This window comes from Mytilus edulis, chromosome 1, assembly GCF_963676685.1.
Source record: "Mytilus edulis chromosome 1, xbMytEdul2.2, whole genome shotgun sequence".
Taxonomy (NCBI): domain Eukaryota; kingdom Metazoa; phylum Mollusca; class Bivalvia; order Mytilida; family Mytilidae; genus Mytilus; species Mytilus edulis.
The window spans coordinates 89,068,278-89,195,201 of NC_092344.1; the positions used below are offsets into that span (position 1 = coordinate 89,068,278).

Below are 126,924 nucleotides of genomic sequence, written 5' to 3' on the forward strand. Positions count from 1 at the left end.
TGCGCAATACTGTGCAATTGTAAATTTCTTGCTATTGCACAATACTGTGCAATTAAAAATTTTTTGCTATTGCAGAATACTGTGCAATTGAAAATTTTTTGCTATTGCACGATACTTAATATAATAATTTTGGATGCTGATTTGGACCAACTTGAAAACTGGGCCCATAATCAAAAATCTAAGCACATGTTTAGATTTAGCATATCAAAAAAGCCCAAGAATTCAATTTTTGTTAAATTCAAACTTAGTTTAATTTTGGACCCTTTGGACTTTAACGTAGACCAATTTGAAAACGGGACCAAAAATTAAGAATCTACATACACAGTTAGATTTGGCATATCAAAGAACCCCAATTATTCAATTTTTGATGAAATCAAACAAAGTTTAATTTGGACCCGATTTGGACCAACTTGAAAACTGGGCCAATAATCAAAAATCTAAGTACATTTTTAGATTCAGCATATCAAAGAACCCCAAGGATTCAATTTTTGTCAAAATCAAACTAAGTTTAATTTTGGACCCTTTGGACTTTAATGTAGACCAATTTAAAAACGGGACCAAAAATTAAGAATCTACATGCACAGTTAGATTCGGCATATCAAAGAACCCCAATTATTCAATTTTTGATGAAATCAAACTAAGTTCAATTTTGGACCCTTTGGGCCCCTTATTCCTAAACTGTTGGGACCAAAACTCCCAAAATCAAACCCAACCTTCCTTTAGTGGTCATAAACCTTGTATTTAAATTTCATAGATTTCTATTTACTCAAACTAAAGTTATGGAGCGAAAACCAAGAATAATGCTTATTTGGGCCCTTTTTGGCCCCTAATTCCTAAAATGTTGGGATCAAAACTCCCAAAATCAATCACAACCTTCCTTTTGTGGTCATAAACCTTGTGTTAAAATTTCATAGATTTCTATTCACTTTTACTAAAGTTTGAGTGCGAAAAACTAGTATTCGGACGACGACGACAACGCCGACGACGCCAATGTGATACCAATATATGACCAAAACATTTTCAATTTTTGCGGTCGTATAAAAAAAACTAAATGTAACAAGAGTTAGGCGATTACTTACCAAAGGCATTTGTTCTACTCATTTTTTGTCATCGATGAGATTGACACAGCAATGAAACATGACAATTGAACCCTTTTTAAAAATATGACAAATAGAATCATTTTGTCTCACAACTATAATTTAATAGTTAACTGCTAGTAGTCTGTTGTTATTTATGTATTATTGTCATTTTATTTTTCTTTGGTTACATCTTCTGACATCAGACTCGGACTTCTCTTAAACTGAATTTTAAATGTGTGTATTGTTATGCATTTACTTTTCTACATTGGCTAGAGGTATAGGGGGAGGGTTGAGATCTCATAAACTTGTTTAAGCCTGCTGCATTTTTGCGCCTGTCCCAAGTCAGGAGCCTCTGGCCTTTGTTAGTCTTCTATTATTTTAATTTAGTTTCTTGTGTACAATTTGGAAATTAGTATGGCGTTCATTATCACTGAACTAGTATATATTTGTTGAGGGGCCAGCTGAAGGACGCCTCTGGGTGCGGGAATTTCTCGCTACATTGAAGACCTGTTGGTGACCTTCTGCTGTTTTTTTTTTTTATGGTCCGGTTGTTGTCTCTTTGACACATTCCCCATTTCCATTCTCAATTTTATTGGATAACAAGATTCATCTATTAGTTGAGGTGTGCTTTGAACTAGCTTTCAATAACTGCTGTTGCTCTCAGATCGTACTTTGTGTTTTGTTTTTATGTTATTTGTTTTGTTTTTGTGTGTTTTGAAGCCGTTTCCAACTGTTTTTAAGTTGTTGTTTGGTTAATTGTTACAACACCATCTGAGGTTTAAAAGGAAGGGTCAAGTGCATTTTTATGCCCCACCTACGATAGTAAGAGGGGCATTATGTTTTCTGGTCTATGCGTCCTTTCGTTCATCTGTCTGTTCTGCTTCAGGTTAAAGTTTTTGGTCAAGGTAGTTTTTGATGAAGTTGAAGTCCACTCAACTTGAAACTTAGGACACATGTTCCCTATGATATTATCTTCCTAACCTTATTGCCAAATTAGAGGTTTTATCCCAATTTCACAGTCCACTGAACTTAGAAAATGATAGTGTGAGGGGACATTCTTGTTGTAAATTGTTTTAAAGCTGCATATACAATGACAAATGTGGGTGTTGCTCATTGTTGAAGGCTGTATGCTGAACATTTATAGGTACCACATCATTTAGACTGGTGAATAGTTGTCTCGATCATTCATATTGTACCTTCTTATCTTCATATTGATTTAAACAACACAATAAGATTAAATTTGTTTTATTTTGTCTCTGTACAGTTGGTCATTACCCCTTTTTCTCTTCACTCATACACACATAAAGACAGAAATAAATTATAGACAGTTTAGGACAGACAGAAACAAAATGTACATTGTTTTATACAACAGGTTCATTCATCAATAAAAATCTGTAACATCTAAAAAGTTCTTATAAAGGGTGCTTGTAACAACTGTTAATTTCAAATCAATGATTATTTCGCATTAAATTTCTCTCCTAAGCTATGTGACATTGCGTACCACTGGTTAAGACTATAGATGATGCTGTTTCTTTTGTTCAATAATTAATCACTACTTATTACACGTATAGCTTTTTTTTAAATCCATGTCAACTTTGAATGCTTTACCTTTACAAAATAAAAGTTTTATGATAAATACTGAAACAAGAATGCATGTATTGTCGTGCTGAGCATACCCCACTCAAAATTCATAGTATCAGAAATCGTAAAGTAAGATTCTGACTGATCAGAAAAGTGCACATACATTACAACTCATTTTGAGCTGCAGACAATATATAAGTCATCCTGTCCATTACAGACTAATAAAGTTGTAAGTTCATTCAACATCCAAAAAATTAAAATTATTGGCATATATTTAACATATCCAAAGAGTGCTCCGACTTTATAGTTATTAATATTGAGCTGCTGACCAATAATGAAGTCATTCTGTTTAGTAGTTTCTAATAAAAGTGTGGACGGACAGATTGACAAATTGAATGCCTCAGCTTTCAGAACTTCCAAGCTTACGATGGTGTTTTTGTTTTGTTTTAAAGGCTACCCTGATGTATTCATAAAATAGTTACAGATTACCTCAAGCAAAAACAATGTACATAGAAAAAAAGATAGTCTTATCAAAGAAACATAATAATTTGATACTAAGTAACAAGTTTATCCTCAACTTTTGTCTTTTAATTTATAACTTTCACAAAATATAACTTCTAACCTTGTAAACAAACTTCTAGAAAAATATACCTTATTATTTCAATAACGTCGAGATAGATAAAAGAAGTGAGAGAATACTTTATACACTATTGTACAAACTGTACATATTTACATATCTACACAAGTTATCTACACATGTACACAGTGAATTATTTACAGATGGCTGACAGATGAAAACATGTACAATGAATATTTACATGTTAAGGCTGTAAATAAATTGCCTAAGAGATCATAATAAAACAATGAATGATTTCCCCCCGTAGTTAATGCCCTTAATCATGATTTTTTTTCCCCCTCTCTGGCAGTAAGTTATATATGTATATCAATGACAGTACATTTCAATTTTTACTATAAATTTATATCATAAAGTTTCTACTTTTTTGTTTCTCCCTACTTCACTACTGAAAAAATAGTGAATGCATTATTTGTATTGAATCTTTTTTTTTGTACCACAGTTATAATTATGATTTGACAGTCAAATCATAATCTATCTGAATTTTTTCAGTAAAAATGCTGAATATAGTATTGAAATTGATCTCGAAAGTATGTAAACCATTGCCATTAGATTTTTTTTTAAATTCTTAAAAATCAAGAAATTAAAAAATCTAGCTCTACACATGCAGTTGCATTTTGCTCATCATACATTATCAATGTATCATAGTTAACACCTGGTCCACAGTAATTATCAGAAAATTTAATGGAATTGAAATTTTCAAGTTATTTTTTCCTTAACTTTTTTGTCATTACAATCAACATTAAACTCAAAACATTTCACTGTATTTAACATTTATTGCAAACAAAGAGAAACAATATCTTAAACGATGCCATCTATGTATAAATACTTCTTTTAATATGTAGCGAGAGCCCTTTACATAAAATGCTTTTTAATATTAGCAGTAAGAGATGTATAATATCATTATAAATGAAATGCTATACATATATTGTCAACTTAAGATACTTGTTGGTGGGTCAGAAATTTATAATTAATGGGTAACCTTTTAAATGCTTTAATCAATTTCAACAGTAAGAACAATAGTGAACCCATACTTTAAACAAAACTCCAACAATATCTGTATTTGGATATAAGCTAAGACAACTCTGACCATTTACGTGTAAAAGAAAATCATCTTCTTAAACAGCTAGATCTTTACTCTAAAATAAAGGGAGAAAACTCCAATCGATTATAAAGCGAACAATTTTTAGAATCTGGCCTAAATTTTGTTATAAAAATATTTTGTGATCTTCTACATCAACAATAGGTTCTAAAACTTATATATATCTTCAATTCGTCTTAATCATGATTGTCAAAGTCAGAGCTAGGCCTAGATTTACCATAAAACTTTACAGTCAGTCTGAACAGTTTTAACAACTGTTTTCAGAACACTCAAATACCTTTAAAAATATATTTAAACAAAAAATTTCTGAGACCACCAACAGTGTATATATAAAACCCAATAAGGCATGTGAAGACCACTAAATAATGCAAAAGAACTATCAGCTACTGTCTCAAAATATAAACAGAAAATATCTGCAATAACAAAAACAACTAACTGCTAACATAAAATTGCTGCCGACAAACATGTTACATGTTATATAAAAATACTGTTCAATATATTTTAAAATAAATTAAGTACAATGTATCAATGAAAATGACCCCCTCCAGAATCTTGGTAACTGTTATAATGTTTTCGTTTGAACTTGTTTGATTTCTTTCGTTGATCCTGTGAATGATAGAGTTTCTGTGCGGGTTGATCATGAAAACCATGATTATATTCATGCACAATTGGTCCATTAGAAGGCATGTTTGTTCCATTAAAGTTTTGTTGTGATGTTGTTCCATTCTGGTTGAAGATGGGTGGGTTCTGTGAGGACGACTGAGCCATATCAGCAGAGGGTGGAGTGAATCCCACAGGTGAATTATTGTTGATATGATTTGCTGCAAAATGCTGGTTTGTTGATACACCTGTAATTTAAATTGAGCAACATAAATTACATATACTTATAAAGCTTATTTTATTTAGTACACCAGGAATCTAACTCAAGTGACCGGTAATAGTGCCCATTTTTTTTTGCATAAGTTGAACTCCAGGATTTTTACAGGATTTTCCAAGGACATTCCTCTATTTTCAAGGAGATGCAGATGAAGAAACAATATTCCACAAAATATTTAAAGTCATAAGATTTCAAATTAAAAAAAATAATGCATATGTTTTTTTGTAACTCAATGGATAGTTTTCATTATAAAACTATATGTACATATACTTTTTTCTGAAGAAAATTCTTTAATTTGTTCATATTTAGAAGAAGTTTACTTTAAGGAAGCAATATCCCCAGACATATTTTCTGTATGCAAAGTGACCTCAGTGTGACCCATCTCGTAAAAATCAGGTGATTGCAATACGCATGGATGTCCTTAAAATAAACAATTATCTGATTGTACATGTTAAACACGTTAAACACGTTAAACACTTGTACATGTTAAAGACATTCTCAATATCCATGCTATTTTGTTGATTGTTGACAAACAGGTGACAATTGTTAAACTTCAGCTTCAAAAAACAAACTTTAATTACCTGTCATATTTTCACAACAACACTGACCGATTGGAAAAGAAATACGATTATACGAAATTTATACAAAAAAAAATGATAAAATTGTGCACAGAAGACTAAGTTTATGATGTTTATTTGCATTTGTTCAAGAATTGGAATAACATTATTTTTCACCAGTCACTCGTTTCATATGACTTTTAAGTTACGAATAGTTACAAACAAACGGATATAACTTATATTTTATAATCACTACAGAACTTGAAATTGAAAGGCCAGATAAGCTCAAATGATGATTAACATTATGAATCCACAAGAAAGATTAAATATGACTTCCATACCTTGATTATTTGAATGAAATAGGTTTGATTGATCCACTAGTCCTGCTGAAGGAGTTGTTGTTCCTGGTTCATTACCATTTGGCAAGTTACGGGTAGGAAAAGTCTTAATGGATAACAATGAAGGGATCACCTTCCCACCAGAACTAGAATTTGATGGATGTGGAAGCAGGACTGGGCTCTGAGGTGGTAGTACAGGACTCAGTGTCCCATTCACCAACATATGTGGTGGCCCTATCTGAGGCATAACTGGTGAAGGTCCAACTGGTCCAGGAACTCCATTTATAGTGGTCATTATAGGTGCACTGGCAGGCTGTTGTCCATTCTGAACAAGGACAGGCGATGGTCCTCTCAACATTACAGAAGGTTGAGGAAATTGTGGATGCTGAAAAGCTGATGAAGAAACAGGTGCTGAAGAAGGCTCTGAAATATAAAAGAGTATACTCTGGTTACACTAAAAAATAATCCTGTGGAATGACTACCTCACTAGGTTTGTTCTGGTTAAATTGGTATAAGAAACTAAACACTTTCAGATACAATTATTTTCCAACAAAATAAAATGAAGTCCTATGTATAAATTCCCAACTGCACAAAAATAAAATAAAAAATAAAAGACATTCAAATGATTTGCACTTGATATTACATGTGTAAAATAACATTAAAAAGAAACTTATTAAACAGAAAAGTCCACTTATACATATATTTAATAAAAAAAAATGTAAAATCTAGATAGACTGGAATCCATATTGAATGTATCTCAACATTTTCTATTCATAGTATTTTTTTAACAAACATGATAAAATGCTCTTATGAAAACTACAAAACAACAAATACCGCAATTGACACAGCTGGTACCTTAAATAAACATAATTCAGCTAACAAATTTTCAATAGGTATATAATTTAATACATAAAATATGAGAACGTGTGTATATGATCCGAACCATATGAGTTTTTGGACCATACGCATATGGTTATGACCGTATGGGTATATACTCATATGGTCCGACTGTACGAGTATGGTCATGGTAATTAATAAATTTACATTAAATACTTTAACTCTTCATAAGGTATGACCCTTCTAGTTGTCACGATATTAAAAAGACGATACCAAAGGTCATTTTATTATATTATAATGATAAAAAGATTAACTAAATAAAGATAAGCAGTTTCACACATTTGATTTTACACATTTAATACATTTTTTTCATTATGATTAAATGGCAACAAGCCGACCTTGAAAGATATTTTCCGAAATTTCTTAAAAGAACCGTTATGGAATTCATCATGGCACGAAGCTTCTGAGAAGGTTAACTTTTCACTAAAAAGCAAAAAGTGTAACTACGGAGAATTGTGCACAACCAAGACGAGCTAATGCAGAAAAATTATGGGAAGGCGACTAGTACCGTGTGGAAATATAGAGTTTATTGTATTATTGAAACAGTTCTAATGAATATTTATAAAAAATACCTATATGGTCAAAATACTCATATGGTCCGACCATACACGTATGGTCCAACCATATGAGTATACACATATGGTCATGACCATACATGTATGGTCCAAATACTCATATGGTCCGGAACATATACATGGTATATGCAAGTAACAATAAACCACATTATATATGTATGATATATTTGTGAGAAATACAACAAGTACTGATATGTCTTGAAATAAAAACTAATATAAAATGCAATGTAAAACTCAAGTACGACAATTGTGGCATAGTGATTACTGAACTAATTGCAGCATAACATTCTATAAGTACAGAAATTAATAAAAACATACTTCCAAGTGCATATCCTATTTTGATTGCAAAAAGCAAAACTATAATGACTAATTATTTTCTCTTTTTGGCTTTTAACTTGTATGCTCCATTTTAATCCTGGAGGTCCATGTTTTGTTAATTTATTGGAAGGGAAATAAACAGAATTCTGTTAAACATATCTTAATTAGATTTCAGGTCAAGATTGGATAAAATAGATGCAATGCATTGGCTTCATATATGATTAAAACATCAAGCTACATGAGCTAAAAATTTAAAAAGGCATGCATATTTTAAATCATGATATGTTTTGTCATGGTTAACTGCTATACAGAACATGCTAGCAAAACTTGTTATAGAAAAGATTGTAGACTCGCTATCAGTTAAAATCGTACAGACAGTTAGACTTAGCAAATATCGAGGTACATTTTTACTATTTCAAAAGTTATATTTGTTTACTTAATAAATGATAATGATTTTATGTTTTCCAATTGCAATGTTATTGTGACAAATTTTGTCTACTCTATTATAAGTCTATGTTTATTCACTAGATTCTAAAATGGTAAACGCTTAATAAAAATTTAGTTTTGGCAAGGGGAAAAGCTGGTCAAAAATAGTCTATTTTAGGGGAGATAATCTAATTCTCTTTTCTGTGCAAATCATGACAAAACTTTTGCATCCCATTTTCTTTATATTTTCTGAAAATAATTGCTACGAAAAAATTACTGATTTCTTTACTTAGTTAGTGATTATAACAAAGTTCTCCTCTTTCTGTACAATAAATTCAATGAGTTATGTCAGAAAGTAAGGAATATAGGTCATAATGACCACCTTTGGTCTGAAAGCTCCCTGATGAAAGTGACCAACTATTTCCAGAATTCTGACAAACTACCCTAATCAAATACTATACCCTTAACTTTGACAGGCTACATAAATGGATACAAATTGCAGAAAATTTTTCAGTCAACTAGGTATTTTAATAAAAAAAAAATTTACTTTGTGCACAAATTAAACCCATATAATTGAATAACTTCACAGTAATTTAACATTCAATAAATAGGATTACAACATAATATATTCCTCCATGTACAATTTTCAGCCTTTCATTCTTATTCAATTTGATTACAAAAGCTTGCCAAATTTTGAATGTACATTATTATATTTGCACCCCTAAATAACAAATGAAAGAGATTGAATGGTGTTGGTTTTTCACACTAGGCAAGTTACTGCTGACAATAAATAGTACATGGAAGATTTAAAAGAGTATAATGCAAAATGAATGATAGTGAGCCATGCACCAGTCTGGCACTGAACAGCCGACCGACAGACTAACTCACCTTGCTTGGGTGGTGGTGGTGGGGGCGGGGGAATATGAGATGATGATAATGATGTCTGTCTGCGATGACTTGGATCTGTACAAAAACAAAGTAATTATTAAATGCATGGTGTTCAAACCAGTGTCATCTAGAGCTAATAATGCAATAAAAGTATTACAAATTGTGTTTCTGACACCAAAGCTGCAGACTAAAAACTATCTCTTCTGCATAACATATTCAACTCATAGGATGATCAATAAATGTATTCATAACACAATTGAATACATTTTATTTTTGTTTCTTGAATTTACCTCTGTCAATGTATTAACTTTTATAATAAATATAAAACTTAATAAATTTGGTGTGTCATAAGTGCTTTTCTCGCTTTATGTTCATCAGGAATTCTCAAAACATAAAAAAATATGAGTATAGGATGGACAAGTATCTAAGTTGTGAAGAGCTATGTGACCAAAAGGTATCTAAAAATATCAACATATTGTCAACATGTTTTCAGTATCTTAATTAACTTTATTGTAGTGTACCTTTTTCAACATCTTTTTCCTCTTCACTATCCTCTAGTCCAAACTCCATTCTCAACCTTTCTGACAAACTCAACTGTGGTCTCTTCTCCTTTGTTTCTGTTGCCTTTTTCCTTATAAGATCAGATGAGCCTAGAAATTTTTTACAGAAATTTATACATAAAAGCTAAAAAAAAATCAATTAATAAGATGACAAATCTATTAAATACATCTAATCATTTCTGAAATAAAATGTGTCCAGATAACATTGCAGTACCTTTTTTAACTCTTGATTTACAAAATTACAATATTGAAAAACAACTTTACATTCTGTCATTATTCTCTACTTAACATGCTAAAGTTTATAAATTTAATTAAAAAGTACACACAAGTCATTGTATTGAATAGAGAACTATGCCAAAATTTCCAAAATAAAAATTACTTGAATACATCTCAGTTCATTTGTGTACTTACTTTTAAAATGATATCTAGATGAATTATCCTTTGTTGGCGATGAATCAAACAAGGGAAGTGATGGAAGTGTTGAGAAGCGATGATGACGATGAATGGGAGATGTTGTAGATGAAGGAGCAATGATGGTTGTTGATGAAGGTCTACTGGATGATGGTGTTGATGTTGATACTGGGGTCTTCTCTTTTTGGCGTTTTCTGTATTCCAGTAAACTAACCTATAAAGTAGTATGCAATATTCAAATATCTAATATTTACTATTTCTTTAAATTTATATCCACTTAGATTGTCTTTTTAATTTAATTTTTCTATCTAGTCCTCATTTTGAAGAAAAACTAATATTCTATCACACTATTACTCAACAATAAATAATCAACTGCCTTTAGCAAGAAATTAATGGTTACATTAGAAATTCTGATTCATTTTATTGGGCAATATTTGTCTTGGCAACAAAATGATTAATCTAGCAAACAAGTGTACTTTCTGGATAAAAATAGAGATGTGGTATGATTGCCATTTAGACTATCATCAAAAAGAGACATTAACAAGGATGTCATCAACTATAAATCACTGTACATGCATCAACAATGAGCAAAACTCATAGTGTATAGTAACCTTTAAATAAAACTGGCATGTACAAATGTGAAAAGCTTATCCTCTACAAAAAGTTTATAATTACTTTTTATATTATTATATTATTGAAGTCAGGAAATAATATCATACCTTTTTCTTTGAAGGTCCCAATAGGTCTTGTGGTGTTAATGGGTCTAACATAATACCAGAATCCTCAGCCATTGATGAACTGGCAACAGGTTCCCCTACACTGTCAGTAGCACTAGTATTATTTACATATTGTGTAGAGTCCCCAACAGCCGATACATCTGCTAAGCCCATGTCTGATAAGTCTGTTTTGTTTTCTGACATTGAACTGTCAGCCATTCCCCCACCCTCTGAGGTAGCACTATATGAACTACAAGTTTGTTCTGTAGATGAAACACTGACATTTTCTGTCACTTGAGATGATTCTACTAAGTTTGATGAGAAGTGATGTAACTCACTACTACTACTAACATCAAAATTATAATTCCGTACATGTCTATCACTACTACTCCCCACATTTTCCTGCAACACATTACTGCTGCAAATGTTTTCCTGTGACACGCTACTGCTCCCAACGTTTTCATGAGACACATGTCTGTCCAACACATTACTACTTCCAACATTTCCCTGTGAAATGGAAATATCAGATACATTACTACTACCAACATTTCCCCGTGAAATTGAAATATCCGACACATTACTACTACCCACATTTTCCTGTGACACCAGTAACTCTGACACACTGCTACTACCCACATTTTCCTGCGACACCAGTAACTCTGCCACATTACTACTACCAACATTTTCTTGTGAATCCAGCACCTGCGACGCATTACTACTACCCACATTTTCTTGAGAATCCCGCACCTGCGACACGTTACTGCTACCCACATTTTCTTGGGAATCCAGCACCTGTGACACGTTACTACTACCCACATTTTCTTGGGAATCCAGCACCTGGGACACATTACTACTGCCAACATTTTCTTGTGAGACATGAATTTCTGACATTTCAACCGAGTCTGCATTTGTCTCTTCGTTAACACCTACATCAGAGCTACTATCTACTAATGATGCCTCAGTAATAGAACTACTACATGCTCTGTTGTCTTCCACTTTACATGTACTATCACATACAGCTTCTTTTTTCTCTGAGTCACTTTGTGTGCTGTCAACCTCCATTGCTTCCAGTCGGTTGTCACTAACGTCTATATTGCGTTCCACAGAATCATCTTCCTGTTGGCTATCACATTCATTTGAACTTTCCATAACAGAATCAGTATTACTTGAAACTGATTCTAAATTACTAGTCACTTTCTCCCCTTCATCAGCTGAAATCTGAGAATCTGATGAAGTTCTGTGATTTAAACATGCACCATCTACAGAATGTCTCACTAAACTGTCCATTAGTCTCGGTTTGATAGAAGCTTCGGATTCATTCCTGTTATTTCTAGATGGTCCCTGAAACAGATTATGTAAAAGTAAACAAAAAGCAGAACTTTTTGCAAGGGACTTAAGTCATCCAGCTAACAACATGATTTGACTTTAAATAACAATTGTGTCTTGACCTATCAGATGTAACCAAGATTCATTGCCTAGACATTCAAGTAATGGGTTATAAGAATGTTGAATATAACTTTGATCAAATTATGCATATCAAACAAATATGGATGTTCATGCCTTCAACACTATTTGTTGGTCTTTATCTGAAAACTTCCATGTTTCAGGAGCATACCATACCCTGAATCATGGAAATCAGTTGTGTGATTTGTTCCTTATACAAGACTGCAATGTACAGACATGTTACTTTAGAAATCTCAAAACATTTATACTATGAGGTTAGGGGCTGTTATGATTTTGTAGTCAAAGAATTATGAATTTAAGATCTGTGTTGACCTTCATGTCAAGGAATATTAATGTTATGAGCAATCATGATTTTTTTGTCAAAGTATGTTGATATTATGGGCTGTCTAGATTTGGTCTTAGAATGCTGTAATGGGCTTTGTGCTGTTATCATGTTGTTCTCTTAGAATGTGGATGTTATAGACTTTGAGTAGTACATTTTTTAACACTATTAACTTTGACCTCCCCCCACAGCGCCATTTTGATAATTGTTTTTCTTGTCATCATACCATTTCTGCCTCCGACACAGGGTCTGGGTTTTGTACATCTATAACTTCCTCTGGCTGTTCTGATGACACCACACCCTGAGCAGCAGAAGGTGTTGGTGGCTGGTCAATAGACTCTCTATAACTAGCTAACCTCCTCTTCTTTAATGGAGTTATATAATCTGTTAAACATAAACATAAAATTGTATTTTAAATGTCTAGTTTGTTTCATTACATATACAACACATTTCTGGGTTTTTAATTTACTTGATGCCTGTTTGAACAACTGTAAATGTCAGTATTACTTCAGTACTTTTTGTTTTAATTTTGTTTTAAATAATTTGAAACTTTGTTTTGCATCTTATCTTCTTACCTTTTAATAAAGTCATTCTTTTATGTTTGATAATTTAATCAAAATCACTTTCTCTTCTTATCAAATAAGCAAGGCAGCCAAACTATTCATTATAATATAGGAAAGACTATATAATTAAGGATATGAACTATTAACCCTAACACTATAAGTGTAATGAAATGTTCTTCCACTGCGTGTTGAAATCCAAAGGTTGATTTTTACCACCATTGCTCTTAGTTGTGACAATAATCTTAGAAGTGTTTAATGTACTTACCTGCAGGTGGTGATCCTCCTGGACTAGGGAGACTGACATGTGGGTTAGGACTTGAACCTCCTGCAAGCCCTATTGGTGACAATGATCTGTTCTGTGGCACTGGTTTATCAAACATAGCCTGTCTAAGCCATCGCTAAAAATTAACAATAATTGACTTTGTACATTTTTTTTAAATATAGTAAACACTGTTATTATACCATGGTAAAGAGAAAACAATGTATGGGAATGGGTAATGACGAAAGTGCGTTAAAATAACCATTTAATTTGCTCGTCATATTTCTAACAAGAGTTTCTTGTTCTGATTATAGAGCGCTGTAACTATTTGAAACAGCAACTGAATTTTTATGTTCTATTTTTTTTTTTTGTTAAGATGATGTCCTCAAATTTTTTAATAGAACTAACCTTTTTAGCAGAACCTATGCTGCTGCTTTCTTGTTTTGATGATGATGAGAGATTGCTGTAAGGACTGCACCCTGCACTGGTACTGTTCCTCCTCAAATGATCCAGTGCATTCCTGGGACTTGGACGACAGGCTACATACATTGTATCCTCCTCAACCTGTACTTCCAATGGCTCTATTTTGGAAGGTTGTCCAGATGGTGGTGGTGGTGGCAGTGAAGGAACAACATCCTGGCTCTTCTCACTCAACCATTCATTCATCAAATGCTAAAATATTAAAGACAATTATTTCTTTTAAAACACATTATACTATTATTCAGAGCAATTCTACATGAAAGTTCTTTAAATTGGCCCAGGAGTTTTAAAAGAAAAGAAAGGTGTATAAGTTAGCAGACAAAGGAGATACAGTGATGAGAATAGCTTATTTGGTCTTTTTGGGACAGGTGAGCTAAATATAAGTCTATTTTCATTTCACTAATGGCAGCAAAAATATATTTTGGATATGTATATGGTAATTATTTTCTTCGAGGTTAATTCTAGTGCCACTTTAGTAACCAATACTACCAGTAATCAAGTACAAATAGTGTACTAACCTTCTTGGTTTTTAGGAACTTGAATGATGGAGGTGTGTTAGTGACATCAGGAGGTGCAGAGACAGGTGTCGACGGACAGCTAGGTACTGTATTACTACATTCATCTTGTGACTGAGGCTCTGACTTCACAATGTTACTGCTGTTTATCCTAGATTTCCTACAAAAACATACCATACATTACTTGCATACCTGCATTATTGTTTTATCTACAAACTTTTCCAAACATTTCATAAATTGTTATGAATTCATATTGCAAATAATTATCTATCATTTTAACTTATCAAAACACAGAAAGGCTAATTGGATAACTATCATTTATGTATAAATATTGTAGCCTCAGAAAGGTAAAGTTTATTTACCTTTTTGATGATGACCTTTTCTTTTTCCTGTGAAAAAAAAATATATTGATATCAATAAATACAATTCATCAAGTATAAATAAAACACTTTTTGTTTAATGTTATGTTAATTTTGTAATGGAAACCCATTTCAGAACTAGTTATCCATCCTTTCACAAATCATAGTCATTTTGGTGGTCAGTGATCTCTTAGAAATATATAACATAACTCTTTTTCTTTTTTCTCTCACAATTTCTATTATCTGTGAAAGAGATCTCTCCCAAATACTTAGTTGACATTTATTTGTACAGACCACTTCAGTCTTTCACCACTTCCATATGAAGTAAAAACTCCCTTTAGGAATTTTCCAAAATTACAAGACACATTTTACTTCTGGTATGTACATATGTCTGCAAGTTTCGAATTTAAGAATGGTGTTAACCTTACAACTTTATTTTCTTCAAGCAAAATCTTTTTTTTTTATGTAACAACCTTGTACACATGTATAGAAACTTGAGCTAAATCTCAATACAATAAACTTAAAACATACTTGTGTGAAACTTTCTTGACTGGAAGGGCTGGCATAATGGGCAGGACTGGGGTAACAGGGGGAGGAGCTGGTGGATCAGGAAGTGTTGGTACAGGTTCTTCCACTGTAGGTTTCACTTCTACTTTCTCCACTATCTTGGCTTTCTCTTTCTTTGCCTCTTCAGCATTACTTATTCTCTCACTTGTTCTACTTATTCTCTCACTTGTTCTTCTTGTTTCTCTCGTTTCTTTTGTTTCTTTTGTTTCCTTTGGTTCCTGACACTACAAAGACAAAGATTACTTAGAAACTTCAAAACATTAAAATATTTATTTTATTTCTTTTGACTCAGCAAGCATGAACATAACAGTTTATATCTTACATTTTAACCACAAATATCAATTAACCTTTTCTGTAAGTTTCTGTTGACACTGTAATGACTTTAGTAAAAAATTTACTATAATTTCACTCCCAATCTTACAAAACTTGGACATAAATGTAATCTGAGTATTACTTCTTCAATAACATGTACGAAATGAATGACTTTAATTATTTTCTTTATTAGATGCTATATTTAACACACAGAACTGTTTAGGGTTGAATGGTTGAGATTCAAGTTGTTACCCTACCTCTACTTTATCATAGCTACTTATTATTATTTTTACTGATGTTGATATTACCTTTGCTTTAAATTTCTCTTTCTTGGGTTCTTCTGTTGGCTTAATACCTATAGCAGCTGGTTTTTTGGTAGTATGATCAATTCTTGCTAAGGCTTCTTTTCGTCTTTCTTGCCTCTTCTCCATTTTCTCAAAAGCCTTCATAATGGCTTCCATTTTTCTATCTTCCCTTGACTGAAAAACAAATAATAATAAGCAAAACTGTGAGCTACTGATCACTGATGATACCACTGCCACAACTTGATAATTTTAAAAGTGTTAAATCATTTTAGTGTTTGTATTTGCTCATGAAATTGGTAGAAAAATATGAAGACATTTTTTAAATTGGATAACATGTGTACAATGATGGGTTCAGTAAACAGGAAGTTGTTGAGAGATGAATCTGAAAACGCATCACACATTATAGCTGAATCATATAAACCCTGAAACCAAATTTCAGAAATCCTTGTAATAGAAAAGAAAGATGCAACGTGTGTTGATTCAGAGAAGTTGTGATGACAAACTGTTGCAGTAGTAAGTAAATAAAGTACAAAGGGGTATTTCTCATAAAAAAAAAGATTAAATCATGTATCCTTTCACTAATATGCACATCTGCAAAATATGTTTTTATAATCGTCAAAGTTTGTTGTGTGGTTTTAGAGGAACATGACTGACACATCAAAAATATTATGCCCTACAGAACATTGTTCTCTGGGATATAATAAGCAAAACCAAAGTAAATGTGCCATCCTGATACAATGTAATGTTATATTGGACAGTCCTAGTCCATTTCCCTAACTAGTCAATAACAACATTTGTGTTAGCCAATCCAGTTGTATTAAGTGGTAACTGCATAAGATAACTAAGTAAATTTTAAGAACTTAGATTGAGCAAGTGAGTACTGTACTTACAAGTCTTCTGGCTCTTTCTGTTGAAGGGTTCTCTTCACTCTCACTATGTGTATCTTGATGATCTGTACCACTGTCTGTGTTTGGGTCTTGGGGAATTTCCTAATAAACATGTTCATTTATGAAATACTATTCATTGCAAAGAACAACAATAATCCTGAATAAGCAGTAATTTTGAAATATGAATTTCTGGAATTATTTACTTTAAAAACCCCAGTTTTAATTCACTTCTGACAAAGAAAAAAAATCTAATTGTACTGAAATTAAGTATACTTTCACAAGTCAACCTGTTTCAATTTTTATTATACCTTTCAATGTATTCCCAATGCAATTAATAAAACTGAACTGTTAGAACAAAAGAAATCTGTATTAAACAAACTTATTGTTTTCCATTTAAAAATGAAATTGATCATAAAGTACAAAAACAAATGTCAGTAAAGTCTAAGACCTAATAAGTTGGCTATTTCTTTTGGTTATTATAAGACTTGGTATAAAATCATTAATTTTATTACCTCTTTCACTTCTGGAAGTCGTTCTTCCATGACACATTCTTTAACAGGAGATACCACAGGAGGAGGAGGTGGAGGAGGCACCTCTAGTTTAACCTCTTCTATTTCCTCTTTTATAATAGGCTCCTCAATGCTGATGGACTTCCTGATGGGAGATTTGATAGGTGAACGAGGAAGGCTTGCTGCCGGTGATCTTGGTGATTTGGGTTGATGATTCATGACTTTAACCGGCGTTGTTGGAATTTTTACAGCTTTTACCGCATTTTTTGGCACTACCTTTTCTTTCTCTTTCCTACAAACATATATGAATAAATTAACAACAAAAAATAAATAAATACATCAGTTTTTTGGCATTACTATTTTCAAATGGTACAACAAGACTTATACACAATACAAGATTAACGAATAATAGCATGTAATTTTTCTAAATATTGATTGAACAAAATCAACATCTCTCCACACATTTTGTACTTTACATGGAGACAAAAAATACCTGTGTAAGCCATTAAGACAACAACATAATACCAAAGACATCTAGAGGTCAACAAAGAATCTTAAATAATAAACAGCTATCCCTCACATATATAGTGTAGATTGCAAGAATGAATTCAACTACCAAAGATCCACTATCAGTCTATTTTTCATCTTGTTTATTGTGGCTTCAGTACTATTAAAAAGATAATATTCTAATATTTTGGTCTTTGACAGGCATATTAAACATCATATCTTACTTGATTTGAGCATTTTGTTTCCTCTTGAAATACTTTGCTACAGGACAATTATTCCTCAGACAGGCACATTCCACACAATATATGCTGAAAATAGTAAATAAACATAATAATTAGTGAACCCTAAAACCTTGGTCCAAACTATATAATTTGGCACATATTCAAAAATTTAAGTCATAATTTCATGAGACAACAATATCATGGTAAAATACAGTAATCAAAAAACTTTTCACATGAAACTCTACTGATTTCATACAATCACATTTCCAAATTCAATGAACCATGAAACCAAACATAATTTGCCATGTAAATTAAAGTTTTTATCACAATGAACATAATCAAGTTGTAAGTTGATGTGAACTTCCTGTTGGATAACATGAACGATAACAATTAAACTTGATAAGGATTGGCAAGAAAATATCACAAACCCATACTTGGGTAGGCTGGGAAACTTTCAAAAACATTGATTACCACGATACAAAACATTTTGGAATGATTATGGTTGTTGTTTTGATGCTTGTCACTTTTATAAATGATTGTATTATAAGAGTAAAATTGTATTGTTTGAATGGTTACCATTGAAATTATAATCATATGGTATGGTCATTTCGGAGTAAGATTTGTAATCTTAAATACTTACCACTCTTTGTAATTATAATCATATGGTATGGTTATTTCAGAACCTCTAGGGATGACTTTTGTAGATACAACAATAAATGTCAATTCACCATCTTCAAATGTATGTTTAACCTACAAAAAAAAGTTGTTCACACCAAATTTTTAAACTGTTCAGCAAAGTAAAGCATGCAGTAAACATCGGTTTTTGGTTGAAAAGTTTTTTAAAAAATAAAACAGTTAAATAACTGAGAAATCATTTTTCATCGACTTAAATTTTTTTTTTCTCAAAACAATATATAAATGGGCTCTGATGTTAACAGCCATGGTTAATATCAGGTTTCATGGAAGATGATTTCATCATTTGTGTACCAAACCATGACTATCCTTACTGTCAATATTACATCATGCTCAGTTATTTTACTGTTTTGTACAAATTCTAATTGTTTTGAATTGACACACTGAGTTATGTGAGGGATTGCAGGCTTTCAGTTTTCTCTAATAATTGTCCCCAGACATAATATCTTCTTTTAAACAGTTTGAAGAAAGTTTGGAAGCAGTGTGAACCAATCAGTTTACAAGCAAGGGTCAGGAAAATGGCTGCATTTACATTTCTACTGATGACTATGCTTTAATATGTTTTTTTTCTTAATCCTCTAAAATCCCCCTTCTTATTAAACCAGTTGGCAAAAAAATGAAGGATCACCAAATTGTTTGTATCAGCAGTAATAGTTTAAACAACTTATTGCTTACCTCAGCATTAGATTTACATGATCTCCTTATAAACCTGGCTATGTTTCCATATGATGTAGCATCAATACACAGTTCTATGTTGTCAAACATCGAGTTAAATAATACAAATGGATTTAACCTGAAAAATACAAAAACATTATTTCATGAGCCTTGTTTCTACAACAACAATTTAATCAAAGAGCTGATAGCTCTGAAGTGGAAGAAGGTGAATAAAAGGTAACTTGAATTACCATAAAAGCAGCCCCACTAACCCAGGCTGCTTTGTTCCATTATCGTTATAATGTATTTTTTTTCTTCAAACAAGAAAAGGTCATAAGTACATGGATTTCCCATCCGTACAATCATTTTCTATGTTCAGTTGACTATGAAAATTAGGTAAAATCTTTAATTTGGCAGTAAAATTAAGAAGATCATATCATAAGGAACACATGTGTACTAAGTTTCAAGTTGATTGGATTTCAACTTCATCAAAAACTACCTCGACCATAAACATTATAACCAGAAGCAGGACGTACGGACAGACTAGAAAACATATTGCCCACAAATGGAGCTTAAAAAAGTAAGGCTCGTTACATACCCGCCAACTTTTGAAAGTTCCCAATTCCCATATGGGTTTTTCCTGCACAAATTTTTTTTTAAAGGTTACAATTTTTAGCGATGTATTTTGCACGATCTGGATTGTCTAGAAAAAGTGTCATATTTGTATGATTAACTTACATGCCTTTTTCTTAAGTCTGTTTGCATGATTCTAGTTTTAATTCGGTAGAAAAAATATACATGAAGCTAGCAGACCAGGGTTTATTTTCCAGAGTAAGAATATTAGATGCTTGTTGAAATTTCCAATTTTAAATTATGCACAAAGATGGACCTTTAACAGGTTGGGAACAACACTCCAAATGAGATTAACCTAACTGGAAGATCAGTATAACCCACTGTAAAAAATGAGCACCAAAAAAGTCATTTATATTCATATTATTTGATGAAACTTTTCCCCAAGAACTATGCATCTATTAAGTACTGAATAGTCAAAACATGTCAAAAGAATTTTCTGTTGTTTCTAAACTTATATCTTTTTTAATAATTTGACCCCTCATTTAGAAAAGTTGTTCCAAATATGAATTTTCCCACTTTTGAGTTTAATAAAAATCTTCAAAATGTACTTTATTTTTTTTCAACAGTAAAATGACCCCTTATTTTAGGGACAGTCCCTCATTTAAGGGACACCACTCATAATTGGGGTGGGGTGGGGTGGGGGGTCCCAACCTAAATACAAAAATAAAATATGTTACAACCAGTATTATGTCAATAAATTGTCAATAAATTAGTGAAAAATACTATTTACTATCTTTATCATGTTTTTGGTAGTACAGTAGACTCCGGCCAATGGGATACCCAGATTGTCAGCTAAAAATATCTGATTACCCGATATATTCAATAAGACGATGAATGTATATTCATTAAATATTCTACAATAATAAGTAGATCTATTGCTTAATATGTGAAAGGGCTGGAGGATTGATGGAGTGATTTTTATCAATAACATCACCACGATGTTTGTGAAATAAAATTATCAGCTGATTATGTAGCTAATGAATAAATTTGTTTCCACTTGCAGTTTTTAAATCCTATATTTATTAAAATCAATTAAATGTCCTGAAGTATTTATGTAAATTATTATCTTCCATCCATAGTTTGTCTTTACTTGTTTAGTAAACAAATTATTTACATTTTCACACAGGTAAACTAATTTGGCTATAAATAGATTAAAGCATGTCTGTGTATAATCTCTTATCAAAAATCGTAATTGTTATAATTTTATTTCTTTAAATAATCAAATTTAAATTTATGAAAATATTCATGATTGATAAAATAGTATTGCTTGAAGTTTACGCTTTCAGAGACTATTTATGTTTAGGTCATGGTTCTTCACATAGTTGTAAACAAACCAATATGGCCGACACACGTGATTACCTTTGCACATGTGAAAAAAATATTTCTGACAAAAGTCAGATTTCTCTTGTCAAAAGGAATTTATATTTATATTGCAATACATTCTTCAGAAGGAGGTACATTGAGTTTCAATTATATTTCTTTTTCTATGAGCTTAGATTTTAATCACATTCTCCAAACAGCAACGTATTGCTCTTGTCAACTGAGTCTTGAATAATTTTATAAATAGATTCAAACCATTTGGAGTAGAAGGGCATCTAATTCACATGACAAAGGAAAACAATGAATTAAGACAACAATTTAATAAGAAATATATCCTTTTTATTTACAAAAAAACAAAATCTTCTTGTCTGCAGGATTGCAAATTCGTAACTTCAAGGGCGAACTTGTAAACAGGGCGAGTTGTCCCGATACCAAATTCACGCATGCGTAATACAAATATCTACAGTTAAAACATCCTGTGACAAGAAAACAAATAACGTTCATGTGGATGAGATGAAATCTGATAATTTACATTAATAAAAGGGTCATATTTACGATAGTGATTGTTTTTCAATCCTAATTTACAAATTAAATGATTCAGATGCCTAATCATGTGTAACCAGATGCTCCGCAGGGCGTAGCTTTATACGACCGCAGAGGTTGAACCCTGAACGGTTAGGGCAAGTATGGACACAACATTCAAGCTGGATTCAGCTCTAAATTTGGATTGTGATTAAATAGTTGACACAGCATAGGTTTCTGACACAGAATGAATGTGTTCTAATGAACTTAAAATTTTTGTTTCTCTTAGAGCAATTCACTATGCTGTTGAATATTAATCCTCTCAAAAAAATGTTTGAAGAAATTTTCTTTTTTATTTATGAAATTTCAAATGAGAAAAATTGAACCCAATTTTTTTAATCACATCCCCCTTTCCCTTATTCCAAAACTAATCTCAATTAAAATTTCTAATGGAGTTTGCAACAATAACTACTCATTTAAATACATCATAAAATATTAAGATGTAAAAAAACTGCTTGTTATCACTGAATGGTAAAGATTATTTTAATTTATCAGTTGGTAGTAAAAAGTGAATATACATTGTATATTGTATATAACAAAGATTTAAGTTGATTCTGGACAAAGAAAGATAACTCCAATTAAAAAAAAATCTTGCTATTGCACAATATTTTGCAATTAGATATTTCTTGCTTACTATTCTGGACAAAGAAAGATAACTCTAATTAAAAAAAAAATTTGCTATTTCACAATATTGTGCAATTAGATATTTCTTGCCATTGCGCAATACTGTGCAATTGAAAAGACTTGCTATTGCACAATACTTAATATAATAATTTTAGATCCTGATTTGGACCAACTTGAAAACTGGGCCCATAATAAAAATCTAAGTACATTTTTGGATTCAGCATATCAAAGAACTTCAAGATTTCAATTTTTGTTAAAATCAGACTAAGTTTAATTTTGGACCCTTTGGACTTTAGTGTAGACCAATTTGAAAACAGGACCAAAAATGAAGAATCTACATACACATTTAGATTTGGTATATCAAAGAACCCCATTTATTCAATTTTTGATGAAATCAAACAAAGTTTAATTTTGGACCCCGATTTGGACCAACTTGAAAACTGGGCCAATAATCAAGAATCTAAGTACATTTTTAGATTCAGCATATCAAAGAACCTAACTGATTCATTTTTTGTCAAAATCAAACTAAGTTTAATTTTGGACCCTTTGGACCTTAATGTAGACCAATTTGAAAACGGGACCAAAAGTTAAGAATCTACATACACAGTCATGACAGTTAGATTCAGCATATCAAAGAACCCCAATTATTCAATTTTGATGAAATCAAACAAAAGTTTAATTTTGGACCCTTTGGGCCCCTTATTATGTTGGGACCAAAACTCCCAAAATCAAACCCAACCTTTCTTTTATGGTCATAAACCTTGTGTTTAAATTTCATAGATTTCTATTTACTTATACTAATGTTATTGTGCGAAAACCAAGAATAATGCTTATTTGGGCCCTTTTTTGGCCCCTAATTCCTAAACTGTTGAGACCAAAACTCCCAAAATCAATCCCAACCGTTCTTTTGTGGTCATAAACCTTGTGTCAAAATTTCATAGATTTCTATTAACTTAAACTAAAGTTATAGTGCGAAAACCAAGAAAATGCTTATTTGGGCCCTTTTTGGCCCCTAATTCCTAAAATGTTGGGACCAAAACTCCCAAAATCAATACCAACCTTCCTTTTGTGGTCATAAACCTTGTGTTAAAATTTCATAGATTTCCATTCACTTTTACTAAAGTTAGAGTGCGAAAACTAAAAGTATTCGGACGCCGGACGACGACGACGACGACGACGACGACGACGACGCTGACGCCAACGTGATAGCAATATACGACGAAAATTTTTTCAAAATTTGCGGTCGTATAAAAATCGGTGTCAGGAATCTTAAGTTGTTATGAAATTGTAATACACGAAACGAATGCGGCATACGGAGGCTCAATGCCAAAGGTCAGCCCCTTAAGTCTTCAGAAGACTTGACGTCTTCTTCCACTAAAAACCATAATGAAAAATATAGAATTTTAGAAAACAAGACTAGTATGTAACAACCTTTCCTATGCAGATGTGGCTTTAAGAAGGCTCAAGTTTCTGGTAATCAACCTCATCGAACAAGTTAGAGACAAATTGCAAGTAGACTTTTGGCAAGGAAAATAATCTATCTGTGCTAATTATTAAGATGATTAGTTTCACAAATTCAGAAGTAGACATTTGTGGAGATTTACTTTAGTTTTTGAATAGGCACATTTTCATATATTGACCTCTCAATGTCTTTTTCTTAGGGGGATTAGCTGAACTTCTTTATCAGTTTTGGACATAATGAACAGTGAGTAGATCTTGTTATTCTTTGCCTTTCATATTTCAAGCGTGAAAGGGTTTTCAAGATATTAGATGATTACTAACATTTTGAGCCTATGTTCTATTTTAACTCAGTATTGCTTAATTTGAAGCAAGAAAATAAAATGTAATATTTACCTTTTATAAAAATTGGCTTTGTCAAATTGTTCTCGTAACATAACATTGCCAGTATATTCAATGATTGGTTCTCCTTCGCCAATTGTCTCAGATGCTTCCAATCCCTGTAAAATATAAAACAAAATTCATTTGCTAAGTAAAGAGTTATAGTAGGAAACTGTAAGTTTTTAGCATCCTGTCTTCAAGCACAGAGAAATAAATTAAATTTGAACTAACTATTCCACATGGAAAAGACCTTTACTTATATATCACAAATAAAAGGAAATTCTGAGTGTTTTATACATACCAGTTTTATCTACACAAAATTAAAGTGTTTTTCTTTGTTTAGGTAAATAGACTTTTTTACATGTGTAATTTTTCCCACATTAAAATTTATTAATTCCATAAACATCAGAGATAAATGATTAAAATAAGATGGGCCTTGAGAACTCAATGGACAAATTGTTTACTCTTTGAATGCAATATTTCAATTTTAAATTCAATATTTCATTTCAAGACACATAGTAATATAATGCTTTCTATTAATATCTAAAACATAACTTTCTGTGATGCACATAGCAAATTTAAATCTCTGGAATTGTAAAGGTCCATGATAACAATGAACTACAGTTTCTAAACACAATAATGCCTTACCTTTCTATTTTTGTTTACCTCTGTAACATGACACAACTGAACAAGAAGTCTTCCATTTCTTTTGTAGTTATAATTACCAGACTGAAAGAAGAACATACATTCAAGAAAGATTAGCAAACATTTTCCCACCAAAGATATCACATAGTATACCAATTAAACAATTTTTGTTCAGCTAAGTACTAGCAGGTAAATGTGACAATTTTCCTTTAAAGAATATTTATTAACCAATTTGATTTTCATACAAGAATTCTACCAGAATGCATGTATTGTGCTAAGCATTTTTCTATTTGTAATTCAAAGTATCAGATATGAGGAAGTAGGTGTGCGAGATATCTGTGCATACACTATACATCTGGTTACTGTTGGGCTGCTGATTAAATATGAATAATTCTTTTCACAAATTACTGAGAAAGTTGTGATTTTTTTAAAATCATTGTTAAAAGATTCAACAAAACATGAAGGAAGTATCTGACAGAAACCAAAAGCGCTCATGCATTACAACTCATTGCTTGCTTCCTGTCAAATTGCTGGCCAAATATACTTTTCAGTTGTTTCTAAGAAGTAAAATCACAAAAATACTGAACTCAGGAAAATCCAATCGTACAGTCCATAATCACATGGCAAAATCAAATGACAAAACATATCAAAATGTGACAATAAGGACAGACAAAGTGATTGTAATATAGCCCATACTTTAAAGAGTAGCGTATTTAACTAATCATAGATACTGGGATTACAATTTTGTAACCCAGACAGTCATCACACCCTCACTAGAGACACTAGAATGGTTTTACTTACACAAGTGAGAGATCCATTCAGTTTCTTGAGTCCTAGAATTGCCTGCATATCTGCACTATACTGATTCTCCTTTGCCTCTTCATATTTATCAACCCATGGACTGAAATTATTAAAACAAATTTCTTTAAAATGAATATATGGTAAAAAAATTCTATGCTTCTCATAAAAGTCTTCAGAAATAGTTATATTCTAGACTAAGTTATGAATAAACCAAATTCACTCTTAAAGATGACAAGACTTATTCTCCCTTCCTTATAAATCCCTTGTGAGCCAATTACAAGTTCCACAACAGTGATGTTCAAATGATGCAAAATATTTCCAAAATTGGTCCTTTTTAACACAAAAATTTGACAGACATACAACTTATTCGTTTTCAAAACTATAATCTTAATAGTCTATATTTAAAGAAGCAAAGAGTTATAAAGTTGCAAAATTGATTAAGTTATTTTTCTTGAAAACTGTTAAATACCTGTAAGAGCTATCCCAGGGATCCTGCTGAGCATTATCATTTGTGATCAACGATAAAAATCCAGACTTCTTCCCCATCTACAAAACAGCAAAGAGCAATGATGTATTTGTAAAATATTATAATTATATAATTTTTTTACAGCAGAAGACAGACAGTTTTGAGAGCAAACACATATTGGTTTGCCTGCTTCCTAAAAAATTTCGCTCTTAATGAACATATTGAAATTGTTGCAAAAATAAAATGAGATATTTACAAGGAACTAAAATGGTCAATAGAAAAAACATTTATGAATATACCCTTGGGCATACAATTATTGTATCAATTAACTGTTATATTGTTTTTCAGATTTAAATGAATACTCATACAGATTTTTCAAATTTACCTTATTTTTTAAGTTCTTTTTGGATGTTGAGTCCCTTTCCTTCAAAGATATCTAAATAAAATAAAAATATGATTAATAAATTTGAAAAGAAAACAAGACATTTTGAAGTTGAAATTTTTCAACCAGAAGAAACAAGTGAAACTGCGAGCTACTGCTCACTGATGATACCCCCGCCGCAAGTAGATAATATTAATAGTGTTCGGTAAACAGGAAGTTGTTGAGTGATGAATCTGAAAACGCATCACACGGTATAGCTGACTTATATAAATCCTGAAACCAAATTTCAGAAATCCTTGTATTGTAGTTCCTGAGAAAAATGTGACGAAAATTTTCAACTTGGCTATCATGTGTAAAATCATACAAGTGTTCGGTAAACAGGAAGTTGTCAAGTGATGAATCTGAAAACGCATCACACGGTATGGCTGACATATATAAATGTTGATACCAAATTACAGAAAGGGTGGATGTGTAGTTCCTGAGAAAAATGTGACGAAAGTTTCATGGGACGGACTGACTGACGGACGGATGGACTGACGGACGGACGGACAGACAGAGGTAAAACAGTATACCCCCCCTTTTTTAAAGCGGGGGTATAATTACAAAATAAAGATTTATTTAAACAAGAATGTGTCCATAGTACATGAATGCCCCACTCGCACTATCAGTGGACTGTGAAATTGGGGTCAAAACTTTAATTTGGAATTAAAATTAGAAAGATCATATCATAGGGAACATGTGTACTAAGTTTCCAGTTGATGTAACTTTAGCTTCATCAAAAACTTTAACCTGAACTTCACACTATCATTTTCTATGTTCAGTGGACCATGAAATTGGGGTCAAAACTATAATTTGGCATTAAAATTAGAAAGATCGTATCATGGGGAACAAGTGTACTAAGTTTCAAGTTGATTGGACTTCAACTTCTTCAAAAACTACCTTGACCAAAAACTTTAACCTGAAGCGGACGGACGAACGGAGGCACAGACCAGAAAACATAATGCCCCTCTACTATCGTAGGTGGGGCATAAAAAGGTTAATGATTTTTTGTGGTGGATATTTTTATGTTTAAACATAAGAACTCTAACCTATAAACAAAATGGACAAAACTATTTGCGTGAATACTTGAATAAACTGCTCTCAAGATATGACCTAAATTTTTAAAGGTTATTTATGCATATTGACATTGACATATGAATTTGGAAAGTACATTTCAATGTGTATAGATTTCATGGCTAACACAGCTACATCTTTGTTGTTAAGGGAGATTCCTTAGGAAAGAATTTGAACTATAGTTCCAGCCTAAAAAAAAATAATATTCTAAATATGGACAAAAATGTCGTAAAAAATGCAAACAATTCTGTATTAATATTACCCTCAATCTCCTGCTTAAATCTTTGTTTTCTTTTTCCTTTTTGATATCTTTCTTGTCTTTCTTTGTTCTTCTGACCTTGTCATCCTTACTTTTTAGAATTTTTGTTCTTTTCTTGGGTTTTCCCTTTTTACCCATATCTTGAGACATTCTCCTGTTAACAGGTTCATCTGGATCTGTATCTGTGCTAGAATCAGCTATAAATAGAAATGTTGAGGTAAAAGTAAAAGTCTTTGACTTAAGTTGGCACTTGGGATAAATAATCTACAAATACAATTTTCCATTTACAATTAATTGTTTATTTTATACTATCTATAATATCTATAATTAAGATATACATTTTAGTATATTATAAATCAACTATGAGAATTTGAGTCAAATCTGTGAGCATCAATTTGACAGCTAATGCCGCTTTCAAAAAGTTATGGCCTAATAATGAAGATTTGGACTGTCATCATTTGTTAAGATATAAATCTTTGAAAGGATGGGATGAACTATTTCAGATGTTACAGATATACATATATATCAGATAAATGACTAAGAACTTAAAAGTCCAAAAGTGTACCAAACAGGAAATCTATTGATCTACTATGGACTATAACATTTTAATTAGAGGGTTCTGATATGGGTTTACCTAATTTTAAGTTTCCCAAAATCGTTATCTTTACTGGACAAATTTGTGTTTGCCCAGCAAATCTCAGTAAAACTGTCAAACTAATAACTACCTGCAAGGATAAATTCCCTTTTTCGCAGCTGAATTTGTCTTGCTCTGTCTCTGTCCAGAGTTCTAGGTTCACAAATTTCACAGAAGTAGGATTCAGGAATATTTGTCCTGTCCACAGCCATACAGTCAATATGCTGCCATACACTACAAAGAAACGAATAATTATACAACAAAAGACACTGAATTTTTTTTTTACATCTTTCGTGATGCTAACTATATACATTAAATTGGTCAAATAAGTGTACAAGCAGAATTTTAATTGATCTTTTTTCATGTTACTTATATCCCTTTTTTTCATGTAAGTGTCACCAGCATTTTGTTTCAACTGCTATTGTCATAATAGTTCCTGCAACCAATATCACGACTGACCTCTTGGTAATAACATTTCTGCTTGTCAGATAAATTCTGACCTGACTGCCATCCTACTTACACCTATACAATCATTTAATATTTATTTACCTGCACTTGTCACAACATATCATGTATCCATCATCATGAGTGAAGTCACAAATACATCTAGTAATACTATCATCAACAGCATCACTGCTGGTCACATCAACACTGGCCTGTTGACCTACACTTGTCACCGATATCTCTTCTACTTCAATATGTCCATTACTCCTATCTATAAAGGAAACAGGTGATGGAACCCGTGGTGGAGGGGAAGGTGGTGGTGGTGCTCCATAATTGTGATCCTACAAAAAAATACAACAGTTTCAGTTAGGTGAATAATATTCAATATATATTTGCTCTGTAATGGAACTTTGTATTAAACTGTACAACTGATCTTGATGCACAAGGTAATTTTGATGCAAGGAAAACAAATACTACTGATTAATGATCATGTGCTGGAATATATAAGCATTCTGTAAACAGGAAGTAGAAAAAGCAATAAAATTGGAAAATGCATCACATGAGGCTTTTCGGAAGCTCTGATTCTTGATTTTTGAGAAAAATTCAACAAAAATTTCATACATGACCAGTAGTGTAAGAAATACAAGAATTTGTTAAACAGGAAGTTGATGAGCAATAAATGTGAAAACATATCACATGGTATCGAATGCTCTATCCTTTAGGGTATAACCAAACCAGTTAAAACACAAGTCACTCCATACACCTACACGACACTACCATCAGTACACATGAGACTTATCCATAACTTACAAAAAAAGAAAACAATGTTCAGTATTCACTTAAATACATGCTATGGCAGATACTTTGATATTCAGCTCCAACATTGTTTATCCAAGAGTAATTTTACTTTTACATTATACAAATTACCTATGACTTGTTACTGAATTGTTTTCTCAATTATATCCTGGTTGGCAGATGATCAAAAATTTCAAATGGATTTTAAGTTGGCTATAATTTATGTTAAATGTAAAAGTAACAACAACAGAATGTTCACTCTTTCTACTTAGGGAAGCACTTAGTAACAATAGGATTCAGATGAATTTATACATTGCAATAGTTGCATTTTTACAATAAAAATTCTGCAGCTCTCAAATACATTTGATCATCCCAGATGTTCATCTGACACATGTTTTTCTTTCCTGGTAGAATACTAGGACATAACTCAAGAACGGAAAAGTGACAGAATTGCTACCCAACATTGTGGTATTTAGCATTGTGCATATTAAAGTTTCATAACACTTTGCTGAAAAAAACTACAGTGTAACCTGCCTAAGGGCTGCTCCAACAAGAGTGCACATGCTGAAATGTCTCGCCTTCTTTACTTATCATTGATATTATGTTGATAGACCTTTATAACAACTGTCACATAAACTCAACATTAACCAAAAAACAAAACATTGATCAATGAACCATGAAAATGAGGTCGAGGACAGATGAACCATGCCAGGCAGACATGTGCGGCTAACAATTCTTCAATATAACAAATATAGTTGACTTATTGCTTATAAATTAAGACAAGAGTGCACACACTGAAATGTCTCGCCTTCTTTACTAATCATTGATATTATGTTGATAGTCCTAAGTATAAAGCTTGATTACAACTGTCACATAAACTTAACATTAACCAAGATAGCTAAACAAAGACCAATGAACCATGAAAATGAGGTCAAGGTCAGATGAACCATTCCAGGCAGACATGTAAAGCTAACAAAGCTTCCATACAACAAATATAGTTAACCCATTACTTATAGTTTAAGAAAAATAGACCAAAACACAGAAACTTAACACTGTGCAATGAACCGTGCAATTGAGGTCATGGTCAAATAAAACCTGCGGGACTGACATATAGATCATAATATATTTCCATACACCAAATATAGTTGACCTAATGCATAAAGTATTAGAAAAATAGACCAAAACTCAAAAACTTAACTATAACCACTGAACCATGAAATTGAGTTCAAGGTCAGATGACACCTGTCAGCTAGACATGTACACCTTACAATCATTCCATACAACAAATATAGTAGACCTATTGCATATAGTAGAAGAAAAACAGACCAAAACACAAAAACTTAACTATAACCACTGAACCATGCAAATGAGGTCAAGGTCAGATGACACCTGCCAGTTGGACATGTACACCTTCCAGTCCTTCCATACACAAAGTAGTCACTGAACCATGAAAATGAGGTCAAGGATATTGGACATGTGACTGACAGAAATTTCGTAATATGAGGCATCTATATACAAAGTATGAAGCATCCTTAAGTTAGCTAACGCCGCAGCCGCCGGATCACTATCCCTATGTCGAGCTTTCTGCAACAAAAGTTGCAGGCTCGACAAAAATAAATGTATGGGGAGGGAAGGAAGGCACTTTTTATTTGACCCCACCTTGCATACATTTTAAATCGGATATTTAATGTTCAAGCAATCTTTTCCTAAATAACCACCACCCATCAAATTTTAATAAAAGTGTTGGGGCACGTATGGACACAACATTCAAGCTTGATACAGCTCTGAATTTGGATTGTGATCAAATTCTTGACATAATATGAGTTTCTGACACAAAACAAATGTCAAGATCTTACAAAACTATTATGCAAAATAGTGTAATTATAGATTTCTTCTTCAAACTTTTCAAAAAATTTGGAATTTGAGAAATTTGGAAAAAAATTTGGAAACCTCTACCATCCCCCTTTTTTGCAATAAGTCCAAAGCCTGACATTTCTTTATACATTATTTACAAGTAGTGTAAGGGAAGTTAACCCAAACATACCAAACATTGTATGTTAACTGTTTTTGAATTACCTCCCTTACACTGCTTAAAATTGTCTTAACTTGCATTGACCAGAAACACCTAGTATTCCCCCTTTTTTTGCCCTTAATTCCAAAACATTTTGAACCATAACCCCCAAAGTCATTACTAATCATCCCTTAATGGTATGGAAACTTGTGGTATAATTTCAGAGAGATTCATACACTTAAACAGAAGTTACTGTTGAAAACTACAAAAATGCTTATTTTGGGCCCCCTTTTTGGCCCCTAATTCCTAAACTATTGGGACCAAAACCCCCAAAAACAATCCCAACTTTCCTTTAGTGGTATTGAACCTTCTGGTAATAATTTATAGAGATCCATTCATTAAATCTAAAGTTATTGCGCGGAAACTAAATGTGTCTTCAGACGACGCAGACATGATACCATTATATGACTTGCGGTCGAATAAATAAATCAGATATCCACAAGGAAAAACTTTGGCGTATAGACCGGGGTGCACCAGATGTATAGAGAAAATTGACAGTCTGTATATGTTAGTTGCACACCAGATGAACGCTAAGCAACTGTTAAACGTGCGTTGCATAAGTTTGAAGTACGTTGAAATGCAAAGGTATACGCTTGGTGAATGCTATAACTCCAGGAAATTTTTATGCAGCATAAAAATTTTCATCCAGCTCAATTGTTTGTCAAGCATATACCTGTACGCTACAAGCATGTTGAAAACGCTAGATAAGTTTATCTTTACACTTTAACTAAAATGTAATAGTAGTCCAGGGTTGGCAAAGTATTACCCGCCCGGGTTTTCCCGGGCTGGGCAATACTCCCTGAAACGGGGAATACTGGGTAATACTGGGCAATATGATTTTTTAAGCTTATTTCAACACAAAATAGTAAAGACTTGTAGTTTCATAGTATTGTAGCTAAATATATACATTTTATACAGATAACCATTGAGAGTCATCAAAAATTCAATTTCATTCTCTTCTCCGCATAAATTTTATGTAGGCAAAATACAATATTTGCACAATTTAGGATTCCTCATTAATTTCCAAGCATTGTTTTAATAATCTTAACACTTTATTGCAGTGTTTAAGTGAATTGTAAAGTAAATTGCTATACATGTATACACAATCATGGTTGCTAAATAAACACCCTACAGGGTCTTGTCATTAACTCTTATAGAAATGAAAAGACTGATTATTGTTATATAAACATATCTGTGTTCTAATCTGAATAATAACTTATTAATTAGTTTTGTACATTTGTATAAATTTTTTTTTTTTATCAGAGTTGTTAGAATAATTCTTTCTCAGATGTATACTCTTGTACTTTTGTACATGTATGTATCATAAGACTCTCAAAAAAGTAAACTTATTTATAAATAAAAATAGGTTTACATATATCTTAAATGTATTGCATTGGTGTTTGATTACTGAATCTTCTTTGAAATTCAGGCCAGAAACGTATATTACCCAGTATTGCCCAGTATTACCCAGTAAAACCCAGTAAAACCCGGGTTTTCCCAGTATTTCCCACTGGGCTGGGCAATACTCATAAAACCCGGGTTTTTGCAAACCCTGAATAGTACCCCATAATTAAACGTCCCAGACACACAGAAAGCGCAGGTTAATGTCCAAGATACAACCGGGACGAGTCTCAAATACGTTCAAAGAGACTATTTTCCTGCGTAGCATGCATTTCATCTACATTAGACAAACGCCAACATACGTTACTTGGAACGCCCAATAAACGCTTATGTACGCATACAGATATGATTGACAGCTACATGTACTATAGTCTTACCTGGTAGGGAAGTCCAAAACAGCCTGGAAAAGACTGGGAGGAAGGTCTACTGTAATCTTCTGCTGCACTTCCATCATCATAGGAGTCAGCACTGTAAAGTTTATATAAGTATATGATATATCATGTTTAACAAAACAAGTAACCTTACAGCTACATTCAAGCAACTACCCCCAAACTCCATCAAACCCTTCCTTTCTTTTTATTTTTTATACTTTCTTAGCAGAGTTCGCACAAACTTTGTTTGACCTATCGGTGATCGGACCGACAAAGAAAGATTATTTGTCAGTCCTACAAAATTTTAGCCAGTCCTAAAAAATCTGTCAATTTGATCCTAAAATAAAAATAACAACATATTTTATCCAAAAGTAACTTTATTATTATTAGTTTTATTTTTCACAGCCACGGACAAATTAAAAATGAAAGACCAGTTCTGATCTTCTAATTGTTCTTAATTAAAGTCATTTTCTCTATCCTTTCCTCATCGGAATCATTTTCTCAGTATTTGTTATCTCCATCTAAGATTTCAATCGCCGATTGTTTGCCATGAGCAAATTTAGCAGGCTACGTGTAGATCGGCACTTTGGTTTCCATAGGTTTCAGTTTGTTCATAACAGGAAACCAGTACCAGTAATTCGTAGCAGGTACATCTGAAGACCGATGTTAACACATATTTGAATTAGTTGTGGTACAACTAATTACCAACAAAAAAGGCACTGCAACGGCCGTTTTTACATCGGTCATTGGACCGGCACTAGCTTTCAAAATACTGGTCCGAGCCTCTTTTTGACCAATAGGACCGACCATTTTCGCGAACTCTGTCTTAGTATGGAACCTTGTAGCACAATTCTAGAGAAATCCATAACACTTAACCACAAGTTATTGTCTGGAAACTAGAAAATACTTGTTAATGGCCTCTTTTTTTGCCCCTATAAATTCTTGCATGTTTGTGGTTGTATAAAAGTGTGGAAAACTGATTTTTTAGGTAAAATTCCTAAATCCAAGGACCATAACTCTGCACATAATCATCAGACCAGAACAAAATTATAGTATTATCTGTAACTTGTCATGATTAAACAATATACCAATTTTCAAATCAATATCTTCAAGAAAGACAAAAAAAAAAGTGTGGAAAACTGATTATCTAAGTGAATTTCTCTGCACAAAATTATCAGTCCGGGAACAAAATTCAAATTTGAAATGTAACTTGTCATGATAAAACTATATACCAATTATTAAATCAATATATTCAAGAAAGACAAAAAAAAGTGTCGAAAACAATTTGTCAGATTGACAGACAGATAGAAGTGCAAACCTTAAGTCACCTTCAACCTTGTAGGTATGGGACAAATAAATCTTTGAATACAAATTTGGTAAGGGATATGATATTAAAACTTTATTTCTAGAATAGTAATCTAAATAAATTTTTATTTGTGAATATTTACAAGAAAGACTCCATTACTCACTCAGTGCAGCCAGCATAATAATCTGGATTAACTGCTCCAACTCTGAGTACAACACTCATCGTGACGGACCAAAATCTTGCCAATGATCAGGTGATGGGTTTTTCCATGAATAAAGCTGCATTGCATACAATAATAAAACAACTGAAAAGATAAAATATAAAGAAAAGGTTAATCAATAATGAATCAAATGAACCTGCGCCCAAAGGAGCCTGAATCCTTCAGTTTATTTACAGCTTTTACATTATTGCTAGCAAGACAAATCTTTGTTTGGCTTGCTTGCTTTGTGTGTATCAATGTTTGCTCAAGCATGGCAATTAAGATAGGCGGAGCTTCAGCTTGTATACATCATACTTAAATTTTATTGGACGTTACGTTTGAGGTTTAGGACACTTAATTTTAAAACATCACATGACAAATATTCTCACATGTTTCCTCACCTGTAAAAATACAATAATTGGTCAATGAAAGAAAAATATAAACTTAATATTTTTTTTTTTTTATAAAATATCAATCTATTAGTTCAGTTGTTTCCGTGTCTGCCCTTTCATTTATGTAACTCAAGAAAAAATTCCAATAAATGGGTAACAATTGTATCGAAAAGAGAAAATCGAGTGCACCTTTTTTTATGTTAGGGTGTGCTTGAGATAAATATTTTGTCTTGAAAACGTACAAAGGAAGAGTATTTGATACATCGTCTCGCTTCAGATTCTATCATTTTTATATAGCAAAGCTACAGGTTGACTTTATAACATAAAAAAATCACAATACTAAAAGATGAAAGTAGGGGTCAAGTGAAATACCTATCCAATGAATCACAAAATCAGAGTAGGTGTGTGTTCGAATAGCTATTTTACTAAAAGTATTTGACGACAATCTTCAAGTTGGATGATGAAAATGCATATGTTCGAAAAAAATTTGGTTTCCATTTCTACGATTGTGAAAATGAACTGCCGTAATGGGGAGATAATTTTGACGAAGTAGAATCCTGACTGTATTGTATATTTACAGGTAAGGAAACATATGAGAATATTTGTCATGTGATGTTTTAAAATTTAGTGTCCTTAACCTCAAACATAACGTCCAATAAAATTTAAGTATGATGTATACAAGCTGAAACCCCGCCTATCTTAATTGCCATGCTTGAGCAAACATTGATACAAACAAAGCAAGCAAGCCAAACAAAGATTTGTCTTGCTAGCATTAATGTAAAAGCTGTAAAGCCTTAGTTTATTCAAAGCCATCAAATGACATTTATAAGTGTCTTCAGTGCCGTGTTCTCACCAGGATTTTTTTAAATTGATTTTTAATATGAAGATCTGCCACTTGTGTCACAATAGCCAGGGAAGCCATTGTCTCGGTGTAGCTTGTCATTTTAGCGCATTGAAAGGACATTTGAGCAAAAAAAAAATCAGACATTTTAGCGCTGATGAGTCCCGGTTTACAGGGATTCACGCTTCAGACAGCTGACGATGAGTCCCCTTTTACCGGGATCAGAAAACATCTTTTATATTTCCCGCTCAAAACAGTGCAAACATGAGATATCTTTCTTTGATGAATACCCGGATGAAAGTGTAAACATGGCGCTTCCGTTTGTTGAAAACCTTGTCAAAATCGAAGGAAATTTACGGAATTTACGAGAATTTGAAATGAGGGAACATTTTTTTTGAAAGAATATGGAAGAATTGAAGCCAAACTAGTATACTTTTTTGACATAAAATGTCGTTTTAAGTACAAAACACTTAGAATGGACATTGTTCAGTGTGAGGAATTTGTACAGCCTCATAAATGTTTTCAAAATTTTGCCGTTTTGGGTTAAAAAATTACAATTTGGGGTCAAAAAGCAGAATTTTGAGAATTTCACATAAATAATGCCGAAAATTTGAAAATTTGAATATTTTATGAAGAAAAAATTATCAAAACATAAACAAAACTGTGAACATTGTGTTAGTGAATGAAATAAATACACAAATAACTACAAACAAGTTTTTATGGACATTTATTATGAAGATCTCCCACTTGAGTAAAAGTAGCCAGGGAAGCCATCGTCTCAGAGTAGCTTCTGTCTGGGCAGCAATCGGTGAAAGGGTTAAAAGGCCTCAGAATGCAGGATTTTGCATCTAAATTTCAAAATTTTTCGGGGGGGGGGCATGCCCCTAGGCCCCCCTAGCAAGTTCGCGGGCCTACGGCCCACTCATCGGGCTACCTGACACAGGGCTAGTGCCTACAAAAGTTAGTGTCATCCCCTGTTTTTTATTTTTGTTAATTTTGTTGTCAGAAACAATTAAAATTTGCAAATTTTCAGCATAAAAATAAATTAATAGATTAAATAAACATATTCAACTTATTTTCCCAAAATCGTAATTTAGTAACAAGGTTAAACATATTCCTTACACTAAGTGCTGTCCATTTGAAGTGTTTTTTGTTCATTATAAAACAACATTTTAGGTCGTATAAAAAGTGTACTAGTCTGGCAAAAAAATGTTCCCTCATTTAAAATTCAATTAAAAAAAAATTCTGATTTTGACACGGTTTACAACTCAAGGAAGCACCATATTTACACTTTCATCTGGGTATTGAATAAAGAAATATACCTTGTACATGTGTTTGCAATGATTTTCAGCTGGAAATATAAAAAGACTTCTTGTCTGATCCCTGTAAACTAGGAACATCATTAGTGTGAATCATGGAGAATTCTTGTTGGAACAAATAATCTATACCATTTATTCTGTTAGGAACATATATACTGTAATTTTAATTCCAGTGGAAATAATATTCCAGAATGCTTTTTCCACTAGAAACTAATATTATGAAGAAACAAATTGCCCCACTGGCATATATTGCCAAACTTACATTGTAAGCACCCCGCTTTGTGAAAAATCACCCATCTTAGGAAAAAGGGTAAAATCCCATTGAAAATACATGCAGGTTGGATAAAGTATGAAGGGCAAAAATTCCTCTGAAATAAGGTTTGCCCCACTTGTGAAAAATAGATAAATCCTGATGAATTTGGTAAGGCCAAATACAAATATATGTGTGGTTCCAGTAACCCGACCCTCCCTAGTTTAAACCCCCCGACCCTAGAACTTTTTTTTTCATTTCTGAAAAATAAATTTCAAACGATCTTATTTTGAGGATTGTGAATTAAAATAATATAAAATTCGTAGATTTCTGTCATTTGAATTTCCATAAGAAGTATCTGTTATTGGTAAAATGCAAGAATTCATAACAATTTGTTGTCAAATTGCAACAAAATTAATGAAAAACGTAAACGACTGTCTTTATTTTGCAACCAAACACTTTTAAATTGGCCGACTTCCAGTATTGACGTGTGTAATACTGAAAACAATTTTGGTAAACACGATTTTTTTCCTGATTTTGACAATCCTAAATAAAATTTAGAAAAAAATAAATAAAATTTGCTGACCTACCGACCCTATTTTTCAAAAGTATGTAACTAGAACCACACATATATTTTTATTTGGCCTATTGCCAACCCACCCCACTTAATGCAAAAGATGCAATCCCGTTGTATATCTATGTTCCTGTCCAACTCATAAATAAAATCAATGCCTATGAAAACTTTAGATAAACATGATAAACATGTTTTTCCCCTTTGAATAGTTTTATGATATGAGCGTCACTGATGAGTCCTATGTAGAGGAAACGCGTGTCTGGCGAACTAAATTATAATCCTGGAACCTTTGATAACTATTTACGCTAGTCATTTGTTGGGCCCTTAATAGCTTACTTGGTGTGAGCCAAGGCACCATGTTAAAGACGGTATAATGGTTTTTCTTTTATAAATTGTGACTTGGATAAAGAGTTGTCTAATTGGCACTCATACCACATATTCTTATATCTATTTTGTAGTTCTTTTATTTTTGTTGAAATAAAGCATACAGAAGTGATTATCAGTATTTATGAGCCGTGAATGCCAAAATAGCCCCACTTGAGAAAAATAGAATAATCCTGATGAATTAAGTCATGTCACCTCATGGTCAATAAAAATAATTTAATAAATTTTCGTTTTTTAAGTTGGGCGAGTTGACAGGAGAAAAACAGGATTTAAGATGTGAAGGTCAGGATTATCACAGTGCAATCACTTAAAAGGTAGGTCGTAGGTCCGTAGTGGTTTTTCTTTTTGCGATTTATGAAAAACTATATCTGGAGTGAACGCAATTGATAGTTTAGATCATTACTGATAACCGCTACGAATTTCAGCTGACGGCGAATATACAACTGATTAGACAATAGTTTTAAGTTGAATCAATGCAGACAAGATCATTAACTGATGTTCGTTAGCTAGGAGATACATTTGTCTTTTAAAATACAACTGCCATATTAGGATTGTAAGGGTGCTATGCAGATAAATTTATCAGTTTTCAAGAGCTAAATTGGCAACGCGTCATCCCTGCAATGGCTTCCGTGATAATTAACTGGCGTAATGGGAAGATAATTTTGACGACGTCGAATCCTGACTGTAATATATAAGGGATATTTTCTGACAGATAAGTACAGATTCTTATATGAAGAGATATGACAAAATTTTCGTAATGTATGAAAAAGAATATGCACATAAAAAATAACAACTCTTAAAAAGGTTGTCCCACACTTCAATCTTCATTAAGAATTTTATTCAAATCTTTGAATATAGTAAACAGAGGATAGATATATAACAAAAAGAGAGAACTGTCACCATGACGAAGAATATGAAGTGAATAATATATCTACAATATTATTATTAACATGTATAAAAAAAATACAATTGATAGAAGGGATCATTTATATTGGATTTTAGAATGCTGTAGTGCAAAAAAAACCCCAAGTATACCAGTAATTCATATTCATAAAGCGGTAGCCCTCATTTTTTTCTTCAAATTAATGCATTTCCAAACGAATTTATTCATCAGTATAACGAATATTTTGGGCAAAAAACATGGCGGATAATTTTTGACAAGTAAATGTAGGTCATGTCTGCATGTCTTACAAGTTCTATAAGGCATTATGAAATGATTTTGTGCTCATTAATTAGACATCTTACCTTAAAACAAAGTGTTAAAATCACATACGCTGTCAAGCAGTATATTATTATACGCAATAACCAGCGTCTTATTTGGATACAGAAATGTCAAAACAAATCGTTTGCAAACAACGAACCAAAACAGAACGTTTTTTGTAATGATGCGAATGTTTTACGTTCCAAAAGTAAGCACACTTATTCTTCGGTGTATATTTAAGCTTGTCAACACCATGTCATGAACATGAAATGAGTTATTAAACAAATATAAGTGAATGTTTTGGTTAGCTCAGGTACGACAACTTCAAAGAATAGCCGCCATTACCGGAGTATACGGGGTTCTCATTTGGAAAGTCAGTGCTTCATTTCCGCCTATTTTTTTCGTCAAATAAAATTATATAAAGCATATTTTCAGATTTGAAATCAAAAATTTCTATCTGAGAATTAATATGTGCAAATTTCAAATTTATTTGCAAATTTGTTGATATATTTTCACGGAAGTCAAAATCTGACATGCGCTTTTCGTTCAAGCACTTGTCAAACTACATGTAAACATACCCGATAATTTGTTGCTATATTTACCTCAAATAATGATAGATCCGTCGTCGAGTGAGGATGAATCGGACCAAGAAACAAATGAAGATGAAAACTCTGATGGACACAGTTTGCACAACAGTACAGAGCGTGGAAGTTTATCTGCAAGTGGGGATAACTTGAGTGTCACCGGCCCACAGAGGTCCAACAGTATCCGACCATCTAGTCCTAGTCCTTCCCTTGCCAGTGACAGGGAAAAAGTTGTTGAAGACACTGAAAAACTAGAGAGAGAAGAAGAAGAAAGAAAAAAACGGTTACAACTGTATGTATTTGTCATGCGATGTATTGCCTATCCTTTTAATGCTAAACAGCCAACAGACATGGCAAGAAGGCAAACTAAAGTGACTAAGCAACAACTTCAAACAATTAAAGAAAGGTTTCATGCATTTCTCAATGGAGAAACTAGTATCGTTGCAGACGAAGCATTCACAAATGCTGTTCAGAGTTATTATGAAGTCTTTCTGAAAAGTGACAGAGTTGCCAATATGGTTCGAAGTGGTGGTTGTTCAGCAAATGATTTTAGAGAAGTGTTCAAAAATAACATTGAAAAAAGAGTAAGAAGCCTTCCTGAAATTGATGGATTAAGTAAAGAAACAGTATTAAGTTCATGGATGACCAAATTTGATGCAATATTTCGAGGCGAAGAAGACCCAAGAAAGCAACCACAACGAATGACAACTGCAGCTTCTGAGCTAATTCTTAGTAAAGAGCAGCTGTATGAAATGTTCCAGAATATATTAGGGGTGAAGAAATATGAGCATCAAATTTTGTACAATGCATGTCAGGTTTGTACATTTATAATATGTATTGTTGGTCATGTTAGGGAATGATGTTTTGCAATGGGATGGCAGGGTACAAAAATATAACAAGTACAGTGGTGTCTGCGTGGCTGGTGATACTGCGCATTAGCTGATTTCGTCATTTCAACAAAGTAACACAAATAATATCGTTCTTGTTATTGTTTAAGCCTTTCAATGCAACAAAAAAGAAGAAGAGTGATAAGTTCAAGAATTAAATAATAACTGCAATCCTGTGATTTACAATATTTGGCCAATTTCCATTAAGAAAAATTACATCATCAGATAAAACTTGTTTAATTAAATCAAATTTATATTAGATTGAAATATTTTTTGCTCTGCATCATTGACAGTGTGCTTGGTTCAATTTCAGCTATATTTCGGAGTAGAAAATCTTTTCTACATGTACATGTAAAAATGATGTATATTCAAAATGAGATATTTTTGGAAGGCATTCACTAAATCACCCTACATTGGAGGAACTCTCAGAAATGGGGTTTCCCTAATTTTGGACGCACAATACACAAAATATTGAGGGTGAAACCATACAAACAGAAGATTTTATGAATTTTTTTTTTATAAAAGTATGTTATGAATGTGTTCACACAATACATGTACATGTATTATCCAATTATTGGTTTTATCAGTTGAATGTACTATAAGCAATGCTTAAATGTTCTACAGGGCTCATGCTAGCAGATGACTTTGTCTAACAGTCAAGAGCAAAACATGTATGTAGTCGCCCTGTTGTTTACCATACTCCCTTTCAGTCGCTTTCTTCATCTGCAATTTTTGATTATAGCAAATTGATGAAACATTTATAAGTAATGAAATTCAAACAAATAAACAATTATTTTTTTTTAGAAAAGAGTTTAAAGCTTTGACTTTACCGTTTGTTGCATGACATTTCTGACACTCTGTGGTTAAAGTTTTTCCAATTTTAATAACTTTCTTAAGTTATTGTGGATTTGTACACAGAAGCTTGTTTATAATCAAAAGCTAGTATATCTAAACAAATATTTTGTAAAAATTTATTTCATGTTTTTCCTTATAATACTTATACATGGACTTAGTTTTTTTTCCATTTAACATTACATACAGTTACAGTTAAAGGTTTAACAACATTTTATTAGATTCATAAACAATCCTGGATTTTTGCCAACTTTGGACAGAAACCTTTTATAATCAAAAGATAGTACAAAATGTATTTAGAGGAAAATTTTTGTTGAGCCTGTGACTAACAGCAAAAGTGGGTGAGACACTGGGTGAGACACTGGGTTCCATGGAACCGAACCCTTACAATTTATTAAAAGACCGCAAAAAAAAATTCTGTCGTATATTGGTATCACTTTGTCGTTGTTCGAAGACATTTGGTTTCTAATATATGATACTACTAGTTATTTGCGTATTTCACAATTCATTTTTGTTATATAATTATTATTATTTGTTAATTTAAAATCTGAATAGTAGCCAGGCCAAAAATAAAATATTGTTTGTTTCCCCTCCCCCGACCGACCTGGTAAAATCGCCGCAACTCAAAAAATTTTATTGGCCATTCTTGTCAAAAAAATTTTTTTTGCTATGTTGTTCTTGTTGATATCTTTCCGATGCTGTAGTTAACATGTGTTTTTTTTGTCATACCTTTCCGATGCTGTAGTCAACAAGTGTTTAAAATCAAGGCATTTTTGCATTAAAGCGTCTATATGATTCGGAATCAAGGAAAACAAATATAATGCCTTGCCAAACGATTTGTGTTGTCTGCAAGGGTGATATTTGAAAATAAAAAATCTGAAGCATCTTTCAACCCACTGAGTGCACCTTGATTGGCTTTGTCTTTTACCTCTGTTCCTGTTTAAAGGATAAAATCTTTGAGTAAAACTTGTCTGAATTGTGCTTTGAAATCAATCTACATTGTACTTTGTCATAGACTTCGAACAGGTTGGGCACAAATCAGAAAATGTTGGATATGTGAATTCCCTGCTTTGTGGTGTAAACAAGACCAGTTGAATTTGTAAATACTCAAAGTATTCTAGGAACAACAAAACATGAATAAGTGAAGCCTTGTTTTTAGCTCACCTGACCTGAAAGGTCAAGTGAGCTTTTCTCATCACTTGGCGTCCGTCGTCCTGCGTCCGTCGTCTGTCGTCCGTCGTCCGTAAACTTTTACAAAAATCTTCTCCTCTGAAACTACTGGGCCAAATTCTACCAAACTTGGCCACAATCATCCTTGGGGTATCTAGTTTAAAAAATGTGTGGCGTGACCTGTCAAACCAACCAAGATGGCCGCCATGGCTAAAAATAGAACATAGGGGTAAAATGCAGTTTTTGGCTTATAACTCAAAAACCAAAGCATTTAGAGCAAATCTGACAGGGGTAAAATTGTTTATCAGGTCAAGATCTATCTGCCCTGAAATTTTCAGATGAATCTGACAACCGGTTGTTGGGTTGCTGCCCCTGAATTGGTAATTTTAGGGCAATTTTGCTGTTTTTGGTTATTATCTTGAATATTATTATAGATAGAGATAAACTGTAAACAGCAATAATGTTCAGCAAAGTAAGATCTACAAATAAGTCAACATATTTAAAATGGTCAGTTGACCCCTTTAGGAGTTATTGGCCTTTATAGTCAATTTTTAACCATTTTTCGTAAATCTTAGTAATCTTTTACAAAAATCTTCTCCTCTGAAACTACCATGCCAAACTAAACCAAACTTGGCCACAATCATCATTGGGATATCTAGTTTAAAAAATGTGTGGCGTGACCCGACCAACCAACCAAGATGGCCGCCATGGCTAAAAATAGAACATAGGGGTAAAATGCAGTTTTTGGCTTATAACTCAAAAACCAAAGCATTTAGAGCAAATCTGACATGGGGGTAAAATTGTTTATCAGGTCAAGATCTATCTGCCCTGAAATTTTCAGATGAATCGGACAACCCATTGTCGGGTTGCTTCCCCTGAATTGGTAATTTTAGGAAAATTTTGCTGTTTTTGGTTATTATCTTGAATATTATTAAAGATAGAGATAAACTGTAAACAGCAATAATGTTCAGCAAGGTAAGACCTACAAATAAGTCAACATGATCAAAATTGTCAGTTGACCCCTTAAGGAGTTATTGCCCTTTATAGTAAATTTTTAACAACTTTTGTCATTTTTTGTAACTTTTCTAAAAATCTTCTTCTCCAAAACTACTTTGCCAAATTTAACCAATCTTGGCCACAATTATCATTGTGGTTTATAGTTTAAAAAATGTGTCCGATGACCCAGCCTACTAAACAAAATGGCCGACATGGCTAAAATTAGAACATACTGGTAAAATGCAGTTTTTGCTCTATATCTTTGAAACTAAGACATTTAGGGCAAATCTTTCAACATTTAAATGTCCATCAGAATAAGATATATCCCCTCACAAATTTTGAGTTGAATTGGACAACCGGTTGTTGGGTTGCTGCCCTAAAATTTGTGATTTTAAGGATATTTTGCAGTTTTTGGTTATTATCTTGAATACTATTATAGATAGAGATAAACTGTAAACAGCAATAATGTTCAGCAAAGTAAGATCTACAAATAAGTCAGCATGATCAAAATTGTTAGAGGACCCCTTAAGGAGTTATTGCCCTTTATAGTCAATATTGAACAACTTTTCGTCATTTTTGTAACTTGTATAAAAATCTTTTCTAAAACGACTTGTCCAAATTTAACCAAACTTCGCTACAATCATAATACATTGTACTAGGGTATCTATTTAAAAAAAAAGTGTCTAATGACCCCGCCTACCAACGAAGATGGCCGACATCAGTAAACACATTAACAGGTGAGCGACACAGGCTCTTGAGAGCCTCTAGTTTCTAGAACTCGAAAAAACATACAAATATTTTGTTAAGGAATTAATTGACCAAGGCTGCATGATCCAGGTGTAACTGAATATAACTGAATTATGTTCACTTCTGTTGAAAATTTTTATTCATTGAATTTTAATTCCCAAGTTATTAACATGCATCAAATTAGACTTGAAATAAGCTTGATTTTGAAATAAGCTTGTTTTTTAAGTAATTAAACACTTGCTTTCATTAAACATTGTTATCACATGAAGAATGTGTGCTTTTGTAGATTTCATACCATAAAATGAATAGGAAAAAAGGAGGCCCCTGTATACTGTTTTAAACACCAGAAAGCTGGGGTGTACACTGAATACAGGGAATGCCCCACTTTTTTTAGCTCACCTGGCCCAAAGGGCCAAGTGAGCTTTTCTCATCACTTGGCGTCCGGCGTCCGTCGTGTGTCGTCGTCGTCGTCGTCGTCGTCCGTCGTTAGCTTTTACAAAAATCTTCTCCTCTGAAACTACTGGGCCAATTTTTACCAAACTTGGCCACAATCATTATTAGGGTATCTAGTTTAAAAATTGTGTCCGGTGACCCGGCCAACCAACCAAGATGGCCGCCATGGATAAAAATAGAACATAGGGGTAAAATGCAGTTTTTGGCTTATAACTCAAAAACCAAAGCATTTAGAGCAAATCTGACATAGGGTAATATTGTTCATCAGGTCAAGATCTATCTGCCCTGAAATTTTCAGATGAATCGGACATTCCGTTGTTGGGTTACTGCCCCTGAAATGGTAATTTTAAGGAAATTTTGCTGTTTTTGGTTATTATCTTGAATATTATCATAGATAGAGGTAAACTGTAAACAGCAAAAATGTTCAGTGAAGTAAGATCTACAAATAAGTCAACAATACCAAAATGGTCTGTTGACCCCTTTAGGAGTTATTGCCCTTTATAGTCAATTTTTAACCATTTTTCGTAAATCTTGGTCATCTTTTACAAAAATCTTCTCCTCTGAAACTACTGGGCCAAATTAAACCAAACTTGACCACAATCATCATTGGGGTATTTAGTTAAAAAAATATGTCCGGTGAACTGGCCAGCCAACCAAGATGGCCGCCATGGCTAAAAATAGAACATAGGGGTAAAATGCAGTTTTTGGCTTATCACTCAAAAACCAAAGCATTTAGAGCAAATCTGTCATCAGGTAAAATTGTTTATCAGGTCAAGATCTATCTGCCCTGAAATTTTGAGATGAATTGGACAACCCGTTGATAGGTTGCTGCCCCTGAATTGGTAATTTTAAGGACATTTTGCTGTTTTTGGTTATTATCTTGAATATTATTATAGATAGAGATAAACTGTAAACAGCAAAAATGTTCAGCAAAGTAAGATCTACAAATAAGTCAACAGGACCAAAATGGTCTGTTGATTTCTTTAGGAGTTATTGCCCTTTATAGTCAATTTTTAACCATTTTGTAAATCTTAGTTATCTTTTACAAAAACCTTCTCCTCTGAAACTACTGGGTCAAATTAAGCCAAACTTGGCCACAATCATCATTGGGGTAATTAGTTAAAAAATTGTGTCCCGTGACCTGGCCAACCAACCAAGATGGGGGCCATGGCTAAAAATAGAACATAGGGGTGAAATGTAGATTTTGGCTTATAACTCTGAAACCGCAGCCTTTAGAGCAAATTTGACATGGGGTAAAATTGTTTATCAGGTCAAGATCTATCTGCACTGAAATTTTCAGATGAATCTGACAACCTGTTGTTGGGTTGCTGCCCCTGAATTGGTAATTTTAAGGAAATTTTGCTGTTTTTGGTTATTATCTTGAATATTATTATAGATAGATTAAACTGTAAACATCAATAATGTTAAGCAAAGTAAGATTTACAAATAAGTCAACATGACGGAAATGGTCAATTGACCCCTAAGGAGTTATTGTCCTTTATAGTCAATTTTTAACAATTTTCATAAAATTTGTAAATTTTAACTAACATTTTCCACTGAAACTACTGGGCCAAGTTCATTATAGATAGAGATAATTGTAAGTAGCAAGAATGTTCAGTAAAGTAAGATGTACAAACACATCACCATCACTAAAACACAATTTTGTCATGAATCTATCTGCTTCCTTTGTTTAATATTCACATAGACCAAGGTGAGCGACACAGGCTCTTTAGAGCCTCTAGTTTTACTTATCTTACATGTTGAATTTTGTAAAAATTCAATATAGAAATGAAATAAAATAATTTGCCTACCTACCTAACCATACCCTGATAACCTCAGTCGGGGAGGGGAAACAAAGATATTTTTAATGTTGGCCCCATTTACGATGACAAAAAATATAAGATTTTGAAAGAATGATGAATTATTAAAATTAAATTGTTTTGAAGAACGTCCTAGATGTGTAGGTTTACATATCAAGCAAGATGGTGGCTACTAAATTCAACGCACAAATATTTCAAAGTTCAGAGATCAATATTTAAAAAATGATCCAACTTCCAAGAAATCTTTTGAAAAACAGCAGTTTGCAATGACAAAATGTATAAATTTCATAGAAACAATTTGTTAAACTTGAACATAAATAGTTAAATGTATGAAGAAAACATGAGAATGTGAAATGATTTGCTGTAAAGTCATGTGACATCAGCTCAACAGAGATCAGTCTGATAATGTGTATAGACATTGTTATAAGTGACCAGTCCCGTTAGTATAGAAAGTCCCTGGTTTATATTACATATGTAGCAATGTCTTGGATAAAAATATTTTTTGGCTGATAAAATTAAAGCTAAATGCATTTATAGCGAACCCTATAATAGTTTTCCATAGATTCACCTGCAAGTTACCTGTCCATTTAAACTTTTGGCAGTTCTATTGTCCCATCTAACAAATACAACAGGTATTGTTCTCTGTATAGTTTATTCACTCAGACCTTTAAATTTCTTCTAGGAGAAATATATCACTCATTGATTAATATACCTGAACAAAAAATTGAACTGTCAATGATGAAAAAATACTTATACCAATACTAAGAAAGGACTCACAAAACTGCATGTGGTGTTGTATTAATTCAATACCAAAAACTCGTTTTTAATGTGTTCAATATTAATAATGATTTAAAAATTAAAAGTTGATTTCTGATCAAATATTCAATAAATATTTTTGTGTGTTTGATAAATAAAAATTTGAATATTATTATTTTTAAATTAAGGTCTTCATAATTTAAACATAGTCTATAAATTAACAACAACAAAAACATGCAAATTCATTGGAAAATACTAAAAAATGTGTCTAAAATAAACTTTTTATTGTTAAATCAGATTTTATATTGAACAGATTGAAAATATATTAATGATATATTGAATAAATACAAAATTTCATACAGTTTATGTGAGTTTATAGAAGTATTTCAATAAAAAAAACAGATAATTTTTTGGTCAGGTAAATTAATCAATGAGTGATATATTTCTCCTAGAAGAAATTTAAAGGTCTGAGTGAATAAACTATACAGAGAACAATACCTGTTGTATTTGTTAGATGGGACAATAGAACTTACAAAAGTTTAAATGGACAGGTAACTTGCAGGTGAATCTATGGAAAACTATCATAGGGTTCGCTATAAATAAAAAAAAAATTCACAAATCTATTGTGTTGGCCTGTAACAGAAACTTATAGCGAACCCTATGATAGTTTTCCATAGATTCACCTGCAAGTTACCTGTCGATTTAAACTTTTGTAAGTTCTATTGTCCCATCTAACAAATACAACAGGTATTGTTCTCTGTATAGTTCATTCACCAAGACCTTTAAATTTCTTCTAGGAGAAATATATCACTCATTGATTGATTTACCTGACCAAAAAATTATCTGTTTTTTTATTGAAATACTTCTATAAACTCACATAAACTGTATGCAATATTGTATTTATTCAATATATCATTAATATATTTTCAATCTGTTCAATATAAAATCTGATTTAATAATAAAAAGTTTATTTTTAGACACATTTTTTAGTATTTTCCAATGAATTTGCATGTTTTTTTTGTTGTTAATTTATAGACTATGTTTATGAAGACCTTAATTTAAAAATAATAATATTCAAATTTGTATTTATCAAACACACAAAAATATTTAATATTTGATCAGAAATCAACTTTTAACTTTTAAATCATTATTAATATTGAACACATTAAAAACAAGTTTTTGGTTTTGAATATATACAACACCACATGCAGTTTTGTGAGTCCTTTCTTAGTATTGGTATAAGTATTTTTTCATCATTGACAGTTCAATTTTTTGTTCAGGTAAATTAATCAATGAGTGATATATTTCTCTTAGAAGAAATTTAAAGGTCCCAGTGAATAAACTACACAGAGAACAATACCTGTTGTATTTGTTAGATGGGACAATAGAACTGCCAAAAGTTTAAATCGACAGGTAACTTGCATGTGAATCTATGGAAAACTATCATAGGGTTCGCTATAACATTAAAAATCAACTTAAAATATTTATGGTTTGGTTATTAAATTATTTCCCTAAATTAAGGATAACTTTTGCCTATCGTCCTACTTTCTTCAACATTGAGGCAAGTATATATTCAATAATTATGTCAGGTGCAACATTGTATTTCACAATTAGTTTATTTAATTAAAAAGAATCAGTCACTAATAACTTAATTCAGAAAAGTCAAAACATTAGAATATAACTTAAAACAATCTCAGAATTTTTTTTCTAAGTGTAACATTCAATATATAGAACTCATCCCCTTGTTTATATAATCTTGCCCATTGTAAAATTTCAGAAGTGTTTTGAAGAATTGTGCATGATTTTGAATGATTTATTGTTGAAATGGTGTTGATTTCAATACAATTATTTATTTATCACTGGATTATTTCTGAAAAATCTACCTAAATGAACATATTTACAACAAATTGCTAAAAAAAATCCTACTTATAGACAAGCTCTATATTAAAATGACTGTATCAGCTTGGCACAACAAGTCATTTATATAATTTATCAGACTTGTCCCGAAAATATGACCATTGTGGAAGCCCTGACCTGTACCTGTAGGTCATTCCAGACCCTTTTATAAATGGAACACTTCAACAACTAGAACCTCACCCTTTTGAAAAATTCTTCAGTCCCTTTTCTAGTCATATTATATATATATAGAATGACTTCCGGTGACTGCCATGTTTGAATAACACGAAAATTTTGCTCCCGGTATTTCTATGAAAAAATCATCTACCTGCTGAGAATTTGAAAACTAATAAGTAAGAACACTTCTTTATTCATCGGTGTACCAACAGCTGTCGTTTATTTGGTGACTTTCATTTAATTTAGTGTTTGAAAATTGATTATATTTGAACTCCTTCCCGCCACACGAGCACAATGAGCAACACAAGTGATACACCCCCGTCGTATAAATGTAAAGACTTTGAGGATATTGCAAAGTGTTTTGAAAAATTACATTTACACATCAATAATGAAGTTGAAATATTGAAGACAAAACAAACTGAGACGGAAAGAAGGGTAGATAACATAGAAAATCACAATGAATTCATGAACTCTGAACTACATGCAATTCACAACACACACATTCCAAACCTAGAGAGTTTGATAGAAAAGGAACAAACTGAACGGTTGAAGTTGGAAATATGGGGGCGTAAGTGGAATGTCGTAATCAGAGGTGTTCAAGGAAATCCCAACCATCGGGAACTGCCAAAAGTTACAGAGACATTCACCAGAGTCTTTCTGAAGAATACTCTGAACATCCCAGCAGAACGCGCAGACAACATGCTCTTCACTGCAGTCCACCGTCTACCGTCTGGTGATGAGGACAGACGCAGTATCATGCTCAGGCTATCTAGTCTGATCGACCGAGATGATATTCTTAAGGCAGCTATAAAATTGCCGCCTCGCTCAGGATATAGTGTCGTGCCTGATCTACCGCCCAGTCTCTCCGTTCGCCGAGGTGAACTTTTGAAAGAACGACGGGATTTGTCACCAGAATCTAGAAGGAAAACTAAATTGATCTATCTACGTGATGCTCCGTTCCTGAAGCTGGTCACCAAGCGTTCATAGATAACAACATTAATTTACAATGTACATAATAAAAGTTTGTTTTTTTCAGTTAATCGATGTTTGAATTGTGTTATTTACATTTATTGTCATTATCTTTGTCCTTAAATATTTCAAAAGAATTTATTCTAACCTTATTTGTCTGGCATTATTTTTAAATATAAAATTTCTAAATTGTGTATTGCCGGGGTGTCCTCGTCGAGGTCCGCGTTTTTAAAAATCAGCTGTTTTAATCACATGATTTGTTTTGTACGAATGAAATATACAAGTGCTCTCATGGAGGACCGCGTTCAAGAAACAATAACAAAGATGGCGACCTCCATGCGTCTGAAATTATTTTGTAACCCCAAATAGTTTAAGGTGAAATCACGACTTATTACAATAGTTATAGGCATGTACTAAACTCATAAATATGGGAGCTCGGTAAGAACAACTTGGCAACATTCCAACAACAACTTTTTGTGTTGACCGCATCTGTCAGATGATCTGACCGCAATTTGGCAAAATTTATAAATTATTGCAAACAATTTCTATTTTGCAAACCATGCATTATACATTATTATGTACTCACATGTATAGACAAATCCGGCAGTAGGTCATTTGAAATATTTCAGTAATAACTTCTTTACAATGAAGGATAAAGGCGTAATCCGGGAACGCATTTACTTCCAATTCCGTGCCGAGGGTGTGTTCTATTAGTTTGTTCAATCATTTTCCCCTTATTTTCATTCTATTAGATGAAACAAAATTACATAAACTGTAGTTTTCAAAATTCTCAAGATAAAAAGAAAAAAACCGGAGAGCATAGTATGACTTTGTTTTCCTTAATATTGAATGGCAGTACAGGGAATCACCTTTGTGGGGTTCAACTTGGGGGGCTTATTTATTTCAAAAATATTTTTTTTCACTTATTACATTTTTGTATGCATAAGATTTGTTGTGTTTAGGTTGAACTTGTCAGTGTCAGGGAATAGGGATAAAAAAACTATTTGCTTTCATGCGGCACAACTTGAATATGCCTATGAATTTGATATATTGATTAAATTTGTCTTCATATCTTTTATTGACAATTATTATTTATTAAAGCAATTGATTTATTTTACTACATATACATGTCTTTATGCATATATACAACTTAGGTTAATATTCTAGTACTATGGCAGTTACTATAGGGGCTCTGAATTGCAGGGGACTGTCAGAAGAAGTAAAACGCAGAGATATTTTTGATAGATGTAATAAAAAATATGATATAACTATTTTATGTGATACACATTGTACGAAAGAAAGAGAAAATAAATGGAGAAATGAATGGGGATATCAAGCCTATTTTTGCTCGTTCACTGGACACAGCAGGGGAGTTGCTATACTTCTAAATAACAAATTCAAAGTTACTGTTCATAAAGAATATAAACATAAAGAGGGAAACTATTTAATTTTGGATATGACCATTCATGAGTATCGAATAACTTTAGCTGGTATATATGGCCCAAATAATGATAATCCAAGTTTTTTCTCAGAAGTACAGGAGGTAATCTCAAATATTCAAAATTCTTCAATAATTATGGCAGGAGACTGGAATGTAGTTCAAGATTATGAAATTGATACACTTAATTATAAAACAAAAAATAATGTCAAAGCACACACTAAATTGATAGAAATAAAGAACTCCTTAGACTTGGTAGATGTTTGGAGAGCAAATAACCAAGACAAGAAAAGATATACATGGAGAGGCCCAGAACATAAACAAAGTCGTTTAGACTATTTTTTGATATCCACTGATTTTGAATCATTAGTAAATAAATCTGATATAGATATTAGCTATCGATCTGACCATTCTCCTGTTTCACTCAGTTTAAAATTTTATAACCAAGAAAGGGGGAGGGGTACTTGGAAATTCAATAATAGCTTACTACATGATACTTATTATGTGGCTGAGATTAAAAAGTGTATATCAGACACTGTTAATCAATATAACCTATCAAATACAAATACTGGGGAAGAAACAGAATTATCTGTAAACCCCCATATATTTTGGGAGTTATTAAAATGTACAATAAGAGGGAAAACTATCTCTTATACTTCATATCTAAAAAAAAAAAGTCAAAGGGAAGAATCTGAACTTGAACAACAATTAAACATTTCACAAAATAGATATGCCCTACACCCAGATCAGGAACTAAAAACTGAAATTCAAAACATAGAGGAGAGCCTAAAAACATTAAGAGAAAAAAAAATAAATGGAATAATTGCAAGAGCAAAAGCAAAATGGGAAGCAGAAGGGGAAAAATGTACAAACTACTTTTGCAATTTAGAAAAAAGACATTATAATGAAAAAATTATTCCTAAAGTTATCAACGAAAATGGAGAGGAAATCTTTGATCAATTCAAAATATTGGAAGAACAGAGAAAATTTTATCAAAATTTATACTCATCTAAAAATGCATTTTGTAAAACGGAACATGAAAATATGTTTTTCAATAAAAATAACTCTTTTCTCAATTGTTTATCGGAAGAACAAATGTTAGAAGCTGAGGGGAAATTATCAACTCAAGAATGTCTGAATGCCTTAAAAAACATGAAAAATAATAAATCACCAGGGGTAGATGGGTATACAGCAGAGTTTTATAAATTTTTCTGGAATGACCTCAAGTTATATTTACTTAATTCCTTTAATTATAGCTTTGAAGAAGGCTCTTTATCAATTTCGCAAAGACAAGGCATTGTTACATGCATCCCAAAAGAAGGGAAATCTAAGTTTTATTTAAAAAACTGGCGACCTATCACCCTTTTAAATGTTGATATGAAAATATGTTCCGCATCCATCGCAAATAGAATTAAACCTTTGCTCAAACATATTATTAGTGAAACACAGTTAGGATTTATTAAAGGTAGATACATCGGGGAATGTACAAGACTTATTTTTGACTTAATAGAAAGAACTGAAGAAGAAAATATACCTGGACTTCTACTTCTTTTAGACTTTGAAAAAGCATTTGATACTCTTGAATGGTCATTCATAAATAAAGCACTTGAATTCTTAGGTTTTGGTCCTGATTTCTGTAATTGGGTAAAATCTTTATATTTTAATATCGAAAGTTGTATCATAAATAATGGTCATTGCTCTAGTTTCTTTAATATAGAAAGAGGGGTTCGTCAAGGGGATCCTTTATCCCCTTATCTTTTTATACTGGCTTTGGAACTTATGAGTGCAGCAATGAAAAATAACCCAGATATTAATGGTATTAAGATAGATAACTCTGAATATTTGCTTAGTCAGTATGCAGATGACTCAACCTTAACTTTGGATGATGATGAAAAATCGTTAGAACAATCTCTATATATTTTAGAAAAATTCTCTGAGTGTTCTGGTTTACGAGCAAACTTAGAAAAAACTGAAGCCATTTGGATTGGGTCAAAAGCGCATTCAAAAGAAATATTTCACCAAGGAGAAAGATTAAACTGGAATCAGACAGGGAAATTTAAACTCTTAGGTATAAACTATGATCTATTTGCTGTCGACAAGACTGCCTATAATTTCAAAGAGAAAATTGAAAAGATAAACTCATTATTAAATACTTGGATTTACCAAGATCTTACATACCTAGGAAAAATAACAGTCATAAAGTCTTTAGCATTGCCAATTCTCATTCAGTCATTAACAATATTGCCAAATCCCTCTTTTGAAAATTTTAAGAAAATTGAAAATATTTTTTTTAAGTTTCTATGGAATGGCAAACCAGATAAAATCAAAAGAAATGTACTAATTGGATCATATGATACTGGAGGACTAAAGATGCCTCATATTGAATCCTTCTGTTATTCATTAAAAATGACATGGATCTATAAATTATTAGACCCTTTCAATCTTTCTCCTTGGAAAATTCTTTTTAATGATAAGTATAGAAAATATGGGGCAGATAAAATATGGATGATGAATAAGGATAGTATTGAACAAATTTCAATATATTTTAATAGATTTTGGAAGGACATCCTTCTAAATTGGGCTAAACTGAGGAATGCTTCCCATGACCATAATGATTTAATGGGCCAACCTATTTGGTTTAATAAACTTTTAAAAATTGATAATAAAACTATTTTTTATGAAAAATGGTGTGAGGCAGGAATATTTTTTGTCAATGATTTACTGAATGAGAACAATGAATTTCTCTCTTTTAATCAATTTAAAGAAACATATGATATCGATACAAATTTTCTTCAATTCTATGGTATATATCATATGATCCCAAGTAGTTGGAAGGACCAGATCAAAAACTGTGAAAAGAAAATCAACATTACTTGCGATAATTTAGACTTTTTGAAAACAAATCAGAAATCATGCCCATATTTTTATAAATTATTTTTGGCTACTTATCATAAAAGCCCCACAAAATCACAAAATAAATGGAAAGAAATTTTGCATATGGAAATAGCTCACTGGGATCTTTTCTATATGCATCCTTTCAAGTGTTCTTTGAGTAATAAAATGATCATTTTTCAATACAAAATTCTGCAAAGAACTTTAAGCACAAATAATCTGCTATATAAGTGTAAACTTAAAGAAACACAACTATGCAGTTTTTGCAATGTGACAAAAGAAACAATAGAACATATTTTTTGGGAATGTTACATTGTCAAAAACTTTTGGTTTCAACTAGTTGATACACTACATTCAAATTGCAATTATGAGCTTCTGATATCAAAACAAAACATTCTCTTGGGATCAGATATTATAGATATATCAGGAAATTTTTTTACTGTTCTCATGAAGTACTATATTTATTCTTGTAGATTGAACTCACTGTTACCTTGTGTTAAGATTGCACTAAAGAAATTGAAAAATTATTACATTGTTGAAAAACTATCTTCCACTTTTCACAGTTCTCCTGCAATAGGTGAAAAATAGAAAAAAAATGGGAACCATTTCAACAACTAATTTTATGATACAAGAAAGATAACTCATACTTAACTGAAAATAAATGTGTAACACAACTTGATGCACATCACAATTGGACAGTGGTTAGTGTGCATCATATAGATATTATATATATGTATGTATGGAAGAATTAAATATGTGTTACTATGTTATGATAATAGGAGTTGAAATACTGGTTGTTTTTTGTTTTTTGTTATGTGATTTCCAGATATTGTTAGAGTATGCCACTATATATATTATATTATGATCTGAGTACATGTATGAATAGAATAATTAGATTGCATAAATAATAATTATAATCGTTTAATACCAATTTAATCATTTATGAATATAAGTCAATGATTTTTTATGTTTATTTTATTTTATTTATTTTTTGTTTGTTTGTTTTTTGTACTTTTTGTTTTTGTATTGTTCTTTTTTTTTTTTTTTTTTTAGTTTTAGTTGGTTTTTTTTGGGGGGGGGGGAGGGGGGTTTATTTGGTATAGGGAGGGGGATGTTTATAAGCACTGACACTGACAGGTCAAAATGAATAAACTTGTATTGTATTCTTCTTTATAAAAAAAAAATGCATATAGATATTGTATGAGATGAAGAAATACCAAATAAAGAATTATAAAAAAAAAAAAATATATATATATATAAATGGACATGCATCCGATTTCACCTTGAGAGATGCACACGCCTGATGAAGCTAATTTGTTTAGCGAAATATTGTGTATTTCTATTTAAAATCTAATAGAACTTTTAATGTATAAATTAGCGTGTTTAAGTTATATTCTTAGACATTTATATAATTTTAATTCAGTAACTGTATCAGTTTATTTTCACAAACTGATCCACGCTTAAATAGATTGAATGTTGATTGTTGCTATTTTTAGACATTATATAAAATTGAGAATGGAAATTGGGAATGTGTCAAAGAGACAACAACCCGACCAAATAAAAAACAACAGCAGAGGGTCACCAACAGGTCTTCAATGTAGCGAGAAATTCCCGCACCCGGAGGCGCTGGCCCCTAAACAAATATATACTAGTCCAGTGATAATGAACGCCACACTAATTTCCAAATTGTACACAAGAAACTAAAATTGAAATAATACAAGACTAACAAAGTCCAGAGGCTCCTGACTTGGGACAGGCGCAAAAATGCAGCGGGGTTAAACATGTTTGTGAGATCTCAACCCTCCCCCTATACCTCTAACCATATATATATGATAAATTATGACTGTACATTTATATCAAGCATAAATATAAGTAGTGTACATCGTTAATGGACATCCTTCATACTTTTTAGGAATGTGGTAAATTCTCCAGTGTATTAATAATCCATATCTGGACTTTGTCACAAATTATTAATCATCAATGAGGAAATGGTCAGGCTATTGTATATTGATATTGTATAGATCTAAGAAATTATCTCTCAAGTCTATTTTGATCAAGACAATATGTAACCTTTTTACATTGAATATATAAAGACAATCTTTTTATATTCTTCCTATTTCATTCAGAATCAGTTTATGTCCCCCCTTCTCCCCCTATATTCTCATATTGATTAATGATATACATGTACTTAAATATATATATCCAAATTAAAAAAAAAGTCTAAAATAAACAATTTAAGATGCATGGGCTCGATAATGTGTATCACATTAAGTCAAATTTAAGTGTGTAATATAGTTTAGGCACCATCTAACATGTCTAATTAACCATCAAGGTGTCCTAAAACTTCTGATGGTCATTTAACCTAATAGAAACATAAATATAGATATAAATAGATAGCAAACTTGTATAGATTTTTATGGTCTCTTTGATTTCATTAAATAGGTTTAAAATAAATGTTAACCATTGTTTTTACCTGTTTAATAGTGAGTTTTTGTGGACCGAATCAGTCAATCTAATGGTGCACAGTTGTTTCATTTTCAGTGAAGACATTCTTTTTATAACTGAACACACCTAATTCATGCACAACCTAGAGTTGTCTCATTAGCACTCATACCACATCTTCTTATATCTTTAACGTATCTCTAACCATTTGGTTAAATTGAAGGTCACATGAATATAGATGCTAAGTGCATACTTGTATCGTACAATTAATTCGCTTTTAAATTTCACCCTGCTAAGCCGAACAATTTCTATGTAAGAGTTATCTCCCTATTCACTGTTTATCAAGTGTGTGCATCTCCTTTGTACCTAAAAATTTTATCAACAAAATTCTTTTCCTAAATAGTTCCTTACATCCACAGAAATTTTTGGCTAATTTGGATCGAAGCGATTTGATAAAATTTTATAGGAGTTATCTACCTTTACCAAATAAAGTTGTCTTTTTTTTTTGCTTATAAACCGTAAACTGTATTACCCTGGAATCTTTTTATTTGAAGCACCTAGGTCCTGACTTAGAAAATGAGGCCAAGGTCAAGTTCTAAATTTTGACTTTTCCTTGTTTTTACATTTTCTCCAACAATTTTAAAGATACATGTATATAGAACAAGTGCAAAATGTTTGCTTTATATGTAATGAAGATATATATATGTTACAATGATCTGAAACAATCTAATGGCATCTTATAGGAGTAATTGCCCCTGAAATGTACAAGTTTTATGTCATAGATTACTACAACATATTCCTTGTGTCTGAAGAACCTTTAGGACATAGATGCATCATAAAACCGTTTTTTTTATGCCCCATTTATGGGCATTATGTTTTCTGGTCTGTGCGTCCGTCTGTTCGTTCGTTCGTCTGTCCCGCTTCAGGTTAAAGTTTTTGGTCGAGGTAGTTTTTGATGAAATTGAAGTCTAATCAACTTGAAACTTAGTATATATGTTCTGTATGATATGATCTTTCTAATTTTAATTCCAAATTAGAGATTTAACCCCATTTTCATGGTCCACTGAACATAGAAAATGATAGTGCGGATGGGGCATCCGTGTACTGGGGACACATTCTTGTTTCAAAAGTGATTATTTTCGAAGGGTTAAATATTTCGTGGTGGTGTCTTGGCTTTGTTTGGACTTGTTTGTATGCTTTTTGGCCTTGAATGTTTCTCCCTAATATGTTATTAACTGTAATTGCATTCAGGTATGGCAGATCAAATTTCTTCTTTCATAGTGTGTTGATTTACGTTTTTTGATTGAGTTAAGCCTTCCAATTAATATTTTATCGTGTGGTTTTCTATGTGGTGATGTAATGCTATTGTTTCAGAAAAAGGGAGAAGGTTTGGTACCATTAAAACGTTTAATCCTGCTGCAAATGTTTGCACCTGTCCTAAGTCAGGAATCTGATGTACAGTAGTTGTCGTTTGTTTATGTAATTTATACATGTTTCTCGTTTCTCGTTTTTTATATAGATAAGACTGTTTGTTTTGCCATTTGAATGGTTTTACACTAGTAATTTTGGGGCCCTTTATAGCTCTTTGTTTTGTGTGAACCAAGGCTCCGTGTTGAAGGCTGTACATTGACCTATAATGGTTTACTTTTATAAAATGTTGTTTGGATGGAGATTTGTCTCATGGGCACTCACACCACATCTTCCTATATCTATATAATAAAAAAATTGGTGTCTTTAAAAGCCAATATGACATAAATGCACTGCAATAATCTTGGTGTTCTTAAAAGCCTATAGAACATAGATTTGATAGTTAATGGACAGTAGTCTTGGTATCTTTATTAGCTGTATGGATATATAATATGTCATAGATGTTCTCTAATGTATTCTTTGTGTCTTTTAAAGACAGTCTTTATGAGTTAAGCTGCCATTATATACATGCAGAATGTCTTGAATAAATAAACAACAGTCATCTCTTATATTTAATGCAATTGTTCCAATGATTTAGATATATATATCAAAATAAGGAGATGTGATATGATTGCTAATGAGACAACTATGTTTATGGTAATGAATACAGATAATAGTTTTGTGCTATTATACAGAATGTACAATAGACAGTAATTTACAGTACATTTTATGGTGCAGCTTAAGTTTGTAAGTGAAGTGTCTCAAATGCTTTATAAATATGCTAGCTACTAATATTTAAAACACTTTAGTAGGGTTTTGGAATTTTGGAAAGGTTTGGGATATAAATATATTTCAAATAGATAATTATAACTCACTGACTCAATCAAATTTATTTGTAATTAAGTAAGCAATCCACCCCATAAGGCCACATTTAAAAGAATGTCTGTTTCCCCTCCCCGGGTCTACCCTTTGTAAACAGACCAGGAAGGCAGGTTCTTTTTTTTTTTTTTTTTTTTTTTAACTGGATGTGATTGTCATAGCATGGTCACATGAATGGTTTGACTTGTCCAGTCCAGGCCATATCAGTTGTTTGTGCTCAATTTGAGTGTATTTATTTAGATTATCAATCCTTCTGCTTTCAAGCACTTTCCAAAAATGGAAACAAATTATTTTCAGGAAAAAAATAATTTCAATTTTTTTGTGGAAAATATTTTTTGACCCGGGGGCTTATTTTTGACCCGGGTGGGGGGAGGGGAAACAAACATATTTTTAATTTTGGCCTAACGGCTGACTCGGGTTTTAAAGACACTTTGTAAGTTTAATGTATATAAAAACTATTGAACAATTGATTTCAAATATTAAAAGTAAGCAATCAAAAATATATTTTACACTAAAAATTAAAAATATTCTAAATGAAATTGATGTAGACATTTTGTCAGCTATCTTGTTTAAATTAGTTTGTTTATTTTCCTATTGACCCGTTTGTATAACTGATATTGACAAAATAATGGTTACTCATCTGATTTGTATCACATTTGTACAGGTGATACCTAACAATTCAATATTGATATGTATGTGTAACACATGTCACAATTATTTATTAAAAAATGCAGAAGAAATCCAAAGGAATAAATAAGATGATGTAAATTTCTCCACGTCTGTCTGTATCCTACAATTTTAAATGACTGATCTCATTTCTGTTTCTTGTTCAATGCCAGTCGTCTTGGCAACAAAATATTGATTGGTGAAGTCCAAATCGAGCTTTCATTCTCTCTAGAATTTTATTGATGCCGATTCTATAGATTTTTTTTCTACAACTGACTGCATGTATAAATATTAGATTTTTACCATGAATAAAGTGCATGTATTATTTCTGAAATATGAATTTGTGCAAATGTACTTTTGAAGCGTTTTTACAAGCATGCTTTAATTTAGAAATCCAAAAGAACTATTCTTTGACTTAATTTACATTGTGTTCGAAGCAATGCTAATTCAGAATTTCAGTTCTATGTAGAGTAAAACTTAGGATATTCTTTTCTAATTGTAAATGCCTCAACAACCTTGTGTGGATAGGGATGGGCTTTTTAAGTAGTGATAAGAAAGGCAATAAAAAATGTACTGAGTTTTCTTTAATAAAAACCTCTTCTATGAAGAAGGAAATATAGCTGCCTTTTTGGGATGATGGGTAGTAAGCACTATAATTTATGACTAGGGATAGTACCTAGCAACTAACAAGCAGAAGAACAGCAGTACACTTTTTTTCTGCCTGGTATTTTTTGTCATTATTTATTCTTGTGCATTCCAACAATATTCACTGTGTTCATAAACATAACTAACTAAAAGGGTTTTTGTAGATGATCAATGATAGTGTTAAGTGACTTTATACATAGAAATTACGCATGGCCGAAAATTATAGCATAGATTTTTGTTACATGTGAATGTATATTTTAAGTTTCTGTAATAACGATTTCTGCTAAATCTTCTTTGAAAATGATTGAAGATTTTTTTTTAATAAAGTTAGCTAGAAACAGAACATTCATAAAATATGTGAAAGCGCATAATAGTACACTAGAAAAATGCTGCTAACATTAAATACAGTATAAAAATGTTAGCCTGAAGTACTTATGTAAATCTGATACAATTAATTTTGACATTTTGCCTTTAAACTTTTAAGCTGGTACATGTAGTACAAGAACGCAGTAAACATACTGATAATGTATAAAGCTCTAGGAAATGTTATCAACATTCACACAAAAGCTGTCATAATGGAAATATGTACAAGTTAAGATAACTCCAGGCATAAAAAAAACAGAGACTATTAATGAAAGGAGATGTAGTTTAAAGTAAAAAGTCACAGCAACCCAGCAACATAAAACACCTAAATATATCAATGGTGAAACGGTCTGTTTCTCTACAAATTTAAAAATAAACAAAACTTTTATATTACAACTGTTATCCTAATACTAGCAAGTTAATGGTTTTGTTTGCTTGCTTTGTTTTTATTAATGTTTGATCAAGCATTGTAATTATGATTGACATCTGAAAAAAATATAAAAAGGTGGAGTTAATCTTGTATACATTAAATTTGATTGGACATTATCAAATAATCAAATTTACCTATATATACAGGTTTCACCCAGCCAACTTATATTGATTGCAGATGTCAATCTTAATTACAATGCTTGAGCAAACTTTAATACAAACAAAGTAAGCAAGCAAACCAAACCTTTAATTTGCTAGCATTATCATGACAGCTGTAATACTTGTATATATACCTTATGGAAAGAACTGAATTTAAACTGACAAACTTAGTTTCATACTGATAGAAACAAATTCACTGTGCCATATTGTGGATTCAGTTTTTTCGTGGTTATCAATTTTCGTGTATTGAAGAAAATTTGCATGTTTGTGGATATACAATTTCGTGGTTTTGGAAGGTATAAATTCATGACTTAAGAAAATTTGTAATTTGTTGATTATTTAAATTCATGGATCATCTGTACCCACAAAATCCAAAAAAATTGGTATCAAACGAATATAAATGAATCCACAGTATTTGCAAGTGACATGATAGTCTTGTTAGGGTCAATTTTTTCTACTAGTAGATGGTAAATATTTGTAAAAAATCTTAGGTTAGTAAATCACATGTAAGTTGTACTTCTAAAATCTCTGAGGTAAAGGAATGCTAATAAGATGTTAAAAAGACAATTAATTCATCAAGAGTTAAGCAAGATATAGGAATCAGAGGTTGATTTAGGTCAGGGGGGGGAGGGGCCCCCTCTTTTGTGGAAAACATTTGGTAAATTATATATGGAATCACTGACGCATGACATGAGATCCTCTCTTAGGCAGTCTGTGGGTAAATTTGATTATTTGATAATGTCCAATCAAATTCAAATTTCTCTTATGAAAAATTATGGATCATCCACTGGGAATATATTAGATTGATTGATGGTGGTTTAATGTAGCATCAGATTAATCTTGGTATGTTGTGTGAGAATACAAATTTTCATTTTTGTACAATCAAAACTAACATGCAAGGCCCATAACATTGATAAAATTATTGTTTAAATCAATTTTATACTATTTTCATACCACATCTTCCTATATCTATTATATAAGGAAACCATTGTTTTATATCAAACAAACTTCTAAACTTAGATACTGTTGATTGATTATTTTTCTTTGAATATAAATTTTCATTGATTTCGTTCAATTTAAGGAAACCTATGAATTTAAATGTTCAACAAAGTATACTTTTTGATATAGGTTTTAATTTTTTATCCAGACTATAACAAAGATATGAAAGAACAAATCCACAAAATATAATTAAAATGAATTCAACAAAAATTGTACTCTGGAAAATAAAAGAATTAGGTTTTCACTGAGGTTAGAGTTCGTGTCACTATGATCTGATACAAACCTTTTATATTTTTCATGTCTGGGCATTTTATCAATAACTAAACAGTATATGTTTTTCTTATTGTTGAAGGCAATCATGTTGCCTATAATTCTACATCAATATCATTTGAACTTAGGTGGATAGTTGCCTCATTCACAAACATACAACCCCTCTTAATTTTAACTTTGTTTTTTATGAACTCTCCTTTTTTTTTCAGCTGGACAATGCAGATGAGCAAGCAGCACAAGTACGAAGAGAACTTGATGGAAGATTGCAATTAGTAGAACAAATGTCAAGGGTATGTTACAATTTAAAAGTATACAATGACATCCTAAGTTGTCTCTGGCACTCATACCTCATCTTCTTATATCTATCTGAAATGAATATACCTGGTAAACAAAAAGATAAAATGGATAACTTAAAACACTTTCCTTATATGTAATGGAATTATTGAAGGCAAAGCTGTACGCAAACCAGTCAGTTAATAAAAAAGGACACACCAAACATTGTAATAGAAATTAAGTGAGGTTTCTTTCATGATGAAATACACTGAGGCTGTTTGAAAACTCAGCTCAATAAAGTATGGAAAAATAGGTCACTTGACCTACATTTTATGAATGAATGGTTCTTAAGTAAGATTGTAAATAACTGATTAATGATATAAAACAACTTAAACATCCCATTTTTTACAGCAACGTAAACATCCAAAGTTTGTTGTAAAAGAAATGGAGAGCATGTATGTTGATGAATTAAAGGCAGCCATAAATCTTTTGATGGCAAATTTGGAGAGTTTACCTGTATCTAAAGGGAGTACTGATTCGAGGCTGACAAAATTTACTGGTAAAAGAATCAACAGGTATTACACTTCAACAATTACAATGTAGTGACATTTTTTAGCATCTGAGTCATAACAATATTATTTGTGCATTTTGAGATATTTACTATTTCTTCCTTTATTGATACAGTATAAATGGTGTTGCTTTTACAAAATCAAAATTAATTTTTCAACAAGGATATTCTAATCATTTATGTTTGATCAGTTTATTGAAATAACACTTTGACTATTTACTGCAGTGTAAAATGAATAAATATTTGATATAAAGATCAATGCATAAAGAAAGTACAATATAGCAATACTTTTAATTGTAAAACACACTGCAACATACTGGATACTTGTTAACTTCTCAAGTAATTGACTCAGCCCACATGTGTAATAACCATTGATAATAGAAAAGATTGGAGAAGTTATTCAATGATGAGATATCAATTCAATATATCAAATTCCATTATGAGGCAGGAACCTCAGCAAAAGACAAGGAAACTAAAATATCTAGAATCTGCAAATGAACATTTCTCAAAAATACCATTATTGCATATCTAGAACATGGTGGTTTACCAAATAGGAAAAAAGTGAAACATACAAAGATTTTTCATCCCAATCAGACAACTTTAAACTGATGTAATTCCACTATATTGTGATGTCCATACTTGAATGAATTTAGCTTCTTTGTTATTCATAGCATCCCAAAATATTTTATAGATTCTTGCACAACACAGTTTGACCTCCAAAACTGTGTCTCAGATTTTTCCTATTGTATTTCATTCTCTCATAAATCTTCAATAAAGTTTGCAACATCAATTCATAAGAGATAACTTAATTCAATTGGGTATAAAATTTGTTCTATTGATGTTTTTTGAAATCTGAGACACGGTTTTGGAGGTCTAGCTGTGTTGTACAAGAATCTATAAAATATTTTGAGATGCTATGAAGAACAAAGACGCTAAATTCATTCAAGTGTGGACATCACAATATTGCAACTAATTACATAACAATTGAATATGTAAGAATTATGTCATAAAGCTTCCTGTCATCTTTAGAACTACGTCCACGTCTGATTGGGAGTGAAAAAATCTTTGTATTGTGCTACCTTAAGTGCTTCCTCATGTTTTTATATGACCGCAAAAAAAATTTGCGTCATATAATAGTATCATGTCGTCTTCTGCGTTGTTGTCTGCTTCATCAAAAGATGCATTAGGTTCCCGGACAATAACTTTAGATTTAGTGAATGGATCACTATAAATTTTTACCAGAATGTTCAATACCACTAAAGGAAGGTTGGGATTAATTTTGGGGGTTATGGTCCAAATAGTTAAGGAATGAGTGTCCCAAAAGGAAGCCCAAAATAAGCATTTTTGTAGTTTTCAAACAATAACTTGTGTTTTAGTGGATGAATCTCTCTGAAATTATACCACAAGTTTCCATACCATTAAGGGATGGTTAGTAATGACTTTGGGGGATTATTGTTCAAAATGTTTTGGAATTTTGGGCAAATTAAAGGGGGGAAACAAGGTTTTTCTGGGCAATGGACAATTAAGACAATTTAAAAGCAGTGTAAGGGAGGTAATTAAAAAACAGTTAACATTCAATGCTTGGTATGTTCAGATTTACCTCCTTTTACACTATTTGTAAATAATGTATAAAGAAATATCAATTTTGGACTTATTACAAAAAAAATATTTTTTCCTCCAAGTTTCTCAAATTCCAAATTTTGGAAAAGTTTGAAGAAGAAATCTTCAATTGCACAATATTGCATAATAGATTTGTAAGAATTTGGTATTTGTTTTGTGTCAGAAACTCATATTATGTCAAGAATTTGATCACAATCCAAATTCATAACTGTTGATACAGCTTGAATGTTGTGTCTATATTTGCCACAACTGTTCAGGGTTTGACCTCTGTGGTCGTATAAAGCTGTGCCCTGCGGAGCACCTGGTTAGAATTTAGTTTCTTTTTGACAAAGTAAACAAAGCGAAACTAAGATGTGCTGGTTCCAACTGCAGCATCAATAATGTATTGGTTTGTAATAGGGAACCACTTATGATTTGAATTTTCCATCAGATTGATTTGACAAAATTACCTACCCGCAAGATAGTTATGATATTTTTTGTGTATGCATTTTTGTTTAAGTCCACCATTCATTCATTCATTCAGTCGCGTCTCAGTCATTACAGCTGAACGGACGTGCTGGGCCAGCTCTCCTTTACCCGCAATCTTCGATGAGGGTTTACAGTTAGATGATCAACGACTTACTACTTTAGATGACAGTAAACAATCCAACGCCTTACAGTAAACGCAATGGTTGGGCTGTCTCCCGCGTAAACATGCACTTCAAAACCCATTGTATCATGGGGGAGTGCTATGCCGATTAACGTCCGAGGGCTGTATCCTAGGTGTTAGATGATTGACCTTCATTTCACTGCCTCACGGCTTTGGTCCTGATAAAGCTTCCTGTCATCTTTAGAACTACGTCCACGACTCATCTACCAGTACTCCATCGAGGTTAGCGGGCTGCCAAGCTGACCAAACTGGCCCTGAAAGCAGCCGTTGTGAAAAATATAACACCAAATAAGTAAACAAACCAAACCAAAACAGCTCACAAAACCAAGATGGCGACCTCCAAAATGGCGACCACCACTCGTTCCTGACCGATGGCAAAAATTATTGAAACATTCAACATACGCCTTCGGGCACCGAGACGACCGTGCGAGAGCTGTATGGCCAGTCAAAGTTGTTAAACACTTCCATTTGTTGTTTAAGTCCATTTGGTCATTTATATTTGATATGCAGTTGTATTTGAATTCTTTTTCATTTACTTAAAATATTTTGCATATTTTACATTTCAAAGTATTGCTATTTTAATTTTAACATTTTCATTTTTCTATGAAATTGTTTTTAACAAAAATACCCATCAGCAAGACAGGTTATGTTAATTTGTCTTGTACACATTATATGTAAATTGACTTGGAAATTTTATGGTCATTAACCTTATGTTTTATTTATTCTTTTGTTGTTTACTAGTCTAAAGATGAAGAGCAAGACAGCTCATGACAACTTCTGAGATAGAATTTTATGTAGCATTGGTCTGAAATCCTCTTATTCTTCCCTTTTTCTTTGACAACCAGTCAGTGTTGGGAGTGGATAGCACAATTTCTAATAAAACAATTTCTTTAATGCACTCCAGGTCCTCTAAGAATAAGAGAAGTTGACCTTCTGGAAGATCCTAGAAATAATTTACATTCATGTTACAATTTATAATTACAAATTTTACTGTTTTTCTAAAAAATGAGTTCTTTTAAGTCAGTTATGTTCAAAGGAGGTACATTGAAAGTATGCAGGTTATAGATTATTGATCACCAATGTATTTATATTTTTCATCCTTGTATTTTGTTTTTTTGTTTGTTTGAAATCTTATTTATTTGAAATATTTTTTTCATTTAGAGAGTTAGATTATCAAAGATCTTTTTATTTGAATTAACATATAGTTGGTAGAGATTTGGTTTTTAATTTTTTTAGCATAGTTTTATGTAAGGATGATCTAAAGTATGAAAAATGAAATTAGTTTTGGACTTGTGTATTGTAGGTTAGATTGGGAGTTTTTGTCTGTACCTTTTTCTTTAGTTTATTTAAGGTATGATAAAGTGCTTGAACAAACAAATTTGCCTAATATAAGGTTTGGTGCTGGTTTATTAATCTGTAAAATTCAATAAGTCGTGATCTGTCTCTCAATAACAACTGAATACATTTTACTTATGCCTTTTCAAATAGATGTACATGTACTGATTTTCTGCATAAAAGAGACAGTTATATTTAATCTTCTTATTTCTAGTTTTTTTTTTTTTAATGAGTATTATCCTTTTTCTGTTAAAAAATTGTAGTTCAACTTAAACAATTATAATTGACTGATGCACCTTGATTAAGCTCATATTATCTTTTGTACTTAAGGATGTACGCTGCTCAGTTTCAAAATAAATAACTTTTCATAAAACTAGTATTTATTGATAGAGAACAAATTGAGGAATCAAAAAAGCAAAGAAAATATAGGGGTCAATGTACATTGTAATTGTTTTCGAGATATTAGCCATTGGAATTTTGGCAGGAAAATGTTCTCTCTTGATTTTTCATAGCTTTTTCATTGACCAATTAAAGTTCTCAAATACTATAAAAAAATAAATAAAATTTTATAAGACTTTTACAAATGACTTATAATTATACATGTAAAAGATTTATAAAAAGAAAAATGGGGGTTCATGGGGAATTTTTTTTAAGGCATTCAAATGGATAAAACCAGAGGATTCCGAAAATCTGACAAAAATTCCAAAACATGACAAGCAGACATCCTTAAAGCGCAGACTAGAAATGCTCAAACAGAATACCTTGCTGATTGGTTATGCACTTGAAATTGCTAATTTGAGAACTAGTCTAATATCAACCACTTTACATAATGTAAATATGTGCCGTCACAAATTTGATAACTTAGTGACTGAATACACAACAGAAAATTTATCTACATAAACTATAATTTAGAAGGAAATATGAATAATGATACTCCCTGCAAATCATATTTTTGGTATAAAGGAATCACCCTGATCATCTGACCATATTTCTGTCTGCCTGTCCATATGCCTTGTTAGCTGACCTCCTAAACAGCTAGACAGATATTCATGAAATTTTCACAGTTATTAAAAAACTGGCTAAGAATGTGCATGAAGGATGGTGATTCAGGCTACACAAGACAAAGGGGAGATCATCTATCTTCCTTACTTCATTCAATATTGCAATATGTGGTAATAGTATTTTATACCAACTGGTGTAATGCATCATGATAATAAATTATATATTGCTATTGGTGCATATTGTGTTTATGTAATACAAATGATTTGTTTTAGTATTACTTTTAAGTATTAAAGTGATAGGAAAGCGGGAATTGATTTACAAATTATTTCCCCTTAAAGCAGTATTTGTATGCATCCGAAACTCATTAGCCAGGGTATATATATCATGTTAGCAATTACCAGTGTCAATGTGTCCACCTAAAATGCAGCAGTTGTCCTGATTTTATTGGTGTCCCCAATAGATACAAAGGTATTTTTTTAAAATTATTTATGAAGAATGGTGAGTTACAGGTTGAGTTCACAAGCTACTTTTCAACCCGGTCCCAAATTAAAAAAAGAACAACCTTTGAATTGTTTATTCTAGTAGCAGTTCAGGATGTTGTGTTGTTTTCCGCACAAATCCATATTTTTCTTGAATTGAAAAAACTGTAAAAAACTTGATTGGGTTTTTTATTTCAGATTTTATATGTTTGATAACATGTGCTGTCCCAGTTTAATGTTAGGTTTTATGTAAGTTGGTGTGATGTCATCCTGTGACTGATTAATCATTTCAATGCTTGGCAAACAACTAACAATTATTTATCAAGTTTGCTTTTTTCAATCTCATTGAGTGTTTTCGTGTGTTTCATTTTTTCTTGTTCATTCCATTGGTCTAATTTCAGAAAATTCATCTTTATCTAAATCCTAATCCTTTATCTAAAGACAGTTTAATTTTGCATTTTTTATATAAAAATTGACCTCATAATATGGCTTTGAAAAATATTTGCTTTGATTTTTAAGGTTTTAAAGAAAAATAATTTCATCAATGCAATCACTGAATTTTATATTTTTTTTTACAATTTAACAATACATTGTAGTAGCAATACACTGATTTGAAGCCTTTAATAAGCTTGCCAGTAATTTTCAGCAAGTGCAAACTTGAGGCCATTATTCATTATTATAAGTTCAGGGATCATGATGTAGGACCTAACCATGTTTCCAAGCATTGAATAATAGGGCTATGGTGAATGTTAAATGGTCTGGATGACTTCACTCTTCATTTTCTTTTCTCTCTTCATTATTTTTTGTTCACAGCAGCTTTTCAGACGATGCACACAATAGAAGACAACATTAACAGAATTAACAATGATTTTAGAATTTGTCAGTAGTGTTAGGCCAACTTAAATTTACATCTATTACTAGTATTAGACTATTTAATGTTTACTTTTTGTCAAGGAAATTTATTCTGAGGAGTTGACTTGTTTTCATATTCCAATTGATATCCCAGGTTAATGGTCAGTTCATTCATTTAACAAAAAAATTAAACATTTTTTTTTTTGAAAAGTGAGGAAGTGTAAAAATTACAAGAATGAGCAAGGACGAGAATTTATTGTTCATTTATTTTTTGCCTTCCAGAATTTTTAGAATTTTATATATTGATAGTTTTTGATACTACAGATTGCAGTCCCACTTGGCAAGTAGAAGGTGAATTCATTTGTTGCTTTTATTGTACCAAAGAGAAGTTAGGAAAAGGGTTCCTTTTTATCCTTTTTGATGGCTAAAATAGCTTGAAAAAAAATATTTATTTGTGCTTTTTATTACCAGCTACAGCTAGGAAATAGTTTGCTTGAATTTTCCCAGAAAACAATCCACAAAAATATTAATAATTATTTGTTTTGACATTGATGTCTCCATTGAATCCTTCCTGAATATATTTCAGAAAATAGATCGAACCAGATCAGTTGGTTTTGATATATTTTTACTCTTGCATGCAATCTGGTATTGGTATATTTATTAAGAAGGGTTATATAACTTTATATATTGGGATTGCATGCTTTAAGAACAATTTATAGTAAATTAGTGCTGTTTATTAGCTTCAAGAATTTTATAAATAGTGAGCAAATAAAAAGTGATAGTAGATCATTATTTGGAAAAAAAATCAGCTAGCCATTGGATAATGATTAAATTTGGTAATAGTTTGAATACATTGTATTGTTGCTTTACAGTTTTGTACAACAAAATCTTAATTTTTCTTTTTCTGTAAATAACAAAAATTTGAAGCTGTATTTGGTTTAAATAAATTTTTACCTTTTTCTTAATAGAAAAATATTATTCTCCATGGTAATCTAATGACTCTTTCGGCAGAATCTTGCTGCACATTGTAATTATAAAAAGAGATGTATTTCTCAACCATGAAAAGATTTTTATTTGTAAGGTCCTAGTTATCATATAGACTAAATGGGTTTCAGAATCACAAATGTATTATTTAATTATTTGTTAACTCTTTTCACCACAAATTAAACAGTCCTAGAATATTGGTTTGTTTTCTTTCCTTGCATAAACTGAGTAATGAAACTACTGGCTGAGTATACTATAATTAAGAAAACTAATATGTTATTTAGTTTGGAAAGATTGATGCTATCATGATAGATTTAATTTCAAGTTCAGTATTTCATTTTGACTGTTTATTAGAATATTTAATATCTAATAGAAATGTAAGTTATTTGTTATATTTTCACAGTTTAGAAAGCATACATCAAGACAATTTATAGCATGTATTCTAATTGGTAATACATGTACATACATGACATGATGTAATGTAATCGTTTTCTTCTTTTTTAAAGAAGATCCATCTTCTTTGCTTCTGTTTACTTTGGATGCATTTATTTTTGGGGGTACAAATTTTGTGGATTAAGAAAAACTAACATGGTCGTGCATATTTAATTTCGTGGTTTTGCTGAAATCTGCATACAAGCCTTTAGAAAATTTTGTATTAGTTGAACATTTAAATTCGTGGTTCACCTGTTCCCACCAAATCCACGAAAATTGGTATCCAACGAATAATGATGAATCCACAGATTGCCACTATATTTAAAGATGGAAACCTGAAACTACGGAAATTCTTAGGTCTATGTCCTTAAAGATTGTAAATTACATTGGATCCATATCATATTATTACATAGCTGTAGTTATACACATACCAGTATGTTATATTCACAACAAGGCAGACTGCCTTAAACTTTGTCATTGTTTTCTGAATCCACTGTAACAATTTATTTTTCAGGACCCACACTTCTTCCCTATCCAAGATGGATATTTCTGATGATACAGAAACAGGCTTATCAAAATTAGATGTTGTGCTGTCGTTTACATTGGAGGTTAGTAAAGCTAAGTTATTTTATGACGATTGATGATTATGGTTGGTCTGATATTGACTCTTCATTTGCTATGTTTTTTGTTTCTTTTAATGAACTTTGCTTCCTCCCTAAAAATCATAATTTTTGGCTTCACCTGTGACTAAAGTTTCAGTATAGGAGACATAGGTATTGCTATCAAGCGGCAGCAGCGTAAACAATTTTTGTAAAGCGTTAAAGAAGTTTCTGTCTGTCATGTGAACTTCTCACTTATTTATATTATGAGTAGTAGGATAACTATATTTGGTATGAGGGTTCCTTACAATGCCTATATGTCCGTCGGACAGGGTTCACCTGACCTTGAACTCATTTCATTGATCAGTGATCAAGGCCATTAAAGCAGGCTAGACATTTTAGCATTTGCACTTTCTTCTTTAAAATTATAAAGAAGTATTTATTTATGATTAGAAGCATTTGACTATTCAGTAAATAAAATTGAGAAAGGAAATTTGGAATGTGTCAAAGCGACAACAACCCGACCATAGAGCAGACAACAGCTGAAGGCCACCAATGGGTCTTTAATGTAGCGAGAAACTCCCGCACCTGTAGGCGTCCTTCAGCTGGCCCCTTAAAAAATATGTATACTAGTACAGTGATAAAGGACGTCATACTAAACTCCAAATTATACACAAGAAACTAAAATTAAAAATCATACAAGACTAACAAAGGCCAGAGGCTCCTGACTTGGGACAGGCGCAAAATTGCGGTGAGTTCAACATGTTTATGAGATCTCAAACTTTCCCTATACCTCTAGCCAATGTAGAAAAGTAAACGCATAACAATACGCACACATTAAAATTCAGTTCAAGAGAAGTCTGAGTCCGATGTCAGAAGATGTAACAAAAGAAAATAAATAAAATGACAATAATAAATAAATAACAACAGACTACAAGCAGTTAACTGACATGCCAGCTCCAGACCTCAATTAAACTGAATGAAAGATTATGTCTTCATCATATGAATATCAGGTACAATCCCTCCCGTTAGGGGTTTAGTATCATACTATAATAAAATATATGAGAAGAACATAACCTGCGTCCTGCCAACAACTGTTTTTTAAATAAATGTGTTTAGTTCAGATGAAAAGACCCTATAAGTGAATCAATATTAAAGCCAAAATATGCAGTCTTTAATGACCTGACAACAGTATTGTAGCTATTTTCCTTCTTAATAAGTCTGTTTAAAGGTTTTGTAAGGTTTTGAGGTAAATACTTACATGTTTGTGCTTTGTAAAGAATATTACCATAAAAGGTTGGATGTGAAATACCTTAACGTATAAGATGTCTGCATGTTGAGTTATATTTAAGATTTATTTCCTTATACTGATGATAAAATTTAGTAAATGTTTTGACTAGTTTGTGATATTGAAAAACCCTGGTGTTATATTTTTTCAGTAATACATAAATTTCTCTCGCTAAACTCTAATATGTTGTTACATACACAAGCAAATCTTACAAGTTGAGATATATAAACACCATAAGGTGGTGTCAAGTAAAAATTCAAGCACATATTTTGTATCAAAGCATGTCCAATTGACATAGTTCTTTTGTTTATTGCTACTAAAAAATGACCTAAAAGTCTTTAAGAGTTTGAACATATGTACTACTTTTTAAATGCCCAGTTAGTTAGGGATATGATTTTTTTCTAATAAGAATATCAGGCAAAGTGGTATTTAGGGTAGAAAAATCAAAACTTTGAACAGATTCAAAAGTGTTTGTTTCCTTACAGGTCCATGTTGTTGAAGTTAAAGGTCTGAAATCATTAGCCAACAGTAAGATTGTGTATTGTACAATGGAAGTGGAAGGTGGGGAAAAATTACAAACTGATCATGCTGAAGCTTCTAAACCATGGTAAGTGTAATCCAGGACCAAGGTCAGGGGCTCTTTTCACAAAAAATCTTAAGATAAAAATGATTGTAAGGTAAACTGAAATGTTCATTATTTGTGACTATTTTTCTGGTGAGATTTTTTTTGGAAATGAATTGCTAACCTGTAGAACTAATTTGAACAAATCTGAAAATTTTGATGATAAGTACTGAAGGTTCAAGGTAAACCCTATTGAATATCAGGAAAAATTCCTCTGGAAATTTACATCTTCAAGTGAAATTATTAAATGTTAATTTCAAATTTTTCCTTGAAATGATAATAAATCTGAAATAGTTACTGCATCATTTTATCCTAAACTAACGTTAGTGTCTTTCTGTCTTAAAATAAACCCGAATTGACATTGTCATCACTACAGCTAATTTTGTGTTATATCTGGGAAACATTAGAAGACTGTAACTCTATATTATTATCTTATAGTTGGGACACACAAGGAGACTTTACTACAACCCATCCTCTGCCAGTAGTTAAAGTTAAATTGTACACAGAAAGTTCTGGAATGCTTAGTTTAGAAGATAAAGAATTAGGAAGGGTAAGTATCTTGTCTTTCCCACTAGCTGAAATCATGTCTGTGTTAAATGGAACCTGAAAGAGAAAGAATAAGAATAGTCATATATATAGTCATTTTTGTTTCATTTTTTTTTTGCTTGCTTTACTATGATTTAAATGTTTTTGTTGTGTGTGTAAACTGTAAAAAAGTGTAGGTTGATAGATGGAAATTGTTGTGTTTTCTCTTTACTATGTCTTCTTTCTCTTTACAAGTCAAGAAAATAATCTAAAGAGAGTCAGCATTTTGTTACATACTGCTTAGCATTATTTTCCACCTACATCCTCTATTAAAATTAATTGAAACGCTCTCATAATCTAAACCAAAATGGCAAATAAAGCCTTTTTTTTTTAAATTATATTTTTTTCAGGTTTCCATTGGCAAATAATGCCAATTCTGTTTGTGGTGGCAGGAATTCTTTAGTTTCTTTTTGTATTCAAGACATCTTTTGCCATCCCAAGGGTAACAAAATATTGTCTCTTTGACTTCAACCATTTGACAGTAAATTATTTACTAAAGGGGCATTGATTGGAATATGTGGGATACATATTACATATTTATTCATGTCCTGTTTGAGTTGGGACTTAAATATGATGCCTTGATTGTGGAGAGTGGCAAACTTCTTTGAACATATGTTTGCTGATGTTCTTTGCAAATCTAAATTAAGGATGTTGGTTGAGGTCAAATATTTAATTTCTTGTAATTCATTTGAAGGAGTAAAAACACTGTATTTCGATGTTAATTTTATTTTTAAGGCCTGATAAGGATTGTAAAGTAATAACTTACTGAAAGCATTGGTTCGTTTATGACCTAAAAAGATTGAAATTTTTGTGGAGAAAGATTTTTCTGAGTTCTACCTTCAAAATTGAGACTTTTTAAGTTATCAGAGAAAGGGAACTACCCCAGACAAATTTAATCAATATGAGGTTTATCAAAAACTTTTCAAACTATTCAGAACTAGTTAAAATGCATGCAGATAAAATGTTTTAACAATATTTATAGGTTGTAATCAGACCTACAGCTAATAGCAGTAGACAGGCAGAATGGCATAAAATGGAAACTAAAAATACCACAGATGTCTTAACTATAAAAATAGCAGTTAGAATGGACAAACCACAAAATATGAAACATTGTGGGTGAGTATTTGAAACAGAAACACAAAACCCCATTTAAACATAGATATGAATTACCCACAATTCATAAAACAAGATGTGGTTTATAGTTGCCTGTTTTAAAAAAAACTAAAACACTCAGGTTATCTCCCTTGATTTTACTGTTTATTGTGCATTCTGTAGAAAAATATCTTGAAATGTTTTGATCTTTGGAACAGCAACACTTGATGTTTCTTGTCATATAGGATCCCTACATAACAATTTTGCTAGTTTTGATTGGTGGTTTATTCCAACCTTGTTGCACCCACAGGTTGCAGTCTTGTAATTGATTGCTCCATAGGCTTACATGCAAAACAGCTGATCTTCAAAAAAAATTTATTCAAAAATGCTACATAGAAAAAATATTTAGTCTACATATCATGCATTTAGTAATGTTATACTATGATTTCATGCAAAAAAAATGGCACCTTGCCACGAAAAATAAAAAGTTAATCAACCTCAATGTCAAAACTCCATTTTTCTACTTTCTGTTTGCTGTTTTCATCCGACCGCACCACTTCTAGTAAACATGAGATCCTTCCACCTTCCTGTTTTAATTTCTGAAAAAAGATGCCATATTTTTGTTACATTTAAATAGTACTTTCAATTCATCACAAAGTTTTAATTAAACAGTTAATAGGCAGTGCAGAAAAAAATTCAGAAAAATTGGGACTATTTTATTACCCTCCATGTTTTGACATGCACCGGAAATTGAAAATGTAATACAAGACTGGTACCTTATACTGATTCTTGGAAGGAAATCAAAACTTTTATTTCCATGAAAAATTGACTTCTGAATATCTGATGAAATAGACAACAATTCCTAGTACTTTGTTAAATGATTTTTGATAAATTAAGTTGTAGGTGGTTGGAATGTAAGATTTTATAGCCTGCAAAGATCTATTAAGTTACAGTAATGGGTTTATAGAAAGAAGTGTACTATTTTTAATGTCCATTACAAAGGAAGAATAATGGTTATAGTCTGAGTATGCTGTCTTATAGTTTTCTTCACACATCTATTTTTTATAGGTTAATCAGTTAGATTGATATAGGGAAGCATTACTTTTAAACTTAGACATCAAGCAGCTATTTTTATAGAAAATCTTAGAAGTGAAATTGATTTTTTTTCATAAGATTTATTTGGTTTAATGTTTCACAGGCTCCAAACAAGTATTTCTGCTTCAGTAGTGGCTTAAGAAAAGGAAAAATCTATAAAAAACAAAACAATCTATAGCTAAAACAGTGTGAAAATCCTCTCCTTTTGTTATTTCCAAAATACAGGTCAGGAAGGAATAAACCTGCTAACACATTGTTATATCCCACACAACCAAGGAACAAGAGTTACATGAGCTCCTCTATAAATTTGTATGGTCAAATCCTTGGATGAGTTCAATTTGATTTTTAATGGAAAATCATTTTTGCAAGAGGGGTACTTGTAAAAATATTGAATGTTAATTCTTATCACCTCTCATCATTTCTTCTGAGACTCTTTTAATTTTTATGAAGAAATAAATGCTTTCAAAAATTGTGAAATTCTTGTCTGGACATTGATATAGATCCCTTATTCCCTTTTCAAATCTGTGTGAAGGTTTTCACAGTTATGATCACTGTTTCTAAAAATAGAAATGATAAGAGAAAATTGCTGTTACAATGTTAAATTAAATATTCTTTGTTTAATTGTAACAAATTTATGTAGATGGAAGATATAGGATTCATTTTAAGGGGAAGGGCTGTATTTTCATTTCAATAGGTCTGACTACAGGTAACTGTTTAAGGGTTGTGAGAGGGGGTCAAAAGATGTATCTGTCAGGGGAGTATTGAACCCAAAGCTTGGTCATGCTATAAACTTTTTACTGAAATTTTTAGACATTAAAATTAACTTGTAGAAGTCTTCTTTAGGAAGATATCTTGGAAAGGTTAGCTGACTATACAATGTTGGTTTTACTCATTATTGAAGGCACTATGATGACCTATAGTTGCCTTAACCCACATCATTAGTACTCCAATTGATAGTTGTCTTATTGACAATCATTACAACATTTCCATTTTTAGCTCACCTGGCCCAAAGGGCCAAGTGAGCTTTTCTCATCACTTGGCGTCTGTCGTCCGTCGTCGTCGTTGTTAACTTTTTACATTTTGAACTTCTTCTAGAGAACCACTGAATGGAATAAAACCAAACATGGCATGAATGTTCCTTATAAGGTGCTGACCAAGTGTTGTTACTTTATAGCCGATCCATCATCCAAGATGGCCGCCAGCGGGGGACTTAGTTTAACATAGGACCCTATGGGAAATGCATACAAATGACTTCTTTTAGAGAACCACTGAATGGAATGAAACCAAACATGGCATGAATGTTCCTTATAAGGTGCTGACCAAGAGTTGTTACTTTGTAGCCAATCCATCATCCAAGATGGCCACCAGCGGGGGACTTAGTTTAACATTGGACCCAATGGGAAATGCATACAAATGACTTCTTTTAGAGAACCACTGAATGGAATTAAACCAAACTTGGCATGAATGTTCCTTATAAGGTGCTGACCAAGTGTTGTTACTTTATAGCCGATCCATCATCCAAGATGGCCGCCAGCGGGGGACTTAGTTTAACATAGGACCCTATGGGAAATGCATACAAATGACTTCTTTTAGAGAACCACTGAATGGAATAAAACCAAACATGGCATGAATGTTCCTTATAAGGTGCTGACCAAGTGTTGTTACTTTATAGCCGATCCATCATCCAAGATGGCCGCCAGCGGGGGACTTAGTTTAACATAGGACCCTATGGGAAATGCATACAAATGACTTCTTTTAGAGAACCACTGAATGGAATTAAACCAAACTTGGCATGAATGTTCCTTATAAGGTGCTGACCAAGTGTTGTTACTTTGTAGCCGATCCATCATCTAAGATGGCCGCCAGCGGGGGACTTAGTTTAACATTGGACCCTATGGGAAATGCATACAAATGACTTCTTTTAGAGAACAACTGAATGGAATGAAACCAAACATGGCATGAATGTTCCTTATAAGGTTCTGACCAAGTGTTGTTATTTTGTAGCCGATCCATCATCCAAGATGGCTGCCAGCGGGGGACTTAGTTTTACATAAGACCCAATGGGAAATACATACAAATGTCTTCTTTTTTAGCTCACCTGGCCCGAAGGGCCAAGTGAGCTTTTCTCACCACTTGGCGTCCGTCGTCCGTCGTCGTCGTCGTCGTTAACAATTTACATTTTGAACTTCTTCTAAAGAACCACTGAATGGAATGGAACCAAACATGGCATGAATGTTCCTTATGAGGTGCTGACCAAGTGTTGTTAGTTTGTAGCCGATCCATCATCCAAGATGGCCGCCAGCGGGGGACTTAGTTTAACATAGGACCCTATGGGAAATGCATACAAATGACTTCTTTTAGAGAACCACTGAATGGAATAAAACTAAACATTGCATGAATGTTCCTTATGAGGTGCTGACCAAGTGTTGTTACTTTGTAGCAGATCCATCATCCAAGATGGCCGCCAGCAGGGGACTTAGTTTAACATAGGACCCTATGGGAAATCCATACAAATGACTTCTTTTAGAGAACCACTGAATGGAATAAAACTAAACATTGCATGAATGTTCCTTATGAGGTGCTGACCAAGTGTTGTTACTTTGTAGCCCAACCGCCATCCAAGATGGCCGCCAGTGGGGGACTTTTGAATGAAATTAAACATGTTCCTTTCCTTATCAATGAGGTTGTGTTGTCACTTTTAGCCAAATTTTATATTTTTTCATATGATTTCAAAAACCCAAGTAGAATCAGGTGAGCGATACAGGCTCTTTTGAGCCTCTAGTTCTTTTAGAGAACCACTGAATGGAATGAAGTCAAACATAGCATGAATGTTCCTTAAGACATGCTGACCAAGTGTTGTTGCTTTGTAGCCAATTTTTTTCTTTTTATATGATTTCAAAAACCCAAGTAGAATCAGTTGAGCGATACAGGCTCTTAAGAGCCTCTAGTTTTATAAAGTGAATATTTCATTGTTAATAATCCTATGTTTTTGTTCAAATAAGAATGTTATTATTTGAATTATTTTTTTACAGTTATCTGTATGCAGTTGGTAAAAATGTATGGAAGAAATGGAAAAAGAGATACTTTGTCCTAGTGCAGGTAAAAATGCCATTTTTGTCGAGCCTGCTACTTTTGTCACAGAAAGTTCAACATAGGGATAGTGATCCGGTGGCGGCGACGTTAGCTTACTTCTTAAAAGCTTTATATTTTAGAATGTGGAAGACCTGGATGCTTCATACTTTGTATATAGATGCCTCAAGTTACGAAGTTTCCGTCAGTCACATGTCCAATGTCCTCGACCTCATTTTCATTGTTCAGTGACTACTTGAAAAAAAAGTTCAGATTTTTTTGTAATGTTAAATGCTCTCTTATTATAAGTAATAGACTAACTATATTAGGTATATGCGTACCTTGCAAGGTCCTCATGCCCGTCAGACAGTTTTCATTTGACCTCGACCTCATTTCATGGATCAGTGAACAAGGTTAAGTTTTGGTGGTCAAGTCCATATCTCAGATACTGTAAGCAATAGGTCTACTATATTTGGTGTATGGAAGGACTGTAAGGTGTACATGTCCAACTGGCAGGTGTCATCTGACCTTGACCTCATTTTCATGGTTCAATGGTTATATATAAGTTTTTGTGTTTTGGTCTGTTTTTCTTAAAATTGAGAATGGAAATGGGGAATGTGCCAAAGAGACAACAACCCGACCATAGAAAAAAAAACAACAGCAGAAGGTCACCAACAGGTCTTCAATGTAGCGAGAAATTCCCGCACCCGGAGGCGTCCTTCAACTGGCCCCTAAACAAATATATACTAGTTCAGTGATAATGAACGCCATACTAATTTCCAAATTGTACACAAGAAACTAAAATTGAAATAATACAAGACTAACAAAGGCCAGAGGCTCCTGACTTGGGACAGGTGCAAAAATGCGGCAGGGTTAAACATGTTTGTGAGATCTCAACCCTCCCCCTATACCTCTAGCCAATGTAGAAAAGTAAACGCATAACAATACGCACATTAAAATTCAGTTCAAGAGAATTCCAAGTCTGATGTCAGAAGATGTAACCAAAGAAAATAAACAAAATGACAATAATACTGTATGCAATAGGTCTACTATATTTGGTGTATGGCATGATTGTAAGGTGTACATGTCTAGCTGGCAGGTGTCATCTGGCCTTGACCTCATTTTCATGGTTCAGTGGTCAAAGTTAAGTTTTTGAGTTTTGGTCTTTTTTTCTAATACTATATGCAATAGGTCAACTATATTTGGTGTATGGAAATATTTTATGATCTATATGTCAGTCACACAGATTTTATTTGACCTTGACCTCAATTTAATGGTTCATTACTCAGTGTTAGGCTTTGTGTTTTGGTTTGTTTCTCTTAAACGATAAGCAATAGGTCAACTAAATTTGTTGTATGGAAGAATTGTTAGCTGTACATGCCTGCCTGGCATGGTTCATCTGACCTTGACTTCATTTTCATGGTTCATTGGTCAATGTTTTATTTTCTTGGTTAATGTAAAGTTTATGTGACAGTTGTAATAAAGCTATATATTTAGAGCTATCAACATAATTTCAATGATTATTTAAGAAGGCGAGACATTTCAGCGTGTGCACTCTTGTGTAATTATCTGTCTTTCTCGGTGAATAGATTGAATTATTGGTTTTACAATAGAATGTAAAACAAACTTTTGAATGGCTCATGACATGAATATGATTTGTATCTATTTATCTAAGATGTACGGTGATGGCAGGTGTGCAGAAAATAGTTAATTATAATCCTAGTATCTTTGAGGATTTTTTTAATGAGTGAAATGGTTTGAAATTTATGGGGAAAATGAAATACTTTGTACTTTGTAATCTAGGATACAGTGAAGTCATAATTATGTTTGACACACTAATTTCTCAAAGAAAATGTTGGTTGTTTTAATTAATAACCATTCAACACGTGTTTACAAATGGTCATCACACGTAATGAATTATGCAAGAACAATTTTTCTCAGCAGAAATATCTGTTACATTTTGATAAGGGTTCGGCATATGTAATTGAATAAATATTCTGTTTGGGCTTACATATTTGTCAAATAAAGTGATTAACTTATAGGTGTTCTAGTTCTCATTGGCCATTTATCACTATAGATATGTTATATTTTTAGGTTTCACAGTATACATTTGCCATGTGTAGCTATAGAGAAAAGAAACCAGATCCAACAGAAATGATGCAACTAGATGGTTTTACTGTTGATTATTGTGAACCATTACCTGGTAAGTACAATATGAATGAAATTAATTGTGGGATTAACTTACATGAGATCCATATCACAAATAAACAAAATTTATAAATTCTTCCAAATATATTTTTTTTGTCTCGCCTGTAACGAAAGTTACAGAAGGCTAGATATATATAGGTGTTGCTTTAACCATGGTGTCATCACCAATTCTTTAGTTTTCTGTGTAGAGTAAATTGTAAATCATGCATTGTAATTTAGATTGACTTTTGCAAATAATATATGAGCTGCTTCGGATAGAAATTGACCTTATGCAAATCAACATCAGGGCATCTACAATATATTTAGATGTTGAAAACAAATTCAATGGAAGGTCTGTGACTGTTTACAAGTTGAAGTGTTAATCGAATGATATAAAACGGACAAAACTTCATCTTTTATTTCATTGAATTTCGTAAATGAATGGTCCCAAAATGAATCAGATTATTTTACATGTACATATTCACGTTCACTTGCATAAGGTCGATTTCTATCCGACGCAGCTCATATGTAGGTGGAATCAAACGTGTATACATTATACTTGAATTTGATTGGATATTTTCCTGAATGTTAGGAACAACCAATTGTGCTTGTTACATTTCTTGACATATATTATTCACATATAAATGTATATTTGATAAGCTGGATTTTATAACAGTACATGAATAACCATTTAAATGAGTAATTTGTACAGCTCAATTGTAAACTTATTTGGTAGGGTTTAAATAGGCACTCCTTTGTTTAGCCTTCACCGATAAATGTAACTTGGTTTTTGGGCAAGTCCAAAGCATGAGTGAGTGGTGAAATTCAAATCAACTTGTAAGAGGGCCTGGATGGGGTTTACAGAACGGAGAATAATGGACAAAAAGTGCAGAATACAGGGCAAATCATTTAATGAAATAAACAATAGAGAAAACTAAGCAAACATAATAAAGAATACATATTTTAAAATTAGTTGTTTTACCATTACAGATTGTGATGGTGGTAAATATTTTTATAACACTGTCAAAGAAGGTGACAATGTAGTGTTAGCTACAGACGATGAAAATGAAAGAACGCTATGGGTACAAGCTATTTATAGAGCAACAGGACAGACTCATAAACCTGTCCCTCCTGTTATACAGACAAACAGAATATCAAATACTCAAATATCAAGGATGCAAGGAGGTAAGGTCAAAAGCAGACAAATAAAATTTGAAGAACCATTTCCTCATATTCTTAGATAGAGGAAGATGTGGTGTGAGTGCCAATGAGACAATTCTCCATCCAAATAACAATTTAAAAAAAGTAAACTATTATAGGTCAACACGGAGCCTTGGCTCACACCGAACAACAAGCTATAAAGGGCCCCAAAATTACTAGTGTAAAACCATTCAAACGAGAAAACCAACGGTCTAATCTATATAAAATAAAAAAACAAGGAACGAGAAACATGCATAAATTACATAAACAATTACTGTACATCAGATTTCTGACTTAGGACAGGTGCAAACATTTGCAGCGGGATTAAACGTTTTAATGGATCCAAACCTTCTTCCTTTTTCTGAAACAATAGCATAACATCACAACATAGAAAAACACACATTAAAATATCAATTGGCAGGCTTAACTCAATCAAAAAACGTACATTAATACACTATAAACGAATAAATTTGATCTGTGATATCTGAATGCAAATGCATTTCCTCATATTCTTCGTTCATTAAATTTGATTACATTGAATTTGAATGTAGTTAGGTCTTTATTTCAGAGGATTCACCCAATTGGGTGGTCCATAGGTAGCATTCTCGCCTTAAAGCAATCCTTCCCTGACCCAGTCAAACCTTAGAGTTCAAAATGGATTATTTTTTGCTAGCTTTATATTTCTGGCAACACTATTCTTACTACATCAAAATATTGACAGTTTTCTATATTATTTGAACATTATACCATGTAATCATCAATTACAGATGCTGATCGAGCAAAGAAACATGGATTAGATGAATATGTCCAAGCCAACCCTGCTGAGTTTGACCATCATGAATTGTTCTTAGTGATGCAAACATTAACCCTTGACTATAGACTAAGTGATGCATATACATGTCTGGTGAGTTTTCATGATGTTTGTCAACCATCCAAACTAAAATGTTAAAAGAAATCTTCAAAAGTAAAAAAATCATTAAAGTTTCTATTCAGTAGTATAATATACAATTTATTTTGAAATTTGTTTGTGAAATTTAAAATTTTAACCTTGTCAAACATACTTCTTTATGTTCTATATACAATTTTATTATGTAAATCTACATAATTTCAACAAATCTAGATTAATGGCTTAAAATATTTGTTGCTAAATAATTTTCTATTTACTGTTTTCTCTACATCAATACAAACTAGTTCTATTCCCCAGCGAAGGGAAGTAATTTAGATTAACATTTTTGAATCAAAATTCATGGTAACGATTTAGTGACATCAGAGTTATTTTCTTCACTTTACAGGGATGGTTTAGTCCTGGACAGGTGTTTGTATTAGATGAATATTGTGCCAGATATGGTGTACGAGGATGTCATCGCCACCTGTGTTACTTAAGTGACCTGCTAGAGAGAGCGGAGAATGGTATTCTGATTGACCCAACATTAATTCACTACAGCTTTGCTTTTTGTGCTTCCCATGTACATGGTAATAGGTAAGTCATGTAAAGGGAAGGTAACATGTTTCTGGTGGATATTGTGGACATGTTGCCTGAAGGTAGAGCAAAAAATGGCTTTCTTTATACAAAAAGATTAACATGCAGTTTCCATATGTGTTTCCAATGAACTTTTATAATTGTATATATCATTGTTATTGTAACAGATACATTAGAACACCTTATATCAAGGAAGAAAACTACAAAAGTGAAAAAAATAGACAAATTGAAAATAAATTGCAATTTTTTTTTATATAGTTTATTGAACAGTTGAACCTCTTTACAATTGAAGCTGTCACAATTTTAGCATTTTGAAAGTTTGTTACTTCAATATTTCAGGCCTGATGGTATTGGTACAGTTTTACTCAGAGAAAAAGAAAAGTTTGATGAAATTAAAGAAAGACTTCATATACTTCTTGAGAAACAGATAACACATTTTAGGTATGCATTGTCACATTTGTAAATGTTGCAATTACAAAAAACTTTTATTTGTCATATTCTGATCTCCGAAATTGCTTTAATGATGTATATTCTGTAATTTAGATTACATTTTACCATTGCATTTAGTGAAATATGACATTTTGCTTCTTCACAGATAGATAAGTATTCTCAGAATTGTTGTATCTTACCATAATACAGTGGAAGAAACATTCCTGTCATGGGTTTTAGAGTGGTGATAATGTGCCAAATAAGTTAAAGGATCATTTTTGTCGAGCCTGCAACTTTTGTTGCAGAAAGCTCGACATAGGGATAGTGATCCGGCGGCGGCTACGGCGGCGGCTACGGCGGCGGTGTTAGCTAACTTCTGAAAAGCTTTATATTTTAGAAGGTGGAAGACCTGGATGCTTCATACTTTGTATATAGATGCCTCATGTTATGAAGTTTCCGTCAGTCACATGTCCAATGTCCTTGACCTCATTTTCATGGTTCAGTGACCACTTGAAAAAAAAGTTCAGAATTTTTGTAATGTTGAATTCTCTCTTATTATAAGTAATAGGATAACTATATTTGATATGTGCGTACCTTGCAAGGTCCTCATGTCTGTCAGACAGTTTTCACTTGACCTCGACCTCATTTCATGGATCAGTGAACAAGGTTAAGTTTTGGTGGTCAAGTCCGTATCTCAGATACTATAAGCAATAGGGCTTGTATATTCGGTGTATGGAAGGACTGTAAGGTGTACATGTCCAACTGGCAGGTGTCATCTGACCTTGACTTCATTTTCATGGTTCAGTGGTTATAGTTAAATTTTTGTGTTTTGGTCTGTTTTTTTATACTATATGCAATAGGTCTACTGTATTTGTTGTATGGAATGATTGTAAGGTGTACATGTCTAGCGGGCAGATGTCATGTGACCTTGACCTCATTTTCATGGTTCAGTGGTTATAGTAAAACTTTTGTGTTTTGGTCTGTTTTTTTCATACTATATGCAATAGGTCTACTATATTTGTTGTATGGAATGATTGTAATGTGACAAATCTGGACTTATTATTGTTATTATTTAGCGTATTATTTATTGTATATGACATATATTTATTTGAATATTGCCGGGTAGTCAACTTCTCGGGTGTGCACAAACACTGATAAATGCATTGACTTTCATACTCATGATTTAAACTATTTGTACTTTGCAAGCGATAAGGGCCAGTTTTATATGTATATCTTGGTAATGTTTACCTATGAAATACTTTGATTATCCCGTCATATAGTGATTTATTTTGACAAATATCGTCGTGAGATTCAACTTGTTTACATCTGCCATGACACCGTTCTGTACTTTCACTTTGCGATCTCATATTATTATTTGTTTAAGTTTACACTTTATCAATGCAGATAAATTGCGTATTTATTATGTTTGTGCCTCCCTTTTCATTAACATTGTCTTTATTTATGATAGAACAGGGTTTTCATTGATCTCATTTAAGCATTATATCTAATGCGTAAGGTTATGTAAATTACACCCAAGTTCATACGCCGTATCGAGAAAGGAATTTACTGTCCGTTTAAATATAGCATTATGTAGAAATGTCCTTTTGGTTTTATTCGCTTTTAAATAAAATTCGGACAAGAAGGACAAAATGAGGACAACTCAATAACGAGTATTTATTTAGTAATAACGAAATCGGATTGTCTTCTTGAACGTTTCAAGCCAAAAGACGTAAGAAACGTTGCTTTTGATTGGACGATTAGATGTTTACTCTAACGTCATAGTAAGTGCCAAAACACATAAATAAGAGCCTGTAGACAGACATGTCATTCTGAATTAATCTCTTGGACCGTCAACTACCTTTTATATTGACCACCCGATTTATTGCTTTATCTGTTGAATGATGAATGTGTATTTGATGTTTATTATATTGAAAGAAGAAGTCAAAATACTGTTGAAATAAATATCATTGTTATGTTTATTACAAATCTGTTTCTTCACACTGCCGTCGATTCCACTCCTCCTGAATAATGGTTAAACAGAAATTTATAGTAACCCTAGGTTTGTTACAGTTTGGTGTCAGAAGTGGGATGACAAAAATAATTGTCATCCAGTGATCGAATACCTCGCCTGTGATTTTTAAGTTTGGATAGAAATATTAAATTTTTCAACGATTTTAGTGAACTGGTAATAATTTTCAATGTCTGACGAATCCGATTCAGAAATTGAGTTTAATATTGATAAACGTGAAACGGTCGAGAAAAATAATGAAGACTCTGCATTAAATACAGTAAAACAAGGTCAAGGTGATATGGAAAGTGAATTTAATGACAACGTACGCAGGGTTTCCCCTGGGTCAATTATTTTTTTCGCCACCTCTTTCGCCAAAACAATATATTTTTCGCCACTCTATTATTTTTTTCGCCAAATAACATTAATATATTTTTTTGTTTAAAATTTCCATTTTTTTCTACCCCCCCCCCCCCCCCCCCTTTTCCCTTGAATAGGAATTTTTTGCCCCATTGTGTCTATGATTATTCGCTAAAACTTATTTTAGAGTTAACATTTTAATGAACATAATGAATAAACACTAAAAATTTACTTTAAAAGCAACAGAATTTTGTTTAACTTAAAAGGAAATATTCATTGTATTTTAAACAACTTTTCTAAATGACGGGGCCACCATACTTTTAAATAATAAAGAATATATATGTCCTGGAATATAACTAAATTCATGGACATGTTTTTATCATATAATACCAGTATAATTCGTTGGGAAAGTTTCTTTTAAAGATAAATACTGATGTGCCCTTTTGTACTAAGAAGTGGTTTTTACAACAAAACAAAAGCTTTTATCACATGAAATTGATCCCTGATTTCATTTGTAGTCATTACATTGAAGGATTAATCTCATTCGAGGGGTTGTTCACAACCTTTTTGATAGATTTTTTCATAACGACAGTTTTCTTTTCTTGACCATCGTAAATGAAAAAGTTGAGACGTAAACCTATTCTTGAAACACATGTTTCTCCCTAATCAATTACCCACCGGGTATATCAAAGTGAAAGAATAATTAAAGTTTTAAATCGGAGATTTTTCTTGCTTTTGAACATTTTTCGTCACAACAACAGCTTTCTTTTCTAAACTATTTTTAAAAGGAGACTGAGGAGACGTCAAAAGTTTTCTTCAAACACGTGCGTCGCAAAGTGGTAAATAAATTCTTTATGTTACTTTTAGCGGAAGCCATTTAACTATATTATTTTGTCAAACAATTCAATCAACACCTTTATTAATTAGTCCTTTGTTGTCGATAGCTTAAAATGCAATCAGCTGATTATTGATTTTCTGTTCAAATCTTAATGAGGTCAAGATGAATTCCGATTATTGTCTAATCGGATAAAGTCCGAGAAACTTGAATAAAAGTAAATAAACAAGATGGAGGAAAATAAATCGTTTTTATATTTCTTTCGCCAAATTCTTTCGCAAATAAAGAATTTTTATCGCCATAATTATTATTTTATCGCAAATTGCGAAAATGGCGACCGCCAGCGGAAACCCTGACGTACGAGACGATATGGTTAAACAGAGAAATACAGTCGAGACGGAACGGAATTTTGAAGTTAATCCGGGTGTTTCGTATTTTGAAAATAATAACAGTCAAGAACGAAAATGGGGAAATGCACCACGATTTTGCCGTGAACAGTTGCCGATTGCTGGACATCCTGCTACAATTCGTCCAGATGCTTATAGTGGATCAGATGACTGGGAAGAATATTTTTCGCATTTTCAAGATTGTGCAGAACTTGGCAGATGGAGTACGGAAGATCGAGTATTGACACTTGCTGCAAGTTTAAAGGGCCCTGCGAGAACTTTTTATATGAGCCTTCCTTCCCATGAACGCCGACCTTATAGTATTCTTGTCCGACGCTTAGAAGAAAGATTCGGAAGTGCCCGTCAACAAAACAGATGGTTATCGCGTTTTGAAATGAGAACAAGAAATTCCGGTGAAACAGTTGCTGCTCTTGGTGATGACCTCCGTCAGATGGTACAAAAGGCTTATTGTAATTTAGATTCATTGGCACAAGAAGTGTTGGCGCTCAATCAGTTATATAAGTCGATTCCTATAGAAATGAAATGTCGTTGCGTAGATCGAGAATGTAAAACGGTCGCTGACGCTGTAGATATAATTGAAAGATATGAGGCTCTTTTAGGGGAGTCAAGTCAAAAGAAAACTAGTGTCCGCTCTATTTCTTATGAAAATTATAGTGAAAATAAATTAGATATGGAATGGCAAAATAATGGTGACCAAAATGTCAGATTAATTTCCCAACAGCCAAATAATGACAGAACCATTCAAATGCTTTTAAGTAGAATGGATAAGTTAGAAAATCAGATTCGGAATACGAATAAACGATCCAACTTTAGATTTTGCCACAAAAATTACCAAAATGGGGGCAATACACAGAATCAAAGGACCTGCTTCATTTGTGACTCGCCTGATCATTTTTATAGACAATGTTCTATGTCTAATGGTCATGAATTTAGGGAGAATAAACCCCGAATTCACAGAATTTTAGAAATTTCAGACCAAATACAACTATGGAAACGGTTCAGGGAGACAACCTTCCGTTTATTCAATAGGTCGGGAGTTGAAAGTTACAGAAGTCGTATTTTATGTTAATTAAATGATTTTTAAGATGTTGGAAATGAAATTCAGACTCAAATTATAAATAGCAGAATAAATCAAATAGGGGGTCAAGAAAAATAACAGATAATGGATTTTATATATATGGTTCCGTTGATGGACAAACATAATAGAACATTGGCAAAAATATGTTTTATGAAAATAATGTGATTATTTGTGATATTACCTTGATAAAATTTTAGAACAAGATTTATTATTTAAATTCGTGCAGTACCAATAAATTACGGAATATTGAAGTGATAAAGAAAGCAGGAAAAGTATTTCACATAGATAGACTCGCAGAATATAATGGAAACAGTTTAAAGTGACAAAAGAAAGAGTCTCATAATCTAGCAAGAAGTAAAGTTAAAACCAAAGAAGAGGACAAGACGCCATTCAAAATTTATTGTGCTTGTGTGTTTAAATGTGTATCACTCGTTATTTTTTATTTTTTTATGAATAAGATTATTCATGTGTTGAGATATATGAAGAAGTATTGGTGCAGTGTTGTGAATGCATCCAGTTGTTATGTGATGGTGCAGTGTTGTGAATGCATCCAGTTGTTATGTGATATTTCTAGAAACGTAGCCCAGATTTGCCTATAGGGACTGATCACCCCAGAGTTGGTTGAAAAGAGGGGGTTTTCTAGAAAATTTGGTGGAATATTGTGATATTTCCAAGGTAGTTAATAATTATAGTTGCAGCGTCAACAGAAATTATTATTTGATGTTAAAGTGATACTGTGTTTTTGTAGATAAGTTGAAGAAATTCGTGAATGGCTCTAGTGTTTCTCTATGGTTTTTAAATGTGTCCGATGTCTTATCAGAAATTGCTATGAGTGTAATAGTGAAAATTATCTACAGATGACAGAAAGATGAATTCTCTGAAGACACAGAAGTGTGGATGATATAATTAAACAGTGTGAATATATTTCATTAAAGATTAAAGAATCCAGAGTCTGAGTAAAGAATAAAAGTACTGGTATACTGTTACCTCCAGAAAATACAGGAGTATTTTAAGACTTGGGTGGGGGAAATTGTGACAAATCTGGACTTATTATTGTTATTATTTAGCGTATTATTTATTGTATATGACATATATTTATTTGAATATTGCCGGGTAGTCAACTTCTCGGGTGTGCACAAACACTGATAAATGCATTGACTTTCATACTCATGATTTAAACTATTTGTACTTTGCAAGCGATAAGGGCCAGTTTTATATGTATATCTTGGTAATGTTTACCTATGAAATACTTTGATTATCCCGTCATATAGTGATTTATTTTGACAAATATCGTCGTGAGATTCAACTTGTTTACATCTGCCATGACACCGTTCTGTACTTTCACTTTGCGATCTCATATTATTATTTGTTTAAGTTTACACTTTATCAATGCAGATAAATTGCGTATTTATTATGTTTGTGCCTCCCTTTTCATTAACATTGTCTTTATTTATGATAGAACAGGGTTTTCATTGATCTCATTTAAGCATTATATCTAATGCGTAAGGTTATGTAAATTACACCCAAGTTCATACGCCGTATCGAGAAAGGAATTTACTGTCCGTTTAAATATAGCATTATGTAGAAATGTCCTTTTGGTTTTATTCGCTTTTAAATAAAATTCGGACAAGAAGGACAAAATGAGGACAACTCAATAACGAGTATTTATTTAGTAATAACGAAATCGGATTGTCTTCTTGAACGTTTCAAGCCAAAAGACGTAAGAAACGTTGCTTTTGATTGGACGATTAGATGTTTACTCTAACGTCATAGTAAGTGCCAAAACACATAAATAAGAGCCTGTAGACAGACATGTCATTCTGAATTAATCTCTTGGACCGTCAACTACCTTTTATATTGACCACCCGATTTATTGCTTTATCTGTTGAATGATGAATGTGTATTTGATGTTTATTATATTGAAAGAAGAAGTCAAAATACTGTTGAAATAAATATCATTGTTATGTTTATTACAAATCTGTTTCTTCACACTGCCGTCGATTCCACTCCTCCTGAATAATGGTTAAACAGAAATTTATAGTAACCCTAGGTTTGTTACAGTAAGGTGTACATGTCTAGCGGGCAGATGTCATGTGACCTTGACCTCATTTTCATGGTTCAGTGGTCAAAGTTAAGTTTTTGAGTTTTGGTCTATTTATCTAATACTATATGCCATAGGTCAACTATATGTGGTGTATGGAAATATTTTATGATCTTTATGTCAGTAGCGCAGGTTTCTTTTGACCATGACCTCATTTTCATGGTTCATTGCACAGTGTTAATTTTTTGTGTTTTGGTCAATTTTTCTTAAACTATAAGTAATAGGTCAACTATATATGTTGTATAGAAGCATTGTTAGCTGTACATGTCTGTCTGGCATGGTTCATCTGACCTTGACCTCATTTTCATGGTTCATTGGTCTTTGTTTAGTTATTTTGGTTAATGTTAAGTTAATGAGACAGTTGTAATAAAGCTTTATACTTAGGACTATCAACATAATATCAATGATTAGTATAGAAGGCGAGACATTTCAGCGTGTGCACTCTTGTTGCTTTTAAGCAAATGAGACATTTCTTGTGTTCAACATCATATGTTCAAACCTACTGTTTTTTTAAAAATTGCATTATAGTATAAACGTAACTTATGCACGTCTCATTCAGATACTTTTTACTCACAATTAATTATTGAGCAGAAGGATTGAATTCACTCTATGCCGACACAACGATTTTGAAAAACAGTTTGAAAATATGCTTATTATAACATCATCATTTAAAAATGATGCCGTTTACACACACATGTTTGTGTATCCCTCTAAAATTTGAATTTTTGTACGATGATTTTCTATTTTATTTAGCTGAAAGATATTTGGGTAAAAAAGATAACTCAAATAGAAAAAAAATGATGTTAAATTGATGTTTATCAAAAAATCAGTTTTTTGTATAAAGTGAAATCAGTGTATGTTTAATGTTCTACAGTTATAATATATATGATCTATAATTGTAGGTACTGCTTTCCATTTGGTAGACCAGAGGGAGCTCTGAAAGCTACACTATCATTATTAGAAAGGGTAGGTACTGCATGTTTCAATTCTAGATATAAAAGATATTGAACATTTAGATTTGTGGTTCCCCTTTACCCAAAAAATCCACGAAACTATGAATCCAGAATATTTGAATAACATTTTTTAAGATAAAAAAAAATGAATAAAGAAAGTTCTTTTAAGGTAGATAGGGTGTCTTCCTGCATCTTGGATTTTGAAATACAAGAAAACAAGGGGTAGATCTTTGATAAAACGTGCAAATGTTTAGAGTAGTAGGTAATTCATTTGTAAAAATTTTCATAATAATACAGAAAATGCCATGTTTTATCATCTTTATGGTTGTATTTTACAAAAAAACGATATATTTTTGTTTAATTAATTTTTTTTTAACTTTGCTAAATAAGGGGAGGCAACTCAAATGCAAGGGCAGATACTTCAGATAGTGTTACTTTTACAATAGAATGTGTTAGGAAACTACCCATTTTATTATATAGCAAGAAAACGAGTCCAGTGAACCTGTTTTTTCTTTTTCTTATCTGAAAGCATATTATTTAAGCTATCTCTCACATTTTATCTCAAAATTCTATGGTGTACTTTTTGTTTTATGGCAGAAATATAGGATTTCCATGCATAATCTATACAAAATCTGACAATTTTCAAAAACCTGTAGTGTGAAAATAAGCCCGGTGACCCACCCTTTTTATTGATGTTTTCAAACAAGCAGGATATAAACTACATTTTGGCAAATTATTAAGAAATTCTATGAGTTATAATTTAGACACCCCATCTACCTTAAGTTCAAAACTTAGTTTTCATAATTCAAAATCAGGCCATTACCTGTATGCTTCATTAGTTTTCAAAGTGGTGATGAAGAACATCACCACACCTATATCGTATACATTTACTTGTGGTGTAAGTGAATTTCCAGGTAATGATAAATTGTCACATCTTCAAATCTTGAAATACGATTTAATTTTCAGGTGTTGATGAAAGATATTGTAACCCCTGTACCTCCTGAAGAAGTGAGAAATGTCATCAAAAAGTGTTTAGAAAATGCTGCTTTAGTCAACTATACAAGAATTTCAGAATATGCCAAAATAGAAGGTAGGTGAATTCTGGGCATGTAGTTTATCTAGATTATTTAGATATGATTTTTTATCTGGGATGAAGATACAACTATTGGATTAATTATTTCACCATAAAACAGGTACATTTTGTATTGTAAATTTTTGTTTAAAATTTGACCAAGCCGTTAATCCTTAACCAGCTGGAAATTAAAATTTCCTGAGGTATATCCTTAATACAGACAAATTTTGCAACCATCAAAGGAATGCAACATTTAGATAAAAAATATATTTCATGTGAAAAAATATATATCTGAAGTTGGTTCAAAATCTAAGTGTGACAAGTATAGAAAGTAGAATTGGTACAAAACTTGAATGGAATGAATTTTGTTGATGTAATGTAAATACTAAGCTGATATGTATTTTATGTTAATTTAAACAGGAAAAAGAGGTGAAATAAATGTCTTTTGTTTTATATTTAGAAATATTTACCACAACTTTTTTTTTTTTGTGTATTATGAAATAGCATATAAATCACTTTTTGTTGCATACATCTAGTTTTCATTATGATTTTTAATGAAAAACAGATCAAAATATCATATTTTATTAAGTATTAGTTGATAGGTTTTTATTTGGAATAAAATGTAACAGAAAAATATGTCAGCAGATACATACAATTTTGAAAGAACATTCACATATTTTGACACTGTTTGTTGTTTTTTTGTTATAAGAAAAAAATATTTTTTAGAGTACAACCACTTTGTTTTAAAAAAAAGAAGCTAGTTTGTATTTTTGTTTGCTTTATGTATCAATATTATAATCAATGGAAACACACATGTCAATCATAACACTATTTGTGCAGTCCTTTCTCTGTGTGATTACTTTTAGTAAATACTACATAAGAGGAAATTATATTTAACTGCGTACTATACATGACTAAATACGGTAATAATAATTTGCATTTGTTAATACTGCTAAATTATCTGTGTTAGACACTGAATCTGTTAGTTCAGGTGAAATTAGTTATCAGCACCCATACTAATTTGAGATGTCCCCTTGTTTCAAAAGGAATATCAAGTCTTGAGCAAAAATAGGCTGCTAATATTAGGATGAAATCTCTTTCGTATTGACGGATCATATGTTTACCTTAAGAAAGAAACTAGTATCCTTCTAGGATAACCAGTGCTACTCATAAGTTCATGTGTAAAGATCAATTATAATGTTGTGGTCAAAACCATAGGAGATATCTATCAAATTAAGTAAGAAAAGATGAGTATGTTGGGGACATTGAAGAACTTATTCCTTGAAACAAAACGTAGCAAATAACATAAGTCATAAAACAGTGTCAGACTAATTTATAATAATTTGAATACAATGTGATAACTAATGATTTTGTTATACCAATAGTATGTAAAGTCATTATTGATGGAGTCATATCTCTATAGACATGATAAAAGGAGATAAGACATTCTACAATTTAAGATAATATTTATTTATTACATTTTATGCTAACAGGAGCAGGTAGTGGTAGGTTATGTTTTACATACAGTTTCTAAGAACCAGTTATTGTTTACTATGTATTTTTTATTTTACTGTGTAAATCAGTTTTAAATTTCATATTTTATTATTTTGTTCATAAACAACTTAGATAGGCTGTTTCCCCTGGGGTAGGTGGTGGCAGCGCTTGATAAAAGTATGTGACTAGGTCATAAAGGCATTACACATATAAGTGTAAACAGTTTATTTTTAAAACTTTACAATACAGCTTACCATTTTTAGCTCACCTGGCCCGAAGGGCCAAGTGAGCTTTTCTCACCACTTGGCGTCCGTCGTCCGTCGTCGTCCGGCGTCGTCCGTCGTCGTCCGTCGTCGTCGTCGTTAACAATTTACATTTTGAACTTCTTCTAGAGAACCACTGAATGGAATGAAACCAAACATGGCATGAATGTTCCTTATGAGGTGCTGACCAAGTGTTGTTACTTTGTTGCCGATCCATCATCCAAGATGGCCGCCAGCCGGGGACTTAGTTTAACATAAGACCCTATGGGAAATGCATACAAATGACTTCTTTTAGAGAACCACTGAATGGAATAAAACCAAACATAGCATGAATGTTCCTTATGGGGTGCTGACCAAGTGTTGTTACTTTGTAGCCGATCCATTATCCTAGATGGCCGCCAGCGGGGGACTTAGTTTAACATAGGACCCTATGGGAAATGCATACAAATGACTTCTTCTAGAGAACCACTAAATGGAATGAAACCAAACATAGCATGAATGTTCCTTATGGAGTGCTGACCAAGTGTTGTTACTTTGTAGCTGATCCATTATCCAAGATGGCCGCCAGCAGGGACTTAGTTTAACATAGGACCCTATTGGTAATGCATACAAATGACTTCTTCTAGTGAACCACTGAATGGAATGAATCCAAACATGGCATGAATGTTCCTTATGTGGTGCTGACCAAGTGTTGTTACTTTGTAGCCGATCCATCATCTAAGATGGCCGCCAGCGGGGGACTTAGTTTAACATAGGACTCTATGGGAAATGCATACAAATGACTTCTTCTAGAGAACCACTGAATGGAATAAAACCAAACATAGCATGAATGTTCCTTATGGGGTGCTGACCAAGTGTTGTTACATTGTAGCCGATCCATCATCCTAGATGGCCACCAGCGGGGGACTTAATTTAACATAGGACCCTATGGGAAATGCATACAAATGACTTCTTTTAGAGAACCACTGAATGGAATGAAACCAAACATGGCATGAATGTTCCTTATGAGGTGCTGACCAAGTGTTGTTACTTTGTTGCTGATCCATCATCCAAGATGGCCGCCAGCCGGGGACTTAGTTTAACATAGGACCCTATGGGAAATGCATACAAATGACTTCTTCTAGAGAACCACTGAATGGAATAAAACCAAACATTGCATGAATGTTCCTTATGAGTGCTGACCAAGTATTGTTACTTTGTAGCCAATCCATCATCAAAGATGGCCGCCAGCAGGGGACTTAGTTTAACATAGGACCCTATGGGAAATGCATACAAATGACTTCTTTTAGAGAACCACTGAATGGAATAAAACCAAACATGGCATGAATGTTCCTTATGAGGTGCTGACCAAGTGTTGTTACTTTGTAGCCGATCCGTCTTCCAAGATGGCCTCCAGTGGGGGACTTCTGAATGAAATTAAACATGTTCCTTTCCTTATAAATGAGGTTGTGTTGTCACTTTTAGCCAAATTTTATATTTTTTTTAAATGATTTCAAAAACCCAAGTAGAATCAGGTGAGCGATACAGGCTCTTGAGAGCCTCTAGTTTAACAACCAGTTTCAATTTACGGTGCAGTGCTCATAATTTCTTGTAGCTGGTTTCTTTCAAATATGTTATTAATTTAGTCTTACTTTCTAAAGGGGGAATAATTACATACCGTAACACATTTATTTGGTCAATCATGACTCCTTCATATATACTTTGAGACCATATGGATTTCTGTAAAACTTCTAAGGATGAGGGGAGATAATTGTATTATCAACCAATTTATTTAAGACATCAAATGATATTAAACATATTTGAGGCCCCACATAAAAAAAGCACATATATTTTTTGGAATTAGTAAATTAGAGCTCCAGGTATTGTTTTATAAAATTGCCCATGGTATATTACCTGAAGTTAGCCAGTTTCACTTTACTGTGATATTATTCCAAATCGTATACAGGTTTAGTATAATATATTGTTTTTCTTTTCTTTTTATAGCCAGTTGTGTATTACTGTTTAATACAGTTGTTGATTCATTTGACATTGAAAAAGAATGCTTCAGTCAATTTTTCAGTTATTTCAGTTATTTTTTCTTTTTTTGTGATTTATGTTGAAGATTTCATAAAATTTCTTCACTTTGCATCATTGCTGTTGCTTTATTAGTTTTTTCTTGTTCTTCTCTTGGTTTCTTTATGCAAAACTCATCTTCTAACATTAATGCTAAATAAGATAACTGTTTCAAACATTTTTTTATACTGCATTTTCTGATAGTCTACCTATTTCCCAACAATGATCTAAACAAATAAATATAGATTGGAAACATCATCACTTTCGGGGATATGGCTTACTTTTGTACAGATTATTTTATATGACAATATGTTTTATTTAAGAATGTTAAACTATAATGTTTAGCCTGAGTGGTATTAAAACTCATGTTTGAATAAAACATGTATAGGTACACAGCTACTTTTGCATAGGTACTATTTCTGTACTAAAATATATAGTACTGGAAATTTACTTTTAATATTCAGTACTATTTTGTTACTTTAAAATTATTGTAATATTTAGGTACCTGTATTTTACAGTACTTAATTTGTACTTGAAATTTAGGTACTACAGATTTTTGGTTACAACCGTTACATTTTCAGCATTTTGAAAGTTTTTCTATTTCAAATCTCTTAAAATTATGATTTTCAAACATGGAATATTGTATTATTTCTGTACCAAAATATTTAGTACAAATCAAGTATTGTAAAATACAAGTACCTAAATATTACAATAATTTTAAAGTAAAGAAATAGTACTAAATATTATAAGTAAATTTCCGGTACTACATATTTTTAGTACAGAAATAGTACCTATGCAAAAGTAGCTGTGTATATATGCATAATGTAATTTTTTTAATTTAAATTCAGAGCCGTTTGATTTTGTATTCCCTAATATATCTAGTTCGGCTTGTATTATAATAACAATTTTTTCCTCACAAATTTCATATGGCATCCTGACTAACAGGGAATTTTGAAATACCATCTTGTTTCTAGAAATTAAATCATCACATCCATTACACAATATGTAAGACAATCATTTCAGATAGCATCACATTCAAGCAATATAGCAGCACATTACCATGATGCCTAAAGGCCTAAGGGAAAACATTAAAATAATATTATAGATTGATTCACCAATATATCATTTCAGAGTCGTATAATAATGGTGTTTCACCTAAGAAAAGACTTGATGATGTGATGCATTTGGCCGAGTTATGTATTGAAGTATTACAACAGAATGAGGAACATCATGCTGAGGTAAGGAGCACATTTGGTACTCATCAAAATTCCATCAAACCAAAATTGCAATATATTTTTCATCAGCTTTATAGTGCTAGAAACTAATGCTTACAGTAAACCATGAGTAGGGACACTAACAATTAGAGAAAAGATTCAAAAACTTAGCATGTAAATTTACAATTAACTTAACATACATTAACAACTGAAGGCTAGCTTAAATCTAACATAAATAGAGTTTACTTGAAAGTAAACAGATATACTAATAACTGGAAACTAGCTCAAATATAAAAGGTATGATTGTTAAAATGAAATGGCTTCTGATTAAAATAGACAACATTGAGACAAACTTAGTATAATGTAAAACAACAAAAATACTGAACTGTCAAGGAGAATTCAAAATGGAAAGTCCTTTCCTAAATGGAAATATCAAACACTTAAGCACATCTAAAGAATGGAAAACTGTAAATTGGTATCCAGACACCTAGGATCTTTATTACTCATCAGTTACATGTACTTAACTAATAATAAGTGAAAACAATACATCATGAAAAATGGTAAAATGAATAGTTTGACATGTATTGGAAGTTGTTATCATAAAATTAGTTATAAACTCCAAAGTAGATTTTGATGCTTTTTGTTGTGTAAAGTTTAGTTTTCATTCCAGTTGTTGTGATTGTCTGCTTTAGTTTAAAATATTATGAAGAAGAAAAATAAGTTCATTAAAGAAAATTGGTAAAAACTGTTGATTCCCTATGTTATCATCAGTTGACTCTTTTTTTTTTCAAAAAAAGCTCTTGTTAAAATTGAAATAGAATTGACTGCTTGCAAAGAAAAATGAATAATAACCAAACAAAATAGTTCGTGTATTTTAATAACTAGTTATGATAAGATATGCAAAAATTTGAAGAAATAACTATTGATAATATGATTTGAGTTATTATTTGTAGAAAAAAATCAAACTTACATTTCAATTCCAATATTCAAGCCAAACTCGATATATGTGGTAAATATAGCAGCTGATTTTGCTAACATGGGTTGGAGAATATTAAATTTTGCCACATTTTAATAAATCAATTGTATTATTTTAAAATATTTTTTATATGTTGTATATAAGGGTTTATTAAATATTGCTGTGTTGCGCATGATTTGAGTTAATCCCCAGTAAAGCATGCATTACTAACCCATGGCAATTGTTTTTTTGATTAGTCATTTACATCGGTGAGTCTGTGTGTTTTTTTTAAAGCTTCAATACAGTTTGCACTCTTGCTGTGGTGTGAATTTCTGTTTATTTCTCTGAAATTTAATTAGTTATGAAGTTAGATTAACAATTTTCTCCATTTAGAAAAGTTTCATTGCACTATTATGATTTATGTTTAATGATTCACTACCATCAGCAGTTTTTATAGCTAAACTGACTGCCTACTGATGGTTTTTAAAAAGGTTTAGTCTCTACTGTTATTTATATGCATGTTAACAAGGAATTGCTTTTTGACAAGTCTCCTTGTTATTTAGCCGTAAACAATATTTTAATATGAATTATACCAATTACAATTTGTACTCACATTCACAACTAGGATTCAGATGATTTTATGTCATTCTTTTGTCATTTGGGTCCACATAATTTGGTGCACCTGAGCTCACTCTCTGAGTTTCGCTTGAGGCCACATTGTTCTGAAGATTATTAAGTCATTCCCAGGCTTTCATTTGCACCGAGGTTGTCTGAAAAACCTTTAGCCATTCCCATAGTTTCATTTGAGTCCATATTGTTCTGAAAGGACATAAGCCAGTCCCAGGGTTTTATATGGGCCCACATTGTTTGGAAGAACCTTAAATCATTCTTATTGTTACCATTTGTGTACACAATGTTTTGACATTTGGATATACCTTTACACTTGTGAACCTTAGTTCATTCCCTAAGTCTATTGACGTGACATTATTTTGAAAAACATCAAGCCATTCCAATTATTTCCAATTTGTGTACACAATGTTTTGACATTTGGATATACCTTTACACTTGTGAACCTTAGTTCATTCCCTGAGTATATTGAAGCAACATTGTTTTGAAAAACCTCGAGCCATTCCAATTATTTCCATTTGTGTACACAATGTTTTGACATTTGGATGTACCTTTACACTGGTGAGCACATGTGATTATATTTTTAGGGGTTACTCATTTCATTTATCTGAAATCATGTCAAGTTCTACGGGGGTAACTGATTACGCATTGAACTACATCCTTTAAGTTTTATTAAGTAAAATTGAGAATGGAAATGGGGAATGTGCCAAAGAGACAACAACCCGACCATAGATATTCACATTGCACTTGAGCACACAACGTTATTTAGTTTCATGGGGTTCACATTAGTCTGAAGAACCTGAAGTTATATCTAAATCTCATTCCTTTATACATTGTTCCTGAGCACATTATGTCAACCTCTGAGTTTCTTTGTATTTGTGTACAGAGGTTATTCTGTTAGTGGTATTTGTAAATACTCTTTTCTTGAACACTTTGCTTTTAAATATCAACCTCTGAGTTTCATTGTATTTGTGTACTAGAGGTCATTCTGTGAGCTTTATTTGAAATAACTCTGTTCTTGAACGCTTTGCTTTTAAGTGTTCTTAAATGTCAGTGTCTAACCTGTTACATTATTTGTATCTTTTAGTTGGGCCATTATGCTGGCAAGACATTTCTGTGTGTCCACTATGATAAAAAAGAATTATGGTCACCTTTTCATCATTTTTTTTTTTTAACTTGAAGATAGTGTTCAGTTTTATCAAAGAATTGAATCAGACATTGATATTTGGATGAAATAGCTGTCAAGTTTACACTTAATTTGTTTGCTGTGATTGTCTGGAAATAGAATGCATTGTAAATCACTTTAGAATAAAGCACATTATTCTCACTCTTACACTTTTATTTATGGCAAATCTTATACTATATTACGTAATATCTTTCAATCGATAACTTTAGTCTTGTGAAAGTGCCAGTATCAATGATATGGAAACTCAGTATTAATCAAACTATCCTTCTCACTTTTATTCACTTGATATGTAATATATAAATTTGTGGATGTATGCAATTTCTTAATATATATTGACATTGTTAGACATATTGATTTGGAGATTTGTATTTGCCTGTGTCATTCACTGGACATTTGAGAAAATGAGGCTCTTCATTTGGTATACACCTTATGGCTATTTCTCTGCCATTACTGGACATCACAAAGGTTCCCCATAAAATTTTGATGACATATAGAACATATCTGTTGCAACAATGGAAAAGTGATCGTTGTATGATGTCCATAGTTCAAGCGTCGCAGATTTCCAAATAGTGATAATTGTATTAGATGGACATGAATATTACATACAGCTCAAAAAAATTGTAGGACAGCGTTTAAGGATCTGTTTGATTAAATCCAACCATGTTAAAGCTTGTCTAAATAGTTTTGAACTTATTTGCATAAAAGTGCCAAGAGTGCTGAAATTTGAACACTAACAATCAATAAATCAATCAATCAAACAAATCACAAATAGTTTTCATGTGAAGAGAAAAAAAGAAATTTAAATACAAAAAAGTTTGTATACATACATTGATGTCTTTTTTAAATTTTCAGTGTTGTTAGGTTGCTGTCCCATTGATATTAACCAATAATCTACTATTTAATAAATTGTATTGTTTTTTAATTTATATTTTTTTGTAAACAATTTGTCAGTGTGGAAGTAAATATGTTATGCAATCTTCAACTTTATTGTTGTAAATGAAAGATTCTTTCACTGGATTTATTTTGTCTGATTGATAATTTTTCACGTTTTATTATTATTTTTTTCTTACAAGATAGACTGAACAATCCAACATACTTATTGTTTATTTTTGTTTTGCTGTCATATTATTTTGTGTGTATTTTATAATAACTTAAGTTCATATATATTATTTTTATTTTTGAATTAATTTTTGTTGGATTGCATTCTTTAAAAGATTTGTGAAACTAAGGAGCCTTCAAAGAAGAGTGCTAAGGAAATTCAACCGATCTTGCCATGTGACAAGTATATTGTACATTTAAGCCAATCAGAGTTGATTTTAGAGGCGACCAAGGTATCAGTGTCTTGCACCATGGCAGATATACACCAGGCACTTTGATTGGATGTATTTATATAATCTCTCACATCTATTATGCATGTTTCAAGTAAACAAAGCGTTCTATTTTGGCTCAGCTTTTTACAGTCTAAAAATATATATTTTTTGATAATGAATGGCTTGATATTTTTATGAATGAAAATTTTTTATAATAACATCTCAAGAATCTATTTTGATAAATTTCTGACTAAATGGCTTTATTACTGTCTCAATATTTTTAACTTTAATTCAGAATGGGGATCGTCTGGCTATGATTCTTCTACATGATATTTATTTCTAACTGGCATTTGGGAACTGCTTTAAGAGCATGTTATAAATTGTGAATGCCTTTACAATTAATAGTACCTCAGTTTTTAGTGTTTTGAACATTTCTATAGAGCATTATAATCATTGTTAATTGTCAGATGTTACAAGCAACAAAAAGTATAAGATTTTCTAAACCTAATTTATTGAGTTTATTGTATAGTATTTTCAATTGTACATTAACAATACATATGGTGTATGAGAGCCATTCAGGTTATAAAAGAAACAGTACTGTTAATCACAAATACTCATCATTGGGATAATATTTTGGTGCCAGAATCTTAAGCAATTGTTTACAAGCTCTTGTATTTTCATTTCTCACCCTTTTATTTCAGAATAGTATTTTTAGGATTTATGATAAATATATTTTATAACAGTTTTTCAACAGAAGTCTTTTGATACACTGCGCGGTACCGACTTTTGATTACTTTTACTCTTTGATATTAAAGTACCTGTCCAATTTCAATGGCTGTCTAAGTTGTCTTAATTTTTGTTTTTTGTTTGTTTTAGACACAGAATTCAATGATTTTGTGATCAACACCAAATTTCACAAGTCCCTGTAAAATTCCTTTACAAATCTCATGACCCAGGCTGATTAAGAACTTTGACACATTTTATTCACGCTTGTTAAAGACCATATGTTGACTTGTAGATATCTTTTTTTTTGTGCCTTTGGGTTGCTGTTTTTATTTTATTTAAGATCCATTTCACATCACAATCACTTACCTTTTTTTTCCAATCATTTTTTGATTGATTTGCTGGTTATCATTATTTTTAAACACAAAATGCTGTAGAATACACAAAATATCTGAAACTTTTTTTATTGTCAAAATGATTGATGAAATTGCTTAAATATATTTTCTCTGCTGTCTTTATTGGTATATGGCTATTTCAGATTCCATTTTAAAAGTGAATTTATCAATAAATACATGTATTAAGCATAAAAACTGACTAAACAATTAGTAGTGACGCTTCCGTATCCAAATACTTCTATCATCTACATTAATCGCTCATATGTGACTGTGTGTTTGATGTATTATGTTGAAATAATGAGATGTGAAATATAAATACTCATATATGTGACAAAATAATACACACATTTTCTGTACATACAATGAAAATATGTTATTATGTTTTTGTAATGTTGTATATTTAATTATTTTTGTCCAACTACTAATATTTGATATGAATCAATAACACTTAATATTTTATCATATCCATCATGTTTTTCTTTAGGCTTTTGCATGGTTCAGTGATTTATTGGTAGAACATGCAGAGATATTTTGGTCCCTGTTTGCTGTAGATATGGATTCTGCCTTAGAAATGCAGCCATCAGACACATGGGATAGCTTTCCTTTATTCCAGGCACTTAATGACTATCTTAGGAATGATGGTAAAGATATTTCTATCATTTCTTCACTTATAAGATCACTAATAGGACCTATTTAAAACATGGTCAGATTCTTTACATTGACATTTGAATAAAAATCTATGTAGAAGAATTAAAAAGAAAAAATGATTTTCAGGTAAAGTTATGACTGTTTGTTGTTGATTTCATGTGCTTTCTATACAAAGATTAAAAAAGAAAAAAATTTGATATGATTTCAATGATGACACAGTAATTAACAGGTATTATATAGATCACCTTACAGCCTTCAACAATGAGCAAAGCCCATACCAAATAGTCAGCTGTAAAAGTCAGAAATCACAAATTTGAAATAATTCAAACGAAAAAACTAACAGCCTAATTAATGCACCAAAAAAAAGGAACGAAATCTAATGTAACACAGCAACCAAAGAGAACCACTAAATAACAGGCTCCTGACTTGGGACTGGCACATACATACAGAATGTGGCAGGTTTAAACATGTTAGCAGGATACCAACTCTCCCCCTGATCTGGTACAGTGGTGTAACAGAACAACCCAAGAACCAACTATAAAAATCAGTTGAAAAAGGCTTTACCCATTAGATGGATACAAATTGAAATACATATAGCTAAAACATGTGGACGTGAGCGGGTACTTGTACATCTCAACAACAAACCAACAATAAATACAGATCTGAAATGTTCACCTATTATGAGAGAAATCAATCATTAATATTTTAGAAAATGAAAGAGATAACGGTAAAGGTATGATTTTTTTTGGTGGTGTTATTGGTTTATGGATTGGGTTATTTACAATCTAGGTCCAAGTTATATGATAAATTTTACCAAAATCTGTGACATTTACTGTTCCTTAAAACTTATATGATGATTTTATAAACCATTAGAATTTTAAGATATTATCTTGAAAACAATAATGGATAAAGGGAAAATGTCAAAAGCAAAATGAAATCTAAAAACCATTCCATTTTCATTTAATTTGCAGAGAATAGTTTGATTGTTTATAGGATGTCAATTTGATTTTTCTTGGAATAGGCTTAGAAGAATTTTCCAATACCTCTTTTTGTCCTGATTTTTACATTAATATCATTATAACTTATCTTTACCAGATGAGTAATTCATTTGAACCTTTAGTTTTATAGTTCCAATATGACAATACATTTTGTTCCTATGGCAAACACTGTATGATCCTGTTAACTAGGCATTCTCAGAACTGCTCCTATCAATTTAAAATCTATTGAACAGTTGCATTTGGTTTCAAAATATTAATTTGTCATCAATACAAATATACCATCATACAAAATACATAATTTAAATAGGATTGCATTTTTATTGTGGTTGCATGAATACATATGTGCTATTTCCACTATTGTTATTTCAGAGAATTTATGTGGAGGAAAGTTTCATTTACACTTAAGGAATGTATTTGCTCCCCAAGTTGTAAGATATGTAGACCTGATGGAGTCATCAATAGCCCAGTCTATACATAAAGGATTTGAGAAGGAGAAATGGGAACCTCAGGGGTAGGTATCAATAATAACTCATTTATATAAAGGATCTGAAAACAACATGTAGAAGCCTCAGGGTTACATATATAAAGAATTTGTCAGTTTTGTGATGAAAATACAATTGAAACTGAACAACATTTTTTAATGAACTTTAATTTTTATTCCGACTTGAGAGAGGAACTTTTAAATTCACCCTTTTTATCTAACTATGTTTTTATTATCTTGAGTGTAGAAGAGAAATTTAATTATATTATGAGCTGTGATGAAATTCAATTTTTATTAGCTAAAACATTGCATTTAATGTTTAAGAGGAGAAAGATAAATTTATAACTTTTAAAAAACTTAAATTTTTAATTATTATTTATTAGCATATTATTTAAGATTTTTAAATTAATTCTACCTTTTTTGTTCTTTTAAGAGAATTTTTTTTGTCGAGCCTTTTTGTGTTACGAAGTTTCCGTCAGTCACATGTCCAATGTCCTTGACCTCATTTTCATGGTTCAGTGACCACTTGAAAAAAAAGTTCAGAATTTTTGTAACGTTGAATTCTCTCTTATTATAAGTAATAGGATAACTATATTTGGTATGTGCGTACCTTGCAAGATCCTCATGCCCGTCAGACAGTTTTCACTTGACCTCGACCTCATTTCATGGATCAGTGAACAAGGTTAAGTTTTGGTGGTCAAGTCCATATCTCAGATACTATAAGCAATAGGGCTAGTATATTTGGTGTATGGAAGGACTGGAAGGTGTACATGTCCAACTGGTAGGTGTCATCTGACCTTGACCTCATTTTCATGGTTCAGTGGTTATACTTAAGTTTTTGTGTTTTGGTCTGTTTTTCTCATATTTAATGCAATAGGTCTACTATATGTGTTGTATGGAATGATTGTAAGGTGTACATGTTTAGCGGGCAGATGTCATCTGACCTTGACCTCATTTTCATGGTTCAGTGGTCAAAGTTAAGTTTTTAAGTTTTGATCTTTTTATCTAATATTATATGCCAACGGTCAACTATATTTGGTGTATGGAAATATATTATGATCTATATGTCAGTCCCGCAGGTTTTATTTGACCATGACCTCAATTGCACGGTTCATTGGACAGTGTTAAGTTTTTGTGTTTTGGTCTATTTTTCTTAAACTATAAGTAATAGGTCAAATATATTTGTTGTATGGAAGCATTGTTAGCTGTACATATCTGCCTGGCATGGTTAATCTGACCTTGACCTCATTTTCATGGTTCATTGGTCTTTGTTTAACTATCTTGTTTAATGTTAAGTTTATGTGACAGTTGTAATAACGCTTTATACTTAGGACTATCAACATAATATCAATGATTAGTAAAGAAGGCGAGACATTTCAGTGTGTGCACTCTTGTTTTTATCTACGAAGTAATTGTTTTGTATTTTTAAATTATTTTTTTAAAATGTTTTAAGTTGTGTATGCATTTAATGAGCATGAGGTAAAAGTGTCTCATATGTCTTTTAAGGCAGGAATCTAATATATCTTTATGATGTTTTTATCTGATGAATAATATATTATGTATAATGTTAGATTGTGACACTGTAATAAACTAATTACTTACTTACTTACTTACTTACTTACTTACTTACTTACTTACTTACTTACTTACTTACTTACTTACATATCAATAATAGCTCCAAAAATAAAGGATTTGAAAAATTTAAGTAGAAACTTCATGAAAATATTGAGTACAGCTCCGTTATATAAAGGATTTGGAAAGAAAAAAAAGAAACTTTAAAGAGGACATAGTAATAGCCCTTGTATACATAAAAAGGATTTGAAAAGAGAAATAGAAACTGCAGGTGAGCATATCAATATTAGGTCATACATATAAAGGATTTGAAAAGGGGAAATAGAAACTTCTGGGAACATATGAGTTAATAGTTATAGCTCTTAGATATAAAAGATCTGAAAATAGTAGTAAAAACATCAGGGGAACATATCAATGTTAACACCTTTATATAGAGATTTGAAAAGGAAAAGTGGGAATATATTAATAATATGGTTAACACAAAATGTTATATGTTTTTCAGAAATGGCTGTGCAACCTCAGAGGATATGCTATGGAAACTCGATGCTCTACAATCATTCATACGAGATCTACACTGGCCAGAAGAGGTGTTTGCTGAACATTTAGACCATAGGTTAAAATTAATGGCAGCGGATATGATAGAAGCTGCAGCCAAAAGGTATATTTATAACCATTAATAAATTAAGATGTTGGGTAATTGTAAATACACAGCAACCTAACAATACCACTTTTTCAGTTAAAAATTACATCTTAGAGTCAACATTACTTAAAAATACCTAAACTTATTATGATTATAGTTTTATTATACTTTAGACCTTATCAAAATTGATTATATATATTTTTGTTTTCCTTTTGACGTTTTTCTTGGAAATTATAACCCTCCTTGCTATGAAGAAACAATCTAAGCAACTTACTATGAAACAGTACAAATCAAGAAGGGTGGCAAAGACATTTGTCATAAGTTTGACTTACTGACTTGAATGCAAAAGTAGGAATCAGAAACAAGCAAAGTTGCTTATACTGATCTGTCTCCTTCTGTGTACATGTTTATTGGACTATGTTCATCCGGCAGGGTTCCTCTGAACTTTAAGTTATTTTCATGGTCCATTGGTTAAAGTTGTGTTCTTGGATACCGGTAAGATGTTCTCATGGAAATTTGGGAAATTATTGAATAATGTATTAAATATTTTTCTTATTTCAGAACATTAAAGGCATTTGAGCAGTGGCTAAGGAAAGGTGGTAAAGGCACAGATTATGTTATATACTCAGAAATTTGTGTGATGATGAATGTTATCATTGACTGTAAAAGTAGGGTAAGTACTATTGATGAAATACAAATGCATGGTAACAGGCTTACCTCAAGTCAAGCAAATAAGTGGTTAAAAACTTAGGCAAGTTTAAACCTATAGCAACATTTTGTAATGATTTTTTTACTTACATTGCCTAAGGGAGAAGTGGGCATTCTTTTTTCAGGTCTTAACCTCTATCCTTTTTTACATCCTGTCTTATGTTTAAAGATTTTCTTTAAAGTAGCTTACCATAAATTTGTGGTCATAAACCTGAAACTTAGTACTTCCATTTATTTTGATGTGAAATTTTGATATGCCATATTACAGTTTTGACCCATGATTTTAAAGTTCACAGCGGGCCTTTGTGGCTGAGTGGTTTAGGTAGTCAAACTTCTGAATCACTAGCCTGTCAACACTAAGGTTGTGAGTTTGAATTCCACACGGCAGGTGCTCTTGAATCTAATCTTAATGAACTAGGATTTTCAGTTTTCGAACAGAATGTTGTGGTTCTTTCGCCCTACTCCAGCTTCCTCCTGCAATAAAACCTGACAGCTACAAAATAGGAAAATAGTGCTAAAAGTGGTGCTGAACATCAATCAATCAATCAAACACACTTCAGAGTACATTGGAATTTGATAGTGCCAATGGACCAGTGTGTCCTATGGTCACATATTTTTGTTTAATTTCTTATCTCACAGCGTTAAGGGAACAGCAAAGATTGGTCTCATTGAAATAGAGTAAAAAAGAAATATGAAGAGGTTGACCTGCTTCTTATGACTAATTTTCTAGCACATTACAGATTCAAAAACAGTGTTACTTTAGTTTGAAGACTCTTGGTAATAGATTGATCTAAGAGGAATATGGCAAGGTTGTTATTTGACCTTAAACAATTACTAGACCTGTGTTTCACTAAGAAATCACAAAATATATTTTGAATTTTGTTGTTGTTGTGAAAACCAGATCTTGTACTCAAATTTTAACAAGAAAACTGAACAAGGTTATAGAGACAGCATTTATTAACTTAAAAGTTGATGGCTTGAAATATGTAGCAAATGAAATAATAATTTTGTATTCTAGAAAAGTGAAATTATTGCCAATACGAAATATTTCCCAAACAAAATTCTACTACTTATCTAATGTTGTCTGTTTATATTGTAGGCATTACATTTATGTGCACTTGACAGTGGAGAAAATATGGTAAGCTTAATTCACAAATTTTTAATGCAGGTTTTACAAAAATGGGTTTGGTGGTCAGCATTTTACTATTTACTAACTTAAACTGTTAACTGATAAACAAATATCAGTTACATTAGTTGCAAAGAAATACAGTGCTTTTTCAGTAATAACTTATATTTTACATTTGAAATAAAGGAGTAAGTTCGGTAAGTGCCATATTTGGCCCCAATTATAAAGTTCATGGTTACAAGACAATAATTGTTTTAAGTTGCCTTAAAGACATGTGAAAAAGTTAAACAGAGCTGTTTTTGTCAAAGTTTAATTCTAACACAACGATTTTTACATTCCAAAACAGTCAAGATAAGGGATTTTGGTGAAATTTGACAAAATCAGCGGGACTTCAACCAAATAAAGGACCAGGAAACATAGAGCACAGACCTCGACAAGCTTGATATTCAAATAAGACATGTTAAATGTCTTCACAAACATTATTTTAAAAGATCTTTGTTGTCAACGTATGCGCTCTATGTTTCCTGTCAAATAATCTTTGGAAATTTACCCATTTTCATTGATTTTTTCGTGAAAAATCAATATGAGTACAACTCGTGACGTTATAATGAAACGCGGAAACGTAAAATTTTAAACAAAATGGCTTATATCCTATCTAGTCAATGTATTAGCTATAATTTATCGTGATATTGGTCAATAAATCTGAATTTGAAATTTACGCTAAAAAAGTGGGCCATTTTAGGACCTTATCGAACATACTCCTTTGTATTTTTTGCTCTTCTGACACTATACAGCCATAAGTCATGTCAAGATATTGTCATCATCAATCAATAAAAAAGTGAGAATATAGAAATTAGATATTCCTTTTTGCAATATCTACATGATCTACTCAAATATCAAAATAATGAAGTTGTGATAAACAGCAATGATAACTCAGATATGAAACATTTGTATGTCTATTCTTGTTTCTGTTTGCAGCATCAGTACCACACAAAAATAGAGGAATTCCTGGAAAGAGTTCAAGCCCAGATGGTTAAATGTTTGATTGAAAAGGTAAAACAAAACTTACTGGCACAATTTCATTATAAATTGTCTCTGTAGAAAATTTAGTGTGATTGTAATCTCATTAGGGAGTTTCAAATTAAGATTCTTTACAAATAATGGATTAGCTTACATGCAACACCATTATTTTTTTCTTTTGGGACAGAAATAATGAGAGAAAAAAAAAGTCAAAATTAAAAATAGATGATTCAATCAATTATTTTGCAATATTTATTTACCATAAAGCTTGATTTTTTTCATCTTTATCTATCTGTACTTAAAGACCGTTTTCTTCAATTTATGTAATACCTTTAAGAATATTTAGTCATGATAGACAGGGTTGCTTGTTTTAGTCTGTTTTTCAAAATAATGCCTAAATAGCTTTTAATATTGTTATTGTTTTTATAAATTTCAGTTATTATCAGTGATGGAGTCAGTCTTAAGTAAACTTGCACGGTATGATGAGGGCACCTTTTTTTCTTCAATTCTATCATTAACAGTGAGTTCTTACTTACAAATAGATTAGATATAGTAAAGATTTAGGTAGATTCGATCATTAATAGTTAGTTATTGCTTACACATATATTGAATTTAGTAGAGATTTAGATAGATCCCCCTCTTTATTTTCTGTTTTATTGGTGAAAAAGGCACAATGAACTTATTTATTAAAAAAAACTACAATGCTTTTAATAAAAATATTACATGTATCATGATAGGATGTGAAAGATGAATATACTGTTAATTCAGAAATTATTGCGAGGTTTTTATTACATGTATTGCGAAAAAATGCGACAGAGTTGTAAATGCAATAATTTAAACTCACATTTTGAAATGTTTTATATGAATTAAACAGGATTTTTCTCAAAATCATAATAATTAAAATGGCATTTAAGTGTAAAATGACAAAATCGCAATAATAAATGCACACAATAATTTCTGAATTTACAGTACATGATTTGCCCTTGAATTTTAAAACTACGTTATGTGAGTTATTGGAATACTTCTATATATACCTTGTTGCACAATTAAAAAGAATATGAAGTAATGTTTGAAATATGTGGTTGATAACAAAAACTAATGTTTGCTTATGTTCACTTTTTACAAGTTCCAAAAGGCCAAAACAGAGCTTTTTAAGAAATCTTTTATATATTCAGTATCTATTTTATGGAATAACTTACCAATATCCCTGAAAAAAATCAACCTCAAGTACAAGCTCATTCAAAAAAGATTTAAAAAATTACTTGATGGAACATTAAGAAGCTGTGTGTTTTTTATATGCATAATAATTTTCACACACTTACTCAAACTTATGATATTGTTGATGCCAATACTATACATGTCATATATGAATTTGTAACTTTTACCTGTTTTGAAAATTGTATATGTCATAACAATTTTTTATTTCATTATTCATGTATGTGTGTCTGTTTGATATTTTGTAATTGTTTGTTATATTTCATTGTATTTCATGAGGGCCTCAGGGAAGATTAGCTTTATAGCTAACTGTGTAACCCTCTTTAAATGAAGAATTATTATTATATTATTATATTATTATTATTATTCAAATATGGAGAAGTGTATGATTATCAAAGAGACCTCTATCCATTGAGCACCAAGTAGACTAGGAAAATAGAAGGGGTGATAAGAAAGACCTCTATCCATTGAGCACCAAGTAGACTAGGGAAATAGTAGGGATGATAAGAGAGACCTCTATCCATTGAGCACCAAGTAGACTAGGGAAATAGTAGGGATGATAAGAGAGACCTCTATCCATTGAGTACCAAATAGACTAGGGAAATAGTAGGGATGATAAGAGAGACCTCTATCCATTGAGTACCAAATAGACTAGGGAAATAGTAGGGATGATAAGAGAGACCTCTATCCATTGAGCACCAAGTAGACTAGGGAAATAGTAGGGATGATAAGAGAGACCTCTATCCATTGAGTACCAAATAGACTAGGGAAATAGTAGGGATGATAAGAGAGACCTCTATCCATTGAGTACCGAATAGACTAGGGAAATAGTAGGGATGATAAGAGAGACCTCTATCCATTGAGTACCAAATAGACTAGGGAAATAGTAGGGATGATATGGAGAAGTGTATGATTATCAAAGAGACCTCTATCCATTGAGCACCAAATAGACTAGGGAAATAGTAGGGATGATAAGCAAACAAATCTCAATACAAAAACACAGAAAACATGCAAAGAGCCAAGAATGATTACAATGGGGGTACTTAGGTGTCATTATCTTAAGTTGAGTTAACTCTTTTGATCTTTTGAACAAGCTTACAGAGCCACATATTATGTTCTATGTGTTGTTTATTCATAATAATTACATTTTCAGAAACCAGTAAATGAGCTTGGTAAATCCTATGTAGATTTTATGAGATGTAGTCTAGACCAAATAAGACAAAAAATAGCTGATGAATTATTTACTTTGTCAATATTTGAGGTATGTACTCAATAAATGGTCCAAATTTAAGAATGTTCAAAGTAAGTATGACACTTGGGATGTTTTCTTGTAAAAATTAGTTAATCTGGGGATTCTTACAAGTAAGACAACTAACACTTTTCTAGCTTAGTTCAATATGGATTATTGTTAGCTTTTATTTTTATTTTTGATTTTTAGGCCAACTAAAATTAATTAGTAGATTTTCATCCAAAGTTTTGAAAAAAATGGGGCGGGTGGGAGGATTTTATTTTTTAAATTTTATTTAATATGAAACCTTCTTGTGACGTGAACTTCATAAATATATGCAAGTGTTATAATTAGCTTATACCATGTAAACATGTATAAAGAATCGTACATAATTTTTCAAATTCTTAAATACATATCTCTGATTGGCAACGACTGTTCTACATGCAATTGCTACTTTAGAAACCCATTTCCAGGAAACAGTAAAATCATAGAGAAATTCTCTATTCAGTTGGACTACTTTTTAAGCGATGGTTTGTAGTCCTCATAAAATTATGCAAATGCAATGGTATGCAACACATTTATTATGAATGAAATGAGAACTCAAACAGTGTTGGTATTAGTAGGGTTGTGCTTTTAAGATTCTCAAGTTATGCAAGACTGAAGCAAATATAATTACAATGTAAAACATGAAGTTGTTTAATGACTCTTTTAAGGGTATTAGGTGTTTTTAAACAAAAACAATAGCCATGGGTAAATATAAGGGCTTTCTATAACACAATGTGTATGTTTGCTGACTTTCTGAACTCAATATATGAACGTACATGCTTTTGTCAGTTTATGTTTTTCTCTACCAATGTGTTCCACGATTCTTGCGCTTTTGTAATCTTTCAGAGCCCAAATTTGCTGACACAAAGTCAATGTTTTATTAAAAAGAATCTACGGTTTTCTAATGACAGAAATTTCCAATTTGTGACATACCGCGATTTGCGTTCTTGCATGGACACAGCGTATTACTCGTAACCCAAATATTTCATGCCCTTCTGGTAATCTATCTCTATTCTCCGTAGATGATATTGTCATCATTGAGCAGCAGAATTTGTCAACATAATCGTTTTAAAGTACTCGAAACAAGAAATATGAAAACCGAAATTTGAAACAGGAAGTTCGAACGAAACGAAATTATTGACGGTTACTGGTGACGGAAATGAACAAAATCCGGAAATCGTAAATTTTTCAAAATAAAAAAAATCAGGGCGGGACGATTTCAGAGGGGCGGGCGGGGATGAAAATCTATCAATTAGTTTTAATTGGCCTTAAGGCTTTCTCCCGTATACAGGAAATTCTTGATAAATGTCATTTGCTATCTGTTTGGATTTTGACAGGTTTTGTTCATCTAAAAGAAATGCTAGAACATTCAATGTATCTTGTATACCATACAAAGTAATCTGTGGAATAGTGTGGTTTAGATAATTATACAAACATTCTTTATTTGGTTAAGTGCACATATACATGATTTGAGTAGGCCACATTTTTATGCCACATTTATGGGCATTATGTTTTCTGGTCTGTGCGTCTTTCATTCCTTCGTCCGTCGGTCTGTTCGTCCCGCTTCAGGTTAAAGTTTTTGGTCAAGGTAGTTTTTGATGAAGTTGAAGTCCAATCAACTTGAAACTTAGTACACATGTTCTTTATGATATGATCTTTCTAATTCTAATTCCAAATTAGAGATTTTACCCCATTTTCACAGTCCACTGAACATAGAAAATGATAGTGTGAATGGGGCATCTGTGTACAAAGAACACATTCTTGTTTTGTGTTGTGGCCAGTCAAATAAAATATCATTACAAGAAATAACATAAAACTCTTATTAAATACTAAGCAATTAATCTGAACAGATAAAAAAGGAAAAAGCATTTTCCAAGCATTACAAAGTAATAAGTAAGAGCAAAGGTTTCTTTTTATTTCAGCAATGGTATACAAGTCAAATGAAGATGACTTATGATTGGTTGTCAGATAGACTAGATCTTTCACTACATCCATACCAGCTTACTTGCATCATGACTATTAATAGAGTGAGTTTATATCTTTTTAGTAATTTTAGTTAAATGTCAGATTTGCTTCTGTTAGGTGCTGAAATTTGGTATTTTAAGTTGATATCCCAAATTTAATGGATTCTATTCCTATGATACAAAGTGAAATTTAATAGATTCTATTCCTATGATAAAAAGTGGTTTCCAGGTTTTGTCAGTGTAACTTTGCTTAGGCTCTGCTTCATCTTAATAGAGTCAGGTGGAGTTAAATTCATGTGATTCATTTAAAGCTCTGATTAAGGAATGAAGTAATTATAACATGTTTAGGTATATCACAAACAATATGATTTGACAAGTTGCTGGTTTCAACACCAATAACGTGAATCAGACAACTGATATTATTTATCATGGATTCATAATTGTTCATTAGAAATCAATTTGAGGGGTACAGGTTAACCATGAATTTAACTGTCAAATGAATTAATAAAAAATTTAGGAATGGATGCTGACTTTGGCAAAACCAAGAAATCAAATAATCATGAAAATGCAAAAATTAATATCCTTGAAATTACATTAATCCAATTCAAAAGAGTTAGGGTGGCTTATAGTTATAAAATGTGTACTGAATATTCACCAGTATTAATTTTGTAATATTATTCTATTTCAGAAATGTTATTCAGACTTTGAACTTCAAGGTGTATTAGAGAATATATTAAATGATAAAACCTATCAGAACATTTGCAAAAGGCTACAGGTTGGTCATATTTAATTATAAAGATTATTCATTATGTATTTAACATCCACATCAAATGTTGTGTGACCCAGTGTTCTCCCCAGGCCGTTTTTAGCGCTGCGCTTTTCAGCGCTATCACAATTTTCTGCTGTTCTATTGTACTGACCACAGCCCTTTCCAACACAAGGGCATTGCTATATTTTTTTCGTATTTTTTAAAATTTCCCGCACGTCATCGACTGTTTACTATTTCTGAATGAATTATTTCCATTGTATTAAGTAACTCTGCGGGACCAGTCTGATAAATTTTACAAAATGGCGACTTTGAAAGATCAAAATAAACAAAGATTTCAACATTGACATCTATTTATTTTAATTAAAAAAATATATAGAGGCATATATAAATAAAATGTGATGAAATGAATTGACTGCATTTCCCGACGACACTCACAAACTTGTTTTACGAACTTTGAACAAACCATGAATTTAAAAACAATAAAACACAGGGGTTTGTTGAAATTTGCCGGGCTTACTATCCATACAAACCCAGAAAATGAGTAAGTCTTTGAAGTATTAACTATCACCTATTTGAACTATTAATTGTTTAGTCAGCAATTCTACAGTAATGAATTTTTACCATTTTTACCATTTTACCATTTGAAAACAATTGTGGATTTAGAGGATACGATTAGAAAAACAAACCCCAAGCTAATATGACTTGAGAAATTCACTTTCTCAAAGTCCAGCTTGGATGAAACCATTTGAATATTTTATATGAAACGTTAAGGTCAGAAAAATGAGAAATCATTATGCAAAAAAATGTCAATTCCTGTCAAACTTCATAAGGTTAACAGTACACTGCTACAATCACTTTATTGTTAGTCCTACATGTTCTGCAACATCACCTGTTAGTGCTAAGAAATCTTCACAGAATCAGTCTGGTATAGACCAATCATGGAAAAAGACCTCCTTGGGTTTTATACACAGAAAATGTGAGGATTTTATGAATTTACAATGGAGAAAAAAAACCTCTTCTATATCCAGACAATAACATTAACAAACAAAGGGGTAACTTCCATGAGCATGATGAGGACATCATACAAGAGAAAACATCAATAGCATAATATAAGAAAAACACATAACAAATCAATTGCAAACAAACCGCGAGCCGCAACAAAGTTACTGTGAATTGTTGAAAATTACACTCTTAGCACAGCGCTATCCAAAAATCCTGGGAAGAACACTGGCTGTCAGTATAATGTAGTTTAGTCTAATTTTAATTGTTGGTCAAAATTATCTATATTTTATGTCTGAATGAAATAAAATGAAAAGCTAACATGGGCACAGTCACAAATCAAAAGTAAAAAAAAAAAAAAAAGGTTCATGACCAAATTAGAATGGATTAAAGACAAATAATAGTCAACAAAGCACTACTCAGAAGACAATATAGTGAAAAGTCATTCATATTCTGGGATCTTTTTAAACACAGAAAAGAGAACAGGATTGAGACTATTACAGAAAGGCTTTGTCTTTCCACAATGTTGATGTGTGAAGTCAAATTTTCTTTTTTTATGTAAAGTCGTCAGCATTCAACTATGCACTATTTAATGAATGTCCTTGAACATACTTTTAAGTAAAGACAATATCAATCAAATCCTCATTCATGAACTGATTAAATGTTTGTTACAGAACTGAAGATAGGAGTTACCCACTAAGTACATACAATTTTGTCATGGATATAGTTATCCAATCCAGTTTTATTTAAAAAATGAATAATTTTTTTAATTATAGGTAGAAGAAGCTACCCACTCAGTAACACAGTGTGAGAAGAGATCAACAGGGTTTTTGGGAGGAGGTACCAGTAGTAATGTCAGTAATGATAGTGATGAGGAATCAGATTAAAACCAGGAACCAGATCAAACAACTTTTACCTCATGAGAAAATTTATTAAACTGGTGAATTGTTGGTTTCTTGAAATGACCTTAAGGTGCAAACTAAGGCCTCTCTTAAATTCTTTTTTAAGATTCCTTCTTATTGAAAAAAGATATTCTTGTAGAACAATCTCTGTCAATATTAACAAGGGACCAAGTGATCATAGCATAATAATTAATAGTTGATATTATTAGAAAGTTACGTAATTATTGAATTTATTAGAATTTACTTGCTGGACATGAAAATATTCATAGCTTTGAAAATCTCATAACTAACAGTAATATTTTTTATTATTTTTTTAATCTTAAAATTTTTCAAGTTGTTCTATAACACATAAAAATGGAATATTATAGTCCACAATTTTTATCATTAACTTTTCAATCCTATCCTATTTCTCCTTATTACGGCATTAGTATATGAATGAGTAGATACTGGCATTAACTTGCACAACAAATATTCTTACTAATTTATAAGGCCTGCTATCTTTGAAATTTCAAAAGATAAACATCTAATGTACATCTGTCTCTTTGTTTATCCATCCATTCAAGTATCTCTTCTGGTTAAATTTAAATTTCACACTTTAGTTATCTTATTGAAGGTTAATAAAACATAACAAAAATGTTCAAAACATTTAAATTCATAGATTAATTATGCTGCTGCTAACCATCATATGCATTTTATAAATACGTATTATTATTTCACTGTGCACAATATCAATTTGACACCAATGTATGTTTCTTTGTTAATTAAGAGCATATGTTACATCAGCTTATAGTATCTATAGTACTAAGAACCTATATATTAAGCTTAAATTATAGATATACTATCAGGAATGTCAGATCTGATTTCTTAAAAGTTAAATCCATGTATGTATTTTATTTTTAATTTCTCTTTAGTTTAGTATATTTTTTTATGAGAAGGAAACATTTATAACATGTATTTTCTAAGTTCTTACCTTGACCAGGAGGAGGAGAAGAGAAGGTATGAAACTGTTTCAAAGCAATAAAAATACCACTGTCATGGCATTTTTTACTAGTCATTTTGGAGATCCTATAATCCTGTTATCTATCCTCAGGGATGTCAACTGTAAAATAGATTTAAATATAATAGTCTTCTTATCATACCAGTAGACTGAAATTTAGGTAAAGTTTTGGTTTCCAGATGTTATCTTCTGAACTTTGTTAGATAGAATATCCCTATTAAATTTGAAGGTCAAAGGTCAAGGTCACAGCAGAAGACAAAATTTGGTTTCAAGGTTATTTTTTTTTAACCATATCTCCCAACTTTAACTAAACATAGCTTGATAAGCTACCTTCGAAAGATCAAGGTCTAAGGTCTAAGGTCAAGGTCACTTTAGCAACTTTTCAACAGATATCATAAATTGTCAACAACTTTACTGTCTTCGTCATCAGAACTCCAAAAAAATTTATTAAATCTGACTCAGTAAATTGTTTTACTTAAAAATCCATAAGGTTTTAATCTCAGTTTTTTCACCTATGTTGTTTTTGGAGTTAATTAATTGTGAAAATAAATTCTAAGCATTTTGCTTTTCATTTGAATCAGTGGACACTCCACACACTGAATCAGCAATTTGAGGAAAGTACATGGAGAAATTTACTCTTTTGTTTTAAAAGTTTTGGTTGTGAAAGAATGATTTGTGGTTGTTAATGAAATCCTAAGTTGCATTTTTATACAATTATTTATTTTTATGAAATTTTGTTGAAGTTTGTTTATTTACTATTTATTTATATATATAATACTTGTTATTTTATTTTTATCTATTTTCTTTACTTATAAGTACAAAGTTTATACTAAATTATAAAGTCAGTGAAATTATTTAAGTTTAAATGAATTTAAGGAAATTTATTATAGAGTGTTACTTTCAGTTTGAATAAATGCAGTCATATGTTCAAGTACTGGTATACATTTATTTTCATTTTCAATATATAAGAATCTGTACAGAGTTTAATTTTAAAAAGCAGATTATATTGTGATTTATTTATATCCATGACAATCAGTTTTTTTCTACTAATAAGATTAGTTGAAACGAGAAATCCATTTACACATTATCAAAAACATCAACATATGGTTTTAAATGATGAAGAGTCTGTTTAAAATGTTTAAGCACTAAATCACCCTGCGTGTTAATTAAGAGATAACTGTATTGTATTTGAAGCTTTAAGGACGTCCATCGGTAGTTTTACTGTCGCAAATTTAGTTTACCTGGCGATGCGGAGCGGAGACAGGTAAACGGATATTTGCGACAGTAAAACTACCGATGGACGTCCGCAAAGCTTCAAATACAATACAGTTATCTCTATTCTAATGCAAAACAAGTTCATAATTAAATTTCAATCATTATTTCAGTGTAAAATCTTCATTAAAGAAAATTCCGCGAAAAGATGTTATCTTCTTTGGTCCCTACACTAGGTGACGTCATAGATATCTTTAGGCGCAACAAGTGAGTTTTTTGTTTATTATTGTCGAAATAACATGTCAACACATTCCGAAATTCAAAATGTCGGCTTCCTTAGTTACAGACAAGGAGATAGAGAATTTTACGCTTGCTGTGATCCAATCAGAACAATTGTTACAAATTAATTGCATTAGAATATGTAATGAATGCATTTTATTGAGACACTCAAGGCTCTACCACCAACACAAAAATTCTCAAAAAATAAAAACATTAATATTTAACTTAAACCATTGTTTATTACAACATGTTTCTTTTTTCTTTTTTATTAAAAAGGATGCTATGTATAGTTTTCAAGAGTAATAAATTTTGCAAAATCAACTTTTGCCAGTCTGCAAAAATAACTTTTGTCAGGCTGCAAATTGAACTTTTAAAGCAGTGTAATTGAAGAATGTAGCAAAAAAAGTACTCTACTTGTATAGTAGAAATTTATACATTCCATTATTGATATAAACATTCCTTCTGTATCATTTTGTGAATTATCAATTGCAGTATGGCATGATTTTTTTTTATAAGTATATTACGATGTACTATCCACAATTTTCTTTACATATTTATCAGCTTCTGTATTATGTAATGATTTGATCTTTAAGATGATATATAGATATATGGTGTTAGGATTTTTTTTCAGATCTGCTAGCCAGTCACTTCCTGTTTTTTTTTTTATTTTTATATACCAAATGAGAATGGAATTTGTTCTTACATATAACTCAACTTGTGTATTTCTCATTGATTTGATATTTAACTTTCTAATACTGAGCTGTAATGTGTATTTTATTTTAAAATTTGCTAGCTGGTATTTACTGTTTGACAAAACTAAAAAAAGTTATCACACCCACTAAGCATAGAATTTTTGTTCACTGTATTATAATTAGTGGAAGTATTCTCTGCACAGTATAGAATTCAACCTCTGTAATTTCTGTGATAACTCAGCATTTGGGGGTGGGGGTGGGGGGTTGAGGAGGTAAATTGATTTGTTTTCACATCTAGAAAACAAATAGCCATACCAAACATTGGTGTTTGATACTTTGCTATAAAATGTCAAGCTAAAAGATGTTGATATAATTTTAATTATCAAACCATTTACTTTTGTTCTGATCTAATTTGAATTAAATCTATGCAGAACTTGAACATCCTTGTCAAATACTGTACACTAATTATGATACATGTTTATGATGTCACTTTAACATCATAAGTAACATTTTTGTTACAGGTCTGTTTGCATAATTGTGAAAGAATTTTTATCTTATTTGTTTTCGAATGTAAAAATATTAGTTTTTAAATTTTAATCTTCTAAGAAATGTGAGATCTACTTCATTTCTGGATTCAAACAATTCTATTGATCAGCTGTTTTTTTAAGTATATTTCTTTTTATTTGAAAACTGCAAATTCAGAAATTTTTGCAATAATTTGAAATAAAATGAGAAAAACTGTTACTTAATAGGTTTCACAAATATGAAACTTGCATTAAAATCTTGGCAGCATTGTTTGCATGCAACAGTTTCTTAAATGGTGATATTATTTTTATCTTTTCCATGTTCAACAGTTGCAGTAATAGTTGCTTTCTAAAAAAAATCTGAAATTTGCAGTATCAGATTTTGAATAATTATTGACCATATAGTAGAAGAAACCATGATGTAGTATCAATATTGTTATAGATGATATTAGTTAAGGTTTGAGGTTAAATACCTGCACATAATGTTAGTATACTTGTAAGTAGATCAGTGATTTCTCTTTACCTGTTCTTACAAAGTGTAGGTTCACTATAAGAACCAGTAAGAAAACCAGTTGAGCACATTGGATGTATAACATGTTTTTATAATGCCTTGTTTGAAAGTTAATATATCTATAGTTGTAAAATTGTTATTGTTAGTAGAAGGACTGTTATATGGTCAACTTGTTTTATGTAGACATATAGGCTGGAAAGATTTTCTTTGAGTTTGAAGTATCTGAATAATTTTTGTTAAATGAGAAAAACAACAACAAAATAGTAAAAACTTAAACATATCTGTTCATTAAATGAAGAATTTTAACTGTGATTTATATTTAAATTTAGTTCACATTGTCCTTTGACAACATTTCAATATGCATTTAATTTATATCCAAATTTAGAAACTACTATTTTACCACTATTCTTTTTTTTCTCATACTTCTTTGATGTCATATCTATTTTCTTCTAAAATATTTGGGTCCTACTAAAATGCGCCCGGGAGCGCCCGGGTGAAGAAAAAGCGCCCGGGGAAAAGAAAAAGCGCCCGGAGACGAAAATATAGCGCCCGGGGAACAGAAAAAGCGCCCGGGGAAAATATATAGATATTTTATTGGCATGAGCCAAATTTGTTAAGATATGAAAATTGATTTTTTTTTTATTTTAGACAATTAATTTGCAAATTCAGATAATAGACATTTGTAATAAAGCACAAAAACAAGTATGAATATTTCAATTTTAACAATAATATATGAATACTTTTCGAAAGATTGATAACAATGGATCACAGTTTATGCGGAAGATTTATAAAATGTCAGACATCAAAAGACATGTTTTTCAAAAACGATATCAAAATAAAAAAATGTATAAGACAACCCAAATTTCACAGATAAATATTAATTTAATCAAAAATTAAAAGAGGTACACATAATAAATCAGCACATGAAAAAAAGCAGTACTATACATGTACCGTAGTTAAAACAAGGGGGTAAAAAACAGGTGTTTGGTTTAAATTTAAGTCTAAGCATTAAAACCCTGATAAGCATAGCCATTGAACATGTTGAAGCAGTTTTAGTTTTATAAAATGATATAATAAATCTAGCTCAGCATCTGTATAAAAAAGTGTTCACCATGCAGTTGCGAAAATATTAGACCTCAGGCACCGATTATTTTTAAATAACAAAATATACATTTTGATCGAGGACAGTGTCTTTCATGATTCTTCTATATACTCTTATTTATATTTATTTACTAACTTATATACAATTTTGAAATCTAAAATGTAAAAGTGCAACAACACTTTAGATGTAGCATCGTACATATCCCCATTTATATTAAGGACAAAACAAGCAATGATTAGTTATTTTTTAAGGAAAAAAAAATTGTTATAAAATATTATTATTTTCTTCTCCCGGGCGCTAATTTTCTTCTCCGGGCGCTAATTTTCCTTCTACGGGCGCTTTTTCTTTTCCCCGGGCGCTTTTTCTTTTTCCGGGCGCTCCCGGGCGCTCCCGGGCGCTTTTTAGTAGGACCGAAATATTTACATATTTTAAAGTAACTTATTGAGTAGCATTGTTGATTCCTGATGAAAATCATCATATCCCTTGTATAAAGTATGAAATTACGAAATAATTATATAAAAACAGGAGATAATGTTTACTTGTCTGAATTTTTCTTTCTTCAAAATATACAGTATTTCTTGAATAGGCAATTTCGCACTATTAGAATTGTTTCTGCTTGCTAATAAGACCATAGTTGATATTTTAGAAGACTTTTCCTATTGTATAGAATAATTCTAAATCTTGTTTGTCTTTCACTTAACTAATATTGTATTTAGACCAAAATATGCAATTTGATGTGCAATATCTGTCACTTAAACATGGTGCAGACTTTTATTGTGGAATAAAATAGATATACCTGTTATGCTATTGAATTATTTTGTTGGCCTGTGTCAGAAAGCCTTTATCAAAAAATTGAGAATGGAATTGGGGAATATGTCAGAGACATCAACCCGATTAAAGAGCAGATTACAGCTGAAGGCCACCAATGGGTTTTCAACACAGCCTGAAAATCCAGCACACCAGGAGGTGGGCCTCGGGTGGCCCCTAAATAAAAAGGTGTACTAAGCCAATGAAAATGGTAGTCATACTTAACTCCAAAAAATATATAAATGAACTAAAATTAAAAAACACACAAGTCTTAACAGAGGCCAGAGGCTCCTGAATTGGAATAGGCTCAAAAATACCTAATCACTATCTTCTTATCTTTAATGATTAAACTTACTTCCATAATTAACATATGTGAAAAAGTATATTTGAAATTTGTACTAATTCTAAGAGGGAAATCTTGAAGTAAAATTGATGTCCTTTTGATTTGAATGCTATACATAGTTTTGTGTGTTTTTCTTTCCAAACTTGAGGCATTTAATGTGCATCTTAAATGTAAAGCCAGTTACTCTTGCTCATTGAGAACAGTGACCTATGACATATATTTATATTGATAACCAGCCTTAGAGAAATTCTGAATAATCATCATTATCAGTTATATTCCTTTGCTAAGCTCTTGATAATCAGCATCATTGGTGATATTACTTTAGTTCTCGATAACAAGCACTATTGTCCTTCCTTTTTACTTAAATCACACTGTTGAATCATTCAGTAATTCTTGTATCACAGCTTTGAGAGTGGTCAGATATAACATTACGATGTCTTAGGAGAAGTTATCAGCAACATCCTTATGTGTGAGATGTTATCAAGCATACTTTAGTCAAGCATAAAACTGTCTATAGGAGGGGGAAAAGAGCAGTCACAGATTTTCAGCTTTTCTACATATAGATAAAGTAAATTATCATATACTTAGACTAAATAACATATAAATTTTACCGTATGATAATAGCATTAAATTGACGTAAATTCCATATTTTTCGAATTGGTGCTTAGCGGGCTGATATGAAAAGTTTATCACATGCTTCGATTGTTATCACATGCCTTTCCGTAACGTTATCACATGGCATTCCGGTAATACTCTGCCAATTCCGGAAAATACACCTCAATGCTATGTTTTCAGTGAAAAACATTACAAAGTAGTGTACTAAACAATTATTTGAATACTGGAAAGTATATTGTTTAAAATAATAAAAAAAATAAAAAAAAAAAACAAACAAATTATTTAATAAATGAATTTTTTTAAGTTTTTCTGAAACATAATTTAGAAAGTTTCTTT

The 126,924-nt window shown here is 31.8% G+C and overlaps 2 protein-coding genes across 13 annotated transcripts; one reads left to right on the top strand and one right to left on the bottom strand.

Moving 5' to 3' along the window:
• Positions 1-2,308: 2,308 nt before the first annotated feature.
• LOC139515669 (inactive histone-lysine N-methyltransferase 2E-like) lies at positions 2,309-40,790 on the bottom strand. Of its 2 annotated transcripts, XM_071305313.1 has the most exons (29): positions 40,467-40,790; positions 35,426-35,566; positions 33,963-34,053; positions 29,424-29,659; positions 28,966-29,108; positions 28,244-28,437; positions 26,872-26,922; positions 26,490-26,566; positions 26,021-26,120; positions 25,223-25,303; positions 24,590-24,693; positions 19,598-19,715; positions 18,870-18,979; positions 18,233-18,316; positions 17,505-17,793; positions 16,996-17,094; positions 16,109-16,279; positions 15,453-15,712; positions 14,925-14,951; positions 14,566-14,722; positions 13,976-14,239; positions 13,574-13,706; positions 12,972-13,129; positions 10,963-12,300; positions 10,244-10,457; positions 9,794-9,922; positions 9,273-9,347; positions 6,172-6,591; positions 2,309-5,244 (listed from the first exon to the last, which is right to left on the bottom strand). In XM_071305313.1, exons 2-29 carry the CDS (start codon positions 35,482-35,484, stop codon positions 4,922-4,924), a joined length of 5,505 nt encoding a protein of 1,834 aa, XP_071161414.1. In that variant the 5' UTR covers positions 35,485-35,566; positions 40,467-40,790; the 3' UTR covers positions 2,309-4,921. The 2 variants fall into 2 exon arrangements, with proteins under 2 accessions (XP_071161414.1, XP_071161422.1); XM_071305321.1 differs by lacking the exon at positions 9,273-9,347.
• A 171-nt stretch (positions 40,791-40,961) lies between these two features.
• On the top strand, positions 40,962-120,140 carry LOC139515683 (calcium-dependent secretion activator 1-like). 11 transcript variants are annotated; one of them, XM_071305371.1, is made up of 30 exons: positions 40,962-41,821; positions 64,528-64,608; positions 65,003-65,166; positions 70,443-70,493; positions 73,027-73,120; positions 74,885-75,006; positions 75,460-75,571; positions 76,589-76,722; positions 80,826-80,892; positions 82,957-83,065; positions 84,040-84,234; positions 85,017-85,153; positions 85,542-85,729; positions 86,069-86,170; positions 93,850-93,913; positions 94,867-94,990; positions 99,913-100,019; positions 101,208-101,219; positions 105,676-105,832; positions 106,549-106,572; positions 107,207-107,348; positions 109,393-109,548; positions 110,092-110,203; positions 111,338-111,376; positions 112,343-112,417; positions 112,821-112,904; positions 114,753-114,860; positions 116,795-116,899; positions 117,525-117,611; positions 119,381-120,140. In XM_071305371.1, the coding sequence occupies exons 1-30, from the start codon at positions 41,033-41,035 to the stop codon at positions 119,489-119,491; spliced, it is 3,852 nt and encodes a 1,283-aa protein (XP_071161472.1). In that variant the 5' UTR covers positions 40,962-41,032; the 3' UTR covers positions 119,492-120,140. The 11 variants fall into 11 exon arrangements, with proteins under 11 accessions (XP_071161472.1, XP_071161435.1, XP_071161450.1 ...); XM_071305334.1 differs by lacking the exon at positions 101,208-101,219 and adding an exon at positions 103,978-104,094; XM_071305349.1 differs by lacking the exons at positions 70,443-70,493; positions 101,208-101,219 and adding exons at positions 71,421-71,447; positions 103,978-104,094.
• The last annotated feature ends 6,784 nt before the right edge of the window (positions 120,141-126,924 follow it).

Coding starts and splice junctions, on each gene's coding strand:
- LOC139515683 (XM_071305334.1), top strand. CDS start 41,033: ATGATAGATCCGTCGTCGAGTGAGGATGAATCGGACCAAGAAACAAAT. Junction 64,609..65,002: donor TAGTAGAACAAATGTCAAGG/GTATGTTACAAT, acceptor CATTTTTTACAG/CAACGTAAACATCCAAAGTT. Junction 75,007..75,459: donor GCTGAAGCTTCTAAACCATG/GTAAGTGTAATC, acceptor ATTATCTTATAG/TTGGGACACACAAGGAGACT.
- LOC139515669 (XM_071305313.1), bottom strand. CDS start 35,484: ATGAGTGTTGTACTCAGAGTTGGAGCAGTTAATCCAGATTATTATGCT. Junction 26,121..26,489: donor CCCTGGGATAGCTCTTACAG/GTATTTAACAGT, acceptor TAATAATTTCAG/TCCATGGGTTGATAAATATG. Junction 13,707..13,975: donor GCATAGGTTCTGCTAAAAAG/GTTAGTTCTATT, acceptor GTTAATTTTTAG/CGATGGCTTAGACAGGCTAT.